General features: G+C 39.3%; 1 protein-coding gene across 4 annotated transcripts; it reads right to left on the minus strand.

Moving 5' to 3' along the window:
* Positions 1-6,681: 6,681 nt before the first annotated feature.
* Positions 6,682-96,968, minus strand: VAMP7 (vesicle associated membrane protein 7). 4 transcript variants are annotated; one of them, XM_070365409.1, is made up of 8 exons: positions 96,840-96,968; positions 83,902-84,056; positions 77,381-77,438; positions 71,950-72,087; positions 59,856-59,946; positions 26,619-26,686; positions 13,945-14,037; positions 6,682-7,155 (listed from the first exon to the last, which is right to left on the minus strand). In XM_070365409.1, exons 2-8 carry the CDS (start codon positions 84,045-84,047, stop codon positions 7,063-7,065), a joined length of 687 nt encoding a protein of 228 aa, XP_070221510.1. In that variant the 5' UTR covers positions 84,048-84,056; positions 96,840-96,968; the 3' UTR covers positions 6,682-7,062. The 4 variants fall into 4 exon arrangements, with proteins under 4 accessions (XP_070221510.1, XP_005900111.1, XP_005900112.1 ...); XM_005900049.3 differs by lacking the exon at positions 6,682-7,155 and adding an exon at positions 8,968-10,893; XM_005900050.3 differs by lacking the exons at positions 6,682-7,155; positions 77,381-77,438 and adding an exon at positions 8,968-10,893 and having other exon boundaries at positions 83,967-84,056.
* Between the last annotated feature and the right edge of the window lie 47,211 nt (positions 96,969-144,179).

Genomic DNA, 144,179 nt, shown 5'->3' on the forward strand with positions numbered 1-144,179 from the left:
CCACCATCTCATCCTCTGTCATCCCCTTCTCCTCCCGCCTTCAATCTTTCCATGCACTTAATATTCACAAGGTCTGTGGGGCTGTAAGTGAAAAACAACTGCCTTCCAGAAGTCTCCTAGGGATGGTCAACGAACAATAATTCAAAACTTGGCAGATGATCACAGAACCAAGTTCAACAGGTACCTTTATAAGAGATGAAAGAGGACACAGAGGAGAAGCCTCATGAAGACAGAGGCAGAGATGGAGGGAGGGGGCCACAAGCCCAGCGACCCCTGGAGCCCCCAAAGCTGGTAAAGGCAGGAAGGACCCTATGCTGGAACCTCTGGAGGGACTTCAGTCCAGCACCACCTTGATCTCAGGTGTATGGTCTCCAGGACTGGAGGAGGGTGAACTTCTATTGTTTTAAACCACCCAACATGTGGTCATTTGTTAGAGAAGCCACAGAGAACTCACACAGCCTGTGCTCTGTAGGATCCTAGAAGTGTGGGTCTCACCAAAGGCAGATGGAGGGTGGATTACAGAACACTTAGAGTCAACACTGGGCCCTCAGAAATGCTAAAGCAGTGGCTGGACTCCAGAATGTTGAGGAGTCAATCTGAAGCATGTCCCTAGGGTACCAGCTGCACATGCCTCCCCAGGTTCTTACACCTGTACATGTGGCATAGTAAGTATCTAGTCCTGACTGAGGACATTTAATGTCACTGTTCACATTGCTCATTAAGAACCCACCAGGTACACAGGTGAAAACCCAAGTAGGATGCTAGGATGAACAATTCTGAAGATGGTTGGGATGGGGACTTTCTCCCATGCAGCCAGCAGCCCCAATATCCCTGCCTCTGCAAGAAGTGTCCTTACTGGGATGCTGGTAGGCCACGAGCAGGCATCTGGGAGTAAAGGTTAGCTGCCCCCAGGCCAGCTGCTCCTGAACCTTATCCACCCTTCCCAGGTTAAGATGTTGAAATATGTGGAAAGACCTTAGAAAGTGTGGAGGAAAGTGTTGGGAGCCACACTAGTGACAGCTCCCTTGCTGAGTTGGTGCCTGCAGACCAGGCAGGATGATCCTGGCCTGGGTGCTCTTCTGGAAGCTGTCACTTTCCCTGAGTTGCCCCCTCCACTGTAGCCACTGCCTTTTTTCTTGCATCCTTACTTCTGCCTGGGGAGGCTTCAGACAGCAAGCATGGGCATCACATTCCCTTTCTCAGCAGGTGGCAGCCTTCCAAGTCCAGCGGAAGGTCCAGCAGAGCCCCACTCACCTCTTGCTGCCTGGATGGGGTGTTTATATAGACCCCAACCCAGGAATACCTGGGAAGGGCCGGCCAGCTAGGTCAGGCTGCCCAGGTCAGCCAATCTTCACCCATCAGGGGCTCACAGTTGCAGAAAGCAGGCCTTGCTGCACAGGTCAGGACCAAGGACCAGGTGTGGGGTCCTGAAGGTCACGATGGACATGTGGCTGTAACTCTGGTTTCTTTTCTCATCATTTCAACTGGTCCATGAGTAGGGAACAACTTCACAAAGGCCATCTCTGCACAAGAGCAATCCAGGAGTCAGGGAGAAGGGAGTTGGTGGTGGAGGGGGGTAGACAGGAGCCCAGTGGCCTGGGTGCAGTGAAAGCCTTTAGAGGACTTGCTTCACTGGAAGGAGGCTGCAGAGTGAAGCCTCGGGCCATAGACCTGTGCAGGAGACTCTTAGTTCAGGTCCGGCTCTGAAGCACCCTGGGTCAGCTCTGACCAACAGGTGGGCTAGGGGTAGCCTGCAACAAGCGCTATGTGCATGCTTCCTGTGTGGAGCTGGAGGGGTGCCCCATGGCCTTGAAGGGACCTGCCCTCGTGAGCTCCCCATGGCCTTTTGGGGACTAGCCTCATGGGCTGCCATGTGCCTGCCCAGGAGAGCCCTGGGCACTGGGATTGTGTGTGAGCAAGCTTCTTCTCTTTGCAGCTGGTGCAGAGTTGCTTAGGAGGCAGGGTAAAAGGAGCCAAGGGCAAAGGTCAGGAGCAGGGTTGGGGGTTCCTCAGGTGTGCCCCCATGACTCCTGAGGTGCAGGGTTCATTGGAGTCCGTTACATCCACCTGGGGACCACCATGTGCCTGACCTCAGCCTTGAGCCCCCGACCCATGGCATCAGCACAGACCAGCCTGATGCAAGGCCCATAAGTTTGGACACTTCCATCAGGACTCAAGGTGATCTCCTGGAGCCTGGAGCAGAGGCCTGACCTCTGTGCACAGGCGAACCCGCCCTGCAGAAGTCCTGGTGCAGCACCCATTCAGTGCTGTCAGCACGGGTGCCCTTGGGGGAACCAGTGTCTGCATCCCTCCCCTGTGACCACAGACTGTGCAGCCCTGTTTGGCCCACAAAAGCAGAGGCAATGGAAGGCCCATGGGGGCGTGGGATCTGAGGAGTGAGGACTCAGCTACCCTTGCCTAGTGACCCAAGCCACACTGTCCACCCTGGGGTTGGTCAGGCCTTCCCACATCCTGCAAGAGGGCTGCCTCTCCTGTGTTTGGGGCACTGTCACAGCTGGGTGACTAGAGGGGGCCATCACCTGTCAGCCAGCATTGCATGGTGACTAGAGAGGGCCGTCACCTGTCAGCCCAGGTGGATTGAGGACACTAACCAAGAGCAAGCATGTGAGCCAAGAGATTGGCCTGGGTCAGCCCTGAGGCTGGACGGAGGCTGTGGAGGAGGCAAGGGTCAGGGAATAGTGGTTGGAACGCAGAGCTGACCACCCTGTAGCAGACAAGCCAGCGAGGCAGCAGGGGGAGGTGAAAATGGTACCCTATGGGAGGATGGAGACACCAGCAGGCCTAGCCACAGGCATGGGGATCCAGGCTGTTCCTTCCTAGACTTCACCAAGAGTGCCCTCAGCGCCCCCCAGGACTGCTGGAAACCACCTCGTCTCCAGCTAGACCTCAGCCAGGAAAGCAGGAAACCTGCAAACTCAACTGGACCATGCAGGAGTTGAGATGGGGAAGTGTGGGCGCTTGGAGCCTAGAAAGCAAGATTTCCTGTGGGGGACAAGATCAGAGGGTTCTGGAGAGAGACAGGGATGGACATGGACAGGGTGTTGGGCCTTGGACAGATGGATAGACGAGGGGACCATCAGTGAGTGTCCCCCACTAGTGCACGTCCATCCTCCCTCGGGCAGGTCCCCTCCCCTCAAAGCTGGGTCCAGAAACAGAGACAGGCAGCTCCAGGTAATCAATAGATCAGTTTATTATCCAGTAACTTACACAGTGGAATCAGGATCCAGGGACAATCAGAAGTATTTGCAGCTGCTCTTTGCATGGCCGGAGGTCACTGGGATTGTTGACAGTTGACATGGCGAGGGGCAGTGATTGGAAACAGGGCGTACAGTCCTGAATCAAGGTTCATGAATAGTTGACTGGTCTCATGGGTGCCAGGAACACTTCAGGGAAAGTCTTCATGGGTTGAGGACTAACAAGGCAGAGGGGCTACCTGGCTCTAATGATTATTCAGTTCAGTTCAGTCGCTCAGTCGTATCCGACTCTTTGCGGCCCCATGGACTGCAGCACGCCAGGCTTCAACAGCCTTTATTAGCTAGAAAACGGGTTTATCTAGGATATTTGTTGAGGGAATAAAAAACCTTTCCAAGGAAGTATTGATAGTGCATGATGACTAACTCCTCCCAAACAAAACCAAACACAATGGAGCAAAAGTTTTGTGAATATCTATCTAAATGAAGGCAGAGAAGAGGGCGGCAGAGGATGAGATGGTTAGATAGCATCATCAACTCAATGGACATGAATTTGAGCAAACTCCAGGAGATAGTGGAGGACAGAGGAGCCTGGCATGCTGCAGTCCATGGGGTCACAGTCAGACGTGACTTAATGACTGACCAACAACAAAGTGAAATGCGAGAAGGCAGAATGGTTCTTTGAAGATGCTTTACAAATAGCTGAGGAAAGAAGAAAGCAAAATAGAAGGGAGAAAGGGAAAGATACACCCAACTAAATGCAAAGTTCCAGGGAATGGCAAGAAGGCCTTCTTCAATGAACAGTGCAAAAAAAAAAAAAAAGAGGAAACAATTGAATGAGAAAGATTAGAGATCTCTTCAAGAAAACTGGACATATCAAGGGAATATTTCATGCAAGGATGAGCATGATAAAGGACAGAAATGGTAAATAAGGACCTAACAGAAGCAGAAGAGATTGAGAAGAGGTGGCAAGAATACACAGAACTACTATACAGAAAAGGTCTTCATGACCCAGATAAACATGATGGTGTGATCACTCACCTGGAGCCAGACATTCTGGAGTGTGAAGTGGGCCTTACGAAGCACTACTACAAAGCTACTGGAGATGATGGAATTCCAGTTGAGGTATTTCAAATCCTACAAGATGATTCTGTTAAAGTGCTGCACTCAATACAGCAGCAAATTTGGAAAACTCAGCAATGGCCACAGGAATAGAAAAGGTCAGTTTACATTCCAATCCCAAAGAAGAGAAATGCCAAAGAATGTTCAAACTACTGTACAACTGCACTCATTTCATATGCTGGCAGTCATGCTAAAAATCTTTCAAACTAGGCTTCAGCAGAATGTGAACCAAGAAATTTCAGATGTACAAGCTGGGTTTCGAGGAAGCAGAGGAACCAGAGATCAATTTGCCAACATTCATTGGATTATGGAGAAAGCAAGGGAGTTAAAAAAAAACAAAAACCGACTTATATTTCAGTGTCTATGCTAAAGCCTTTGTAGGGATCACAACTGAAAAATATTTTTAAATTTATTTTTAATTGGAAGATAATTGCTTTACAGTATTCTGTTGGTTTCTACTAAACATCAACATGAATCAGTCATAGTTTTACCTATGTCCCCTTCCACTATGGAAAATTCTTAGAAATACCAGACCACCTTAACTGTCTCCTGAGAAACTTGTATATGGGTCAAGAAGCAACAGTTAGAATTGGATATGGAATAACTGACTGGTTCAGTACTGGGAAAGGATATGACAAGGCTGTATGCTGTCACCCTGCTTATTTAACTTCTATGCAGAGTACATCAGGCAAATGCCAGGCTGGATGAATCACAAGTTGGAATCAAGATTGCTAGGAGAAATATCAACATCCTCAGATATGCAGATGATACCACTCTAATGGCAGAAAGGGAAGAGGAATTAAAGAGTCTCTTGATGAAAGTGAAAGAGGAGAGTGAAAAACTTGGCTTGAAACACAACTTTCAAAAAACTAAGATAACGGCACCTGGGCCCATCACTTCATGGCAACTATAAGGGGATAAAGTAGAAACAGTGACAAATTTTATTTTCGTGGGCTACAGAATCACTGCAGACAGTGACTCCAGCCATGAACTTAAAAGATGCTTGCTCCTTGGAAGGAAAACCTAGACAGCATATTAAAAAGCAGAGACATTACTTTACCGACAAAAGTCCATATAATCAAAGCTATGATTTTTCTAGTAGTTAGGTACAGATGTGAGAGTTGGACCATGAAGAAGGGTGAGCACTGAAGAAGCGATGTTTTCAGATTGTGGTGCTAAAGACTCTTTAGAGTCCCGGACAGCAAGGAGATCAAACCAGTCAATCCTACAGGAAATCAACCCTGAATATTCACTGGAAGGACTGATGCTTAAGCTGAAGTGCCAATGTTTTAGATAGCTGATGTGAACAGCCAACTCATTGGAAAAGACCCTGATGCTGGGAAAGATTGAAGGCAGGAGGAAAAGGGGGCAACAGAGGATGAAATGGTTAGTTAGATAGAACCAATCACTCAATGGACTTGAATCTGAGCAAACTCCAAGAGATGGCGGAAGACAGAGGAGGCTGACATGCTGCAGTCCATGGGGTTGCAAAGAATCAGACATGACTTAGTGACTGAACAGCAACAATAGCTAGTTTTGTAGGCCAGGGGTTCTTAGCCAAAGTTGATTTTGCTCCCCTACTCCAACTTAGCAGGAACACTGGGACATTTTTAGTTGTCACAATTGGAGACAGTGTGCTCCTGGCATCTAGTGGTTTGAGGTTAGGGATGCTACTGAACATCCTGCAATGCACAGGACAGTCTCAAAGAACATCCGGTCCCAAACATTGACCGTGCAGATTGAGAAAGCCTGGTTTATGCAAGACCCTTCTGACTACTCTACCAAATACCCTGGGTTCCTTCTCATTCTATTGTGGCCAGAATACTCTTTCAACATAAGCTGGGGCAATAACTGGGCTCAGCCCTTTGAAACATCACTACCCCTTCATCGCCTGGAGTCCAGTGTCTTAAAAATGATCCCTTTACTGGGTTATTTCAAGCAGGAGGGTAAATATACTGTTACTCCATCATATTCAGAAGTGAAGTCTGTAAGGGGTATTACTGAATTTAATGCCCTCTCTCTGAGCATGAGACTTTTAATTGGAGTATAACCGCTTTACAAGGTTGTGTTGATTTCTGCTGTACAACAACAAGAATCAGCCATTAATGTGTGTGTGTGTGTGTGTGTGTGTGTGTGTGTGTGTGTGTACCTCCCCTCCTCTTGAGCCCATAAGACTTTTAAAGTTTTCTTTATTTTGGTCCAAACTTGGAATATGAATTTTAAAAAGGTAAATCAGGGTGTCAACCTGCACATATAAATTTTCTTTCACAGCCATTCCTCTTTTTGGAAGAGATGTAACAAGTCACAATATATTTTGAATATAGATGTTTAATAAACACAGTTTAATAAATAACATGAATCCAAAATAATCTTGTACAATGTACCATGACCAAAAGAATGCTTTAACTTCTCAAATGGTCTTTCTCCATAAGATGAAACAGTTGAATCAATCTTTAGAATGAATCCAGGAAGAGCTTGGCTGGGCTAGATTGGCAGTGCTGTTCTAACCAGAAGCTAGGAATTTCGTTGAAACTCCTTTCCCTATACGCTTTTAGAATTCTGTTTTGCCAGTGAAATGAACTCACATGAGACTTGGAAAAAGGAAGGAAAGTGGAGGCCAATATTTTTTGCAGGTCAAGGCACTCAGACATGAAGATGCTAAGGTACCTGGCTTATCTCCCGGCTTTGTCTCAATCTCCTCCATTCTGCATCCAGCTCATCCTCTTGACTACTGGCCCTCCTCACCAACTGGGGACACAATAGGGTACTTGGCATCAAGTTTACTGAGACCATCGCTTCTTTGCCAGTCTTTGTCACACACCTATTTTGGCAAACAGACATGGAGGGCTTCTCAGGTTTTCCAACTGTTCACCAGCACTAGTACATTAAGTGAAAATATTTAGGACTCTTCCTCTTATCCCCTGGCACCTGGTTTCCAGACCGTCTCTTCCTACTTTGTCATACACCCGTGTACACTTGAATTCAGTATTAAACCCCTTATTTCCATCATCCTTGTCTTGGCTGTTTTCCTTACTGAATTCAAACCAAATCATAGGTCAACCACCACCACCACTCAGCCCCATTTATTATCACCACTCTACCCTATTACTTTTTAAAAGACAGTTCTAATGAGGTGGATGAAACTGGAGCCTATTATACAGAGTGAAGTAAGCCAGAAAGCAAAACACCAATACAGTATACTAATGCATATATATGGAATTTAGAAAGATGGTAACAATAACCCTGTATACGAGACAGCAAAAGAGACACTGATGTATAGAACAGTCTTTTGGACTCTGTGGGAGAGGGAGAGGGTGAGATGATTTGGGAGAATGGCATTGAAATATGTGTAATATCATATATGAAACGAGTCACCAGTCCAGGTTCGATGCACAATACTGGATGCTTGGGGCTGGTGCACTGGGACGACCCAGAGGGATGGTATGGGGAGGGAGGAGGGAGGAGGGAGGAGGGTTCAGGATGGGGAACACATGTATGCCTGTGGCGGATTCATTTCGATATATGGCAGAACCAATACAATACTGTAAAGTTTAAAAAGAAAATAAAATTAAAAAATAAAAAAAATAAAAGACAAAGGGGTCCAAACAGATCTGCTTCTAATGTAAAATATTGCACGAGGGTCTACAGCTGCTATTTTTGTTGTTATATAAATTTCCATTAAGACCCCAGGGAAGCAACCCAATTTCTATGTCCACCTTGAGGCTGGGAAGGCAGTTAAGACAAGGAAGAATCATTATCTGATGGAAGTCCTGCCCATTTATTCTGAAGGAAAAGTATGAATTGTGACACTATTTGACCTTGTGGCCAACAGGCTGAAGAGAAATAATTAGCCTGGGCCACTTCTTTTTCTGTTCATAACAACAAATAATGGCATCACCAACTCAATGGACATGAGTTTGAGTGAACTCCGGGAGTTGGTGATGGACAAGGAGGCATGGGGTCACAAAGAGTCAGACATGACTGAGCGACTGAACTGAACAACAAATAAATAGCATTCCCCCAGCCCATCTCTAAGTGTCTCCCTCGAGGAGGCCTGGGGAAAGCTACATGGGCTGTTTCTGAGTTGCCTTATCATGTACTAGAACATATTCTATCATTCTTTACTTCAGTTACCAAGATTCAAAGGCCCCAAGTGACCCATTATTCTTTTGCTGTGGCCAAGCTTTTTGTACATTTGATATTTGCCATCCTCTTTTTCTCTTTACCTAAATCTGTTTTGCTATAACAAATTATTCACTCTCACCCTTGTATGCCTTCCTTTGAGTCATCTATTTCAGAACCAGTCAGAGTTGAGTTGAAATGGATTACAATCCCTAGGGTTCTTTTGCTGTTCTGTCTCAACCATGGTCTCAGGATGATGGCTGTAGAGGCTGTGTGGTCATTTCATGATCTTTTTGTTGGTTACAGTACGGCCTACGTATTTTTTAACTTTTGTGTCTTTTGATTTTGAAGAAAATTTTATACACCTGAGACAGTACTATAGCTCTTTAAGTCTCCAGGTCACATTTTTAAATGTATTTTCATCATAAGTAAAATATTTTTATTCCGCAAACTATGGCAAAATGTCATCAGAAGAAATTAGATTCCACGAAGAAATTCTCAAACAAGCAACTCATTGTATTACTCTTATATTTTTATTAAGGTCTTCAGTTTGTGCATCATTTAAAATAAGGTATGTGCTTCAAAAAGCATTCCTATACATAAATAGACCAAGAGATGGTTAAGTAATTTATCCCTAAAACATGCACATCACTTTTATTCAGGTGTGTATAAGAAAGGGAAATGAACTTTCTGTCTTTTTTGTTGAATTAAAGGCATTTTGAAATTATTATTAAGAACGCCAAATGTTTTCATGGAACAAATGCTTTCCAATACAAAATGCTAATGGAATTAAAAGGCATTAGTGTTGATCAAAAGAACTGAAAAAACATTTCCACTATACACGATCACAAGGAAAAGGGTTCCAGTGGGTTGAAAACATATGTCAAATAAAGGAATCAGCATGAACTGAAAGGTTTAGATGGAAGAACAGGTAGCAGGATCCAGATTATGTGACATACATATATATATATATATACATATATACATATATATATATATATATATATATATTCAAGGCACATGACTAGGCTAAACAGGTGGCTAGGTTTCATAGACCAATTTGTTCTTTCATTGGGAAAATAGTCAAATGTAATATAATTTCCATTTACTGGCCTTTATTGATAAATAAATGCAATTAGATCTATAGAGCAAATGTTGTCCTTTCAGATACACACCAAAAGTACACGCTAGCTAACAGATGCCAGAGTAGCCAAAGCAGTATGATTACATTCCAGTTTTTTTTCACACTGCAGTTACATGGATGTTAGCTAAAATGTCTTTACATTGTTTCTAGATATCATACTGTCTACTCTCAAGTTACACAAAAAATAATCTTCAAAACTAGGCAGGTTAAAGAACTTACTAAACCACAAAGGATATTCAAACTATTGTTCAACACCAGTTAAACCCAAACCCTGGAATTGACTGTTGATTATATTCAGCCTGGGCTTTTCCCAGGCTGGAAAAGTTCTCCCACACTATCTCCCTTCATAAAGCGAAAATGCTAGCACATTGGCTGTCGTTCTCTTCTTTTTCTTTGGTGAATCAGTGGAATGCACCTACCCACGCCCTCTATTGCCCATTCTATTATCTGTACAATTGCCCTAAACATTCATGAAAGGAAAAGGAATATATAAAAAATCCTAGCCTTCAACAATATTTAAACCACCATTTTCTGAAATCAACTGCAATAGGGAAACAGAGGATATCAAGCTCTGCGAAGTTTGTGAATGATCAAAACTCTCTTTCTAAAAGTTAGTAATATGCAGACAAGGATAATTCTGTGTGCTTCTAACAGGCTAGCAAAACATTCCCCTTTTGACTGAGATAAACTGTTTAATATCAACACTTTACCTGCTTGGGTTCCTTGAAACACCAACAATTACATTACAATTCCCCAAATAACAACAATTCTCCATGAACATTGTTTTCAAGCATCTAAAACCCTTCAAAATCAAAAGACATTGAGACGAGATGTTAGCAACCTTTCAACTTTTGTGCGCACAAAGGTCATCCAGAATTTTAGCCGATAGCTCATAAGACAGGTGGTTTCTACCTTGGTGATAGCTTTGTGCAATTACAAACAAAATGTTTCTGCAAGTGGATGACACTAATTTACAAACCAAAGAAACAAAATGCTTTTTTTAAGGCTACTGCTACAATAAATGGTTCAGTCTGAAGTGCACTAAAATAAACAGGTCGACAGGACAAAGATAAACCTGGAGGCATGGGACAAGATTTCAAAAAAGAAAGAAAGAAGCAGGTTGAAGACACTGGCAGACACCATCTCTCAGTATTAAAAGGCCTGAATTACACGGATTGCTTTTAACTCCTTGGTCTTTCATATCCTTGGTTAATGATAACTTTTTTATTTCTTCACACAGTTTGGCCACGTAAATCCACCACAGAGAGGTGACACAATAATATAGATGAATACCTGGGGTGGGGGAGAAGGCAATTTTATTTTCTTGAATCTATCACAGGCTCCTAAATAATATATAAAGGCAAGACCAACGAACAAATTTTGGTTCCATCAGAGTAGCAGTGGTATAATAATACAACATACTAATCAAGTATTTCCAAAGATAGTAGTAGAATTAAAATGATCTTTTCTGATATAACTCACATCTACTTGAATTCCACTCTTTTTTTTTATTGGTAAACAGAGCAGTGGGGTTGTTTCTCTTCACTGGGAAGTGAGCAGACTAGAACTATATAAGCCACTCTACTGAAAACATCATTGTCATAAGAATCACAAATTAACATAATTCCCTTGAGGTATGATTTTATAATTAAGTACATTTTTAGATTTTGCACATGGATTTATTTTTCATTATTAGGGTGATTAAAAATCATAAAAAACATGAGTAGACTCTATATCTATACCACCTATGAGAAAGAATGTTGCCATGAACATTTCAGTGGATGTATTGTAATTATTCAATTGTAAGTAACACAGCAAAAACACGAGTCCTTTAAAGATGTGTTTCCTTTTTAATTATGGTATTATAATTGTAAATTATTCTATTTTAATGGTGTATGCTTGCTCACATTACTACATTCCAAAAATAGGTTTACTATCAAATTTAGGTTCACTGCACTGTTAGTCATTCTGTTTTGATTTAAATTATAACCTTCTAAGATCTTTAAGTAACTGATTTCATTAATCACATGCTTAGAAAAAAATGTGGATTTTTTTTCTCTACAAATGTTGGGGAAAATTATGGTTATTAATGAATACAGTAAAGTGCTCAAATTATATTCACAAACACAGATATTCCAACTTGATATAAAGCTGATATTTGCCACAAGTAAAATATAAGGATTTTTAAAGCTGAAGTACAATACTTGAGGTGACAGCACTTTTTGTCAGAGGTGGCAAAGTCCTCCAAATGTAACAAGTAATCAACAAAAATAATCAGTAATCAATAAAAATAATCTGAATGTAACAACTACTACTTTTATAACTCAATCTAAATTCCTAGATCACGGAAGGAAGAGGAAGCTAAGCTGAGAAGCCAAGAATGTGCCAGCCTTGGATACCATGGAACCTAAACAAGAAGACACGCAAGGCTATGGCACAATTTCTAGGATAACATGAATACATCTAGGGCTGCCATTCTTGGTTAGGCAGGTCCAGCTGTCTAAGGCAGGAAGACCTTCAATAGCCACCTTCTGGTGGCTCGGAAAGTAGAGTCTGCCTGCAGTGCAGGAGACCTGGGTTGAACCCCTCGGCCGGGAAGATCCCCTGGAGAAGGAAATGGCAACCCACCCCAGTATTCTTGCCTGGAAAATCCCATGGACATAGGAGCCTGGCAGGCTACTGTCCATGGGGTCACAGAGTTGAACCCAACTGAGCACCTTCATAACAGCCTGCTCTGTGGATTTTGGACTTGCCTAGCCAGCTCCTGCCATTCCATAAACTAATTCCCTGTGATATATCTTTTAATATATATTCAAAGAAATTCAAGGATAGAGAATATCTGTTAACAAGTATAAAAGTTCCATGAAAAAAAATGTTAAAACATAATAAACATCCCTAGAAATTTAAAACATGGCTTCCCTTGTGGCTCAGTTGGTGAAGAATCTGCCTGCAATGCAGGAGACCTGGGTTTGATCCCTGGGTTGAGAAGATTCCCTGGAGAAGGGAAAGGCTACCCACTCCGGTATTCTGGCCTGGAGAATTTCATGGACTGTATAGTCCATGGGGTTGCAAAGAGTTGGACACAACTGAGTGACTTTCACTTCACTTACAAAAATAAACATTTTAACATTAATCATTAATTTTTTAAATTAAGACCTGGATAGCAGAATAAACAGAGCTGGAAGAGTTAGCTGAATGATTCATCCAGAATGTGATACAAGAAAGGAGTTTAAACATATTAAAAAGGCTACCAAACATGCAGGATAGTTCAAAGTGATCCAATATCTGTTTATATTAGAGTTCCAAAAGGAGAACAGCATATAGACTATATTTACACACAAGAGAATTATTGCATTATAATAAGTAAATACTAGGAAATGGAACTCACCATGCATTAAAAAGTACCTCTTAGTACTTATTCCAGAAATTTAAAAAAAGTTAATTATTATTGCTTTCATTAATGTCATTCAATATATTAATAGTAAATGTAGTTTTATTATCAATTCATTGGGTGGAGAAATATCATTTCTTAAACTGAAATGCCTATTTCCAATTAAAAACAAAAACTTTTAGTACTCTAGAAATAAAAGGTTCTTTCACTTCACAATGAAAGTCTAATAAGAATTCATAGTAAATATCACTCATAAATATCAGAAGCATCCCAATTAAAACCAGGAACTAAATAAAAATTCTCAGTGATACTGTAATTATTCAACACTGTTGGTAAATGCTATATATATATATATATATATATATATATATATATGATGATAAGTTAAGATTATTAACAGATGGCATTAACCTAATTAACCTAAGATAATTAACCTACAGCAGGAGTCAGTAAACTATAGCCTTCACCTGTGAGCTAAGAATGGTTTTTATAATTTTCAACATTTAAAAAAAAAAAAAGAATATGTGACACAGACAATATGCAACCTGCAAAGCCTGGACCTCACAGAACATTTGCTGACTCCTAATCTACAGCACACAGAAGAATCAACTGACAAACTATTACAACCAATAAAACTTATACAAGGTTGCCAGAAACAAAAAGATGAATTAGAAAAGAAAAAACAGAAACAGATGATAGAATTAACTAGAAAAGAGAGAATATGGACTCAACTGGAAAATGTAATTTGAAAAGAAGCCCATTTTAATAGGGAGAAAACCATGAAATAACCAGGAATATCATAGGAACTTCAGAGGAAAGTAAATGCATAGTCATATATTTCAGCATTAAAAGTTATATGTAGCTCATTTCAGAGTGCTAATCATTGAGAAAGAATTCCAACACCTAATTTCTTAGAGACTGAAAGATAAAAATCACTAAAGGACAAAACTTACAACTGATATGATGATGATGATGATAGTGAGCTTGAGATTCTTCATGCACATGGCTCGGGCAAGATTTCTGCTGGTTGTTTTGAAGGTGACAGACTAGGGAAAAAAAAAACATGAATTGTTTGATCCCTGGCAATGACTACATGACGGATTTGCAATAATATCTGCAAAACTTTTACTTTCATTAATTCTGTTCCACTGTTCTTTACACCTTCCCTCTCTTCACATGTAGACTGGCCATTTGTAATCTCTAGATTCCCAAAGCAGGACTCTGCCATATATATAGTAAGCAGTAAACCCATTGCAAAGGGTTCCCTCCTTTTACTTCTGCACTGTAGCAGTACATGTAATGATGACCACTAGAAGTAGTTCTCCCTGCTAGCAGAAAAGCCTTTTTCTCCTTATGCTTCCAGTAAGAAAGTTTCTTTATGAGCCAGTTGGCTGGAAACACATTTGCCTATTCTGCCCCATTTAATCCTGCTATTGTGAACCATAAGAACTGTTTAATTCCCCCAGGAAGTTATGTATTTACTCATATGAGGGCCCAAACCCAAAGAACTTGACTCCTTCAGTTATCCATTTTCTTTTGCAGCATCAATTTCTTAATATATACCGAACCATTCCCACCAGGACACATGCAGTTTCAAACAAACAATAATCACTAATAGTTCAGAAGTTCCACTCCTAGATATATACCCAACAGAGAGGTATGTACAAGTTCAGCTAAAGACATATATAGAAATGTTTCCAATTGCATTATTTGTTTTATTTCAAAACTGGAAACAACCCAAATGCCTACCAACTATACTGCAAAGAATTTAACCGTGCCTGAAAAGGGATCTGACCTTTGCCCTCAGCTCCTGAAAGACAACCTTTTCTTGCTTGGGAACCATGTGCCTGCCAAATAGTAACTGTAGTTTAGTGCAGGGACTAGTCACTCCAGGAAGACCAACTGTATGATTTAGGATAGGGGTTTAGGTCAGACCTAGAGGAGCTTAGACTGTAGACTGAGATTAAGCAAGTAGGCAATCATAAGTCAATCATGCTTATGTAATGAAATTGCAATGAAAAATTAAACAATAAAGTCCTACTATAGCACAGGGAACTATTCAATATTCAATATTCTATAATAAAACCACAATGGAAAAAGACATGAAAAAGAACACATGTATATACACATATATGTATAACTGAATCACTTTGCTGTATACCAGAAACTAGCATAACATTGTATATAAATCAACTATGCTTCAATAAAAACAACAACAAAACTGAGCAATGAAGCCTGGGCAAGCTTCCATGTTGTACAATACTCTGCATATGTTGCAAAATAAATTTATTTGATGGCAAGATAGGAAAAATTTAAATATAAAACATTTTCTCTATCCTTTGGCTTCTTCCCTTCCCTCACTGTGCATTGTATATCTGCATTAGGCATCGACCAAATCTTCTCTATAACCAAAATACCTGCTCAACCATAAAAAACCAACATTCTACCAGAACCAACAAGACAACTTAAAGATAACATTCTTTCTTAATCTTGTAATGGGCCACAATCTGGATTGTGTAAACTGTCAACAATACGTCATTTAATGTCCAGCCCTCTGTCTCAAAAAAACTGATAGAATTGTGCCTTGACTTCCAATGGGCAGAACAGTTCTCAGAGCTTTCTGAGATGCTGTTCCCAGGTTATAATCCTCAAATGTGGCTCAAATAAAATTTTCAATTTCTGTGATCAATGGATTATTTTTTTGTTGACAATGTCATCACACATCTATGCTGGGAGAGTAACAAGCCCACAGGGAGAGAACAACAGAAACTCTGGGTTTGGTACCTCCCCTGAACTCCACCCCAATGTGCTTCTGCTCTTGGTTGAGCTTAATCTGTAACATTTGCCTGTAAAAAACCATAACGGTAGGTATAATAGTTTTCACAAAGTCCTTCTAGCAAGTTATCAAACCTGAGAGTGGTTTGGGGAATTAACAAACTTGCACTTGGTGTCAGAATTGAGGGCTGTTTGGGGACTGTGGCCTCTAAACTGTATATAGTTGGTGAACACTTCTAAGTTGCCTAAACTCTTTACAGTTATTCACAAAGTCACAATAAAGAATCCAAGGAGGAAGAAGATAATATGAAGAAGTAGTAGTAGTGAGCAATGAGCTTCCCTGATGGCTCAGTCAGGAAAGTATCTGCCTGCAATGCAGGAGACACAAGAGACATGGGTTCAATCCCTGGGTCAGGAAGATCCCCTAGAGGATGAAACAGCAGCCCACTCTAGTATTCTTGCATGGAGAGTCCCACAGACAGAGGAGCCTGGCAGGCCACAGACCATGGGGTCACAGAGTCAGACACGACTTAGTGACTACACCACCACCACCAGGGAGCAATAAAACTAATATAGTTAAGTGATTCAATGTATTGAAGATTTCTCCACAAGCCTCAGGTTAATATTCAAACACTAATAAATCACCTACTTAAAACCAATTCAACTAAACAGAACAATTGTTACACCTTACCAAAGCTTTCCGTGGAGACAGGTGGGGGTGGGTATAAGTAGAAAAGAACAAGAAAAAAGAAAAAAAAAAAAAACCTGTGAAAATGACAAGGGCAAGCTGACAAGCCTATGGCCTATCCACTCCATGATGATGATTCCATTAGCAGCTGATGATGCCCTAAAATTGGGTGAAGGACTTGACTAATTTCTCCAAAGAAGATACAACAATAGCCAATAAGCACATAGCTTCCCTGATGGTTCAGATGGTAAACAATCTGCCTGCAATGCAGTGACCCAGGAAGATCACTGGAGTTGGGAAGATCCCCTGGAGAAGGGAATGGCTATTCACTCCAGTATTCAAATTGGGAAAGAAGTATGTGAAGGTCGTATATTGTCACCCTGCTTCTTTAACTTGTATGCAGAATACATCATGCAAAACGTCAGGCTAGATGAATCACAAACTGGAATCAAAACTGCTGGGGGAAATATCAATGACATCAGATATATAGATGATTCTAATCTAATAGCAGAAAGGGAAGAGGAACTAAAGAACCTCTTGATGAGGGTGAAAGAGGAGAGTGAAAAGGCTGGCTTAAAACTAAACATTCCAAAACCTAAGATCATGGCTTCTGGTCCCATCACTTCATGGCAAAGATTAGCCTGGTGAAAAAGTAACTGCAGTTTCAGACTGTGAATTTTAAATCATTATAACTAGGCTCAAACACATTTTTATTAATAAAACAGGAACCATTACAATCAACACATTTTTGCCAGTGTGAAATAAGTTTGTTTATTCCTGTGGCATAAAAATCCATGCTTTGGGATTCGCTGAATTCTTGGGAAGCATTTTCTGCCTCCTGCTGGTTGTGGAAGCATTTTCCTTGCAAAAAGTTGTCGAGATGCTTGAAGAACTGGCAGTCTGTTGGTAAGAGGTCAGGTGTTGAATATGATTGATGAGGCAAAGCTTCATAGCCCAGTTCATTCAATTTTTGAAACACTGATTGTGTGACGTATATTGTCATGAAGAAGAATCGGGCCCTCCTATTGACCAATGCTGGATGCAAGAGTTGCCAATTTTAGTGCATTTCATCAATTTGCTGAGCATACTTCTCAGATGTAACAGTTTTCTTGGGATTCAGAAAGTTGTAGTAGATCAGACAGGCAGCAGACCACCAAACAGTGACCAAGACCTTTTTTTGGTGCAAGTTTGGCTCTGGGAAGTGCTTTGGAGCTTCTTCGAGGTCCAACCACTGAGATGGCCATCGCCAGTTATTGTAAAAATCCATTTTTCATTGCATGTCACAATCCAATCAAGAAATGGTTCATTGTTGTAGTACAGAATAAGAGAAGGCTACACTTCAAAACAATGATTTTTTTGATTTGTGGGCAGTTCATTTGATAAGGCACCTACTTATCAAACTTTTTCACCTTTCCAATTTGCCTCAAATGCCAAATGACCATAAAATGGTTGATGCTGAGTTCTTGGGCAACCTCTTGTGGTGTTTTAAGAGCATCAGCTTCAACAATGCTCTCAATTGGTCGTCATCAACTTCCAATAACCAGCCACTGTGCTCCTCATCTTCAAGGCTCTTGTCTCCTCTGCAAAACTACTTGAACCACCACTGTATTGTATGTTCATTAGCAGTTCCTGGCCCAAATGCATTGCTGATGTTGGGAGTTGTCACTGCTGCTTTATGACTCATTTTGAACTCAAATAAGAAAACTGCTCGAATTTGCTTTTTGTTCAACATCATTTCCCTAGACTAAAATAAATATAAAATAAACAGCAATAAGTCGTTAGCAAAAAAAAAAAAAAAAAACAAATAAAGCGAGAAGTGTGCATTAAAATGATGTATAACATAACCACATTTACTTAAGAATGTATTCAGCAAAGTGCAACAATGTAAAACCATAATTACTTTTGCACCAACCTACTAGAAGGGGAAACAGTGATAGATTTTATTTTCTTGGGCTCTAAAATCATTGCGGATGGTGACTGCAGCCATGAACTTAAAAGAGACCTGCTCTTTGGAAGGAAAGCTATGACAAATCTGACAGCATATTAAGAAGCAGGGACATCACTTTGCCAACAAAGGTTTGTATAGTCAAAGCTATGGTTTTTCCAGTAGTCAGGTATGGATGTGAGAGTTGAACCATAAGGAAGGCTGAGTGCCAAAGAACTAATGCTTTGAAATTGTGGTGCTGGACAAGACTCTTGAGAGTCCCTTGGACTGCAAGGAGATCAAATCAGTCCATCCTAAAGGAAATCAGTCCTGAATATTCATTGAAAGGATGGATGCTGAAGCTGAAGCTCCAATACTTTGGCTACCTGATGCAAAGAGCCAACTCAATGAAAGAGACTCTGATGCTAGGAAAGATTGAAGGCAAAAGGAGAAGGGTAGTGACAGAGGATAAGATGGTTGGATGGCATCACGGACCCAATGGACATGAGTTTGAGCAAACTCTGGGAGATAGTGAAGGACAGGGAAGCCTGGCATGATGCAGTCCATGGGGTCAAAGAGTCAGACACGACTCTGTGACTATACAACAACAAATAAGCACATGGCAAGATGATTAACATCACTAGTCATTGTTGTTGTTTCAGTTGCCAAATCCTGTCCAACTCTCTGTGTCCCCATGAACTGTAGCCTGCCAGGCTCCTCTCTGTCCATGGGATTTCCCAGGCAAGAATACTAGAGTGGGTTGCCACTTCCCTCTCCAAGGGATCTTCACAACCCAGGGATCAAACCTGTGTCTCCTGCATTTCAGGTGGATTCTTTACTGTTGATCCACCATGGGAAGCCCCATTAATCATTAGGGAAATGAAAATCAAAACCACAATGATCCCACTTCATACCAATGAGCATGGTTATAATAAAAATATGGAAAATAACAAGTGTTGGTGAAGATGTGGAAAAACTGGTATCCTTGTACATATATATATAGTGGACATATATGTATACATATACATATACATATAGTGGGACTATAAAATGGTGCAGTAGTTAAAAAAAAATGTTTGGTAGTCCCTCAAAAAGCTAAACACAGGATTACCATATGATCCAACAATTCCACTCCCCCATAAATACCCAAAGTAACTGAAAGCAGGGACTTGAATGAATACTTGTAATGCCAGTGTTCATAGAAGCATAATTCACAAGAGCCCAAAGATGGAAATAACTCAATGGTCAATCAACAGATGAATGAATAAAAAAAGTGGTATATCCATATGATGGAATATTATTCAGGCATAAAAAGAAATTAAGTTCTGATACATGCAACAACACGGATGAAACTTGAAAATATGATGCTAAGTGAAATAAGCAAGGCACAAAAGAACAAATAACTATAGGATTCCAATTATAGGTATCTAGAAAAGGAAATTCATAGACAAAAAGTAGATAAGAGGTTATCAGGGGCTGAGGAGAGTAGGAATGGGAAGTAATTGGTTAACAGTTGCAGAATTTCTGTTTGGAACAATGACAAAGTTTTGTACATTGATAGCTATGACAGTTGTGCAACACTGTAAATATAATTAATGTCACTGAATTATACACTAAACTGGTTAAATGGGAAATTTATTATATATATTTCAAAATTAGAAAAATATAATATGCCAAAGCCCACTGAACTGTATACTTTAAATGGGTTAACTGTATGGTCTGTGGTTTATTTATAAATAAATAAATTTAAAAAGCTGTTAAAAGATCAAGAGGTGATAAAATGAAACAATTTTTTAAATACTTGAATAAAGAAATAAAAAAGAGGAACAAAGAAGACAGAGCAAATAAAAACCAAAGCACAACATAGCTTACTTAAACCCAACTCTTCCAATATTTACATTATACATAAATGGAATAAACATTTCAATTATAAGCACACTTTATATATTCAAGAACATAAAGGAAAGCTTGCAAATGTTTAAGGAGATAACACAAAAGATATAAAAAAGATCCCTGTAGAGATGAAAAATACATAAAATGGGAGTAACAGATTATAAACTGCAGAAGAAAAAGACAAGTAAACTCAAAGACATAGTAACAGAAACTATCCTAAACGAAACACAGAAAGAAAAAAGACCAAAAAATAATGAACAGAGCATCAGTGAGTCGTGGGACAACTTCAAATAGTTTAATGTACATATAGTTGGACTACTAGAAGGAAAGGACAAAAAAATATTTGAAGAAACAATAGCTGACTATTTTCATAATTTGATTAAAATCTACAAACTCACACTTCAACAAACTGAAAGCTGAATAAACATGAAGAAAACTACACTAAAGTATATTATAATGAAATATCTTAAAACCAATGATAGAAAAATGTTAAAAGCACCCAGAGGGGGAAAAAGACACATTATATATGCAAAAGCATCAATGGAATTTTTGTCAGAAACAACATAAAAGACAGCAATGAAATATCTTTAAAATATTGAATGAAAAAACTAATGCAAAATTCTATTCTGTGAAAATATCTTTTAAAAAAAGGAAATGAAAGACTTCAGATATACAAATACTGAAAGAATTCATTATTAGCAGACCTACAATGCAAGAAATTTTAAAAGACGTCCTATAAGCAGAAAGAAAATGTCACCAGACGGAAATCTGGACCTACAGGAAAAAAATGAAGCAAGTTACCAGAAATATTAACTACACGTGTAAACAGAAATGATGTTTTTTTTAACTATTTAAATCTCTTTAAAAGATAATCAACTGCTTAAACAAAGAAAACAACAGAAAGAGGTGAGGGGAAGAAAGAACAGATGGTACAACAGGAAACAAATAGTAACATGGTAGATTTAAAATCTTCCCACACAGAAAACTCCAGGCTGGGACTGCCTCACTGGTGAATTCTTCCAAATAACTAAGGAATAGATAATTTCAATAGTACTAGCAAAAAACTCTTTTGGAGAACAGAGAGATGCAGGTAACACTTTTCAACCTGTTTGTTGGGGCTAGCATATCTCTGATACCAAAGCTCCAAAATAAAAGTAAATGACACACCAACGTCCCTCATGAACAAAGATGCAAAATTCCTGAATAGGTCAACAGCAATCCAGTAAGATATTATATAAAAAGGATAATGGATCATGACCTTGCAGGAATGCAAGGCTGGTTTAACATTCAGAAATAAATATTAATTTAGTAAGTTAAGTTCAGTAATATTAACTGAATAAAAGAGAAAAACTATATAATTCTCTCAGTAAGTAAATAGAGAAAAAATATTTGATAAAATTCATGAATAACTTTCAAATGAGGAATTGAAAGAACTTCTTTCATCTGATAAAGTGTACCTATAAAAAAATCAACAACATAACTGAAAATACTGAGTATTTCCCCACAAGATGTGCTCCATGCAAGAATGTCTGTCTATTCTTATGACTTGTCTTCACTATCATGTAGGTTCTAGTCAGTGTAATAAGACAAGGAAAAGAAATAAAAAGCAAGCATCTACCAAAAATGCTAGTAGAATAAGTGAATTTTGCAAAGTTGCAGGATACAAACCAGGTCAATATATAAAAATCAACTTCATTTCTATATATGAGAATAAATATTGAAAACAAAATTTTAAATTTACAATAGAACAAAAACCATGAAATTCTCAAAGGTAAATTTCACAAAGTATGTGCAAGACTTGTATACAAAAAACTAAAAAACACTGTTAAGAAAAATTAAAGAAATTCTATGCAAAGCAGAGATATGCCAGGTTAATGCATAGGAAGACTCAAGGCTGTCAAGATTCCCAAATTTCCCTAAATTGACTTATTAAATGCAATCACAAAGACACATTTTAAAAAAAATAAAAGGATGGAAAATAACAGGCTTATTCTGAAACATAAATGGAAATGCAAAGGACCTGAAATGGTGAAGACAATCCTGGAGAAGAACATCGTGAAGAACTTAGGGAATTCTATAAAGCTCAGTTAGCAATACAGTGTGGTACTGGCATAAAGGCAGACAGACAGACTATGGAACAAAATAAAGAACACAGAATTAAAGCCCAAAGAGAAGAATGGATAAACCAATTGTGGTTGGTAGATTTATACGATGGAATATGCAGTACAAAAAATAAAAATAATAAATTATTACTACACTCAACACCATGAACAAATCTCATAGGCATACTGGTGAGTGAAAGAGGCCAGACAGAAAAGAATATATAACATATGATTCCATTTTTCTATACATTCTAAGAACAGGAAAAAACACTATCTAGGGTGATGTAAGTCATAAAAATGACCTGTTAGGGACTGTTAACTGGAAGAGGCATGAGGCAGTTTTCTGAGGTGTTGATAGTGTTTCATATCTTAATATATGTCTTGATCTAGGTGGTATTTGGGATTCCCTGGTGGCCCAGTCAGTAAAGAATCTGCCTGCAATGAGGGAGACCTGGGTTTGATCCCTGGGCTGGAAAGATCCACTGGAAAAGGGAAAGGCTACCCACTCCAGTATTCTGGCCTAGAGAATCACTTAGGACAGAGGAGCCTGGCGGGCTGCAGTCCATGGGGTCACAAAGAATCGACACACTTGAGCAACTAAGCACAGCGTAATACAGGTGGTATTTACATGGGTATGTTGTTGTTGTTTAGTTGCTAAGTTGTGTCTGACTCTTTTGCGGCCCCATGAAACTGCAAGGTTCTTCTGTCTATGGGATTTTCCAGGCAAGAAAACTGGAGTGGGTTGCCATTTCCTTCTCCAGGGGATCTTCCCTACCCTGGGATCGAATCTGTGTTTCCTACATTGCAGGTGGATTCTTTATCACTGAGCCACCTGTGAGTCCTGTTCAGTTCAGCTCAGCTCAGTCATGTCCGACTATGGACTGCAGCAAGCCAGGCTTCTCTGTCCATTATCAACTTCCAGAGCTTATGCAAACTCATATCCACTGACTCAGTGATGCCATCCAATCATCTTATCCTCTGTCTTCCCCTTCTCCTCCAGCCCTCAATCTTACCCGGCAACCCACTCCAGGGTCTTTTCAAATCAGTCAGTTCTTCGCATCAGGTAGCCAAAGTACTGGAGCTTCAGCTTCAGCATCAGTCCTTCCAATGAACACCCAGGACTGATTTCCTTTAGGATGGACTGGATGGATCTCCTTGCAGTCTAAGGGATTCTCAAGAGTCTTCTCCAACACCACAGTTTAAAAGCATCAATACTTTGGCACTCAGCTTTCTTTATCCTCCAACTCTCACATTCACACATGACTACTGGAAAACCATAGCTTTGACAAGATGGACCTTTGTCAGCAAAGTAATGTCTCTGCTTTTTAATATGCTGTCTAGGTTGGTCATAGCTTTTCTTCCAAGGAGCAACTGTCTTTTAATTTCACGGTTGCAGTCACCACCTGAAGTGATTTTGGAGCCCAATAAAATAAAGTCTGTCACTGTTTCCATTGTTTCCCCATCTATTTGCCATGAAGTGCTGGGACCAGATGCCATGATCTTCGTTTTCTGAATGTTGAGTTTTAAGCCAACTTTTTCACTCTCCTCTTTCACTTTCTTTTTTTTTTTTATTTTTTATTTTTTTGTGGTCTTTTTTTTTAATTTTATTTTATTTTTAAACTTTACATAATTGTATTAGTTTTGCCAAATATCAAAATGAATCCGCCACAGGCATACATGTGTTCCCCATCCTGAACCCTCCTCCCTCCTCCCTCCCCACACCATCCCTCTGGGTCGTCCCAGTGCACCAGCCCCAAGCATCCAGTATCGCGCATCGAACCTGGACTGGCAACTCGTTTCTTACATGATATTCTAGGCTCTTTAGTTCTTCACTTTCTGCCATAAGGGTCGTGTTATCTGCATATCTGAGGTTACTGATATTTCCCTCAGCAATCTTGATTCCAACTGTGCTTCATCCAGGCCGGCATTTCACCTGATATATTCTGAATAGAAGTTAAATAAGCAGGGTGATGATATACAGCCTCGATGTACTCCTTTCCAATTTGGAACCAGTCTTTTGTTCCATGTCCAGTTCTAAATGTTGCTTCTTGACCTGCATACAGATTTCAGATCTCAGGAGGCAGGTCAGGTGGTTTGGTATTTCCATCTCTTGAAGAATTTTCCATAGTTTGCTGTGATCTACACAAAGGCTTTGGTGTAGTCAATAAATCAGAAGTAGATGTTTTTCTGGAACTCTCTTGCCTTTTTGATGATCCAACGGATGTTGGCAATTTGACCTCTAGTTCCTCTGCCTTTTCTAAACCCAGCTTGAACATCTGGAAGTTCACGGTTCACGTACTGTTGAAGCCCAGCTTGGAGAATTTTCAGCATTATTCTGCTAGTGTGTGAGGTGAGTGCAATTGTGCAGTGGTCTGAACATTCTTTGGCATTGCCTTTCTTTGGGATTGGAGTGAAAACTGACCTTTTCTAGTCCTGTGGCCACTGCTGAATTTTCCAAATTTGCTGGCATATTGAGTGCAGCACTTTAACAGCATCATCTTTTAGGATTTGAAATAGCTCAACTGGAATTCCATCACCATGAACAGTATGAACCCCATTAACAGTATGAGAACCCCATGAACAGTATGAAAAGGGAAGCCTGCTACAGAGGTACAAACATATATATATATATAAAATAACTGAGCTGCACATTTATTAATAGTACACTTGCTGTACTTTGCTGTATTTGTTATTCTTCCATAAAAAGAGGCAGCAGTTAGTTAATTAATACCTTTTATTATTCTGAGTCATTTAGTCAACAAAATTAAGAAGGCTTTTTTTTTTTTTTTCTGGAAAAGTGCAGACTCTATTAGTACTGGTCAAACACAGGCCACTACGGCTAAAAAAGGTCATTTCCAGGGATTAAGGGGGCTTCCCAAGTGGCTCAGTGGTAAAGTATCTGCTCACCAATGCATGAGACACCAGTTTGATCCCTGGGTCAGGAATATCTCCTGGAAAAGGAAATGGCAACCCACTCCAGTATTCTTGTCTGGGAAATCCCATGGACAGAGGAGCCTGGTGGGGCAATAGACCATAGAGTCGCAAAGAATCAGACACAACTGGGTGACTAAATAATAACAACCAGGGATCAAGAATAACTAAGAGATGGACTAAGTGAGTGAGTGACAGTCACTCAGTTGTGTCCGACGGACTGGAAGTACCAAAAATCTGCCAGCAGATTTACAATCAGATAACGTGTCTTCCCTCTTTGTCCCCAAGCAATGGTTTACAAAGTGAGACATTATAGAAGCCTGGTGTTTTGACTTCCTGCATGGTGGCACCCTTCCTTCAATTTCCATGTACTTTGGCTAAAGACCACACTATTCTCCTAAGATCCACTGTTAATAGATGTCCCTGTAAAACTAACAATAACAATAAACCTTTAAATAGCTCTTACTATATATATGACACTGTAAGGGACTTTGCATGCATTGTGTGCTTTAACCCTCAAAATACTATGAAAAAGATACATCTCCATTTTATATATGATGATTGGAGGCACAGGGAGGTTAAGTAACTTGCCTAAGGTCACAAAACTAGTGAGTGGCAGAGATGGGATTCAGTCTCAGGCAACAGACTCTAGAGCTTGTGCTGTAAACCACTACAATCTAGCTGTCAGTTAAGAATGAACAAGACTTCTACTCTTCATGTAAATTTGCAGATCCAAACTGTGACTGATCTCTGCCCTCCTTCTATTCATTATCTATTCACTTCTTCTATATCTATCATCCTTCAAAACTTTCATCTGGTAACCAAATGGAAAATGCAGAGACACACATTAATTGCAGCAAGAGTAGATTACAGGGACATGTCAGTCTCTGCCTCTTGCTTAATACAAAGAAAAGTCAAACTCTCATGGTAAGCAAGTAAGTGACTTTACTGTCTGGTTTTCGGCATTCATCATGGGTCACAAGTGGCCTGTACTTTTGTTCTGTGTGTTACAAAATGTACACTTCTATGCAGCTGAAGTGCTAAGTTATGTAGGCACCAATCCAAGCTTTAAAAAAAAAAAAAACTGTTCTTTTACACTGAGTATATTTTCCAAACAAAAGCTTCCTTAATGGCTATTAATAAGTTTCTATGCCTCAGTGTTATCCTCCTCATCACAAAGTAATCATGTAACAGGGGTTAGAAAGGAAAAAAAAAAAAACTCCACTAAAGTATCAATTTTAAGACATTTCCCTATTATTTTAGCCATTAACCACAGTATTTCTACTTTACAATACTATCATATCCCATACTTACCGAATCCACAAGATTTTCTGTTTTATCTATTAACAATTCCAATCTTTCGCCTCGCTGAGCTACCAGATCTGAAAATGTTGGGAAAAGAAAAAATATCATGTTCATATTACAAAATTGCTAATTATGGCTTTAATACAAATCGGATTTTAATTATAGTTGATATTCTTGACAACTCATATTTACTACATAAGCACTTACATCTTGAAGAAATAAAAGACTGTACTCAACTCTGGCAGATATAAGGGTTTCCCAAGTGCCTCAATGGTAAAGAGTCCACCTGCCAAGCAGGAGATGCTGGTTTGATTCCTGGTTAGGGAAGATACCCTGGACGAGAAAATGGCAACCCACTCCAGTTTCTTGCCTGGAAATCCCACGGACAAAGGAGCCTGGTGGGCTACAGTCCATCGAGTTGCAAAGAGTCGGACAAGACTGAGCAAAGGGGTGTGCACGTCAGACACAAACAGATAAATGAATGGGCATGATTGTGTTTCAGCAAAACTTTATGTAGAAAAACAGGCCAGATTTGATGCAAGGGCTATAGTTTGCAAACACCTAAATGAAGGGTATGATCTGAGAGTAAAAACAAATGAGAGGTGGACATTTCCAAAATCACAGTGTGAGGTCCTCCCCACAATGTCTCTCCAATAAAACCATCACAACTGGTAAAAATTAGAAAAAACAAACAAAAACAATTCAAAGTCTATGAAAACTGTGACTGTCCTAAGGGCATACAGCAAATGGAGAAACATTTATACAAGAAAATCAATGAACTCTCAGTGAGAACAGTGAGAGTCTCAGGCATTTGAGCCACGATCTACTTCATCCTTCAGTTCAGTGAAATGGCAGCTCTACTTCTGGCAAATAAAGCCTGGGAGCTCTCTTTTCCCTCAGGTCCCATTCAAAAGCTATGATTTCTCCCCACGAGGGGCAACTCATCAGCATTTCTCCTCCTGTCTCACCCCATTCCCAGGTCCATGAGGCAGAAGCTCTATTCGAGCACGGCATAGATGGTAGGTGTGAGGGCTCCTCCCTCTACCAAGCCCCTCGACACACACACAGGGCCGAAGCTCTACCACAGGAGGCAGGACAAGAACCCTGGGCTGTGAGTGTCCCTGCCCTGACATAACTCATAGAGTAGAGGTTCCACACTAGGAGGTGGCAAGTCAAGAAGACCAGGGTTACCCAGCACTCCAATGGCAGAGCACGGGTGTCACTCTAAGAGAAGCACTTCTCTGCCCATATCCACAGCACAAGAGCAGTGGTTGTTCCCAGGGGGAAAGGCAAGCCTTAGGAACAGATCTTCCCTGAGAGTTCAGACTTTATTTGGAACAGAGTATGGGCAAGTTCAAGCCTAAGGGTGCTGTCAAAAACAATGTACACCCATGGCTGATTCATGTCAATGTATGGCAGAAACCACTATAATAATGTAAAGTAATTAGCCTCCAATTAAAATAAATCAATTAATTAAAAAATATAAATTTAAAAAAAATGGAGATTTTGGATGTAAGCAATGACAATGAAGCTGGTAGCTTCATGGGAATAACAAGTTAAACTGTGGGACAGTTGGAAGTTAACAGAGAGTATTTGGGGAAGAATCAGCTAAGAAGAACCCTCCTGAAGTCAAAACAAACACCTAAGACTAGCCGCAAAGACAAGGGAACACAAACCTAATTAGATCACTGGAGGAATTTATGTCTGGGGAACTGTGAGAAAAATAAAAATAGAGCAACTAGCCTGCAATTAGTGGAGGCTAACAGCTGGGTGAGATACAACAAAGGCAGGCTTATTAGGGAGATCAAGAAAATAAACCAAGAGAGCTCTGTCATTCCAGGGTGACTGTGGGCATGCCCAAGACTGTTCCCTCTGAGAAGTGACACTGGAGGCTGCACACTGTGGGAGAAACAGACTTCAAAGAAAAAGTCCAGCCAAGTCACTATACAAGTAAACAACAAACCCTGGAAGTTGGGAAACAGAGCCCAGAGTTGCTACATTATCTAAACTGTCCAATTAAAAAAAACATATATGAGAGATGAAAAGAAACAGGAAAGTGTGATCCAGACACAGGAAAAAGAACAGACATTAGACACCTGGGGAAGGGGGAGCTGAGCTGTTTCACTCAACAAGAGAATGAAATTAGAAATCAGTAACAGAAGAAAAACTTATGAGATGAAGTAAAAGCAGCGTGCAGAAGGAAATTTATAGCAGCAAACACCTACATTAAAGAGAATAAAATGTTACAGACTGAACTGCATCCATACAAATTCAAATAATGAAGCCCTAACCCCTAATTCAGAGATGGGGCTTTTGGGAAATCATTAGGTTTAGATAAGGTCATGTAGGATTATGATGGGATTCATGTCCTTCCAAGAAGAGACACCAGAGAGCTTATTCCCTCTTTTATTTCCAGCCATCTGAGCACACAGTGATAAGGCACAATCTACAAGGTGGGAAGACAGTTCCCACCAGAACCCAACCATGCAGGCACCCTGATCTTGGATTTCCAGTCTCCAGAACTGTGAGACAATCACTTTCTGTTGTTTAAGCTACCCAGTCTGTGGTACTTTTTATAGTACTCTAAGTTGACTAAGGGGAGAAGGCAATGGCACCACACTTCAGTACTCTTGCCTGGAGAATCTCAGGGATGGGGGAGCCTGGTAGGCTGCAGTCCATGGGGTTGCTAAGAATCGGACATGACTGAGCGACTTCACTTTCACTTTTCATTTTCATGCACTGGAGAAGGAAATGGCAACCCACTCCAGTGTTCTTGCCGGGAGAATCTCAGGGATGGGGGAGCCTGGTGGGCTGCCGTATATGGGGTTGCAGAGTCGGACACAAATGAAGCGACTTAGCAGCAGCAGCAGCAAGTTGACTAAGACAAAAGATCTCAAATTAATAACCTATCTTTTTACCTTAAGGAACTGGAAAAAGAAAAGCAAACTAAATCCAAAGCTAAAAAGGGGAAGAAGATAATAAACATTAGAGCATAAAAAATATCAACAAAACAACAGAGAAAATCAATGAAACCAAAAGTAGGTTTGAAAACATCAAAAAATCAAACAAATATTTGCATAAATGGATCAAAAAAAATTTCTCAGTGTGTATGCCCAGCAGTAGGATTGCTGGATCATAAGGCAGTTCTATTTCCAGTTTTTTAAGGAATCTCCACACTGTTCTCCATAGTGGCTGTACTAGTTTGCATTCCCACCAACAGTGTAAGAGGGTTCCCTTTTCTCCACACCCTCTCCAGCATTTATTATTTGTAGACTTTTGGATTGCAGCCATTCTGACTGGTGTGAAATGGTACCTCATAGTGGTTTTGATTTGCATTTCTCTGATAATGAGTGATGTTGAGCATCTTTTCATGTGTTTGTTAGCCATCTGTATGTCTTCTTTGGAGAAATGTCTATTTAGTTCTTTGGCCCATTTTTTGATTGGGTCGTTTATTTTTCTGGAGTTGAGCTGTAGGAGTTGCTTGTATATTTTTGAGATTAGTACGTGTACCCCAATGTTCATCGCAGCACTGTTTATAATAGCCAGGACATGGAAGCAACCTAGATGTCCATCAGCAGATGAATGGATAAGAAAGCTGTGGTACATATACACAATGGAGTATCACTCAGCCGTTAAAAAGAATACATTTGAATCAGTTCTAATGAGGTGGATGAAACTGGAGCCTATTATACAGAGTGAAGTAAGCCAGAAGGAAAAACATAAATACAGTATACTAACGCATATATATGGAATTTAGAAAGATGGTAACAATAACCTGGTGTACGAGACAGCAAAAGAGACACTGATGTATAGAACTGTCTTATGGGCTCTGTGGGAGAGGGAGAGGGTGGGAATATTTGGGAGAATGGCATTGAAACATGTAAAGTATCATGTAAGAAACGAGTTGCCAGTCCAGGTTCAATGCACGATACTGGATGCTTGGGGCTGGTGCACTGGGACGACCCAGAGGGATGGTATGGGGAGGGAGGAGGGAGGAGGGTTCAGGATGGGGAACACGTGTATACCTGTGGCAGATTCATTTTGATATTTCACAAAGCTAATACAATTATGTAAAGTTTAAAATAAAATAAAATTAGAAAAAAAAATTCTCAAATTACTAAAATAATCACTATCAACTTCACAGAAATGAAAGGGATCCTAAGAGAATACTATGAACAAGAGTATGTCTTTGTGCCAGTACCATACTGTCTTGATGACTGTGGCATTGTAGTAAACCCTGAAGTCAGGCAGGTTGATTCCTCCAGTTCCATTCTTCTTTCTCAAGATTGCTTTGGCTATTCGAGGGTTTTTGTATTTCCATACAAATTTTGAAATTATTCGTTCTAGCTCTGTGAAAAGTATCATTGGTAGCTTGATAGGGATTGCATTGTATCTATAGATTGCTTTGGGTAGTATACTCATTTTCACTATATTGATTCTTGCGATCCATGAACACGGTATATTTCTCCATATATTAGTGTCCTCTTAGATTTATTTCACCAGTGTTTTATAGTTTTTTATATATAGGTCTTTAGTTTCCTTAAGTAGATATATTCCTAAGTATTTTATTCTTTTTGTTGCAATGGTGAATGCAATTGTTTCTTTAATTTCTCTTTCTATTTTCTCATTGTTAGTGTATAGGAATGCAAGGGATTTCTGTGTGTTGATTTTATATCCTGCAACTTTACTATATTCATTGATTAGTTCCAGTAATTTTCTGGTGGAGTCTTTAGGGTTTTCTATGTAGAGGATCATGTCATCTGCAAACAGTGAGAGTTTTACTTCTTCTTTTCCAATTTTGATTCCTTTATTTTTCTGCTCTGATCACTGTGGCCAAAACTTCCAAAACTATGTTGAATAGTAGTGGTGAAAGTGGGCACCCTTGTCTTGTTCCTGACTTTAGGGGAAATGCTTTCCATTTTTCACCATTGAGGATAATGTTTGCTGTGGGTTTGTCATATATAGCTTTTATTATGTTGAGGTATGTTCCTTCTATTCCTGCTTTCTGGAGAGTCTGACTTCAGGCTCTACTACAAAGCCACAGTCATCAAGACTGTATGGTACTGGCACAAAGACAGAAATATAGATCAATGGGACAAAATAGAAAGCCCAGAGGTAAATCCATGCACCTATGGACACCTTATCTTTGACAAAGGAGGCAAGAATATACAATGGAGAAAAGACAATCTCTTTAACAAGTGGTGCTGGGAAAACTGGTCAATCACTTGTAAAAGAATGAAACTAGAACACTTTCTAACACCAGACACAAAAATAAACTCAAAATGGATTAAAGATCTAAACGTAAGACCAGAAACTATAAAACTCCTAGAGGAGAATATACACAAAACACTCTCCAACATAAATCACAGCAGGATCCTCTATGACCCACCTCCCAGAATATTGGAAATAAAAGCAAAAATAAACAAATGAGACCTAATTAAAATTAAAAGCTTCTGCACAACAAAGGAAACTATAAGCAAGCTGAAAAGACAGCCTTCAGAATGGGAGAAAATAATAGCAAATGAAGCAACTGACAAACAACTAATCTCAAAAATATACAAGCAACTCCTGCAGCTCAATTCCAGAAAAATAAACGACCCAATCAAAAAATGGGCCAAAGAACTAAACAGACATTTCTCCAAAGAAGACATACAGATGGCTAACAAACACATGAAAAGATGCTCATCATCACTCATTATCAGAGAAATGCAAATCAAAACCACTATGAGGTACCATTTCACGCCAGTCAGAATGGCTGCTATCCAAGTCTACAAGCAATAAATGCTGGAGAGGGTGTAGAGAAAAGGGAACCCTCTTACACTGTTGGTGGGAATGCAAACCGTACAGCCACTACAGAGAACAGTACGAAGATTCCTTAAAAAACTGGAAATAGAACTGCCATATGACCCACCAATCCACTTCTGGGCATACACACCGAGGAAACCAGAATTTAAAGAGACATATGTACCCCAATGTTCATCGCAGCACTGTTTATAATAGCCAGGGCATGGAAGCAACCTAGATGTCCATCAGCAGATGAATGGATAAGAAAGCTGTGGCACATATACACAATGGAGTATTACTCAGCCATTAAAAATAATACATTTGAATCAGTTCTACATGAGGTGGATGAAACTGGACCCTATTATACAGAGTGAAGTAAGCCAGAAAGAAAAACACCAATACAGTATACTAATGCATATATATGGAATTTAGAAAGATGGTAATGATAACCCTGTATGTGAGACAGCAAAAGAGACACAGATGTATGTATGGAACAGTCTTTTGGACTCTGTGGGAGAGGGAGAGGGTGGGATGATTTGGGGGAATGTCATGGAAACATGTATAATATCATATGAGAAACAAATCGCCAGTCCAGGTTCGATACAGGATCCTTGGGGCTGATGCACTGGGATGACCGGAGGGATAGTTCAGGGAGGGAGGTGGGAAGGGGGTTCAGGATGGGGAACACGTGTATGCCCGTGGCGGATTCATGTTAATGTGTGGCAGAATCAATACAATATTGTAAAGTAATTAGCCTCCTATTAAAATAAATAAATTTAAATTAAAAAAAGAGTATGTCAACACATTAGAAAAATGAAATGGATAAATTCCTCAGTCAGTTCAGTTCAGTTCATTTCAGTCACTCAGTCATGTCTGACTCTTTGCGACCCCATGAACTGCAGCACGCCAGGCCTCCCTGTCCATCACCAACTCCCAGAGTTCACTCAGACTCATGTCCATCCAGTCAGTGATGCCATCCAGCCATCTCATCCTCTGTCGTCCCCTTCTCCTCCTGACCCCAATCCCTCCCTGTCGGGAGCCATGATGGGAGATCTCACTCATGACAAAGGTCATGTGGAAGAGACCTGACAGGCAAAGGCAGATCAGGCCTCGAGGGACCCCCTGAATCTGCTCAAGCATCTACCCCAAAACCAGAATCTGTCTGTCTTACTATTTTGTGTCTTTTACCAACTCTTTTGACATTAACAGGGGGCTATCCCCAATCACCTTTTTTTTGGAAAAAATCAACTTAGGGCTTTAGTTATTAAGTCTCTTGGGCATGAAAGGAATATTTCTATTTTAACCCCTCTGTTGGCATTCTAGCTTGCCTGACAGGTTTATCCATACTCTTACAATTAACACACATGATTGTTCACAACTCCCCAACCTTGAAAGGCACGGGAAGCCAAAACATTCTAAAAGTCCTAATGAACATAGAGTCCTTTAAGGGATGAAAAATTATTAGAATATATAGTACTGGTAAAGGGCTTCATTATTGGGCCAATGCTTGCCGCCAAGTTCCCATATCCCTTATCCATTGTGCACCTGGGAGTGCATTGGTTAACATAGTTGGAATGTAAGAAAAACAAGTAGCAGCCTTGGAATTAACCACATTAGACCTTTGAGCTGATTGGTTCTTTCTTTGTTGTGACCCACTGCACTTTTGCTCTGTGAGAATGTAACTCTGTTTAGTACTTTCTGAGGCTGGGAAAAATAAAAAAAGAAACACTTTAAGGGAAAACAAGTTTTCTGGCTGATTAGCCTTTATCAAAAAAGGGTCATAAAATGTCCACAGGCCTCCAAGGCCAGAAGATATTGTACACAATATTGTTTATGAGAAAGGTATGCAGAAAAATTCCTGGTTTTGACAAAGACAAAACAGATGTAATGTTTGAGCTGACTCTGTATGACTTTGCATCTTTCATTTCCCTCTATGTACAAGTCAAGGTATAAAAGTTCCTTTTGAAAATAAAGTTATGGGCCTTGCTCACCGAAGCTTGGTCTCCCCGTGTCGTTCTTTTCTTCCTTTTCCCTCCTTTTCTCTCTCTGTTCTTCTTTCAAGATGACTCCTTGGAACACAGGAGCTTTATTGGCTTTCTGTGTTAATCAAGAAAGATCAAGCCCTGCTCTCTGCTTTGCTATCCTTATCGCCTAGGCCGTCATCCTGAGGGTACCCCTAGATCCTGCTGAGGCTAGACCCCGACACCTCCCAGCATCAGAGTCTTTTCCAATGAGTCAACTCTTCGCATGAGGTGGCCAAAGTACTAGAGTTTCAGCTTTAGCATCATTCCCTCCAAAGAAATCCCAGGACTGATCTCCTTCAGAATGGACTGGTTGGATCTCCTTGCAGTCCAAGGGACTCTCAAAAGTCTTCTCCAACACCACAGTTCAAAAGCATCAATTCTTCGGCGCTCAGCTTTCTTCACAGTCCAACTCTCACATCCATACATGACCACAGGAAAAACCATAGCCTTGACTAGACGGACCTTTGTTGGCAAAGTAATGTCTCTGCTTTTCAATATGCTGTCTAGGTTGGTCATAACTTTCCTTCCAAGGAGTAAGCGTCTTTTAATTTCATGGCTGCAATCACCATCTGCAGTGATTTTGGAGTCCCAGAAAATAAAGTCTGACACTGTTTCCACTGTTTCCCCATCTATTTCCCATGAAGTGATGGGACCGGATGCCATGATCTTCATTTTCTGAATGTTGAGCTTTAAGCCAACTTTTTCACTCTCCTCTTTTACTTTCATCAAGAGGCTTTTTATTCCTCTTCACTTTCTGCCATCAGGGTGGTGTCTTCTGCATATCTGAGGTTATTGATATTTCTCCCGGCAATCTCAATTCCAGCTTGTGCTTCTTCCAGCCCAGCATTTCTCATGATGTACTCTGCATATAAGTTAAATAAGCAGGGTGACAATATACAGCCTTGACATACTCCTTTTCCTATTTGGAACCAATTTGTTGTTCCATGTCCAGTTCTAACTGTTGCTTCCTGACCTGCATATAGGTTTCTCAAAAGGCAGGTCAGGTGGTCTGGTATTCCTATCTCTTTCAGAATTTTCCACAGTTTATTGTGATCCACACAGTCAAAATTCCTAGGAAGACACAAACCACCTAAACAGACTCAAGAAGAAACAGAATATCTGAACAGAGCTACAACAAAGAAAGAAATTCAATCCGTAATTCTTAAACTTTGCACAAACAGAAGTACAGGCACAGATGGCTTTAAGGGTGAATTCTACCAAACATTTCAAGAAGAATTAATACCAATTTTCATAAATTCTTATAAAAATAGAAGAAGAGGGAATACTCAAAACTTATCTGATGAAGTCAATAACAGTCTAGTATCAAAACCAGATAAAGATATTACAAGAAAATAATACATCATATATCTTACGAATATACATTAAAAAGCCCTCAGTAAAGTACTGCTAAAATGAATCCAGCGATATATAAAAACAATTATAAACCATGATGAAGTGGCATTTGTTTCAGAAATGCAAGGCTACTTTCATATTCAAAAATCAATGATTGCAATGTATTAATAAAATAAAGGACAACACAACATGAATATCTCAGTAGATGCAAAAAGCACTTGATAAAATCCAACACCTTTACATGATAACCCAACAAACAAAAAATAGAAGGAAATTTCCACAATCTAATGAATGGCATCTATGAAAGAACCACAGCTAACATCATACATAACTGTGAAAGTCTTCCTAAGATCAGGAATAAGACAAGCATATCTGCTGTTCCTGCTTTTATTCAACAGTGTACTGGAGGTTCTAGTTAGGGCAATTAGACAGGAGAAAGAAATGAAAATTATCCAGATTGGAAAGGAAGAATTAAAACTCTATTTTCCAATGGTATGATCCTGTATATATAAAATCATAAGGAACAATTAAAGTAAATGAGTTCAACAAGGTTGTACAAGATCAAAATACAAAAACCGAATGCACTGCTATACAAAAAGCAATGAAAAATCCAAGAATGAAAGAAAAATTCCATTTACAATAGCACAAAAAAATGGGAACAAGGCAAGAAAGATGATGGAAGAGAGATATTATTAACAAATAATTCTGTTCATCAAAAATGGTAAGAAAGACTTTATTCAAGACTATTGCAACAGGGACTTCCCTGGCAGTTCAGTGGTTAAGAGTGTATGCTTCCAATGACGGTGCATGGGTTTGATCCGTGGTAGGGGAACTAAGATCCCACACACCATGTGGTGCAGCAAAAAAAAAAAAGAAAAAGACTACTACAATAGAGGATAGAGATTAAGCTCAACTCTGAATATAATAAGGAAAAGTGGGATGATGTCAGCAACATAGTAGCATAAGACATTGTTTCTTTTCTCCCTCCTTTTAAGCAACTAATTAGACATCTATCCATGAACAAGAGTCTCTCTGTTAGAATTTTGGGGTCCAGCATCATATGCCAAGGGCCCTGGAAGGATTCTCATCCACTTGTACATTGGTAACAGGCAGACAGACCATCACATGGGCTGTAGAATCAGCAGGACTGGTGATCTGCCCCAACCCCTCTTGGCCATGGTGGGGTTAGGGAAAATCTGAATAGTGCTGACTTGGGCAGGCACCCAAGGACAAAAGAGAATTAGTAGAAGTTCAGCCTTGCTGAGGGAGAGTCCAGCATGCCACTTGAGCAAAACAAAACAAATTTGAGGCTGGATTTCCATGACTGTGGGGAGATGGAATGAAGGAGATCAGGAAAGAAGCAGATAAAAATATTAAACATTATTAAAGGATATGGCTCCTGATGATTGTGTTCAGGACTTCAGCAGAAAGTCCATTCACAAGTTTATGGGAAACCCTCACTCCATGATCCCTTCACCAGTTCCACAATCACCTGCAATGCCCAGAGTGCAAGACTCACACCTCCCCCTACTCTCCAGCTATTTCCTTATACATACTCCTGAGTTCAGTGGCAAGAGCAAGCTCCAATAGAAAGAGTGCTCTCAAAGTATCTTACCAGGGTCTATGTGCAAGGGAGAAACTATAAACGAGTTGTAGTGCTATCTTCAGCAAAACAAAAGAGATGTTTCTAGCAGACACCCTGGTGAGCTGTAAGACCAGAGAAGACACAAAAGCTTAAAAATTATGCCATAAGAGGGAGCAAGAAGCATGGAGCATGGTATGTCAACACAAAGTCAGAGAAAATCCCAGATATAACAGATTTATGAATAGAATTTCCCACCTCAAGGGAACTAATAAAGATGTGAAGAGATGTCTGATACTTCTTATATGAAAGCAGTGACACAAAACTTCAAGGAACATTAAGAATTAAGAAAACACATGACATCAACAAAAGATAATCATTCACCAATAGCCAAAATCAAAGACATGAAATTTTGTGATTTAGCTGATAAAAGAATTCAAAAGAGCAGTTTTGAAGAAACCAAAGAGCAACAAGAAAACATAGAAAGACAATTCAACAAAATAAGGAAAACAGTACATGAACAAAATCTGAATCTTAATGAAGAGATAGAAATCATGCAAAAGAACCAAACAGAAATTCTAGAGTTGAAGAATTCAATGAGTGAAATGAAAAATGCAATACAGAGCATCTATCTCAGAATAGACTGAGTGGAAGATAGAACAAATGAGCTAGAGGATAGGAAATCTGACGTTAAAGGATAACAAAGAAAAAGTAATGGAAAAGAGTGAAGAAAGCCTATGTGATATATAGGATTCCATTAGACATACAAATATTAGAATAACTGGGGTTCCAGAGGGAAAAGAGAGGGATCAAAGGCAGAAAAGTAGCTGAGAACTTCCCAAACTTGAGGAGAGACTTGAACTTCAAAATTCATGATTCTAATCACCCTATTATCTTAATGCAAAAAGACTTTATTAAGATAAATCATAATGATATTGTCAAAAACAAAGATAAAGAGAAATCCTAAAAGCAGCCAAAGAAAAAGATTATGACCTAAAAAAGAATCCCCATTAGGTTATGAGCAGTTTTCTCAGCTGAAACTCTACAAGCCAGGAGAGAGTAGAATGACACATTCAAAATGTTGAACGAAAAACATTGCCAGCCAAGAATAGTACAGAAAAGTTATCCTTCAGATATGAAGGAGGAATACAGATATTACCAGACAAACAAAATCTGAAGGATTTTATCACCACCAGACTCACAATGCAGAAATGCTGAAAGGAAAAGATATTAGTGACATGAAAACATATAAAACTATATAATACACTGGTAAAGGTTAAATACGTTGATTTCGAAGATTAATTCTGTAATATGATGGTGTGTTAAAAACTATAGTATAAAAGTTAAAGCAAAAGAGTATTAAAAATAACTACAGCTACTGTAATTTGTTAATGAATACACAATATAAAAAGAGGCAAAATGTGATAGCAAAAATAAAAGAGGGACAGAAAATGGGTGGAGCTTTTGTATGCAAAATTAAGCTGCTATCAGTTTTAAATGGGCTGCTTTATCTATAATATTCTTTATTTAAGCCCAGTGGAAGCCATAAAACAAAAATCTATATCAGACTCTCAGAAGACAAAGAAAGGGGAAATAGAGGACACTACTACAGAAAATCACCAGTTTTTAAAAAGTAAGCATAAATAGAGGAAAAAAGGAACAATTAAACTATAAAACAGCCAGAAAGCAATGAATTAGATGCAATCAGTAAGTCTTTTTATATCAATAGTTAATCAAACTATAAATAGATTGAATTCACCAGTCAAAAGGCACAGAGTGGTTGGACAGATTAGAAAAAAAAAAGGAAGATCCAACTATATACTGCCTCCAAGAGACTCACTTCAGACTGAAGTACACACAGAGACTCAAAGTGAAGGAATGGGAAAACATATTCCATGCAAGTGGAAACCAAAAGAAAGTGGGGATAACTATACTTAATATAACACAAAATAAGACTGTACAGCCTTTTCTTTCTCTAGGGTATCTTCCCAACCCAGGGATCAAACCCAGTTCTCCCACATTGCAGGCAGAGTCTTTACCAGCTGAGAAACAAGGGAAGCCTCCCAAAATGGTATCAAGAGATAAATAAGGTCATTATAAAATAATAAAGTGGTCAATTCACTACGAAGATATAACAATCACAATGATATGATCAAACAACATCAGAGAACCTAATTATCTTCGGCTAATATTGAAAGATCTGAAGAGAGAAATAGACAATACAATAATATTCAGTTCAGTTCAGTTGCTCAGTCGTGTCAGTCTCTTTACAACCCCATGAATCACAGCACGCCAGGCCTACCTGTCCATCACCAACTCCCAAAGTTCACCCAAACTCATGTGCATCGAGTTGGTGATGCCATCCAGACATCTCATCCTCTGTCACCCCCTTCTCCTCCTGCCCCAATCCCTCCCAGCATCAGTCTTTTCCAATGAGTCAACTCTTCACATGAGGTGGCCAAAGTATTGGAGTTTCAGCCTCAGCATCAGTCCTTCCAATGAACACCCAGGACTGATCTCCTAGGATGGACTGGTTTGGTCTCCTTGCAGTCCTAGGGATTCACAAGAGTCTTCTCTAACACCACAGTTCAAAAGCAGCAATTCTTCGGCACTCAGCTTTCTTCACAGTCCAACTCTCACATCCATACATGACCACTGGAAAAACCATAGCCTTGACTAGGCGGACCTTTGTTGGCAAAGTAATGTCTCTGCTTTTGAATACGCTATCTAGGTTGGTCATAACTTTCCTTCCAAGAAGTAAGTGCCTTTTAATTTCATGGCTGCAATCACCATCTGCAGTGATTTTGGAGACCTCCAAAAAAAGTCTGACACTGTTTCCACTGTTTCCCCATCTATTTCCCATGAAGTGATGGGACCAGATGCCATGATCTTAGTTTTCTCAATGTTGAGCTTTAAGCCAACTTTTTCACTCTGCTCTTTCACTTTCATCAAGAGGCTTTTCAGTTCCTCTTCACTTTCTGCCATATGGGTGCTGTCATCTGCATATCTGAGGTTATTGATATTTCTCCTGGCAATCTGGATTCCAGCTTGTGCTTCCTCCAGCCCAGCATTTCTCATGATGTACTCTGCATATAAGTTAAATAAGCAGGGTGACAATATACAGCCTTAATGTACTCCTTTTCCTATTTGGAACCAGTCTGTTGTTCCTTGTCCAGTTCTAACTGTTGCTTCCTGACCTGCATAGAGGTTTCTCAAGAGGCAGGTCAGGTGGTCTGGTATTCCCATCTCTTGAATTTTCCACAGTTTATTGTGATCCACAGAGTCAAAGGCTTTGGCATAGTCAATAAAGCAGAAATAGATGTTTTTATGGAACTCTCTTGCTTTTTCGATGATCCAGTGGATGCTGGCAGTTTGATCTCTGGTTCCTCTGCCTTTTCTAAAACCAGCTTGAACATCTGCAAGTTCACAGTTCACGTATTGCTGAAGCCTGGCTTGGAGAATTTTGAGCATTACTTTACTAGCGTGTGAGATGAGTGCAATCGTGCAGTAGTTTGAGCAATCTTTGGCATTGCCTTTCTTTGGGATTGGAATGAAAACTGACCTTTTCCAGGCCTGTGGCCACTGCTGAGTTTTCCAAATTTGCTGGCATATTGAGTGCAGCACTTTCACAGCATCATCTTTCAGGATTTGAAACAGCTCAACTGGAATTCCATCACCTGCACTAGCTTTGTTCATAGTGATGCTTTATAAGGCCCACTTGACTTCACATTCCAGGATGTCTGGCTCTAGATGAGTGATCACACCATCGTGATTATCTGAGTCATGAAGATCTTTTTTGTACAGTACTTCTGTGTATTCTTGCCATCTCTTCTTAATTTCTACTTCAATAACCCATCTTCAGCAATGAATACATCATCCAGACAGAAAATCAAAAAAGAAACACCGGATTTGAAACATACCTTATACCAAGTGAACCTAACAGATATGTAAGAAACATTCCATCCAACAGCAGCAGAATACACATTCTTCTCAAGTGCACACAGAACATTTTCCAGGATAGACTACATGATATGATACAAAACAGTCTTAACTAATTTAAGAAGATTGAACCATACTATCTTTTCTGTCCACAATGTCACGAAACTAGAAACCAATACTAAAAGGAAAGCTAGAAAATCTTCAAATATGTGGAAGATTTTTAACACATTCCTAAACAACCAATGGGTCAAAAAATGAATCAGAATGGAAATTTTTAAAAAATCTTCAAACAAGTATAAATGGAAAGACAGCACACTAAAACCTATAGAATGGTGCAAAAACAGTCTGAAAGGGAAATTTATAGTGATAAATGAATATATTAAGATATTAGAAAGCTTTCAAATAAGCAACTAAACTTTACAATTCAAGGAATTAGAAAAAGAACAAAGTAAGCCCAAAATTAGCATAAGAAAGGAAATAACAAAACTTATGGTGGAAATTAACTGAAACAGAGGCCAAAAAAATGCAACAGAAAATACCAAGAAAACTATGAACTGGTTTTCTGAAAAGATAAACAAAATTGACAAAGTTTTGGCTAGACTAAGAGGACCCAAATAAATAAAACCAGAAATAAAAGAGAAGACATCACAACTGATAGCTCAGAAATAAAGAATCATTAGAGACTAGTATGAATAGTTATATGCCAACAAACTGGATAACCTAGAAGAAATGAATACATCTCTAGAAACATACAGCCTACCAAGACTGAATCAGAAAGAAATAAACTATGAACATTCTAATAATGAATAAGGAGAGTGAAAGTGAAAACCACTCAGTTATGTCCACCTCTTTGCGACCCCATGGGCTATACAGTCCATTCAGTTCTCCAGGCCAGAGTACTGGAGTGGGTAGCCTTTCCCTTCTCAAGGAGATCTTTCCAACCCAGGGATCGAACTCAGGCCTCCTGCATTTCAGGTAGATTCTTTACCAGCTGAGCCACAAGGGAATCCCAAGAATACTGGAGTGGGTAGCCTATCCCTTCTCCAGGGGATCTTCCAACCCAGGAATTGAACCAGGGCATCCTAAGGAGACTGAACCAGTAATCAAAATCCCAGTACCAAACAGCTTCACTAGTGAATTCTACCAAATATTTAAAGAAAAATGAATGGCAATTCATCTCAAACTCTTCGAAAAAACTTAGAAGGGAACACTCACAAACTCATTTTACAAGGCCAGCACTACCCTGATATCAAAGACAGATAGGGACACTATGAAAAAAGGAAACTAAACCAATACTCTTGATGAATATAGGTACAAAAATTCTAAAAAAAAAAAAATATCAAATTGAATTTGACAACACATCAAAACAATCACCATAAGTAGGTGGGATTTATCCCTAGGAAGGAAGGATAGTTCAACTACACAAGTAGTTCAACAATACACAAGTCAATACATGTGATATACCATGTTAATAGAATGAAAACTATTTACGATCATCTCAAAAAATGCAAAAAATACAACTCACAAAATACAGCATAATTTCATGACAACAACTCTCAACAATTTGAATACTGAAAGAACTTACTTCAAAATAATACAGGCTATATATGTCAGACCCAGAGTTTAACATCATACTCAACGGTGAAAGACTGAAAGCGTTTCCTCTAATATCAGAAACAAGACAAGAGTGCCCACTTTTCATCACTGTTATTCATAAAGTACTAGAAGTCCTAGCTAGAGCAATGAAACAAGACAAAGAAATAAAAAGCATCCAAAATGAAAAGGAAGAAGTAAAATTGCCATTATTTAAGATAATATGATATTATACATCAAACATCTCAAAGATTCAACCAGAAAACCTGTTAAACTAATCCATGGATTCAGTCAGGTTGCAGGATGTAAAATCAACGTACAGAAACCAGTTGTTTCTACATAACAACAAAATATCAAAAAAGTAATAAAACTATCCCAATCACAATAATACAAATTAATAAAATATTTTGGAATAATTTTAACCAAGGAAGTAGGAGGCGGTCCTAAGATGGCAGAGGAACAGGACGTGGAGATCACTTTCTCCCCCACAAATTCATCGGAAGAACATGTGAACGCTGAGCAAATTCCACAAAACAACTTCTGAATGTCGGCAGAAGACATCAGGCACCCAGAAAGGCAGTCCATTGTCTTCGAAAGGAGGTAGGACAAAATATAAAAGATAAAAAGAGAGATAAAAGAGGTAGGGATGGAGATCTGTCCCAGGAAGGGAGTCTTAAAAAAGAGAAAAGTTTCCAAACACCGGGAAACATTCTCTCCAGTGGCTCTGTGGCAAGCCTTGGAATCTCAGAGGGCAAAATAACCGGGAGGAAAAATAAATAAATAATTAAAACCCACAGATTACATGCCTAACAGCAACTCCCAATGGAGCAGCAGCCCAGATGCTTGCATCCCCCATTAGCAAGCGGGGCTGGACAGGGAGGCATGGGCTGCATTGCTTAGGGTAAGGACTGGGCCTGAATGCCCTGATGGCAATCTGAGGGAACTAGCTTGAGATAGCAACCCAGACTGTGGGACAGCTATCCCGCGAAAAGCCCTAACCTAAGACACTGCTGGGCCCATTCACAGAACAAAGGACTAAGCAGAGATAGCTGGCTGCGGACCAGCTTATTTCCTGCTGGAGACAGGTAGGCGAGGGCAGCCAGAGCTGGAAGGGGGCAATCGTGGCCCCAGAGAGGCATCCTATACCAAACTGCAAGCAGACTTTGTTGCTAACAAGACTTCTTGGGATTCTGGACTGTCGACATCCATTGGGACAGTCGTAGCCAGAGATCAGCTCCCCAGAAGAGATACACAGCACACCTGAGAAGGTGCGGCACCCATTGTACACCCAGAAAACCTAGCGGCTGGAACGGGGGAGGCAATAAGTCACAGTCCCCACCTGGGAGCGACTGTACTCACCAAGCACCTTGTCACCTGAGCTGCTCGGACCAGGGACAGGCTCAAAACGCAGGCCAAACCAAGTCTGTGCCATTGTGGAGTACCCGAGAACCTGAACCTGAGCAGCTTAGACATCGGGAGTTCATGCAACCCAGGGCCCGTGTCAGACAGTTATCAGCAGAGCAACCTAGAGCCTGAGCAGTGTAGACTGGGAAAGCACACATGCTGTGAGTGGGGGCAAACCCAGTGTGGCTGAATCACTGTGAGCACACACCACTGATATTTGTTTGCAGTGTTCCTCCCTCCCCACAGCACTACTGAACAAGTGAACCTAAAAAAAGTGACCATCACCACCCCACCATGTGTCAGGGCAGAAATTAGACACTGAAGAGACCAGCAAACAGAAGAAGCTAAAATAAACAGAGGGAAACACTTTGGAAGCGACAGGTGAAATATATTAAAACCCTGTAGTTAGAACAGACTACATAGGAAGGGTCCTATACACCTGGAGAAGTATAGCTGGAGCAAGGAACTCTCTGAAAATGAACTGACCTCACACTGTCCGCGACAGCTCTAGAGAAAGCCATAGATGTATTTTAACTATTATCATTTTTTAAATTAAAAAAAAAAATTTAGGTCCCCTATTACTCCTTTAATTTTCATTTTTATAATCTACTATTACCTTGCAAAAAAAAGACCCTACTTTTAAAGCAAACTTCATATATATATATTTTATGATTTCTGTGACTTTTTTCTTTTTTAATATTGTATTTTTGAGACTCTAACCTCTACTCTAGATTCTTATCTTTGCTTTTTGGTATTTGTTATCAACTTTGTACCTTTAAGAACCCAATCTTCAGTACCCATTTTTACTTGGGACAGAGATCACTGGTCTGATTGTTCTCTCCCCCTTTGGACTCTCCTTCTTCACCAGGTCGCCTCTATCTCCCCCCTCCCCCTTTTCTTCTCTACCCAACTCTGTGAATCTCTTTGTGTGTTCCGGGCTGTGGAGAACACTTAGGGAAGGGATTACTGGCAGGATCTGTCTCTCTGCTTTTGATTCCCCCTTTTATCCTCCTGGACACCTCTGTCTCCTTCCTTCCTCTTCTCTTCTCTTCTCTGTGTAACTCCGTGAACATCTCTGAGGGGTCCAGACTGTGGAGAGCAAAGGGAAGTGATTACTGGCTAGCTTGTTCTCTCCCCATTTGATTCCCCCTCTTCTCCTCCTGGTCACCTCTATCTCCCTCCTCCCTCTTCTCTTCTCCATGTAACTCTGTGTACCTCTCCGGGTGTCCCTCACCGTGGAGAAACTTTTCATCATTAACCTAGATGTTTTACCATCAGTGCTGTACAGATGGAGAAGTCCTGAGGCTACTGTAAGAATAAGACTGAAAACGAGAGGCAGGAGGCTTAAGTCCAAAACCTGAGAACACCAGACAACTCCTGAATCCAGGGAACATTAATCGATAGGAGTTCATCAATACCTCCATACCTGCACTGAAACCAAGCACCACCCAAGGGCCAACAAGTTCCAGAGCAAGACATACCATGCAAATTTGCCAGCAAAACAGGAACATAGCCCTGAGCTTCAATATATAGGCTGCCCAAAGTTTTACCAAACCCACTGACATCTCAAAAACCATTACTGGACACTTCAATGCACTCCAGAGAGAAGATATCCAGCTGCACCCATCAGAAGACTGACACAAGCTTCCCTAACCAGGAAACCTTGACAAGCCACCTGTCCAACCTCACACACAGCGAGGAACCTCCACAATAAAGAGGAACCACAAACTGCCAGAATACATAAAGGCCACCCCAAACACAGCAATATAAACAAGATGAAAAGGCAGAGAAATACTCAGCAGGTAAAGGAGCAGGATAAATGCCCACCAAACCAAACAAAAGAGGAAGAGATAGGGAATCTACCTGATAAAGAATTCAGAATAATGATAGTGAAAATGATGCAAAATCTTGAAAACAAATTGGAGTTACAGATAAATAGCCTGGAGACAAGGATCGAGAAGATGCAAGAAATGTTTAACAAGGACCTAGAAGAAATACAAAAGAGTCAATATGTAATGAATAATGCTATAAATGAGATAAAAAAACACTCTGGAGGGAACCAACAGTAGAATAACGGAGGCAGAAGATAGGGTAAGTGAGATAGAAGACAGAATGGTAGAAATAAATGAAACAGAGGAAAAAAGAAAAAAGAATTAAAAGAAATGAGGACAACCTCAGAGACCTCTGGGACAATGTTAAAGGCCACAACATTTGAATCATAGGAGTCCCAGAAGAAGACAAAAAGAAAGACCATGAGAAAATACTTGAGGAGATAACAGTTGAAAACTTCCTTAAAATGGGGAAGGAAATAATTACCCAAGTCCAAGAAACCCAGAGAGTCCAAAACAGGATAAACCCAATGCGAAACACAAGATACATATTAATCACATTAACAAAAATCAAACACAAAGAACAAATATTAAAAGCAGCAAGGGAAAAACAACAAATAACACACAAGGGGATTCCCATAAGGATAACAGCTGATGTTTAAATAGAAACTCTTCAGGCCAGGAGGGAATGGCAAGACATACTTAAAGTGATCAAAGAGAAAAACCTACAACCCAGATTACTGTACCCAGGAAGGATTTCATTCAAATATGAAGGAGAAATCAAAAGCTTTACAGACAAGCAAAAGTTCAGAGAATTCAGCACCATCAAACCAGCTCTCCAACAAATGCTAAAGGATCTTCTCTAGACAGGAAACACAGAAAGGGTGTATAAACTCAAACCCAAAACAATAAAGTAAATGGCAACGGGATCATACTTATCAATAATTACCTTAAATGTAAATGGGTTGAATACCCCAACCAAAAGATAAAACTGGCTCAATGGATACAAAAACAAGATGCCTATATATGTTGTCTACAATAGACCCACCTCAAAACAAGGGACACAGAACAGACTGAAAGTGAAGGGCTGGAAAAAGATATCCCACGCAAATAGAGACCAAAAGAAAGCAGGAGTAGCAATACTCATATCAGATAAAATAGACTTTAAAACACAGACTGTGAAAAGAGACAAAGAAGGACACTACATAATGATCAAAGGACCAACCCAAGAAGAAGATATAACAATTATAAATATATATGCACCCAACATAGGAGCACCACAATATGTAAGACAAATGCTAACAAGTATGAAAGGGAAATAAACAATAACACAATAATAGTGGGAGACTTTAATACCCCACTCACACCTATGGATAGATCAATTAAACAGAAAATTAACAAGGAAACACAAACTTTCAATGATATAATAGACCAGTTAGACCTAATTGATATCTATAGGACATTTCACCCCAAAACAATGAATTTCACCTTTTTCTCAAGTGCACATGGAACGTTCTCCAGGATAGATCACATCCTGGGCCATAAATCTAGCCTTGGTAAATTCAAAAAAATTGAAATCATTCCAAGCATCTTTTCTGACCACAATGCAGTAAGATTAGATCTCAATTACAGGACAAAAATTATTAAAAATTCCAACATATGTAGGCTGAACAACACGCTGCTGAATAACCAATAAATCACAGAAGAAATCAAAAAAGAAATCAAAATATGTATATAAACCAATGAAAATAAAAACACAACAACCCAAAACCTATAGGACACTGTAAAAACAGTGATAAGTGGAAGGTTCAAAGCAATACAGGCTTACTACAAGAAACAAGAAAAAAGTCAAATAAATAACCTAACTCTACACCAAAACAACTAGAAAAGGAAGAAATGAAGAACCCCAGGGTTAGTAGAAGGAAAGAAATCTTAAAAATTAGGGCAGAAATTAATGCAAAAGAAACAAAAGAGACCATAGCAAAAATCAACAGAGCCAAAAGCTAGTTATTTGGGAAGATAAATAAAATAGATAAAGCATTAGCCAGACTCATCAAGAAACAAAGGGAGAAGAATCAAATCAACAAAATTAGAAATGAAAATAGAGATCACAACAGACAACACAGAAATACAAAGGATCATAAGAGACTATTATAAGCATATGCCCATAAAATGTACAACTTGGAAGAAACGTACAAATTCTTAGAAAAGTACAACTTTCCAAAACTGAACCAGGAAGAAACAGAAAATCTTAACAGATCCATCACAAACATGGAAATTGAAACTGTAATCAGAAATCTTCCAACAAGCAAAAGCCCAGGACCAGATGGCTTCACAGCAGAATTGTACCAAAAATTTACAGAAGAGCTAACACCTATCCTACTCAAACTCTTCCAGAAAATTGCAGAAGAAGGTAAACTTCAAAACTCATTCTATGAGACCACCATCACCCTAATACCAAAACTTGACAGTTCGGTTCAGATCAGCCACTCAGTCATGTCCGACTGTGTGCAACCCCATGAACTGCAGCACACCAGGCCTCCCTGTCCATCACCAACTCCTGGAGTTCACCCAAACTCTTGTCCATGGAGTCGGTGATGCCATCTAGCCATCTCATCCTCTGTTGTCCTCTTGTCCTCCTGAACCCAATCCCTCCCAGCATCAGAGTCTTTTCCAACGAGTCAACTCTTCACATGAAGTGGCCAAAGTACTGGAGTTTCAGCTTTAGCATCAGTCCTTCCAAAGAACACCCAGGATTGATCTCCTTTAGGATGGACTGGTTTGATCTCCTTGCAGTCCAAGGGACCCTCAAGAATCTTCTCCAACACCACAGTTCAAAAGCATCAATTCTTTGGCACTCAGCTTTCTTCACAGTCCAACTCTCACACCCATACATGACCACCAGAAAAACCATAGCCTTGACTAGATGGACATTTGTTGGCAAAGTAATGTTTCTGCTTTTTAATATGCTATCTAGGTTGGTCAGAACTTTCCTTCCAAGGAGTAAGCGTCTTTTAATTTCATGGCTGCAATCACCATCTGCAGTGATTGTGGAGCCCCCCAAAATAAAGTCTGACACTGTTTCCACTGTTTCCCCATCTATTTCCTATGAAGTGATGGGACCATATGCCATGATCTTAGTTTTCTGAATATTGAGTTTTAAATCAACTTTTTCACTCTCCTCTTTCACTTTCATCAAGACGCTTTTTGTTCCTCTTCACTTGCTGCCATAAGGTTGTGACATATGCACATGTCATCTGCATATCTGAGGTTATTGAAATTTCTCCTGGCAATCTTGATTTCAGCTTTTGCTTCTTCCAGCCCAGCGTTTCTCATGATGTACTCTGCATGTAAGTTAAATAAGCAGAATGACAATGTACAGCCTTGATGTACTCCTTTTCCTATTTGGAACCAGTCTGTTGTTCCATGTCCAGTTCTAACTGTTGCTTCCTGACCTGCATATAGGTTTCTCAAGAAGCAAGTCAGGTGGTCTGGTATTCCGATCTCTTTCAGAATTTTCCACAGATTATTGTGATCCACACAGTCAAAGGCTTTGGCATAGTCAGAAAAACAGAAATATATGTTTTTCTGGAACTCTCTTGCTTTTTCCATGATCCAGCGGATGTTGGCAATCAGTTGAAGTAAGAAATAGATTTAAGGGACTAGATCTGATAGATAGAGTGCATGATGAACTATGGACAGAAGTTCATGACATTGTACAGGAGACAGGAATCAAGACCATCCCCAAGGAAAAGAAATGCAAAAAAGCAAAATGGCTCTCTGGGGAGGCCTTAAAAATAGCTGTGAAGAGAAGAGAAGTGAAAAGCAAAGGAGAAAAGGAAAGATATAAGCATCTGAGTGCATATTTCCAAAGAATAGCAAGGGGAGATAAGAAAGCCTTCTTCAGTGATCAATGCAAAGAAATAGAGGAAAACAATAGAATGGGAAAGACTAGAGATCTCTTCAAGAAAGTTAGAGATACCAAGGGAACATTTCATGCAAAGATGGGCTCGATAAAGGACAGAAATGGTATGGACCTAACAGAAGCAGAAGATATTAAGAAGAGTTGGCAACAATACACAGAAGAACTGTACAAAAAAGAACTTCATGACCTAGATAATCACGATGGTGTGATCACTCAGCTAGAGCCAGATATCCTGCAATGTGAAGTCAAGTGGGTCTTAGAAAGCATCACTACGAACAAAGCTAGTGAAGGTGATGGAATTCCAGTTGAGCTATTTCAAATCCTGGAAGATGATGCTGTGAAAGTGCTGCACTCAATATGCCAGCAAATTCGGAAAACTCAGCAGTGGCCACAGGACTGGAAAAGGTCAGTTTTCAATGCCATTCTCCCAAATCTCCCCACCCTCTCCCTCTCCCACAGAGTCCATAAGACTGATCTATACATCAGTGTCTCTTTTGCTGTCTCATACACAGGGTTATTGTTACCATCTTTCTAAATTGAGGGAGGGTATGGGGATGGAGGAGGGCGAAGGTTCAGGATGGGGAACACAGGTATACCTGTGGCGGAATCATTTCGATATTTGGCAAAACTAATACAATATTGTAAAGTTTAAAAATAAAATAAAATTTTAAAAAAGGTCAGTTTTCATTCCAATCCCAAAGAAAGGCAATGCCAAAGAATGCTCAAACTACTGCACAATTGCACTCATCTCACACACTAGTAAATTAATGCTCAAAATTCTCCTAAAACCTGAAAAAGGATGCCACAAAAAAGAAAACTACAGGCCAATATCACTGATGAACACAGATGCAAAAATCCTTAACAAAATTCTAGCAAACAGAATCCAACAACATATTAAAAATATCATATATCATGACCAGGTGGGCTCTATCCCAGGGATGCAAGGATTCTTCAATATCTGCAAATCAATCAATGTAATATACCACATTAACAAATTGAAAGATAAAAACCATATGATTATCTCAGTAGATGCAGAGAAAGCCTTTGACAAAATTCACCATCCATTTATGATTAAAAAAAAACCCTCCAGAAAGTAGGAATAGAAGGAACATACCTAATGAAAGCTATATATGACAAACCCGCAGCAAACATTATCCTCAATGGTGAAAAATGGAAAGCATTTCCCCTAAAGTCAGGAACAAGACAAGGGTGCCCACTCTCACCACTACTATTCAACATAGTTTTGGAAGTTTTCGCCACAGCAATCAGAGCAGAAAAATAAATAAAAGGAATCAAAATTGGAAAAGAAGAAGTAAAACTTGCACTGTTTGCAGATGACATGATCTCTACATAGAAAACCCTAAAGACTCCACCAGAAAATTACTAGAGCTAATCAATGAATATAGTACAGTTGCAGGATATAAAATCAACACACAGAAATCCCTTGCATTCCTATACACTAACAATGAGAAAATAGAAAGAGAAATTAAGGAAACAATTGCATTCACCATTGCAACAAAAAGAATAAAATACTTAGGAATATATCTACCTAAAGAAAGTAAAGACCTATATATAGAAAACTATAAAACACTGGTGAAAGAAATCTAAGAGGACACTAATATATGGAGAAATATACCATGTTCATGGATCGCAAGAATCAATATAGTGAAAATGAGTATACTACCCAAAGCAATCTATAGATTCAATGCAATCCCTATCAAGCTACCAATGGTATTTTTCACAGAGCTAGAACAAGTAATTTCACAATTTGTGTGGAAATACAAAAAAGTTCGAATAGCCAAAGCAATCTTGAGAAAGAAGAATGGAACTGGAGAATCAACCTGCCTGACTTCAGGCTCTACTACAACACCACAGTCATCAAGATAGTATGGTACTGGCTCAAAAAGAGAAATATAGATCAACGGAACAAAATAGAAAGCCCAGAGATAAATCCACACACCTATTGACACCTTATCTTTGACAAAGGAAGCAAGAATATACAATGGAGAAAAGACAATCTCTTTAACAAGTTGTGCTGGGAAAACAGGTCAACCACTTGTAAAAGAATGAAACTAGAACACTGTCTAACACTATACACAAAAATAAATTCAGAGTGGATTAAAGATCTAAACATAAGACTTAAAAGCTTCTGCACAACACAGGAAACTATAAGCAAGGTGAAAAGACAGCCTTCAGAATGGGAGAAAATAATAGCAAATGAAGCAACTGACAAAGAATTAATCTCAGAAATATATAAGCAACTCCTGCAGCTCAATTCCAGAAAAATAAATGACCCTATCAAAAAGTGGGACAAAGAACTAAACAGACATTTCCCAAAGAAGACATACAGATGCTCATCATCACTCATTATCAGAGAAATGCAAATCAAAACCACTATGAGGTACCATTTCACACCAGTCAGAATGGCTGCGATCCAAAAGTCTACAAGCAATAAATGCTGGAGAGGGTGTGGAGAAAAGGGAACCCTCTTACACTGTTGGTGGGAATGCAAACTAGTATAGGCACTATGGAGAACAGTGTGGAGATTCCTTAATAAAAAACTGGAAATAGAACTGCCATATGACGCATCAATCCCACTGCTGGGCATACATACTGGGGAAACCAGAATTGAAAGAGACACATGTACCCCAATGTTCATCGCAGCACTGTTTGTAATAGCCAGGAATGGAAACAACCTAGATCTCCATCAGCAGACGAATGGATAAGAAAGCTGTGGTACATATACACAATGGAGTATTACTCTGCCATTAAAAAGAATACATTTGAATCAGTTCTAATGAGGTGCATGAAACTGGAGCTTATTATACAGAGTAAAGTAAGCCAGAAAGAAAAACACCAATACACTATACTAACGCATATATATGGAATTTAGAAATATGATAAGGAAAACCCTGTATGTGAGACAGCAAAAGAGACACAGATGTATAGAACAGTCTTTTGGACTCTGTGGGAGAGGGTGAGGGCAGGATGTTATGGGAGAATGGCACTGAAACATGCAAATTATCATATGTGAAACGAATCGCAGGTCCAGGTTCGATGCATGATACAGGGTGCTCGGGGCTAGTGCACTGGGATGATCCAGAGGGATGGTACGAGGAGGGAAGAGGGAGGGAGGTTTGGGATGGGGAACACATGTACACCCATGGCGGATCCATGTCAATGTATGGCAAAACCAATACAATATTGTAAAGTAAATAAATAAAACTGAAAAAAAATTCAGTTTAAACAAATTTAAAAAAAAAACAAGGAAGTAAAGATCTGTGTGCTCCAAGACTTTGATGAAAGAAATTAAAGAAGATACAAACTAATGGAAATATATCCTATGTCCATGGATCAGAAAAATTAATAGCTAAAATGTTCATATTAGCCAAAGTCACCTACAGATTCAATGCAATCTCCATCAAAATTCTAATGGCATTTTTGACAGAAATAGAAAAAAAAAATCCTAACGTGTACAGAACTAAAAAAGATCCCAAATAGCCAAAGAAATCCTGAGAAAGAAGAACAAGGGCAGAGGCATTACACTTCCTGGTTTCAAGCTACACTAATAAAGCTATAGTAATTAAAACAGTATTCCTGGCAAAAATAGATACATGGACCAAAGGAACAAAATTTGCAAGACCAGAAATAAACCCCCATGCATATGGTCAACTAAGATTTGAGAAGAGAATCAAGAATACTCAATGGGGAAAGGATAACCTCTTCAAAAAATGGTGTTCAGAAAACCACATGGATAACCACATGCAGAAACTGGAAATTGGACCCCAATATACATCACTCAAAAATTAATTTGAAATGGATAAAAGACTTAAACATAAGACCTCAAGCCAATAAACACCTAGAAGAAAATATAGGAAGAAAGTTCTTGACACTGGTCTTTGCAATGATACTTAGGATACCAAAAGCACAAGCGATGAAAGCAAAATCTGTAAGTTGGACTACATCAAATTAAAAAGCTTCTGGACAGGAAAAGTAACAATCGACAAAATGAAAAGGTAACCTATAGAATGGGAGAAAACATTTACAAACCACATACTGGATAAGGGTTTATCATCCAAAATATAAAAGGAATTAATACAACTCAATAACAAAAAAAAAAATCTGATTTAAAAATAGGCAGAGGAACTGAACAGAATTTTTCCAAAGAAGATATACAAATGGGCAGGCAGCAGGTACATTAAAAATGCTCAACATCACAAATCAATAGGAACATGCAAATAAAAACCACAATGAGTTATCAACCTTATACCACTTAGAATGGCTAACAAGAAGAAGATAAGACATAAGTATTGATGAGCATATGAAGTAAAGGGGAAGCCTTATGCACTGCTGGCGGGAATATAAATTGGTTCAATCACTACTAAAAACAGCATGGAGTTTCCTTAAGAAATTAAAACTATAACTAACACATATATCTAGCAACTGCATTTCTGGGTATCTATCTAAAGGAAATGAAAGCAGGATATTGAAAGGATATCTGTACTCCCATGTTTAGTGCAGCATTATTCACAACAGTCTAGATATGTAAATCAACTAAGTGCCCATCAATGGATGAATAGATAAAGAAGGCATGGTGCCTATATATAATGGAATATTACTGAGCCATGAGAAAGATGGAAGTCCTGTCATTTGCAATAGGGATGAATCTTGAGGGCACCATGCTTAGTAAGTTAAGTTAGTCAAAGAAAGACAAATATTGTATGATGTTACTCATATGTGGAATCTAAAAATGTAAACCTTGCTGAACCAGAATGGTGAATACCAAGACTGGGGGGAAAAGGAATTGGAGCGATGCTGTGAAAGGGTATAAATTTGCAACTAGAAAATTAATAAATTCTGGAAATCTAATGTACAGCATACTAATCATCGTCAATCAGATCAGATCAGATCAGTCGCTCAGTCGTGTCCAACTCTTTGCGACCCCATGAATCGCAGCACGCCAGGCCTCCCTGTCCATCACCAACTCTTGGACTTCACCCAGACTCATGTCCATCGAGTCGGTGATGCCATCCAGCCATCTCATCCTCTGCCGTCCCCTTCTCCTCCTGCCCCCAATCCTTCCCAGCATCAGAGTCTTTTCCAATGAGTCAACTCTTCTCATGAGGTGGCCAAAATACTGGAATTTCAGCTTTAGCATCATTCCTTCCAAAGAAATCCCAGGGCTGATCTCCTTCAGAATGGACTGGTTTGATCTCCTTGCAGTCCAAGGGACTCTCAAGAGTCTTCTCCAACACCACAATTTAAAAGCATCAATTCTTCGGCGCTCAGCCTTCCTCACAGTCCAACTCTCACATCCATACATGACCACAGGAAAAACCATAGCCTTGACTAGACGGACCTTTGTTGGCAAAGTAATGTCTCTGCTTTTGAATATGCTATCTAGGTTGGTCATAACTTTCCTTCCAAGGAGTAAGCGTATTTTAATTTCATGGCTGTAGTCACCATCTGCAGTGATTTTGGAGTCCCAGAAAATAAAGTCTGACACTGTTTCCACTGTTTCCCCATCTATTTCCCATGAAGTGATGGGACCGGATGCCATGATCTTCGTTTTCTGAATGTTGAGCTTTAAGCCAACTTTTTCACTCTCCACTTTCACTTTCATCAAGAGGCTTTTCAGTTCCTCCTCACTTTCTGCCATAAGGGTGGTGTCATCCGCATATCTGAGGTTATCGTCAATAATACTGTATTATATACTTCAAAATCACTAAGGCCATGCTTTATATAACTCCATTTATATAAAATGTCAAGAACAGGCAAATACATGTACACAGAAAGGAGATTAATTGCTGCTTAGGTCTGGAGGTTGAAGAGAAAAGAGGAGTGACTGTAAATGGGCACAGGATTTCTTTTGGGGATAATGAAAATGTTCTAAAATTGATCGTGATGATTGTCACACAACTCTGGATATAGTAAAAACAGTTGGATTGTATAGTTTAAAAGGATGAATTGTATGGTACATGAATTGCATTTCAATAAAGCTGCTAAAAAAATCAAAGGGAGAAGATTAGATATGTTTTTCCTACATTTTAAATTTGTTATTTCTATAATTCTAAAAATAAGTCATTTAAGAGGAGTTGATTAAAAAGGTTCATTTTCTAGAAACATTACGCATCTGCAATAAATAATATTTCAGCAGTTGACTGCTTCCACTTTCAAGCAAAATAAATATACTTGGTGACCAAAAAGAGAGAAAAATATTAGTAGTTTTTCACTAGGTTCTCTAGTCTGCATCTAGACATACAATCAAAATTAATATTAATGAAAGAAAATCCCTTCAAATAACCGAGACATACATATTAAGAAATGTAAAACTGTTTCTGCCTTTTGATTATTAATCTCATTTCTGGGAATTAATCTCAACAAGACAAGAAAAATAAGCATGATGCTCAGTTGTTAAGTTGTGTCAGACTCTTTGCAACCTCATGGACTGTAGGCCACCAGGCTCCTCTGTCTATGGGATCTGCCAGGCAAGAATACTGAAGTGGGTTCCCATTCCTCCTCCGGGGAATCTTCCCAACCCAGGGATTGAATCCCTGTCTCCTGAACCTACTGCATTTACAGGCAGATTCTTTACCCCTGTTCCACCTGAGAAGCCCAAGAAAAAATAATAGGCATAAAAATATTTATAACAGTACTTACTATAACAGAAACTTCTCAATCAGTGCTACATAAGAGTGTCTGCTACTGCTCAACTAAGTCTCCAAACACACTGTTTAGTCAAATTGATTTCATACCAAGATGTTCTCAATGAAGGAAGCACACCATTGACTTATATTCTCGAGCAAGCTGCTTAAATTCTGAGTAATACTGCTCTAAATAACCGAAGTGTCCAACAGAAGGACACAATTGGCAAACTGTGATATAACTCAAAGAAATACTGTACAAGCATAAAACAGACTAACAACTAATAATAATTCAGCTCTTACTATGTGTCAAGCACTGTACGAAGTGTTTTATATATATATATTACCATTTTTATCCTGGTAAACTTAGGTTTTATTATCTCCTTTTCTTTTGCAGATAAAGGTCAGAAAGGTTAGAGGGTTGATGAAGGCCTACCAGAAGGTAGGAAGTGAAATAAGGATTCAAACTCAGGCATATATGACTCCAAATCTCGATTACTATATTACAGTGCCTCCATAAAACTGAATATAAAATATGACTTTCAACTATGTAAACATATGAATAAAAATTTAAAGTAAAGTAAATGGAAATAAACTTTAGGATGGTGAGACAGTAAATTTTTTAAAACATCTTTTCATTACTTTCAAGTATTCTAATAGTGTAAAAGTAAATTCAAAATTATAAGTGGACATTTATAAAATGACATCGAAGGTAAACATTTTATAAAGCATTTATGTACCAATTTTTGTTCAATTTTATAAAAGAATTTATTGTATGTAAGACATTCCTCTTACAAGATATATTTAAGAGTGGTTCTATAACTTGAGTATGCATTAGAATCCTTTGGAGGGCTTGTGAAAACACAGATTTCCCACTCTAAGAGTTTCTGATTCAGTTGGCTTGGGGTGGGGCCTGAAAATTTGCATTTCTAACAGGTTCCCAGAGGATGGGATTAATTTCTGGGTTGTCTCTGGCCAGTCATTCTGACTCAGAGTCCTTCCCAGTAGTGCATACATTGCTCAGCCAAGATGGATGCCAGCGAGAAGGATTCTAGGAGGTGGTTGGACACATGCTGTCACCTTTCCCAAACTCTTCCAACTGGTGGTGGTTTATTAGTTCCGTGTTCCTTACCAGGACCTCCTGTTGTAAAACAACTCATGCAAACAGTTACTATGGTGCCTGGCCAGGGTGGGCAGTTTCAGTCAATGTGTTTCCCCTAACAGAAAGGAAGTGGGAAGATGGTGGCCAGTTGTAGAGTCCAGCCACAAAGAGCAGAGGGAGAGAGATGAGATGGCACTGGAGGCAGAGCCTGAAACAAAAAAAAAACCCAAGGAAGAGCCTGAAGCTTTGGGAGCCATTTTATCTCACTGTTCACCTCAGTTCATTTAAAAATTTTATTTTAGAGAGGCAATTTTAGGGAGACTCCTAATAATCTTGGGAAGCCCCAAAATACCAAATGAAATAAGCATTCCACTCAGGTCTGGAAATTTTTGAGCTATTGTAATTAAATCTGGCTTTATGGAAATTAAGTTTGAGAATTTCAAAAGTTCCCCATTGGCCATTGGTATTCTAAATTGCCTTTGGGCAAGTCAGTCCATTTAGTTAGAAGACACATGAGCAAGGACCATTGCTTTTAAACATAAATCAGCTGGAATCCTGTTGGGGGGAGCACCTTCAAAATATTTAGATAACTGGGATCTCAATTATTAGTGGTTTTCCCTAGAGTTTAAAAAATGATTTTAAACAGCTCAAACATTTTACTATTCAAACAGCTCAATTCAAACTGCTTGCAAGTTAATCACAATCAATTCTAAGGAAACAGCTTGGTCCTGGGGAAGTCAGGTGAAACGCTTCTTAAAGCCAGTTTCCAGCTGAAAAACCTGGTACATGAAGCCAAAAAAGGTCCGTCTAGTCAAAACTATGGTTTTTCCAGTAGTCATGTATGGATGTGAGAGTTGGACCATAAAGAAGGCACAGCACTGAAGAATTGATGTTTTTTAAGTGTGGTGTTGGAGAAGACTCTTGAGAGTCCCTTGGACTGCAAGGAGATCCAACCAGTCCATCCTAAAGGAAATCAGTCCTGAATATTCAGTGGAAGGACTGATGCTGAAGCTGAAACTCCAATACTTTGGCCCCCTGATGCAAAGAACTGAATCAATAGAAAAGACCCTGATGCTGGGAAAGATTGAAGGAGTGAGGAGAAGGGGATGACAGAGGATAAGGTGGTTGGATGGCATCACCAACTCGATGGACATGAGTTTGAGTAAGCTCCAGGAGTTGAGGACAGACAGGGAAGCCTGGCGTATTGCGGTCCGTGGGGTCACAAAGATTCAGACATGACTGAGCTACTGAACTGAACTGAACCCAGAGGATGCTGATGCTGCTAGCCCAAGAACTACAATGTGAAAACTGGAGCTAGTAAAAATTAACATCATCCTAAATCTAAATACCATCATTATAATCAATCAAAAAATAAACTTGATGTATTTTCTTGGATTATTTTAATGTGCTATATAGGTTCTTGACAAAACACAGGCCAATGAAATTTATGTCACAGTTCATTCTCTTGAAGAATAGAACAGTCAGTTTTTTGATCCAATTACCTCTTTCAGTCAAGAGTAACAAACTTTACAAGGAGGTCAAAGAGTTATACTCTAAGTATCTATACTGATAATATCAACTATCTGGGTATTTCTAACCCAAATTGACTGAATTATTCTGAATTGAAACTATTTAAGAGTCTTAGACATAAGTCTTGCTAAGTAAACTAATGTATTTATTTTTTTAAAACATCTTTACAGAATTTGTTACAACATTGATTCTGGTTTATGCTTTGGTTTTTTGGTCTCAAGCCATGTGGGATCTCAGCTCCGCAAACAAGGGTTGAACCCTCATCCATTGCATTGGAAGAAGTCTTAACTACTGGACCTCCAGGGAAGTCCCTAAACTAACCAATTTAGAATGAAGAAAGTCATAAATGCTAAAAAGAAACCATTCATACAGCAGGCAGTATTAAGGTAAGAAATATCCACAACTCAGCTGACAATTACCTTCCAATATTAAGAATAAAGAAGTGCTATTTCAGTTTCTCTAGAATGATCTGACCCCAATCAAGTAATCTAATATCATTTTTGCCCACATACATGCAGAGTATGTCATGAAACATACCTATATTTCTGACCATGATTCCTTTAAGTTCATCCACTTGGGCTTGAGTCTCCATCACTTTATCTAGGCCCTTATTCTCAGAGTGATGCTTCTATAAAAAAAATATGATTTAACTTATGATACCCAGATATTATTCACAATACGAAAACAAAGAGAAGAGGAATGACACTGAGGAAAGCTACAACATAGGTACAAAAGAGATGTCACTTCATTCAAAAATTGTTACCAGACCTAGGGAAAAAATATACAAAAGCATAAAATTTGCTACCATATGAAATATAAGTGTTATAAAAATATCACCTTATTTCAAATGAAATAAAGCTAAGTATATCAAATACACATCTGAGATTCCTGGGCAGAAGTAGGGTGTTATATAATCTGTGTTCAGACAAGGAAGAAAGGAGAAAAGACTGTAGTTGAGGCAGAAGTAACAGGTTAGGGAAAAGGTACTCTTAATCTTTTCTTATTTCTTGGGTGTGATGAGGTAGGGACTGGCCTAGCTTCTGGGCATCTATTTTTGTATCTGTTGGGATAAGAGTATGCATGCTATTTTCACTGGCTTATTATAGGATCTAAAAATGTAAGACACTGATGAGAGTATATATTTTGAAGTTATTATCTATAGCAAATAATTGTGGACTTAAAATACAATATTCCAGTCACTTCACTGTGCTAAGTGCTTCAAATATGGGATATTATTTAAACCATGCAAAAACTCTATGAAGATACCATTATTTTTATTTCCATTTATAGACAAGATTCTGGCACAGATTTGTTTAGAGGTTCACACACATATCTGGAGCTAAAGATAAACTGGCTAAATTGAAAGTTTTACTGCCAGTTGAACCAAATACCTTTTTTCCCCTTATGATGTGAACTCTTAGGATTTACTCTCAATGACATTCATATATAACATAAAGCACTGTTAATTATATTTATCATGTTGTCCACTATATCCCTAGTATTTATTTATCTTATAACTGGAAGTTTGTACTTTGTGACCACTTTTATCCAATCATCCCTCACCACAACCCTAGCTCTCTGATCTCTTTTTCTATGAGTCTGCTTTGAGATTATGAGTTTGTTATGAGAGTTTGTTAGTTTCTGTTGCACAACACATTGCTGTTCAGTCACTAAGTCGTGTCTGACCCTTTGAGATCCCATGGACTGCAGCACGCCAGGTTCCCCTGTCCTTCACTATCTCCAAGAGTTTGTTCAAACTCATGTCCATTGAGTAGGTGTTGCTATCCAATGATCTCATCTTCTGTCGCCCCTTCTCCTTTGCCTTCAGTCTAACCCAGCATCAGGGTCTTCCGTTGTGTTGCCTGTTTGCATCAGGTATCCAAAGTACTGGAGCTTCAGCTTCAGCTTCAGCATCAGTCCTTCCAATGAACATTTAGGGTTGATATCCTTTAGGACTGACGTGTTTGATCTCCTTGCTGTCCAAGGGACTCTCAAGTCTTCTCAGCACCTAAGCATCAGTTCTTTGGCACTCAACTGTCTTCATGCTGTACTTAGTCGCTCAGTCATGTCTGATTCTTTGAGACCCCATGGACTACAGCCTGCCAGACTCCTCTGTCCATAGTGACTCTCCAGGCAAGAATACTGGAGTGGGTTGCCATGCCTTCCTACAGGGGCTCTTCCTAACCCAGGGATCGAACCCAGGTCTCCCGCATTGCAGGCAGATTGTTTACTGTCTGAGCCACCAGGGAAGCCCCAATTTTCTTTCTGGTCCAACTCTAACATCCGTACATGACTAGTGGGAAAACCATAGCTTTGACTAGATGGATTGTGTCAGAAAAGTGATATCTCTGCTTTTTAATACACTGTTTAGGTTTGTCATAGCTTTTCTTCCATGGAGCAAGCATCTTTTAATTTCATGGCTGGAGTCACTGTCTGTAGTGATTTTGGAGCCCAAGAAAATAAAATTTGTTACTGATTCCACTTCCCCCCATCTATTTCGCATGAAATGACAGGACTAGATGTCATGATCTTTATTTTTTGAATGCTGAGTTTTAAGCCAGCTTTTTCACTCTCCTCTTTCACTTTCATCAAGAGGCTCTTTAGTTCTTCTTCACTTCCTGCCATTAGGGTGGTATCATCTGCAATATCCGAGGTTTTTGATATTTCTCCCAGCAATCTTGCTTCCATCTTGTGATTCATCTAGCCCAGCATTTCACATGATGTAGTCTTCATGTAAGTAAAATAATCAGAGTGACAATATACAGCCTTGACATACTCCCTTCCCAGTTTGGAACCAGTTCATTGCTCCATGTCTGGTTCTAACTGTTGCTTCTTGACCTGCATACAGGTTTCTTAGGAGACAGTTAAGGTGGTTTGGTATTCCCATCTCTTTAAGAATTTTCCAGTTTCTTGTGATCCACACAGGCAAAGGCTTTTAGCACAGTCAATGATGCAGAATTTTTTCTGAAATTCTCTTGCTTTTTCTATGATACAACAGATGTTGGCAATTTGATCTCTGGTTCCTCTGTATTTTCTAAATTCAGCTTGTACATATGGAAGCTCTTGGTTCATGTATTATTGAAGCCTAGTTTGAAGGTTTTTGAGCATTACCTCGCTAGCATGTGAAATGAGTGCAACTGTGCGACAGTTTAAACATTCTTTGCGATTGGAATGAAAACTGATGTTTTCCAGTCCTATGGCCACTGCTGAATTTTCCAAATGTGCTGGCATATTGAGTGCAGCACTTTAACAGCATCATCTTTTAGGATTTGAAATAGCTCAGCTGGAATTCCACCACCTCCACTAGCTTTGTTCATAGTGATGTTTCCTAAGGCCCACTTGACTTCACATTACAGGATATCTGGCTCTAGGTGAGTGATCACAACATCGTGGTTATCCAGGTCATTAAGACCTTTTTTTGTACAGTTCTTCTGTGTATTATTGAAACCTCTTAATATCCTCTGCTTCCGTTAGATCCATACCATTTGTCCTTTACTGTGCCCATCTTTGCATGTAATGTTCCCTTGGTGGCTCTAGTTTTCTTGAAGATATCTCTAGTCTTTCCTGTTCTATTGTTTTCTTCTATTTCTTTGCATTGTTCACTTAAGAAGCCTTTCTTACCTTTCCTTGGTATTCTTTGGAACTCAGTATTTCTATACATTTCAAAATGATCACAAACAGTAAGCTTAGTTATCATATGTCAAAATCCAAAGACATTATATAGTTACAACTATATACTCACAATGGCATATTTCATACCTGTGACTCTTTTACATTGCAACTTGAATTGTGTAACTCAGACTCCTTCACCTATTTCTGTCCTACCCCCAACATTTTCCCTCTGGCAATCATATATTTCTTCTCTGTATCTGTATCTCTGTTAGTGTTTTATTATGTTTCTTTTTTTGATTCTACATATAAGTGAAATCATACAGTATCTATGTCTTTCTCTGACTTTTTTTCACTTAGCAAGACATCCTCTAGATCCATCAATGTTGCTGCAAGTGACAAGATTTCCTTCTTTTTTATGGCTGAGTAATACTCGTGTGTGTGTGTGTGTGTATATACATATCACATCTTCTTTATCCATTTATCTATTGATGCACATTTAGGTTGTTTCCATATCTTGGCTATTGTAAATAATGCTTCAATGAACATAGGGGTGCATGTGCCTTTTCTAATTAGTGTTTCTGTTTTCTTCAGATAAATACCCAAGAGCAGAACTGCTGGTAATACGGTAGTTCTATTTTTAATTTTTGGAGGAATCTCCATATTGTTTTCCATAGTGGCCACACCAATTTACACTCCCATCAACAGTATAGCAGGGTTCCTTTTTCTCTACATCCTCACCAACATTTGTTAACTTCTTGCCTTTTGGACAACAGCCATTCTGACAAGTGTGAGATAATATCTCTCACTGTGGTTTTGATTTGCTTTTCCTTGACAAATAGTGATATTGTGTATCTTTTTTCATGTGCCTGTTGGCCATCTGTCTGTCTTCTTTGGAAAGATGGCTATTCAGCTCTTGTGTCCACTTTATAGTTGTTTTTTTTTTAATATAAATTTATTTATTTTAATTGGAGGCTAATTACTTTACAATATTGTATTGGTTTTGCCATACATCAACATGAATCCACCACAGGTGTACACATGTTCCCCATCCTGAACACCCCTCCCACCTCCCTCCCCATACCATCCCTCTGGGTCATCCCAGTGCACCAGCCCCAAGCATCCTGTATCATGCATTGAGCCTGGTCTGGCGATTCATCTCACATATGATATTATATATGTTTCAATGCCATTCTCCCAAATCATCCCACCCTCGCCCTCTCTCACACAGTCCAAAAGACTGTTCTATACATCTGTGTCTCTTTTGCTATCTCACATTCAGGGTTATCGTTACCATCTTTCTAAATTCCATACATATGCGTTAGTATACTGTATTGATGTTTTTCTTTCTGGCTTACTTCACTCTGTATAATAGGCTCTAGTTTCATCCACCTCATTAGAACTGATTCAAATGTATTCTTTTTAATGGCTGGGTAATACTCCATTGTGGTTTGTTTTTTAGATGTCCAAGTTTTATCAGTTCTTTGCACATTGTAGGTATTATCCCCTTATCAGATATATTGTTTGCAAATATCTTCTCCCTTTCAGTAGGCAGCCTTTTCATTTTATTGGTAATTTCCTTCACTGAGGAAGGAAATTTGTATTGGTTTGATGTACTTTTCAGTTTGATGTACTCCCATTTGTTTATTTTTACTTTGTTTCCCTTGCCAGAGACATATCCAAAAAAACTATCAATACCAACGTCAAAGAGCATACTATGTTTTCTTCTAGAAGTTTTATGGTTTCAAGTCTTATATTTAAACCTTTAATCCATTTTTAATTTATTTGTGTCCACGGTGTGAGAAAGTAGTCCAGTTTGATTCTTTTGCATGTAGCTGTCCAGATTTCCCAACACCATTTAGTGGAAAGGGAAAAAGACAGCTTTTTTCCCCACTGTATATTCTTGCCTCCTTTGTCATAGATTAATTGACCATATAAGCATGGGTTTATTTCTGGGCTCTCTATTCTGTTCTATGGGCTTCCCAGGTGGCTCAGTGGTAAAGAATCCACCTGCCAATGCAGGGGATACAAGAGACACAGGTTCAATCTCTAGGTTGAGAAGATCTCCCAGATAAGGAAACAGCAACCCACTCCAGCATTCCTGCCTGGAAAATCCCATGGACAAAGGAGCCTGGTACAGTCCATGGGGTCACAAAGAGTTGGACAAGGCTGAGCATGCATGCATTCCATTCCACAGATATATGTGTCTGTTTTTGTTTTTTTGTGTTTTTGACAGTACTGTACTGTTTTCACTATTGCAGCTTTGTAGTATAGCTTGACATGAGGGAGTGTAATACATCAAGTTTTTTTCTTCTTTCTCAAGATAGTTCTGGCCATTCTGCCATCTTTTATGTCTCCACACAAATTTTAGAATTATTTGTTCTAGTTCTGTTAAAAAAAAAATCATTATTGGTAGTTTGATAGGGATGGCATTGCCTCTCTATAATGCATAGCATAGTCTTTATTTTTAGTATAATCATTTTTAACAATATAAATTCTTCAAATCCATGAACACAGTATATCTTTCCAACTTCTTCAATATCTTCAATATCTTTCATTAGGTTCTTAAAGTTTTCAGAGTACAGGTCTTTTACCTCTTTAGTTAAATGCATTCTTAAGTATTTTATTATTTTTGATGTGATGGTTAAGTGGGATTGTTTTCTTAATTTCTTTTCCTGATAGTCTGTTGTTAGTATATAGAAAGGCAATAGGTTTCTGTATAATTTTGTATCCTGCAATTGTACTGTATTATTTCTAACAATTGATTTTTTGGTGGTATCTTTAGGATTTTCTATAGATAGTATGATGGTTATCTACAGAGAGAGACAATTTTGCTTCTTCTTTTTAAATTTGGATTCCTTGCATTTCTTTTTTGTATCTGATTACTGTAGCTAGGGGTTCCAAAACTATGTTGAATAAAAGTGGCAAGAGTGGCATCTTTGTCTTATTCCTAATTTTAGAGGGAATACTTTCAGTTTTTCACTACTTAGTATGATGTTAGATGCAGGCCTGTCATATATACCCTTTATTATGATGGGGTATGTTCCCACTTTGTTAAGAGGTTTTATCATAAATGGATTTGAATACTGTTAAAAGCTTTTTCTGTACCTATTGAGATAATCATGATTTTTATTCTTCAATTTGTTATCATGGTGTATCACATTGATTTCCAGATACTGAACCATCCTTGCATCTTTGCAATAAATCCCGCTTGATCATGTGTATAATCCTTTCAATGTATTGTTGAATTCAGTTTGTTAAATTGTGATTTCTAAATCTATGTTCATTAGCTATAATGGTCTGTAATTTTCTTCATTTGTGGTATCTTTGTCTGGTTTTTGTGTCAGGGTGACGACCTATAGAATGAGTTTGGATGTGTTCCTTTTGCTGCAATTTTTGGAAGAGTTTTCTAAATGTTTGGTAGAATTCACCTGTGAAGCCATCTGGTCCTAGACTTTTGTTTGTTCGAAGTTTTAAAACTTCAATTTTCAATGTCATTACTGGTAATTGTTCTGTTCATGTTTTCTATTTCTTCTTGGTTCAGTCTTGGGAGACTGTGCATTTCTAGGAATTTCCCTGTTTCTCTTAGTTTGTCCTTTTTATTGGCATATAGTTGTTCATAGTAGTCTATTATGAACTTTGTATTTCTGTGTTATCTGTTTAATTTTTCCTTTTTTCTTATTTTATTGATCTGAACCCTATTTTTTTCTTGATGAGTCTGGATAAAAGCGATCGGCTTTATCTTATCAAAGAACTAGCTCTTAGTTTCGTTGATCTTTTCTATTATTTCCTTATCTCTGATTCATTTATTTTTGCTCTCATTTTTATGATTTCTTTCTTTCTACTAATTTTGGGTTTTGTTTTTTCTTCTCCTGGGTCCTTTCAGTGTAATGTTTGTTTGATATTTTCCTTGTTTCCTGAGGTAAAATTCTATTACTATAAACATCCCTCTTAGAACTGCTCTTGCTGGATCCCATAGAGTTTGAATCACTGTGTTTTCATTTTCATTTGTCTTCAAGTATTCTTTTTCTCCAAGTATTTTTTTATTTCCTCTTTGGTTTCTTCAGTAATCCATTGTTGTTTAGTAGCATATTGTTTAGCCTTCAAGTGTTTGTGTTTTTTGCATTTTTTTCCCTTATAGTTGATTTCTAGCCTCATAACATTGTGGTCAGAAGAAACGCTTGACATGAATTCAATTTTTCTTAAATTTACTGAGGCTTGTTTTATGCCCAGCATGTGATCTGTCCTGGAGAATGTGCTAAGTGCACTTGGGAAAAATGTGTATTCTGATGCTTTTGGACAGAATGTTCTATATATGTCAATTAAGCCCAATTAGGTGTAATGTGTTGTTTAAGACCACTGTTTCCTCACTGATTTTCTGTCTGGATGATCTGTCCATTGAGGTAAGTGTGGTGTTAAACTCTCCTACTATTACTGTGTTGCTATCAATTTCTTACTTTATGTCTATTAATATTTGCCTTATATATTTAGGTGCTCCTATGCTGGGTGCATATACATTTACAATTGTATCTTCTCAGATTAATTCCTTTATCATTAATGTCTTTGTCTCTTACAGTTTTTGTTTTAAAGTCTATTTTCTCTAATATAAGTATTGCTATCCCAGCTTCCCTTTCATTTCTATTTGCATGGAATAACCTTTCCCATCCCTTCACTTTCTGTTTTTGTCTTTAGAGCCACACCGAGTCCCCTGTAGGCAGTATATATACAGGTTTTGTTTTGTTATCCATTCAGCCACTCTGTGTCTTTTGACTGGAGCATTTAGTCCATTTCCATTTAATTATTGATAGGTATGTATTTACTGCCATTTTGTTAATTGTTTTTCAGTTGTTTTTGTACTTCTCTTTTGGTCCTTTGCTTTCATCCCTTATGATTTGATTAGTATCTTTTGTGTTATATTTGGATTTCTTTCCCTTTGTGTATATCTAATATAGGTTTTCTGGTTTACGATTATCATAAGGTTTGTATATAACAATCTGTATATATCTACATGATTATTTTAAGTTTTTAATCTCTTAAGTAGAAATGCATTTTAATAACCCTACATTTTTATGCCCCCTCCCACAGTTACTGTTTTGACATATTTTATACCTCTTTTTGTTTTGAAATCCCTTATTGTGGTTATGGGTGATTTTACTCCTTTTGTAATCCTCCTCATAGCTTTATATGTGGTTGGTTTAGTACCTTTACTGTGTATTTGCCTTTACCAATGAGATTTCTCCTTTCATAATTTTCATATTTCTTCTTACAACCTTTTTTTCAGCTTGGAGAAGCCCCTTAAACATTTCCTTTAAAGCAAGCCTGGTGGTGATGAACACTTTTAGCTTTTGTTTATCTGTAAAACTTTCTATTTCTCTATCAAATCTGAGTGAAAGCCTTGTTGAGGATTCTCGGTTGTCGGTTTTTCCCTTTTACCACTTGAAAAATATCATGCCACTCCGTTCTGGCCTTTTATGGGAATTTCCTTGTGTGCAACATTTTGCTTTTCCCCAGCTGCTTTTAATATTCTCTCTTTATCTTTAATTTTTGCCATTTTAATTATAATGTCTTGGTGTGGTCTTCTTTGGGTGGATCCTGTGGGAACTCTCTGTGCTTGCTCGACCTGGATTCTGTTTCTTTCCCCAAGTTAAGGAAGTCTTCAGTTAATTTGCTTTCAAATATGTTCTCTGCCCCCTTTTCTCCTTTCTTCTGGGAGCCCTACCATGCAAATGTTAGTACATCTGATGGTGTTTCAGAGGTATCTTAAACAGTACTCATTTCTTTTTATTCTTTTTTCTTTTTTTCTGTTGAGCTTCAGAGATTTCCACTACTCTGTTTTACAGCTCACTGATCACTGATCATACAATTCACTGTTGATTCCTTCTAGTTTATTTATTTCAGTTATTGTATTCTTCATCTTTGCTTGGTCATTCTTTACATATTCTCTTTGTTAAGAAATCCTAATTTCTCACTCTGTTAATCCAATCATTTATTGGGTTCTTTGATCATTTTACAATCACTACCTTGAGTTCTTTATTGGGTAGGTCGCTTATGTCCACTTCACTTAGCTCTTCTTATGGGCTTTTCTCTTGTTCTTTCATTTGCAACATGTTCCTCTGTCTCATTTTGCCTAATTTCCTTTTTAATTTCTATGTATTTGGTAAGTTGGTTACATTTCCTGACCTTGCAGAAGTGGCCTTTTCTAGGAAACGTCCTATGAATCCTAGCAGTGCACTTCCCTCTGGTCTCCAGAGCCATATGCTGTACGGACAATACCTACATAGGCTGTGTGGGTCCTTCTGTTGTGGACAATCTGGTAGGCATGGCTGGCCCCCAGTCTGGTTGGTTCCCAGACCTTACCTTGTGCAGAGGCTGTCAGCCACTGGTGGGCAGAGCCAGGTCATAAGGCAGCTGGCTGCAGAGACCCAGGGGGTCCTGGGATCTCTGGCTGAAGGGCCTTGGAGGGTCCCAGAGCTGGTGTTGGCCTACTGCTGGGCAGGGCAAGCATCCAGTGGGTCCTGGGACTGCTGTTTGTCCACTGGCTGGTGAGACCTACTGGTTTGTGGAGCTGGGCCCTGGGATCTCTGGCTGAAGGCTTATGGAGGTTCCAGAGTTGATGTGTCAGCCTGCTGGTGGGTGAGGCTGGGGTCCAGGGGGTCCTGGGGTGGCGCTTACTCACCGGTAGGTGATCCTGGCCCTGGGGATAATGCTGGCTCACTGGTGGGCAGATCCAGGTTCCAGGATCTCTGGCTGCAGGGCCTAAGTGGGGGTTCCCAGGGCTAGTGCACACACACTGGTGTGCAGGGCCATGTCCTGAGACCCCTGTAGGTTCAGGAGTTCTTAAAGCAACCAGCCTGCAGTGAGTGGGGCTGATTCCCTGTTTGGCTAGTTGTTTGGCTTGAGATGTCTCAGCATTGGTGCAGATAGGCTCGTGGGTAGGACCACGTCCTGACATTAATAGTTTAAAGGGAAGATTCCTAAATCGTCCTTATGGGCTCCACTGGTACAGAATGGTAGAATGAGCTCCCAAAAATGCCTACCACCAATGTCTATGTCCCTAGGGTGAGCTGCAGTGGCTTTCCACCTTTCCATGAGACTCTCCAAGATCAGCAGGTGGATCTGATCTGGGCTCCTTTCAAATTACTGCTTCTGCCCTCATTTCCTGAGCATGTGGATTTTACACATGCTGTTTAAGAGTAGAGTCTCTATTTCTCACAGTCTTTCAGCACTGTTGAAATTAAGCCCTGCTGGCCTTCAAAGCCAAATATTCTGGGGGCTCTTCTTCCCAATGGAGGACTCCAGGGCTGGGGAGCCCCATGGGAAGCTTGAGCCCCTAGCTGCTTTGAGAGAATCGCTGCAATTGTAATTATCTTTCCACTTGTGGGCCACCCACTCCAAGGTATGGATCTTGATTATACTGTGTGTCTGCCCCTCTGTCTTGCTGTGGTTCCTTCTCTATATCTTCAGTAGTATAAGATCCTTTCTGCTAGTCTTCTGATCTTCCTCATCAATAGCTGCTCCGTAAATAGTTGTAATTTTGGTGTGTCCATGGAAGGAGGTGAGCTCAGGGTTTCCTACTTCACCATCTTGGCCATCAACCTGACCCTATTTATTTTCAAATGGGCATTGGTATATATTTTGCTGATGGTGTTTTACATAGGTGCATGTATATAAGTATTTCCTAGTGGAAGTATGAAACAAACCAACTGAATAATAAAGACTCATTAACTATTTAAACAAACTTCATCCCCATAGGATGCATATTTAGAAGTATAATCCTCAAAAAGGTATTAAAAACAACACTTACAGGAGAAACAAACAGGAAATTATTCAATGACAGTGAGTCCTTTTTTCTCATTCACAACACTATCATAGATAAAACTTCTGTCTTTGCACTCATATGGTTTGATGGATAAAAAGTAAGCATTCTTTAATGCAAAATAAGACCACAATGAGATATCATTACATATCCACAAGGATGAATAACATTAAAAAGACAGACCGTAACAAGTGTTGGCAAGTATGCAGAAACACTGGAAGTACTAGTGGGAATATAAATGGTACAACCACTTTGGAAAAAAGTTTGATGATTCATTATAAAATTAAACATCATTCACCATATGACCCAGCAATTCCACCCCTAGGTATTTACCAAAAAAAAATAAAAACACATGTCTGTGCAAAGACTTGTACATCATGGATGTTCATAATAGTTTTGTTGGTGATAGCTGAAAACTGGAAGTATCTCAAATATCCAGCAACAGGTGAATGGATAAACAAATTGTGTTATATGCATACAATACTACTCAGAAAAAAAGGAAACTACTGATTTATACAATATGGATCAATATCAAAAACCTTACACTGAGCAAAACAAGGAAGATACAAAAGAGTATATAATGTATGATTCCATTTATAAGAAATTCTAGAAAAGATAAAACTAATTTATGGTGACAAAAATAGAGAAGCGGTTGCCTCAGGGAAGGACCTGACTGCATAGGAACATGAGGACTCCTTTAGGGTCATGAGATGTTTTGTATCTGTAAAAGTATGTAAATATGTATATGTATATATCTATGTATATATATATGTATAATATGTATATATATATGTATAAATTCACTGAACTGAGAATTAAGTATTCATACAGATAAAGAGACTTTCAAATGACTAACTGAGCTACCCAAAAATTAAATTTACCTTGTGGGAAGGTAGAAGTTAATCTACAGGTTAAGTCACCATTTGGCATGTTGAGTGGATTTACACATTAAATGGGTAGTTGAAGTAGATGATCTTTAATCTCCTTCCCAATCATGAGATACTCTGACCACCATTTATAGAGAATATCACTTTCCATCCTAAAATGGCCCATTTATATATATTTTTTAATCTGGGAAGTTTTACTATCTTGGCATATAATAACAGTCAGAAAAATACACTGCAGGTCAGGGTCCTCTATATCCATGGTTCTTTAAAGTAATAAAGAAGATATGAATCAAATACTATATCCCGAGAAAGATCTTACCAGCTGTGCAGCCAAGACACTTGAGAACTCACTATTCATGGCATATGGGAGTGCTGTTTGTGCTCTTGAACCATATGTAGTCTGGAACCTCTTCTTTATCTCATTCAGAAAATTAAAGGCTCGCGAACGCTCAAAATCCTGAGGAGATGAATAGAGTTAACACTAAACAAAAATGATATGGATGATTAAAAACAACCGTAAGAACAGCTAATATTTACTGAGCAATGATTCTATGAGGAGGAACTGACCTAATTTTACAGATAAAGAAACAAAGGCTCTGAAAAGAAACTAACTTGCCAAAAGTGAAACTAGTAAATGAAAGAGCTGAGTCGAATCCAAATGTTAGATTACTGCCAACTAAGATAACAATACCTAGGTTAGCATCTTAAGAGCAGGAATTGGGTTTTACTCCATCCATATCTTTCACAGGATCTATTAGAAAATCCAGCACGAGAAGATGCTTGAGAAATCCATAGTAATAGTACAGTCTTTCACACACAAAGATAACACTATTGACATAAACTTTTAATTAACTTTTTTCAGTAGTGGTGGTATATTTGAAAAGATCAAGGAATGTACTCTTGTCTAGTTCCAGTCAAAAAGTGTATGTATGTGTATAACCTATACACAAAAGTATAATTATAGCTTAAGAAATGTAAGACTCAACTCTGACCATCCCAAATTTAGTGCTATTTCTCACCTACTCCCAGCACTTTCACATCAGTCATTTCAAATATAACTGGATTTTTAAAATAATTTTAGAAAATACAGTGAAACCAGGGAATATAAGTCATTGTGATAATCACTGTGGTTGACACACATCTCCATTTCACCTAAGATTAATAGTCTAAGCCAAGAGTTCTTAAAGTTGGGTCAATGGTCCAAATTCAAGGGGCCAATGTACTTGGATTAAAAAAAAAAACTCATTATTTTCACCAAACTTTAACTCAAATTTCAACTGTGAATGTAGTAACAAAATAGAGTAGTATTAAACAGTACCTGGGACTCTGTCACCAAGAGAAGTCTTTTTTACATGTACCATCAGTTACAGACATCTCTCAAAATATCATTAATATTTAACACCACATCAAAACTATTTTATTAAACCCATGACTATATCTTGTTATTAGTGAATTCATAAAGAAGCATATATTACTAAATCAATATTTAAACTATTTTGAATACTGTGAAAGTCACTCAGTTGTGTCTGACTCTTTGAGACCCCATGGACTGTAGCCTGCCAGACTCCTCTGTCCATGAAATTCTCCAGGCCAAAATACTGGAGTGGGTAGCTGTTCCTGTCTCCAGGGGATCTTCTCAACTCAGGAATCAAACCCAGGTCTCCTGCATTGCAGGCAGATTCTTTATCAACTGAGCCACCAGGGAAGCTCTGAATACTGGATTTCAACATAACTGGTATTACTAGGTTGGTGCAAAAGTAATTTCGATTTTGCATTGTTGAACTTTGCCATTTGATATTGAAATATTTTTAAATACATGTGGTTATGTTACATATCATTTTAATGAGCATTTCTTGTTTTATGATTTTTGCTAATTATTACTTGCTAACTATATGTATTTTAGACTATGGAAATTATATTAGGCAAAAAGCAAATCTGAGTGATTTTCTTATTTGAGTTCAATATACATCACAGCTGCAGAGAAAACTCACAACATCAACAATGTGTTTGGCCCTTGAACTGCTAACAAATTGTATGGTGCAGTGGTGGTTCAAGAAATTTTCCAAAGAAATCAAGTATTGACAATAAGAACCACAGTGGCTGGCCATCAGAAGTTGACAATAACTAACTGAGAGCATCATCAAAGCTGATCCTCTTACAACTACATGAGAAGTTACCCAAGAACTCAATGTTTATCATTCTATGATCATTTGGCAATTGAGGAAAATTGGTAAGGTGAAAAAGTTTGATAAGTGGTTGCCTACTGTTGTTGTTGTTGAGTCACTCAGTTGTGTCCAACAATTTGCAACCCCATGGACTGCAGCATGCCAGGCTTCCATGTCCTTCACCATCTACCAGAGCTTGCTCAAAATCATGTCCATTGAGTCAGTGATGCCATACAACCATCTTGTCCTCTATCATCCCCTTCTCTGCCTGCTTTCAGTACTTTCCAGCATCAGGGTCTTTTCTAATGAGTCAGCTCTTTGAATTAGGTGGCCAAAGTATTGGAGCTTCATCATCAGTCCTTCCAATGAATAGTCAGGGATGATTTCCTTTAGGATTGACTGGTTTGATCTCCTTGCAGTCTAAATGACTGTCAAGAGTCTTCTCCAACACCACAGTTCAAAAGCATCAATTCTTCAATGCTTGGCCCTCTTTATGGTCCAACTCTCACATCCATACATGACTACTGGAAAAACCATAGCTTTGACTATATGGACCTTTGCTGGCAAAGTAATGTCTCTGCTTTTTAATGCTTAGGTTGGTCATATTTTCTCTTCCAAGGAGCAAGTGCCTTTTAATTTTATGGCTGCAGTCACCATCTGCAGCAATTTTGGAGCCCAAGAAAATAAAGTCTGTCACTCTTTCCATTGTTTCCCCATCTATTTGCCATGATATAATGGGAACAGATGCCATGATCTTTGTTTTTTGAATGTTGAGTTTTAAGTAAGCTTTTTCACTCTCTTCTTTCACCTTCATCAAGAGGTTCTTTAGTTCTTCTTTGCTTTCTGCCATAAGGGTGGTATCATCTGCATATCTGAGGTTATTGATATTTATCCCAGCAATCTTGATTCCAGCTTGTTCTTCATCCAGTCCAGCATTTTGCATGATGTACACTGCATGTAATAAACAGGGTGACAATATACAGCCTTGACATACTCCTTTCCCAATTTGAAACCAGTCTATTGTTCCATGTCCTGCTCTAAGTGTTTCTTCTTGACCTGCATACAGGTTTTGCAGGAGGCAATTAAGGTGGTTTGGTAGTCCCATCTCTTTAAGAATTTTCCACAGTTTGTTGTGATTCACAAGAGTCAAAGGCTTTAGTGTAGTCCATGAAGCAGAAGTTGATGTTTTTTTTTTTAATTCTCTTGCTTTTTCTATGATCCAACAGATGTTGGCAATTTGATCTCTCTCTGGTTCCTCTGCCTTTTTTAACTCCAACTTGAACATCTGGAAGTTAATAGTTCATGTACTATAGAAGTCTGGCTTGGAGAATTTTGAGCATTACTTTGCTAGCATGTGAAATTAGTGCAATTGGGCAGTAGTCTGAACATTCTTTGGCACTGCCCTTCTTTGGCACTGAAATGAAAACTGATCTTTTCCAGTCCTGTGGCCACTGCTGAATTTTTTAAATTTGCTGGCATATTGAATGCAGCATTTTAACAGCATCATCTTTCAGGATTTGAAATAGCTCAGCTGGAATTCCATCACCTACACTATCTTTGTTCATAGTGATGTTTCCTAAGGCCCACTTGACTTTGCCCTCTAAGATGTGGGGCTCTAGGTGACTCATCACACCATTGCGGTTATCTGTGTCACGAAGATCTTTTTGTACAGTTCTTCTGTGTACTCTTGCCACCTCTTCTTAGTATCTTCTGCTTCTGTTAGGTGCATACTGTTACTGTCCTTATTGTGCTCATCTTTGCATGAAATGTTCCCTTTTCTTAAAGAAATCTCCAGTCTTTCCCATTGTATTGCTTCCTTCTATTTCTTTGCATTGTTCACTTAGAAGTCTTTCTTATCTCTCATTGCTATTCTTTGGAACTCTCCATTCAGATGGGTATATCTTTCCTTTTCTCCTTTGCCTTTCACCTCTCTTCTTTTCTCAGTTATTTGTAAGGCCTCCTCAGACAACATTTTGCCTTCTGAGCTGACCACAAATCAAAAAAAGATCATCATTTTGAACTGTTATCTTCTCTTACTCTACACAACAACAACAAACCACTTCTTGGTTGGATTGTGATGTGCTACAAAAACTGGATTTTCCACAACAGCCAGCTCAGTGGTTGAACTGAGATGAAGCTCCAAAGCACTTCCCAATGCCAAACTTGCACCAAGAGAAAAAAAAAGGTATTAGTCACTGTTTGGTTGTCTACTGCCCATCTGATCCACTACAGTTTTCTGAATCTTGGCGAAACCATTAACATCTGAGAAGTGTGCTCAGCAAATTAAGGAGATGCACCAAAAATTGCAATGCCTGCAGCCGGCATCAGTCAACAAAAAGGGCCCAGTTCTTCTCTGCAACAATGCCCGGCCACTTGTCACATAACCAATGCTTCAAAAGTTGAATGAATTGGGCTATGAAGTTTTGCCTCATCTGCCATATTCACTTGACCTCTTGCAAACTGACTACCACTTCTTCAAGCATCTCAACAACTTTTTGCAAGGAAAATGCTTCCACGACCAGCAGCACACAGAAAAAGCTTTCCAAGAGTTCATCAAATCCTGAAGCACGGATTTTTTTGCTACAGGAATAATCAAGCTTATTTCTCATTGGCAAAAATGTGTTGATTATAATGGTTCTTATTTTGATTAATAAAGATGTGTTTGAGCCTAGTTATAATGATTTAAAATTCAGGGTCCAAAACCGCTATTACTTTTGCAGCAACCTAATAAAATCATGCATTTAAAAAATTCTGGGAGTGATCCATGAGCAGCAAAGAGGTCTGTGATACAATAAACATTAAGAACCATGATCTATGGCAATCATGCCCATTCCAATTTAAAAATAAGTACATAACCTAGTCCTAGCCAGTAAGGCATGAAAAGTCCGCTTTGAAAGTGGGAGAAGGGAAAGGTGTACCTCTGGGGAGTTTCCTCATTCCTGCAGGAAGAGACCTGAGAAGACATAGCCCCTCTTTTTTGGACACAAATAAATAAGCACGTAGCTCTTTGAAACCATAAGGGAAATGTGTCCAAGAAGAAGTCGACACTAGGATTGCAGAGAGGAGAGAGGACCTGGATGGCACTGTTAAGGTACTGAGCATTTTGCATCAAACTACAAATACTCAAAAAACAACCTACCAATGTAAACTATGGGTTTACAAAGTTGATTATAATGTGTTGTGATTCTGTTTTCCCAAAGTCCACATACATTAGAAAATTCACTAACTACTGATTAAAGGAGTGAAATAATCTATTTACTATTTCAGATAAATTTTGAGAGGGTCTGATACTGAAGAATCATAATAATGAACACCAATTCTCACTATATAATAAATTAAGTGTAGAAGTTATAATAAAAGGTTCAGCTAAAACTCTACAAAACCAAACTGATTTGCAAATACCCAGATATCAACTTTTTCTGTGATTTGCTACTCTACATGACAAATGCAAAGCATAAAAAACAATTCTGAGCTATAGAAAGTTATATTTGCGTCAACTTTACCCACCACAGATACAGATAATTAAGAACTAACTCTACTAATTTTACACATAGTTAAAGAGCAACATGTCCTCAAATTACTTACATCATCAGTGATACAAAGATATACAATCCTGTCTTGGCAGATGTAATGAAACAGATAACTGTAGAATAAAAGATATAAAACTTACTGTGGTTATGAGCAATATCTCTTTCACTTCTATCTTCTATCTACGTATAAGAAATTTTAGAACTGCCAACATGACCATATTATTTACAAATACTGTCTATTTTCCTTCTCCCCTATATACCTATTTCTCTCAAGTCAAACTTGATAGAAATAAATAAGAAATTAAAACAGGGTCTCTATTCTATCTAAATAGTGCAACATGATGCACATTATCCATAATAATAATATCTAAGAAAGCATACTTGGACTGTTTTTGCTCTGCTGCATGGCATTCCGGACCATAGTTCCCTGACCAGGGATTGAACCCAGGCCCCAGCAGGGAAAGCACTGAATCCTAACCACTGGACTGCTAGAGAAGTCTCAGATTCTTAAGGTTTGAACAAGAGATGACATCTGAAGGACACATAATTAAGATAAACACCCAAATGGGCCACACAGAGCAAACATTTTTTTCTACCAGATACTCAACAATAACATATATTTGGCATCGACTCGGAGCCAGTTACTGGGTTAGGTGCTGAGGATACAAATAAGCAAAATCATCAGTCCCTGCCTTCAGAGAATGAAAATGCAGGCAATTGTGGAACAGCATACTAAGGAGGATGATAAAGAGTTAGAGGGGAGGGGAAGAGTTAAAGGCAGTACATGGTGCTATGGGGATATAGAAGAGACACCTATATCTATATAGAGGAGTTTGGCAAAGGGTAACTGGAGGACATCCCAGAGCACATGTCTGAGCTGAACCTGAAGACTAAGTAACAGATGGCAAGAAGAAGAACAAGTGAAGAGAGTTCTGGAATGAGAGACCAACAAGCTTAAGGGCTTTGGGATAAAACAGCACATAATGGGTTTGAAAGTAAAATTAATTAACATGGCTAAAGTATAGAATGTACGGAACAAAAATAAATGGCTTCCACAAAGGAGGTTGTAAGCAAGCAAATACTTTCAAATTTTGTATAAGGTTTTCAAGTCTCACTATATCTATACAATCCTAAGAACAATGATCAAGTATCAAACGGTCTTAGCAAGGGGACAGAGTGATCAGAACTGCCACAGAAAAGGATGTTTTGGCTAGAGTATGAGAACTAATAAAAAGGAGGAGCAGGCAAGAGACTACTGAAGTACTGAAGTAGAACACTGAAGGAAACAAACTAAACTACTATGGGCAATGAAGAAGGAACAGAGAAAAGAACTTGAGGACTGGCTACTGGGGTTGAGGCAGAGGGATAACTCGATTTTGCTTCCCAGATTTCTACTCTGGGCAAGTAGATAGACAAGAGTAGCTGCTGAATTGTATCATTAATGTTCACATAGAGGTTTTATGTGAATTATAGGGAGGTATTGGAACTCAAATGTCTTCCTCCACCACTCTGAAACTGTTCACATCAACTCCACCAATCACTTTCACACTCCATATCCAGTGGCTCTTTCTGACACATTTGATACTGTGACCACTTCCTTCCTCTAGAAACTGCTCTCTCTTCACTAGATTTTTTGACACCAGGCTTGCCTGGTTTATATGGTAATCTCTTTCCCTCTCTGTTGATGGCTTTCCAGCATCCTCAGTCCCCTGCTTTTCTCACAAAGACTCCTTGGAGGGTGGCACCCACTTTCATGTTTTGCTGCCGATACCTGTTTTCAGCTAATACAATTACACTGATTTCCAAATCTAAATCTGACCTATCTCCTGAGCTCAAGGCCTGAATATGCTACTGTTGGTTAGACATATCTAACTAGATATACCATAGACAAACACAGCAGGTGCAAAAATGGAAGTCATCATTTCCCCCACAAAATTTGTTTCTGCTAAACCACACTTTTTGCCTTTTCATACTTTTCATGGGGTTCTCAAGGACTTTGGAAGTTCTTTGGAAGGATGGATGCTGAAGCTGAAACTCCAATACTCTGGCCACCTGATGCAAAGAACTGACTCATTGGCAAAGACCCTGATGCTGGGAAAGATTGAAGGCAGGAGGAGAAGGGGACGATATAGGATGAGATGGTTGGATGGCATCACCAACTCAATGGACATGAGTTTGAGAAGGCCCCAGGAGTTGGTGATAAAACACAGAAGCCTGGTGTGCTACAGTACATTGGGTTGCAAAGAATCAGACACGACTGAGTGACTGAACGGACAGAACTGAAATCACATTTAGAATTGATGCTTTCGAACTGTGGTGCTGGAAAAAACTCTTGAGAGTTCCTTGGACAGCAAGGAGATCAAACCAGTCATTCTTAAAGGAAATCAATCGTAAATACTCATTGAAAGTACTGATGCTAAAGATGAAGCTCCAATACTTTGGCCACCTGATGCAAACAGCTGACTCATTGGAAAAGACTCTGATGCTAGGAAAGATTGAAGGCAGAAGGAGAAGAGGTCGACAGAGGGTGAGATGGTTAGATGACATCACTGATTCAATGGATGTGAACTTGGGCAAACTCCAGGAGATGATGAGGGACAGGGAACCTGGCATGCTGCAGTCCACTGGGTCACAAAGAGTCGGACGCAACTTGGTGACTGGACAACAACAACAAAATCACACTTGGGAGTACCTTGGTGCAAAGACCATAGGAGGTAATGAGGTATGGTTATTGCCATCAGAGAGCCTATAGTCACGGTACAGAGACAAAAAATGAAGATTGCAATTATAACACAGTGTCAGAAGTGCTATAATGGATAAACACAGGATACTATGCTGCTGTTAAGTCACTTTAGTTGTGTCCGACTCTGTGCGACCCCATAGACGGCAGCCAACCAGGCTCCCCACCCAAGATTCTCTAGGCAAGAACACTGGAGTGGGTTGCCATTTCCTTCTCCAATGCATGAAAATGAAAAGTGAAAGTGAAGTCACTCAGTTGTGTCTGACCCTCAGCGACTCCATGGACTGCAGTCTTCCAGGCTCCTCCATCCATGGGATTTTCCAGGCAAGAGTACTGGAGTGGGGTGCCATTGCCTTCTCCGACAGGATACTATGGAGACACATAAAAAGGAGGCACCTGGCACAGTCTTGGAGTTTTCAGGGGTTTCCAGAAGAGGAAACATAAGCTCAGGAAGACAAACTCAAATTTTGAAAAAGTAACAGCTATTGCAGAGGCTAAAAAGAGAGAACAAACCCAGAACTGATATGCACATAGCTAAGTATGGCTGAAGAACAAAACTGAGAGCTCAAATAATGAGAGATGAGGCCAGAAGAGGCAGATCTTGAAGAATTTTTCAAGTTGTGTTAAGAAACTTTATCCTGCGTACCTGCTGAAGGAAGGGACATTATTAGAATTGCCCTTTTAGAAGGATTAAAATGAAAATTAGAAAGTATTTCATTTGGGACCTGTAAAATAGGAGGGGAAGGACATTCCAAGATGCAAAATCAAGAAAAAAAAATATACCAAAGCTTAAAATAACATAGATTGGTCTGGGAATGACAAAGATATCTAGAGAGACAAAGATGTAACAGAAATACACAAAATAATGAAGGCTTAGTTTGGGTTTTAAGCAAGAAAGTATAATCTTAGGAATGTTAAATACAGATTTAAGGAGGGACCAACTAGAAGCAGAAAAACCAGTTGTGGTTTAGTCACTCAGTCATGTCCAACTCTTTTCAACACCATGGACTGTAGCCCACCAGGCTCCTCTGTCCATGGAATTCTCCAGGCAAGAATACTGGAGTGGGTTGTCATTTCCTTCTTCAGGAGACCTTCCTGATCCAGGGATCAAACCTGTGTCTCCTGTGCTGCAGGTGATCTGCATTGCAGATCGATTCCTTACTGACTGAGCCACCAGGGGAGACGAAAAACCAGTTAGGGGGAGGTCATTAGGAATGAGAAACAATGAATGCCTGGACAAACACTATGATGAATGTGGAGAGAGGAGACTGAAATACCTCTTGTAGCTGAATGGCAAAGATTTGGTGAAGAAGTCAAATGTGATTCTGAAGTTTTAAGATTAGCCAGCTGAATGACTGGTGATGCTATTAATGAAAGAAAGAAATAGCAAGAAGAAGGTCAGATTTCAGGAAGAAATGATTTTCACATAATAAAATGGAACTTTTTATTTTGGTATACAGTAATAACACTGGAAAAGACCCTGATGCTGGGAAAGATTGAAGGCGGGAGGAGAATGGGATGACAGAGGATGAGATGGTTGGATGGCATCACCAACTCGATGGACATGAGTTTGAGTAAGCTCTGGAAGTTGGTGATGGACAGGGAATCCTGGCGTGCTGCAGTCCATGGGTCACAAAGAGCGGAAATGACTGAGTGAACTGAACTGACTGAAATAAAAGATATCTTTATCTTTGATTGGGATGATGGAACATGATTATAGGAAAGAAACCAAGGTAGAAGCTTAAAAAGAAAGAAACAACTCAGTGATGGATACTTACTCCAAATGAGACCAGGTAGGACTGGGTAAGGATGCAGGTAGAAAGACACAGCAGATAAGTTAACATTGCTTTCTTGCAGTATAACCACATTTTCATTGGATTACATAGCCAACTTCCCTTAGAGTTAGATATGGCTATGTGATAAGTTCTGCCTGATAAAATGTGAGTGGAAGGTGCATACCCTGCTTCCCAGTCTTGCCTCTAAAAAGATGACACATGCTTTCCCTGAGCATTTTCCTGGGAACTAACTAGAAACATGATCGTTAAGCCCAGCAAATTTTTTAAGAAACCCTAAAGCCATACTCACGAGCAACTGGGGTCATTTAACCCCCAGGTAACTTCTCAGACCCTAAACTACAGCAGAGAGTAGTAGACTACAGAACCTGTAGTTTCCAAAGATGACAAACTCACTAATACCCATTTTGGACGTGGCCACAGAGGATAATGTACCAGGAAGAGCCTCCGGGAGAACAAAGGGAGAAAAGATGAAGAAATTCTTCCTGCAAAGCAGAACCACTCCTGGATCTGAACAGGAGTCTCTGAAATTGCTGTGTGGTAGTTATTTGAATACTGCTGGGAAGCAGTGACATCTACATGTCAATAGGCCACAGGAGTCATCCCTGGGTATGACAGAGAGGACTGTTATCACCCAGATTGTCTGGACCTGGAGCTGGACAAAGCGATCAGATAAATCTTTGGGGCCACTTCCTGCAGAGAGGAAGTGTGCTTTGGGAAGAAGAGCACATCCAAATATTTTGGAGGCCCAGAACAGTAGACTGGAAGATTGTGAGCTGTCTCCTGATACCCTATAACTTCTTCCAGAGTAATGGAGTTTTAGCTGAGCACATGGCTACATAGCTAGAAATGACAAATTCTAGTCTTCATTTCCAGCTAGGTTAGCTACATAACGATGTAGTGAACAATACTATCAGCCACTTCTGGACTGTGCCTTAAAAAATACCAGAACTGAAGAAGCTGCCTTGGCCAGAATTGGAAGGCACTAATTAAAACTGGCAGAGCCACTCCAACAGTCCCAAAGTCTTCATCTCTGGGCTATCTCATAAATTAACACTGTCTTTTAGGGTCTCTCTGTTGCAGTAACTTACACTAAATCCTAAATGATATAAGGAGTTACTTCTGGAAACCAACAAGGACCTCCTCCTGAGATAGAGTCTAAGGAAATTAGGATGAGTTAGGTATTGAAAGATTTTTAAGTATTAAGGAGGAAGGCTGAGGCAATATTTACGATTACTAAGATTTCCCACCTATGCCCCCTTCAATTCATTCTCCAACCAGCCACAACAGTGATCTTTCTAAAGCAAAACCTTACCATGTCACACCCCAGCTGGAAACATTCAATGCCTTCCCATTGCCCATTGTGTAATGTACAACCCCTTAACGTGGCCTATGAGGCCCTATAGGACTTCTCTTCTGTCAATCTCTCTGGCTTTATTTTCATGACGTTGGGCACCAGTCACAGAGAATCACCCGAAGTTCACTAAATATGCATCATGAGCTCATGTCTCCATACTTCTCCACCAGCTGTTCCTTCTACCTGGAATACCACCCCCCTACCCACTACCTTCTACTCTCTACCGTGATTATCTATGAATTTGACCATCTCCTTCATTAAACTATAACCTCCATTAAACAACGAGGACAAATACTGAGTAATTTCTTGTATCTCCAGCACCACCAAAGTGTCTGGTGACAGTTAAGTGCTCAGTAAATATTTACAGAAAGAATGAACAAATAATTGTTATTTATCATAACTATATCAAGTTTCACATATCCTAGAGCTCTATAGCAGAGTCACTTTTATATCTAACATTTCCATATTGTTCTTTAAAATATGAGTATCACTTAGGTGACAGAATAAAATAATTTTTAGTTAAATTTAAAATTAATAGAACCAGACATTTTCTAAGCTGGTAAAGATTATTGTTCTGTCAGCTTATTCAAATTATCTACTGAGAAGCTTGCTTTTCTAGTTTTCTTCTGTTCTGAGTATAATAATATAATTTTTTTTACCCGCTACCCACACAGAGCAGAACTCACTTGCCGTGTGAGTACGTTAGTTTGTTATTTTCAGAAGGTATCTTAGCCAGAATCTGCTCTGTCACCTCCAGGAAGTTGCCTCCACACCAAGCATGTTTGGCAAGGATAGTGGTTCCCCTGGCAACAACAGCAAAAAGAATGGCCATGGCTTCAATCTATCAAAAAGAAAAAAAAAGAAACATAAGATTTAGAATATTTCTTTGACATAACCTTTCAAAAGTAACTTACTATTTATCATTTACCAACATCCATCTGGAGACAATATTGACCAAGGCACTGTAAGAGTAAACAGAACAGACTTAACAAGGTCACAGTCTTGTACAAGCCTAAAACATACTGATGTGCATTCAAATATAGAGACAAATCAAATGGATACATATATATACTTTTATGTGTATGTGTGTATACAATGCAATGCATATGATACATACATACACACATAATTGCATTGATAGATAGGTTGCATTTTCAAATTATACAGCACAAACTGATATCACCCCCTGAAAAGCAATGGCCGTAGATGGCAAAGGGACAGAAAGATGTCTTCATTCTTTAATGAAGTGACCTCATCTTGAAAATTTATCCTAGGGAAATAGTTCAATAAAAGTTAGATTCTAGATTCACAAATACATGTATTATCAATAATAATAGCCCATATTTATTAAGTACTTACTATATGCCAGGCACAATTTTAAGCACTTTACATTTATTAACTCATTTAATCCTTACATCAATTAAATTAATACACTATTATGACACTTACAGTAAAATGAGGAAACTTAAGGATAGATGACTTACATAATTTATCCAGAATTACTGAACTAAAATTACAGTGGCAAAAGTTGTGATTTAAACTGAAGAAGAATGATTCTAATACCCACAATTTTATCTCTATACTGTATACTGCCTCTACTATGAAGGCATTAACCATCACAGGAACTAAGTGAAAATAACCCAAATCTTCCACAAGAGAAGAATGGTTCTATAAATTATTGTAAGATCTTTTATAAACAAAATATTTCAAAAACAATACAGCATGAGTTTAAGACTACAGTAATACCTGGGAGATACTGCAGGTTCAGTTCTAGACTACCACAATAAAGCAAATATAACAATAAAACAAGTAACATGAACTTTTTGCTTTCCCAATGTATACAGAAGATATGTTTATAATATGCTATAGACTACTAAGTGTGCAATAGCATTATATCTTAAAAAATAATATTCATGTCTTAAATAAAAGTACTTAATTGCTAAAAAATGCTAACCATCATGTGAGCCTTCAGCAAGTCATAATAGTAACATCAGAGATGACTGATCACAGATCACCATAACAAATAAAATGAAAAAGTTTGAAATATTGCAAGAATTATTAAAATGTTACACAGAGACATGAAATGTGCAAAATATCATTGGAAAAGTGATGCTGACAGACCTGTTCAGTGCAGAACTGCTACAAACCTTTGATTTGTTTTAAAAAAAAAAAAAGGCAATATCCATGAAGCACAATAAAGCATACTGCAATAAAAAGAGGTTTGCCCATATTTTCCTTATATTTATCAATTTATACTAACTTCATGTCTTAATTTCTAAAACAACATTATATTCTTGATTCTAAAAGCCTCAACTGGCAGAGGAATAGGATGGGGGGACCACACAAATTCATCAAAAGATCATTTGAATGCTGAGCAACTTCCACAAAACAGAAAGGCAGCCCATTCTCTTCAAAAGGAGGTAGGACAAAATGTAACAGACAAAAAGAGAGACAGAAGAGTTAGGGAAGGAGAGCCGTCCTGGGGAGAGAGTCGTGAAGGAGGAGAAGTTTCCAATCACCAGGAAACCCTCTTACCAGGTCTGTGGGGAGTTTTGGAATTGCAGAGGGAAGAATAAGTGGGAGGGGAAAAAAATTCCACAGAATATGTGCCTTAACCACAACTCCCAGTGGAGAAATAGCCTAGACACTCACATCTGCCACAGCAAGCAGGAGAGGCGTGGGTTGCATGCTTAGGGTAAGGACTGGGCCTGAATGCCCTGAGGACAATCTGAGGGAGCTAAGGTGAGATAGCAACCCAAACTGTGGGATAGCCAGAGAGAGAGAGAATTTTCCTGTGAAAGCTCTAACCTAAGGCACAGTCTGGCCACTTCACAGAACAAAGGACTGAGTGAACACCAAAGGAGAGCTAGCTAGCTGTGGACTGGCCCCTCACCCTGCCAGAGGCAGAGAGGCAGGTGGGCAACAGCCAGAGATGGAAGACGAGGGGCAATCTCGGCCCCAGAGATGGCATCCTCCACCAAACTGTGAGCAGGCTCCTACTTGCTAACCACATCTTCCTGGGATCCTGGACGGTTGACATCTGCCAGGAGGGTCGCAGCCTGAGATCAGCCCCCCAGAGGAGACATACAGCACACCTGAGACAGTGCTCTTTTGGCACACATGGGACACCGAGCAGCCGGGACCAGGGAGGTGATTAAGACACATGGCCCACCTGGGGCAGTGTGCTTGCCAAGCACCTGGTCGCCTGAGCTGCTTGGACCTGGGAAGGGCACAAAACGCAGGTCCAGCTGAGTCTGTGCCTTTGTGGAGTACCCAAGAACCTGAACCTGAGCAGCTCAGACCAGGGAAGTGCATGAAATGCAGGGCCAACTTTGGACAGTTCCCCTGCAGAGCAACCTGGAGCCTGAGCAGTGTAGAATGAGAAAGCACAGGCCATCATGAGCTGGGGCAAGCCCCATGTGGTCCATACACCATGAGTACTCCCCACACATGCCAATGATATTTGTTTGCAGTGCTCCTCCCTCTCCACAACACAACTGAACAAGTGAGCCGAAATAAGTGACCACCTTCACTCCCTTGTGTCAGGGTGGAAATTAGACACTGAAAGGACTTGCAAACAGAGGAGGGTAAAATAAATAAAGAAGAGGGAGCTGCTCTGGAAGTGACAGGTGCAGCAGATTAAAACCCTGTAGTTAGCATTGACTATGCATTGGAAGGGGCCTATAGACCTTGAGAAGAAGTATAAGCTGGAACAGGGAACTATCCGAAACTGAACTGACCCCACCCTGCCGGCAGCAGCTCCAGAGAAATTCCTAGATATATTTTTACAATTATTATTTTTTAATTATTTTAATTTTTAAGTTCTTTATTACTCCTTTAATTTTCATTTTTAAAACCTACTATTACTTTGCAAAAAAAAACTATTTTTTAAAGCAAACCATATATATATATATATATATTATAATTTTTGTGATTTTTTTCTTTAATATTGTGTTTTTGAGAATCCAACCTCTACTCTAGATTTTTAATCTTTGCTTTTGGGTATTTGTTACAAATTTTGTACCTTTAAGAATCTAATCTTCAGTACCCATTTTTACTTAGGGGTGTGAATACTGGCTTGATTTCTTTCTCCCCTTTTGACTCTCCCTTTTCTCCCCCATGTCACCTCTATCTCCTCCCTCCCCCTTCTCTTCTCTACTTAACTCTGTGAAGTGTGTTCTCAGCTGTGGAGAACACTTAGGGAACTGATTACTGACCCTTTTGACTGACCCTCTCTCCCCTTTTGACTGACCCTCTTCTCCTCCTGGTCACCTCTGTCTCCCTCCTCCCTCTTCTCTTCTCCATATAACTCTGTGAACCTCTCTGGGTGTCCCTCACTGTGGAGAATCTTTTCACCATTAAGCTAGATGTTTTATCATCATTGCTGTATGGATGGAGAAGTCTTGAGGCTACTGTAAGAATAAGACTGAAAGCCAAGGGCAGGAGGCTTAAATACAAAACTTGAGAAAACCAGAGAACTCCTGACTCCATACCTGCACTGAAACAAAGCTCCACCCAAGAGCCAACAAGTTCCAGAGCAAGACACACCATGCTAATTCTCCAGCAATGCAGGAATATAGCCCTGAGCATTAAAATACAGGCTGCCCAAAGTCACACCAAACCCATAGACACCTCAAAACTCACTACTGGACACTTCATTGCACTCCAGAGAGAAGAGATCCAGCTCCACCCATCAGAACACTGACAAAAGCTTCCTTAACCAGTAAATCTTGACAAGCCACTAGTCCAACCCCACCCACAGGGAGGAACGTCCACAATAAAGAGGAACCAAAAACTTCCAGCATACAGAAAGGCCATCCCAAACACAGCAATCTAAACAAAATGAAAAGGCAGAGAAATATTCAGCAGGTAAAGGAACATGGTAAACGCCCACCAAACCAAACAAAAGAGGAGGAGATAGGGAGTCTACCTGAGAAAGAATTCAGAATAATGATAGGAAAGATGATGCAAAATCTTGAAAACAAAATGGAGTTAAAGATAAAGAGACTGAAGGCAAGGAGTGAGAAGATGCAAGAAATGTTTAACAAGGACCTAGAAGAAATAAAAAAGTGTCAATCAATAATGAATAATGCAATAACTGAGATCAAAAGCACTCTGGAAGGAACCAACAGTAGAGTAACTGAGGCAGAAAATAGGATAAGTGAGGTGCAAGATAGAATGGTGGAAATATATGAAGCAGACAGGAAAAAAGAAAAACGAATGAAAAGAAATGAGGACAACCTCAGAGACTTTTGGGACAATGTTAAATGCCCCAACATTCGAATCATAGGAGTCTCAGAAGAAGAAGACAAAAAGAAAGGAAAATAAACAACCCAATCAAAAAATGGGCCGAATAACCAAACAGAAATTTCTCCAAATAAGACTAACAAACACATGAAAAGATGCTCAACATCACTCATTATGAGAGAAATGCAAATCAAAACCAGAAATGCAAAATCAAAATGAGGTACCATCTCATACCAGTCAGAATGGCTGCTATCCAAAAGTCTACAAACAATGAATGCTGGAAGGGTGCAGAGAAAGCAGGATCCTCTATGACCCACCTCCCAGAATATTGGAAATAAAAGCAAAAATAAACAAATGGGACCTAATTAAAATTCAAAGCGTCTGCACAACAAAGGAAACTATAAGCAAGCTGAAAAGACAGTCTTCAGAATGGGAGAAAATAATAGCAAATGAAGCAACTGACAAACAACTAATCTCAAAAATATACAAGCAACTCCTACAGCTCAATTCCAGAAAAATAAATGACCCAATCAAAAAATGGGCCAAAGAACTAAACAGACATTTCTCCAAAGAAGACATACAGATGGCTAACAAACACATGAAAAGATGCTCAACATCACTCACTATCAGAGAAATGCAAATCAAAACCACTATGAGGTGCCATTTCACACCAGTCAGAATGGCTGCAATCCAAAAGTCTATAAGCAATAAGTGCTGGAGAGGGTGTGGAGAAAAAGGAACCCTCTTACACTGTTGATGGGAATGCAAACTAGTACAGCCACTATGGAGAACAGTGTGGAGATTCCTTAAAAAACTGGAAATAGAACTGCCCTATGACACAGCAATCCCACTGCTGGGCATACACACTGAGGAAACCAGAATTGAAAGAGACATGTGTACCCCAATGTTCATCGCAACACTGTTTATAATAGCCAGAACATGGAAGCAACCTAGATGTCCATCAGCAGAGGAATGGATAAGAAAGCAGTGGTACATATACACAATGGAGTATTACTCAGCCATTAAAAAGAATACATTAGAATCAGTTCTAATGAGGTGGATGAAACTGGAGCCTATTATACAGAGTGAAGTAAGCCAGAAAGAGAAACACCAATACAGTATACTAACGCATATATATGGAATTTAGAAAGATGGTAACAATAACCCTGTATACGAGATAGCAAAAGAGTCACTGATGTATAGAACAGTCTTTTGGACTCTGTGGGAGAGGGAGAGGGTGGGATGATTTGGGAAAATGGCACTGAAACATGTATAATATCATATATGAAACGAGTCGCCAGTCCAAGTTCGATGCACAATACTGGATGCTTGGGGCTGGTGCACTGGGACGACCCAGAGGGATGGTACAGGGAGGGAGGAGGGAGGAGGGTTCAGGATGGGGAACACATGTATACCTGTGGCGGATTCATGTTGATATATGGCAAAACCAATACAATATTGTAAAGTTAAAAAATAAAATTATAAAAATATATATCTATAAAAAAAAAAAGAGGACACTCTTACACTATTGGTGGGGATGCAAACTAGTACAGCCACTATGGAGAACAGTGTGGAGATTCCTTTAAAAACTGGAAATAGAATTGCCATATGACCCAGCAATCCCACTGCTGAGCATACACACCAAGGAAACCAAAAATGAAAGAGACACGTGTACCCCAATGTTCACTGCAGCACTGTTTACAATATCTAGGACTTGATGGCAACCTAGATGTTCATCAGCAGATGAATGGATAAGAAAGCTGTGGATTACTCAGCTATTAAAAAGAATGCATTTGAATCAGTTCTAATGAGGTGGATGAAACTGGAGCCTATTATACAGAGTGAAATAAGTCAGAAAGAAAAACACCAATAGAGTATATTAACGCATATACATGGAATTTAGAAATATGGTAATGATGACCCTATATGCGAGACAGCAAAAGAGACACAGATGTAAAGAACAGACTTTTGGACTCTGTGGGAGAAAGCGAGGGTGGGATGATTTGAGAGAATAGCACTGAAACATTTATGTTATCATATGTGAAATAGATCGCCAGTCCAGGTTCAATGCATGAGACAGGGAGCTCAGGGCCAGTGCAATGGGATGACCCTGAGGGATGGGATAGGGAGGGAGGTGGGACGGGGGTTCAGGATGGGGAACACATGTACACTCATGGCTGATTCATGTCAATGTATAGCAAAAACCACTACAGTATTGTAAAGCAATTAGCCTCCAATTAAAATAAATTAATTTAAAAAAAAAAAAAGCTTGATCTGACCCTCTAACCTGCTCCAGGTACTGGTCCATTTCTTAAAATCATTTACACACTATCACTGCATCTCTATCTCCTTGTAGTTCTTCAGCTTCCTATAATCTGGCTTTTGCTCTCAACACTCCAGAAAACCATGCCTGTGAAGAGCACCAACAGCCTCTACATAGCAAAATTCTATATTCACTTCTCTATTCTCACCTCAATTGATCTCTCAAGAATACTCAACACAGCTAAATAACCCTCCTTCTGTAAACACTCCTACAGGTCTGGCTGCTCCTTCTGTCTCCCTGCTGAATCCTCCTCTGCTAGCTGACCTCTAAATGCTGACTTCCCATGGTGACTGGTTCTGCACTCTCTTAACCCTAGATAAGCTCATCTAGACCTGCCATAATAAACATACGTTCTTTGCTGAAGACACATTGCATACAGAAAAAAACAAAAGGCATAACTAAAGCTGAGGGGCAAACCAAAGACAAAACCCAAGGTATACCAAATAGTTGAGGCAAAGGTAGATGAATAGAGACCCACAAAGACAGAGGAGAACCAATCAGGAAAGTGAGGTGATCTTGAAGCCAAAGGGGGAAAAAAAAACTTCAAGAAGGAACAAGTGTCACCTCCCAGCTCTGTTCACTGATAGACAGCATTAGGACTGTAAAACAGTCACTGAATTTTTACAAGGAAAGAGGCCATTGGTAAGGGTCGAAGAGACATGCTATGGAGTGGAGAAAAACACAAGAGAAACAGTGATGACAAATCATATGGTCCCTGAGACAGAGATGAAAATGTAGCAGCCTTCAAGAAGAAAACTGAGTTTAGCAACAATACAAAAATATCTAGGGTCTTAGTGGACCATAAGTTCTTTATGAAGGGTTATGAGGTAATTGCTTAAAATTCTTACGCTTATGAAATCTTAAAATTATATCAAGTAACGGGATGTCTTTATCACTTTAAGTACTCTTGCCATTATACCCTGTGTTGGTTAGAACGCATGCGTAATACTGAGTTCAATTCTGGGACAGTGTATTAAGACTAGACAGAAGTGCAAAGTATGGTGAGAGACCTGGAGACTGTTATCACCCAAAAGATGACTAGAGGACTAGAAATATTAAACATGAAAAAGACTTAGATGGAATACGACAGCGATCTTCAAGTTCATATAAAGTGTAATCCAATGGCTCTGTGGGTAAAGAATCCATCTGTAATGCAGGAGATACAGGAGATAAGGGCTCAATCCCTGGGTCAGAAAGATCCCCTGAAGGAAGACATGGCAACCCACTGCAGTATCCTTGCCTGGGAAATTCCACTGACAGAGGAACCTGGCAGGCTACAGTCCATGGGGTCGCCAAAGAGACATGACTGAGCAACTAAGCACAAGCATACAAATCACCTAGAAGGGGGATGACATTATTTGGAATATAACTAGGAACAGTGGATATAAGGATAGCTCTGGAAGCTATGCATACAGTGTTTTAGTCAATTTAAAAAGTCCTCAATTTTAAAAATGGCTGACTATTACATACCGGGTATAAAGCCACAGAAACTTTATTTTCCTCTCAGATGTCACTAACAAGCATTTCTTATTCTCTCCTATATTGCTAAAACTCACACCTATAATCAAGTCTCACATACGCCCACTACAATGCTCTTGCAACAGAATCTGTAATGTCTAAAGGAATAGTGGAATAATGGAAATATCTATAGTACAAAGAATACTGCATATGAAGTCAGAAAATATGTTCTGCTAATAATGAGGAGTATGTGAATGCCCAATAAATGATAAAGCACCATATAAGATCATAGTCAAGAAGAAAAAGAATTAAATTCTAAGCCATAAAGAGAAGAAGAAAAAAAGATAACGAAATATAAAGGAAAGTCGTCTTACCACAGTTCTTCCCTGTGGTAAGAACTCACTCCTTGCTTTGTCCCACAGCCATTAACCCTATTCCACTACATTTCTGCTAAGAATCCTGAATGAGTTTCCTGTGGCTGCTGTGACAAAATACCAAAAGATGCAAAGTTGAAAACAACAGAAATTTATTGTCTCATAATTCTGGAGGCCAGAAGCCCCAAATCAAGATGTTGGCAAGTCCATGTTCCTCTAAAATCTGTAGGGGGGAATCCTTCCCTGTCTCTTCCTAGTTTCTGGTGGTTTGCCAGCAATCCTTGGTGTTCTTTGGTGCATCCATGTCTTCACATGGGAGTCTCTGTGTCTCTTCTCATAAGGACACCTACTCCAGTATGACCTCATTTTAACTTACATCTTAATTATATATGCAAAGACCCTATTTCCAAATAAGGTCCCATTCACAGGTAGCAGGGGTCAGGATTCAACACATGTTTTTTGAGGATACAACAAATCCTTGTCTTGGAAACTCACCATTCCTCTCAAATCACTCCTAGTCTCCTCCCTCTACATATTCATTATCACCCCAATTTGCTTCCCTGACCTCTCAAAAACCTCTATCTTATCCCTTTCCTTAATCATATTAGAAGCATGTCCTTAGAACAATGGACCAGAAAGGGAACCTCCAATTAAAAAGACCTGTTTCTTCTGCCTAGAAAGTTCCAAGGAAAGAACATTTTTGGTTCAGTTGCTGGGGTTCCCCAAAAAAAAAAAAAAAAAGATATACTATTGGGGAATCCAAGTGAGAATTCTGAATGCAGTTTTTTCTTATAGAGGAATTATTAGAAATTGTGGTGAAGGTCTTTCAGTCCATTAAATTAAAGGTTATATAAGATGTGACTGGTTGACCTAACAACCTAAATGTCATGAGTACCCTTATTTATAGAAAAAAATGCACCCAGATTTTCAAAAAATCTTACAAAGGAATTTTTGGGTTATATCCATTTGTAAGTAAGAGGCTGCTTGCATTTAAAAAAACTGCTAACAAAATAGCACAGCAACAATATAAATGCTCCTCCTCAGTGAAGGCATCTTTAAATGGAAGCTGAAGATGCTTTCAGAGAACTGAGTATTGAAAAAGGATGAGTCGGTGTTTCTCACACTCAAGTTTATGTGTTTGAACAATTTTTTAAATTCTGTATTTTTATCTTGATAACATTAAAAATATATATAAAAATAAAAACAAAACAAAAAATATATAAAGTATCCTGGATTATCTACATGTATACCCATTAAATGAGTGATGGCACACAATTCAGTGCTGCGTTTGAATTACAAAGGCATAGGTGCCAAGAAATTCCCTAAAATAACAGTGCTTAATTTTCAATGTACTGGAAGCATGTCTGGCTGCTGTTAGGTTGGCACATCCTAAAATCATAATGACAATCATGACTCAAGCACTCTTGTATTCCTGCTGTGTTTTTAAATCTATTATAGAGACAAAATTTATCTCTTGCAGTAATGATTTACAAGAGCTGAGACTTTTATCTGATAGTCTGAAAATGACGGTGTGGAAAAATAGCATTAACACATAAATTATCTCAAGCTAAGCAGAAAATAATACTGAAAGGTGTTTGTATCAAGTGGAAACCAAGTAATACTACAATGTGCTATATGAACAAAGGTAGTGCAACTATTCAAACAGAACAAAGAAATGGAAAAATTAACTTGCCACAGAGTGCATGGTAATGGCCAATGCTAAATCAAAAGAAAGCATTCCGTATCATAAATTGTATTATTGCAAGGAGATGTATTATGTTTAATCCTTACAACAGTTTATTAGCAGGATGTTTCACAGAATATATGTCAAGAAAATTAAATTTTCCACCCTTGTATCATAGGCCATACTATTAAACTGGCCCATTAAATTAAATGCAGGTGGAGATGGAAGGTGCTCAGGAAGGTGGTGCTAGTGGTAAAGAACCTGCCTGCCAATACACAAGAGGCCCGTATTCGATCCCTAGGTGGGGAAGATCCCCTGGAGGAGGGTATGGCCACCCACCCCAGTATTTTTGCCTGGAGAATCCCATGAACAGAGGAGCCTGGTGGGCTAGTCCACGGGGTCACGAAGAGTGGGACACAACTTAAGCGGCTGAGCACACTGCATGGAACAAGAGAAGGCATAGAAGTGAGAACATGCTAGAGAAGGTTCATGAACTAGCTGGATGAGATGGAACAGTTGGCATTTGGCAAATGAGATGATTTAGGGATAAGGATAATGGCCATATGTAAAAACAAGGCCTTGCATAAATTAAGTACTTTGTATTTGCTCAAATAGTCTTTCGATTTCAGTTCAACACATGTTCTAAGCACTCAGTATAGCATACATTGGAGGCATGAAGACCAGTGAGAAAGGCTAGCTATACTCAAGGGAGCCAGAGTACAATATGGAAGACAGAAAGAAACAAATAAATGCAATAAAGTTTAAGAGTGAATAATCTAAGAATGTACACAATTGCTCAGATTTCTTGTGATTATCTCATCTTGGACAATGAACAAAGAAAAAAAATGCAGGTGTCAGACTGTATATTGGGAATTTCCTCAGTATACAATTATTTCTTCTTGGAAGAGAGGTCAAAGTGTCTATTTTATCCTCACTAGGTTCTCAAAACCCAGCACAGTGCCTTACATATAATAATCCCTCAAATATTTAATAAATTAATAAACACTGAGCATCTTTTGGTTTTATTGGGGGCTTCCCTGGTGGCTCAGATGGTAAAGAATCTGCCTGCAATGCTGGAGACCCAGGTTCAATCCCTGGGAGGGGAAGATTCCCTGGAGAAGGGAATGGCTACCTACTCCAGTACTCTTGCCTGGAGAATTCCATGGATAGAGGAGACTGGTGGGCTCCATGGGGTCACAAAGAGTTGGACACATATGAGTGACTTTCATACACACACATAAATGGTAGATAACTTTATATCCAGTAGGACCTGGCAAGAACAATATTTTGATTACCAAGCTATCTCCCTAAGTAAGATAAATGAGTTGAGCTGAGAGTAATGCAGTCCTCAACTCTTCTCAGAGAGGAAATAAGCAAATGACAGAAAACCACCAATTCTGATGCAATAACCTTGGAAGAGACAGAAGAATGAAGAACAATCATTTATATGGGAGAAAAAGAAGATATGTTTATGAAAATCCTGAAATCTGGTCCCAGATCAAGGATATTCTTGTTGGTATTGTAAATATTCTTTTGGGGTGATGCTCTGAGACCCAACCTAATCCTTGTCACTTTCTCAAGACAGGAGATTACCCTGTCAAGTAAAAAAATACCTGTTCTATTTTGCATTCACCACCACCACCATATAACATCATCTTGATTCTTTCTGTTTGCCCCTTCCACACACACTCACAAATATGTAAGCTACTGAGAGTAGCGATCTATCTTACTACCAGCTATATCCCCTGCAGTTAGAAGAGTGTCTAGCTCATATTAGCTGTTCAATAAATGTTTGTAAAACATATGAGTGGCTCTGCTTTCAATCACAGCTATTCAAAGTGAAAGAATGTCCAAAACATGACAGTATCCTCTGGGGTCGAGGATGAGACCATGGAGTTACAGGTAGCTGAAAGCAATTCATAAAACATAAAGATAACTGTTTGTGAGGGTTATGGAGGAGGGAGGCGTAAAGCATTTCCTCAAGAGTCTAGTACGCGTTCGGTTCGTTAAATATCGGCCAACAGTAATAACAAGAACATCACCATACAGGTCTGACGCTGAGGAAATAAGTCTGGGCAGAGACAGAGAGTTCCTATTTGAACTGAGGAAGAAGAAATGACAACATTAGGCCTTGGAGGAAGGGCTCGCAGAGGGTTACAAACCCAGAAGTAGAAGGTAAGGCAGAAAGTGACGTCATCGAAACTAGGGCGTAGAGTTTTTAGAAGATTCAAGAAACCTCAAGAGATTCGAAACCTACAAAGGGGTCTTGTGGAATACAAAGTGAGGGAAAATTTAACATTTTTCTTTTCCCTTCTGTAACAACTTGTGACGCATGCGGACTCTTTCGCTCGAGGCCTTTTTAGGTGCATAAAACGCACTTCACCCAAAGTGAACCTGTCCGACCATTCGAACTGTCGACACCAGAGAAGCCCTAGTCACCCTTCCACTGCCTCCTAATTCCACCTTCCCGTGGGCATCTCTGCGGTCCCCCTGCTGTCGTCTCCCCGCCTTCCACCCCGTTCTCCCCGCTGCTTTTACCTGTCCGGGCACCGTGCAAGAACTCGCCGCGCCAGGACACAGCCGCTCGGATCAGCACCGGATCCCAGGCTGCCCGTTCCCAGAGGAGGCTGGACCGGACGCCGCCGGCTTCCGCAAAAAAGCGCCCCGCCCGCGCGCGGCCCCCTGGGAATGTGAGCGCTCATCCAATGGGAGCGAGAGGCGGGGCGGGGCCGGCGGCGTTCCCAGTCCTCGTACTTCCCAGGAGCCGCACTGCATCCTGGGAGTGGTAGTTTCGGCTGGTCTATCGCCGACGCTGTTGCGCCTGCTCAATCAACAATTCTCATCATCAACCACATCAAGCGCTATTCCTTAGAGAAAACGAGAGAATGTAGGGCCACCAAAAGTCCAGCATTGAGTTGGTAGGATCAATGAAGAACTGAGCTTTACCAACCGTCTCCCTGCTTAGTCGCAGCAGGTAGCGTCACCTGTTACTTCATAGACAAGAAAGAATTCATCTGACAGAAATTCCCTCTACTTTCGCCACGACATTTTTTAACCGCTTTGGGTCGCTCAGCAATCCTTTCTCCCATTCCTTTCAATGATAGTTGTAGAGTAGTAGTAGTAATAATAATAATAAACTACTCTTTTTAGCTGTAAACTCCCTCATCCCTTTTACATCCCTATTCCTTCTTACCAACTTGAGCTCCACTAATAAACTCGAACTCCACTAAGAAACTCGTCTGTTTCATGTCTCAACGGCTCTCTGCTTACTTGCTCTTTGTTGTTCAGTAGCCAAGTCGTGTCCAACTCATTGCAAGTCTATGGACTGCTGCACGCCAGGCTTACCAGACCCTCATCATTTCCCGGAGCTTGCTCAAACTCATACCCATCAAGTCGGTGATGCCATCCAACCATCTCATCCTCTGTCGACCTCTTCTTCTGCCTTCAATCTTGCCCAGCATCGGGGTCTTTTCCAGTGAGTCATTTGTTTCCATCAGGTAGCCAAAGTATTAGAGCTTCAGCTTCAGCATCAGTCCTTCCAAACAGTCCTTCCAAATCAATTCAGGATTGATTTCCTTTAAGATTGACTTGTTTGATCTCCTTACTTTCCAAGGGACTGTCTACAGTCTTTTGAAGCACCACAGTTCAAAGGAATTAATTCTTCCATATTCTGCCTTCTTTGTTGTCCAGCTCTCACATGACTACAGAAAAGATTATAGCCAGACAATACGGACTTCTGTTGGCAAAGTGATGTCTTTGCTTTTTAACACATTGTCTAGATTTATCATAGCTTTCCTGCCAAGAAGCAATTGTCTTCTAATTTCATGGCTGCAGACATACAAGATGAGAGAAACCGCCCCAACCCTCTCACCGCACACAGACTTAACCTCCTCCCCTTTCCAGTCAAAATTCTCAAAGGTGTTGTTAAAACAAATAGACATTTTCCAACCAACAGTGGCAAATATTATTTTCTTGGGCTCCAAAATCACTGTGGATGGTGACTGCAGCCAGGAAATTAAGACACTTGCTCCTTGGAAGAAAAGCTATGACAAACCTAGACAGTGTATTTAAAAAGCAGAGACATCACTTTGCCAACAAAGGTCCATATAGTCAAAGCTATGGTTTTTCCAGTAGTCTGTACGGATGTGAGAGTTGGACCATAAAGAAGGCTGAGTGCCAAAGAATTGATGCTTTTGAACTGTGGTGTTGGAGAAGACTCTTGAGAGTGCCTTGGACTAAAAGGAGATCAAACCAGTCAATCCTAAAGGGAATCAGTCCTGACTATTCACTGGAAGGACTGATGCTGAAGCTCCAATACTTTGACCACCTAATAGGAAGATCTGACTCATTGTAAAAAACCCTGATGTTGGGAAACATTAAGGGCAGGAGGAGAAGGGGATGACAGAGGATGTGATCATTGGATAACATCACCAACACAATGGACATGAGTTTGAACAGACTCTGGGAGATAGTGAAGGACAGGGAAGCCTGGTGGGCTCCAGTCCATGGGGTCACAGAAAGTTGGACATGATTCTTTTTTTGAAGTGCTTCTGGATATGCACATTAGAGTGCATGCAGAACCATTTAAATAGGTGGCTTTATAATTTTATAATTTTCAAATTTATAAGTTCTGTTACCATTTATCCAAGCTATTGAAGAGTGGAATCTCTTTTCATAATACATGATTTTAGATAGTTTGAACTTCTGTAGTAAAGGTTTCAATTTCCATTTCAGTTCCTGGTGTTAACAAGCCTAGAATTATAGAACTGATGATTTATATAACCTAATGTAATCTCCCAACGGTATGGACGACAAAGATTATGAAGCCAAGAAGAGATGGAGCCTGGATTATGAACTAGCTTCCTTACACCATAAGCTTGAGAAATATCTGGTGGGCTAAAATAAGATACATATATCACACAGAATTCTACTCATATTTGAGAGATCTTGGATTTACATTCTGCTTATCAGGATTGGATCACGATGTATTATTTTGTAGTTCACAAACTAATTCAGTGACTGTTGCTTTGGCAACATCAAATTCATTCACATTATTGCAATATATCACTGATCATCAGTGCTGTTTATGCTTCTTTTCTCCTGGATATTTGGACTTGGACACAGTTTCTTCCTATTTGTGCTCAAGATAGAATTACCTCAAGAATGCCTGTTCTCCTTCAAAATTCACAGTCACTAGAGGGAGTGAACACATTACCAATATCTACAAAATCATTGCCATTTACTATGCAACAGTTTCTCTTTGCAGCTCATTCCAGTTAATGTCGCCACATATCCTGCTCTGCTGGTCTGAGCCATCAATGATTCCAACATAAGCTTTGGCAAAGCAGCTGTGAATTATTTCTAAGCTGTCTATCCCATTTGCAAAAAAGCAAAATGGCTGTCTGAGGCGGCCTTACAAATAGCTGTGAAAAGACGAGAAGCGAAAAGCAAAGGAGAAAAGGAAAGATATACCTATTTGAATGCAGAGTTTCAAAGAATAGCAAGGAGAGATAAGAAAGCCTTCCTCAGCAATCAATGCAAATAAATAGAGGAAAACAATAGAATGGGAAAGACCTCTTCAAGAAAATTACAGATACCAAGGGAACATTTCATGCAAAGATGGGCTCAATAAAGGACAGAAATTGTATGGACCTAATGGAAGCAGAAGCGATTAAGAAGAGGTAGCAAGAATACATAGAAGAACTGTACAAAAAAGATCTTCACAACCCAGATAATCATGAAGGTGTGATCACTCACACTCACCTAGACTCGGATGTCCTAAAATGTGAAGTCAGTGGGCCTTAGGAAGCATCACTATGAACAAAGCTAGTGGAGGTGATGGAATTCCAGTTGAGCTATTACCAATCCTAAAAGATGATGCTGTGAAAGTGCTGCACTCAATATACCAGCAAATTTGGAAAACACAGCAGTGGCCACAGGCCTGGAAAAGGTCAATTTTCATTCCAATCCCAAAGAAAGGTAATGCCAAAGAAAGTTCAAACTACTGCACGATTGTACTCATCTCACACGCTAGTAAAGTAATGCTCAAAATTCTCCAAGCCAGGCTTCAGCAATATGTGAACTGTGAACTTCCAGATGTTCAAGCTGGTTTTGGAAAACGCAGAGGAACCAGAGGTCAAATTGCCAACATCCGCTGGGTCATCGAAAAACCAATAGAGTTCCAGAAAAACATCTATTTTTGCTTTATTGACTATGCCAAAGCCTTTGACTGTGTGGATCACAATAAACTGTGGGAAATTCTAAAAGAGATGGGAATACCAGACCACCTGACCTGCCTCTTGAGAAACGTGTATGCAGGTCAGGAAGCAACAATTAGAACTGGACATGGAACAACAGACTGGTTCCAAATAGGAAAAGGAGTACGTCAAGGCTGTATGTTGTCACCCTGCTTATTTAATTTATATGCAGAGTACATTATGGGAAACGCTGGGCTGGAGGAAGCACAAGCTGGAATCAAGATTGCCAGGAGATATATCGATAACCTCAGATATGCAGATAACACCACCCTTATGGCAGAAAGTGAAGAAGAACTAAAGATCCTCTTGATGAAAGTGAAAGAGGAGAGTGAAAAAGTTGGCTTAAAGCTCAACATTCAGAAAACTAAGATTATGGCATCTGGTCCCATCACCTCATGGCAAATAGATGGGGAAACAGAGGAAACAGTGTCAGACTTTATTTTTGTGGGCTCCAAAATCACTGCAGATGGTGATTGCAGCCATAAAATTAAAAGACTCTTGCTCCTTGGAAGGAAAGTTTTGACCAACCTAGACAGCATATTAAAAAGCAGAGACATTACTTTGCCAACAAAGGTCCATCTAGTCAAGGCTATGGTTTTCCTAATAGTCATGTATGCATGGGAGAGTTGGGCTATAAAGAAAGCTGAGCACCGAAAAACCGATGCTTTTGAAGTGTGGTGTTGGAGGAGACTCTTGAGAGTCCCTTGGTCTTCAAGGAGATCCAACCAGTCAATCCTAAAGGAGATCAGTCCTGAGTGTTTGTTGGAGGGACTGATGTTGATGCTGAAACTCCAATACTTTGACTACCTGATGCAGAGAGCTGACTCATTTGAAAAGACCCTGATGCTGGGAAAGATTGAGGACAGGAGGAGAAGTGGATGACAGAGGATGAGATGGTTGGATGGCATCACCGACACAATGGACATGGGTTTGCGTGGACTCTGGGAGTTGGTGATGGACAGGGAGGCCTGGTATGCTGCGATTCATGGGATCGCAAAGAGTCGGACATGACTGAGTGACTGAACTGAACTGAACAGAACTGTCTATCCCACACAGCAGTGATATTTCTCATCACACCAAGGGCATGCCATGTCTTTCCACCTGAAATAGAAAAGTGCTTCTCATAACATACCAAGCAGCATCCAACTTTTGATGACTTATTATTTTTCAGTTGAATGGCTACACATAGCCATAGTGCTGGTAGGCAAATAAAAGACTTCGTTGTTGTTTAGTTGGTAAGTCATGCCCCGCTCTTGGCGACCCCACGGACTATGGCACATCAGGCTCCTCTGTCCTCTACTATCTCTCAGAGTTTGCTCAAATTCATGTATATTGAATCGGTCATGCCATCCAACTATTTCATCCTCTCTTGCTCCCTTCTCCTTTTGCCTTCAATCTTTCAAGGCGTGAGTGTCTTTTCCAGTGAATCAGCTCTTCCCATCCAGCAGCCAAAGTATTGGAGCTTCAGCAAAACTCCTTCCAGTGAATATTCACGGTTGATTTCCTTTAGGATTGACTAGTTTGATCTCCTTGCAGTTCAAGGGACTCTCAAAAGTCTATTCTAGTATCACAGTTTGAAAGCATTTATTCTTTGGCCTCCAACCTTCTTTATGGTCCAACCTACACATCCACACATGACTACTGAAAAAACCATTGTTTTGACTATATGGACCTTTGTTGGCAAAATGATATCTCTGCTTTTTAATACACTGTCTAGGTTTGTCATAGCTTCCCTGGTGGCTCAGATGGTAAAGAATCTGCCTGTAATGCAAGAGACCTGGGTTTGATCCCTGGGTCAGGAAGATTCCCTGGAGAAGGGAATGGTCACTTACTCCAGTATTCTTGCCTTGAGAATTTCAAGCACAGAGGAGCCTGGTGGGCTACAGTCCATGGGGATCATGAAGAGTCAGACATGACCAAGAGACTAACATTTCCTTCCAAGGAGCAAGTGTCTTTTTATTTCATGTTCCCAGTGATTTTAGAGTCCAAGAAAACAAAATCTGTCACTGCTTCCATTTTTTTTCTCTTCTAGTTGCCTTGAAGTGATGGAACCATCTGCCATGATCTTGTTTTTTAATTGTTGAGTTTTAAACCAGCTTTTTTACTCTCCACTTTCACCCTCATCAAGAGGCTCTTTAGTTCCTCTTCCCTTTCTGCCATTAGAGTGGTATCATCTGCATGTCTGAGGTTGTTGATATTTTTCCCAGCAATCTTGATTTCAACTTGTGATACATCCAACCTGGCATTTCTCATGATGTACTCTGCACATAAGTTAAATAAGCAGTGTGACAATATACCACCTTGGCATACTCCTTTCCCAATTTTGAACCAGTCCACTGTTCTATGTCCAGTTCTAACTGTTGTTTCTTGATTTGCATAAAGGATTTTCAGGAGATAGATAAGGTTGTGGCACTCCCATTTTTTAAAGAATTTTCCAATTTGTTGTGATCCAATATTGCATAGGGAACTGAAATGATAAGTCCATGAATCAAGGTAAATTGAAAGTGGTCAAATAGGAGATGACAGGAGTGAACATCAACATTTTAGGAATCAGCAAAGTAAAATGGACTGGAATGGGCGAATTTAATTCAGATGACCTTTATATCTACTACTGTGGGCAAGAATACCTTAGAAGAAATGTAGTAGACCTCATAGTCAACAAAAGAGTCCAAAATGTAGTACTTGGGTGTAATCTCAAAAACAACAGAATGATCTGTTTGTTTCCATGGCAAACCATATGATATCACAGTAATCCAAGTCTATGTCCCAACCAGTAATGCTGAAGAAGCTTAAATTGAACAGTTCTATGAAGACTTATAAGACCTTCTAGAACTAACACGAAAAAAAAGAAGAAGAAGAAGAAGAAAAGATGTTCTTTTCATCATAGGGGACTGGAATGCAAAAGTAGGAAGTCAAGAGATACCTGGAGTAACAGGCAAGTTTGGCCGTGCAGTACAAAACAAAGCAGGGCAAAGGTAACAGAGTTTTGCCAAGAGAATGCACTGGTCATAGCAAACACCCTCTTCCAACAACACAAGAAAAGACTACATGTGGACCTTTGTATTTTTGATGTATTTGACATCACCAGATGGTCAATCACAAAATCAGATCGATTATATTCTTTGCAGCCAAAGATGTAGAAGCTCCATACAGTCAGCAAAAACAAGACTGGGAGCTGACTACAGCTCAGATCATGAACTCCTTATTGCCAAATTCAGACTTAAATCGAAGAAAGTAGGGAAAACCACTACACCATTCAGGTATGATCTAAATCAAATCCCTTATGATTATACAGTGGAAGTGACAAAAAGATTCAAGGGATTATATCTGATAGATAAAGTGCCTGAAAAACTATGGACAGAGGTTTGCAACATTGTACAGGAGGCAGTGATAAAGATCATCCCCAAGAAAAAGAAATGCAAAAAGGCAAAGTGTTTGTCTGAGGAGGCCTTACAAATAGCTGACAAAAGAAGAGATCAGATCAGTCGCTCAGTCATGTCCGACTCTTTGCAACCCCATGAATCGCAGCACGCCAGGCCTCCCTGTCCATCACCAAAAAAAGAAGAGAAGCTAAAGGCAAAAGAGAAAAGGAAAGATATAAGCATCTGAATGCAGAGTTCCAAAGAATAGCAAGGAGAGCTAAGAAAGCCTTCCTAATGATCAATGCAAAGAAATAGAGGAAAACAACAGAATGGGAACGACTAAAGATCTCCTCAAGAAAATTAGAGATATCAAGGGAACATTTCATACAAAGATGGGCACAATAAAGGACAGAAATGGTATGGACCTAACAGAAGCAGAAGATATAAAGAAGAAGTGGCAAGAATACACAGAAGAACTCTACAAAAAGGATCTTAATGACCCAGATAACAATGACGATATGTTCACTCACCTAGAGCCAGACATCCTGGAATGTGAAGTCAAGTGGGCCTTAGGAAGCATCACTAAAAACAAAGCTAGTGGAGGTGATGGAATTCCAGTGGAGCTATTTCCAATCCAAAAAGATGATGCAGTGAAAGTGCTGAACTCAATATGCCAGCAAATTTGGAAAACTCAGCAGTGGCCACAGGACTGGAAAATGTCAGTTTTCATTCCAATCCCAAAGGAAGGCAATGCCAAAGAAAGTTCAAACTACCGCACAATTGCACTCATCTCATATGCTAGTAAAGTAATGCTACTACTAGTAGCAAAAAAATTCTCCAAGCCAGGCTTCAACAGGACATGAACCGTGAACTTCTGGATGTTCAAGCTGGATTTAGAAAAGAATCGGACATGACTGAGCAACTGAACTGAACTAAGTAGTGAGAGCACTGAATGCTACAGAAGTGTATGATGAGGACATGGTGTAGTCTTCAAGGGACCAGAGCCAAAAGTTATAGTTAACATATCTAAAGAATGAGCTGGAGTAAACTATGTGAAGAGGATTGATTAGCTAGTCAAAGCAGGAGAAAACTTGGTATGTTCAAGGAAATGAAAAAAGGCCAGTATACCTGGAATAAAGTGAGGGGAGAATGTAAGACATGAGATAGGAGAGAACTAGGCAGTGACGTGACAATGTTAAGAAATTTGATATAGTAATTAGGGGGCTGCAAAGAACAATGAAAATCAAGTTGATGACATAATCAAATTTGAATTAAATATTTTTGCTCTTTGTTATGTAGAGAAAACATTGGATGGCGACAAAAGATTTTATGTTAAAACTAGTTAAGAAAGTATTGGAGCAGTACAATTAAGCATTATTAATAACTTTGTGGTTAGTAGGTATGGTTTTGGAGACCTAGGAAAGTTAATAAATTGGAGAGTTTTTTTAAGAAAGTAAATTTGACAGGACTTTTTTGATCCATTGTATATATGAGATAGCCATTCCCTTCTTCAGGGGATCTTCTCAATCCAGGGATAGAACCAGGTCTCTCACACTGCAAGCGGATATATGAGATGGGCTTCTCTTGTGGTTCAAATGGCGAAGAATCTTCCCGCAATGTAGCAGACCCAGGGTCCATCCCTGGCTCAGGAAGATCCCTTGGAATAGGGAATGGCTACCCACTCCAACGTTCTTGCCTGGAGAATTCCATGGAGAGAGGAGCCTGATGGGCTATGGTCCATGGTGTCACAAAGAGTCAGACACAACTGAGTGAATAACACAAATACACACATATGGGATGAAGAAAAAGGAGAAAATAAGATTGATTCATAAGCTTATGGCTTCAGCAGTTGAATGGATAGTATTACCATTTATGAAGCTTCCCTGATGGCTTAGAGGGGAAAGAATCCGCCTGCAATGCAGGAAACGCTGACAAATGCAGGTTCCATCCCTGGGTCTGGAATATCCCCCTGGAGGACGAAATGGCAACCCAATCCAGTTTTTTTGCCTGAAAAATCTTATGGACAGAGAAGCCTGGTGGGCTACAGTTCATGGAGCTGCAAGAGTCAGACGCTACTAAGTGTACTCACAGCACCATTACCATTTTTGAGTTTGGAGATCCCAGAAGATGAGCAGCTTTCAGGGAAAAAAAAAAACTTCAATTTTTAACATATTGAACTTGAAATATGCAGATGTAGAGTATGCAATTAGATATATTATTGAGCTTAGAAAATGGTGTATGCTGGAGATACAAAGGGGGAAGTCATCAGCATATCATGTGGTAATTAAAGTCAAGAGTGGATGACATTTCTTAGGACATGTGTTTAGAACTGGAAAGCAAAGTGTCCAGAAGAGTTCTCGGTACTCCAACCTTGAAGGACCAGGTATAAGAGAGGGACCTAGTAAAAGAGACTGGGAAATAGCCACATTGATAGGAGGGAAACCAGGAAAATGAAGTTTGATTCAAGCCAAGGTAGGAAAGAACTTCAAGGAAGGAAGGGTCATTTGTGTTGAAAGCTCCTGATCTGGTATAATAAAATGAAAAGATGTGTTTAATTTTCATACACATATTCTACATGGATATAATTAATAAAGAAGGTGGTATTATAGAGTGCAAAGAAAATGACATTTGGTTGAGAAAAACCAGGTTTAAAAGCCTAGCTCAAGAAGATAATGTCAGCAAGACAGTGAAATAGGGGTTTTAGCTCTCCTCCCTCCAATAGAAACACAGATTTTTGACAATCACCCATGACAAGAGTACCTTTGTGGGCATGCCGAAGTCCATAGAGAGGTTCCAGCACCTCACTGGAGCAAAAGTCCAAGTCATTGATGAGAATAAGAACAGTTTTACCTTATTTGTGTAACACTTCCCCAAAGGGAGCATAGCTCAGTGCCAAGAGAGATCACCTTAGCCTGAGAGTTTTCTCATGGCAGAAGAAGTGAGTATCTGGCTTCTCTACCTGCTCCAGAGGCCAACTTTATTTTCACTCCACCCATAACATTTAGGATTTTGGCACAGTGAGTAGTCAGGAGGCAGCAAGGAGCAGGGAAAAGGAATGGGGACTCAGAGGAACTGATGTATAGAATTCAACAAAAAGTCATGGAGTCTACTAGCCACCTCGTGGAATCCACCAAGAGGCTTATACACTAACCTAGTAGGATACTTCACCTGCAGACTCCACCAGCTGGTCCACAGATGCCTCCAGAACTCCATGCATCCCTCACCTCCCTGGAGCTAGTGCCCTGTGCCTGCCCCATAAAAGGTACATGTAAGCCTCTGCAGACCATGCACAAGTACATGCATTTAGCTGGCTCAACGCTGCTGGTTTGAGAGAAGGTACATAATCTTGAATGCTTCAGGGCACTACGCTAGGGGAAACAAATGGGAGACCCTCAGTACTTGGCCTGTCGCTGCAGAATTGAGACTAAAACTCCCCTACCCTCAAGAAGGAACTAGAGGAATGGAGTGTACACATCCATAGGAAAGATTTGAGATGCCCCCAGAGTCCCTAGTGAGGCTGACTGGTGAAGATCCTTTTCTCCTGGAGTCAGTTAGTAAAGACCAGAAGAGGTGATGGTTTCTTCAAATACAAAGAAGGCAATGCAAGTATTCAAGGGAATATAAAAAAAAAATCATAGAAACATAACACCACCAAAAGAATGCAATAATTTTCCAGTAACCTGCCCTAAAGAAATGTAGCTATACAAACTTCCTGACAAATAATTCAAAATAATTGTTTTAAGGACACTTAGAAAGCTATAAAAGAACATAGACAACTCAACAAAGTCAGAAAAACCATAAGAACAAAATGAGAACTTCAACAAAGAAGGAAAAAAATCATAAAAAGAGAACAAAACAGAAATTCTGGGGCTGAAGAATATGATGAATTAAATGAAAAATGCAATAGAGAGCTTCAACAGTAGGTTTCATCAAATGGAAGAAAGAATCTGTGAACTCAAAAACAGACCATTTGAAATTATCCAGTCAAGAGGAAAAAAGAATAAAAAAGAATGAAGAAGTGAAGTGAAGTGAAAGTCATTCAGTGGTGTCCAACTCTTTGTGACCCCATGGACTATACAATCCATAGAATTCTCTAGGCCAGAATACTGGAGTGGGTAGCCTTTCCCTTCTCCAGGGGATCTTCCCAATTTAGGGATTGAACCCAGGTCTCCCGCATTACAGGAGGACTCTTTACCAGCTGAGGCACAAGGGAAGCCCAAGAATACTGGAGTGGGTAGCCTATCCCTTCTCCAGCAGATCTTCCTGACCCAGGAATCAAACCAGGGTTTCCTGCATTGCAGGTGGATTCTTTACCAACTGAGCTATCAGGGAAGCCCCGTCATGTAATTCAAAGGCCTCATCAAACAAACTAATAAACACATAGGACTCCCTGAACAAGAAAGAGAAAAGGGGGAAGATGTTTTATTTAAAAGTATAATAGCTGAAACTTCCAAATCACAACATCCAGATCTAGGGAACTCAGATCATCAAACAGGATCAACCAAAAGAAGATTAAACCTAAACATACTGTACTTTGGCCAATACTTTGGCCACCTGATGCAAAGGGCCAACTCATTGGAAAAGACCCTGATGCTGGAAAAGATTGAGGGCAAAAGGAGAAGGATGAAATGGTTAGATAGCATCACCAACTGGGTGGACATGAATGTAAGCAAACTCCAGAAGATAGTGAAGGACAGGGAAGCCTGGTGTGCTGCAGCCCATGAGGTCTCAAAGAATTGGACATGACTTAGCCATTGAACGACAACAACAAACATATTATAATCAAATTCTTAAAAGGCAAAGACAGAGAATTTTGAAAGCAGCAAGAGAAAACAACTCATAATGTACAAAAGAAATCTCATAAGGCTATCAGTGGATTTCTTAGCAGAAACCTTATAGACTTGGAGAGAGTGAGATGATATATATTCAAAGTCCTGAAAGAAAAAAAACCCTGCAAACCAAGAATAGTATACCTGGCAAAGATGTCCCCCAGACATGGAGAGATAAAGTCTTTCTCGGGCAAACAAAAACTGAGGGAGTTTATCACCACTGCTACTGCTAAGTTGCTGCTAAGTCGCTTCAGTCGTGTCCGACTCTGTGCGACCCCATAGACGGCAGCCCACCAGGCTCCCCTGTCCCTGGGATTTTCCAGGCAAGAACACTGGAGTGGCTTACCATTTCCTTCTCCAATGCATGAAAGTGAAAAGTGAAAGTGAAGTCGCTCAGTCGCGTCCGACTCTTAGCGACCCCATGATGACTTTTAACTCTAGCATAAAAGTTAAAAGTATTAAAAATAGTTACAGCTACAATATTTGATAACAGATACACATTATAAAAATGATGTAAATTGTGTTATCAATAACATAAAATATGGGCTGAGAAGTAAAAGTATAGAACTTGTATGCAATTGAAATTAAGTCACTATCAGCTTAAATTAGACTTTTATAATTTTTATAAATTGTTTTATATAACCCTAATAGTGGGTGGCTCAGTTGTAAAGATCTGCCTGAAATGCAGGAGACATGGGTTTGATCCCTGGATTGGGAAGATCCCCTGGAGAAGAAAATGTCAGCCCACTTTAGTACTCTTGCCTGGAAAATCCCATGGACAGAAGAGCCTGGTGGGCTACAGTCCATGGTTTCACAAAAGAGACACAACTTAGCAACTAAAACAACAACAACAATAAGTAACTAAAAGAAAAAAAAAAAAAAAACCTCTAGCAGAGTCACAAAAGATAAAGAGAAAGGAATCAAAGCACTGCACTGTAAAAAGTCATCAAATCACAGAGGAAGACAGTAAGAGAGAAACAAAGGAACTTTAAAATCATCACAAAACAATGAACAAAATGGCAATAGCAAGTCCCTGTGAATGCGTGAGTCACTTCAGTGACTCTTCAGAATCCTGAGTCACTTCAGTCATGTTCTACTCTTTGTGATTGTATGAACTGTAGCCCACCAGGCTCCTCTGTCCATGGGATTCTCCAGACAAGAATACTGGAGTGGGTTGCCATGCCTTCCTCCAGGGGATCTTCCCAACCTAGAGATCAAACCTGAGTCTCTTACATCTCCTGCATTGACAGGCGGGTTCTTTACCACTAGTACCACCTGGGAAACCCAGAAAGTCCTTACCTATCTATAATTAACTCTAAATGGATTAAATTTCTCCAATCAAAAGACTCAGAGTGCCTGAATGGATTTTCTTAATGTTAGTGGTAGCCTGGATGGGAGGGGAGTTTGGGGGAGAATGGATACATGTATATCCAAAGAAAAAGAAATAGACTTTAAGTCAAAAACTGCCAGAAGATTAGAAGTAGATTAATTATAAATGGGTAAATTCATCAAGGGGATATAGCTTTTGTAAATATATAAGCATCTAACCCTGGAGCACCTAAATATGTAAGGCAAATGTTACTGAAATGAAGATAAAAGAGAGAACGTTTTTGGCTGAGAGAGGACTACAAAAGCAAGGTCTGAAAATTATGCTAAACAGAGACTGCTGCTGGGTTAAGAGGCTTTGTGTCTTAAGATGCATCTGTGGAGCAACACATACCAAGCAGGTTAGAAATATGTGAAGCAGGGATTGGTCTCAAGATGGCAGAGTAGAAGGATGCTCACGCTTTTCTTGATGGAGCACCAAAATCATGACCAACTGCTAGACAGCCATCAACCAAAAATGCTGGAACAAAAAAGGACACTGACTCATTGGAAAAGACCCTGATGCTTGGAAAGATTGAGGGCAGGATGAGAAGGGGGCAACAGAGGATAAGATGGTTGGATGGCATCATTGACTCAATGGGCATGAGTTAGACCCCACTGTGTGCTCCAGTCTATGGGGCTGCAAAGATTCAGACTGACTTAGCGACTGAACAACAACAGCACTTACAATGAAAGGTCAGAAAGAGAAATTAAGGAAACAATCCCATTTACAAAAGCATCAAAAAGAATAAAACATCTAGAAATAAACCTACTTAAGGATACAAAAGATCTATATTCCTGCAGTTAGGAAGTAAAATGGCTTATGAGAATGTGAACATTCTATTACCGCTAGCTGCACATAGACACCAGAAGCTTAAATTGAAATGTTTGTAGTCAATGAAGCTATGAATCCTGCCTTGCGGGGCCACCCAAGACAGGTCATAGTGAAGAGTTCAGACAAATTGTGGCCCACTGGAGGAGGAAATGGCAAACCACTCCTGTATTCTTGCCTTGAGAACTCCATGAATAGTATGAAAAGGCAAAAATATATGACGCCAGAAGGTGAGCCCCCTAGGTCAGAAGGTGTCCAATATGCTACTGGGGAAGAGCAGAGGGCAATTACTAATAGCTCCAGAAAGAAAGAAGTGGCTGGGTCAAAGCGGAAACAAATGCTCAGTTGTGGATGTGTCTGGTGGCGAAAGTAAAGCTGATGCTGTAAAGAACAATATTGCACAGGAATCTAGAATGTTAGGTCCATGAATCAAGGTAAATTGGATGTGGTCAAGCAGGAGATAACAAGAGTGAACATCAACATCTTAAGAATCAGTGAACTAAAATGGATGAGAATAGACAGATTTCATTCAGATGACCATCTTATCTACTACTGTGGTCAAGGATCCCTTGGAAGAAATAGAGTAGCCCTCAGAGTCAACAAAAGAATCTGAAATGCAGTACCTGGGTGCAATCTCAAAAAGAACAGAATGATCTCGATTTGTTTCCAAGACAAGCCATTCAACACCACGATATTCCAAGTCTACACCCCAACCACTGATGTCAAAGAAGCTGAAGCTGGTTCTGTGAAGAAACACAATGCCTTCTAGAACAAACACTAAAAAAAGATGTCATGTTCATCATAGGGGGTTGGAATGAAAAAGTAGGAAGTCAAGAGATACCCAGAATAACAGGCAAGTTTGGCCCTGGAGTTCAAAATGAAGCAGAGCAAAGGCTAATAGAGTTTTGTCAAGAAAACATGCTGATCATAGCAAACACCCTTTTCCAACAACCCAAGAGACAAGTCTACACATGGACATCACCAGATGGTCAATACTGAAATTAGATTATGTTCTTTGCAGCAGGAGATTGAGAAGTTCTGTACAGTTAGCAAAAAAAAAAAAAAAAAAGATCTGGAGCTGATTGTGGCTCAGATCACGGTCTCCTTATTGCAAAATTCAAGCTTGAATTGAGGAATACAGGGAAATCACTAGGCCATCCCAGCACAACCTATATCAAGTCCCTTATGATTATACAATGGAGGTGATGAATAGATACAAGGGACTAGACTTGATAGACAAAGTACCTGAAGAACTAAGGATGGAGGTTCATAACATTGTACAGGAGGCAGTGACCAAAACAATCCCAAAGAAAAAGAAATGTAAGAAGGCCAAGTGATTGTCTGAGGAGGCTTTCCAAATAGCTGAGAAAAGAAGAAAGGCCAAAAGCAAGAGAGAAAGAGAAAGATATACCCAACTGAATGCATAATTCCAGATAATAGCAAGGAGAGATAAGAAAGCCTTCTTAGAAGTTACTAGGCTTCTGGTTCAAGATGGCAGAGTAGAAGGATGTGCACTCATCTCCTGTGAGAGCACCAAAGTTGCAACTAACTGTTGAACAACCATGAACAGGAGGATGCTGTGAGTGTAAGTCGCTCAGTCATATCCCACTCTTTGTGACCCCATGAACTATAGCCCATCAGGCTCCTCTGTCCATAGAATTCTCCAGGCAAGAATAACTGGAGTGGGTTTCCATGCCCTTCCCCAGGGGATCTTCTTGACCCAAGGTTCGAACCAAGTATCCTTCATTACAGGCAGATTCTCTACCGGTTGAGCTACCTGGGGAGAAGGATGCTGGAACCCACCAAAAAAAGATAGTCCACATCAAAAGACAGAGATGAAGCCTCAGCAAGATGGTTGGAGGAACACAATCGTGGTAAAATCAAATCCCATACCTGCCAGGGTGACCCACAGACTGGAGAACAATAATACCAAAGAAGTTCTCACACTACTGTGAAGGTTCTGAACCCCATGTCAGGTTTCCCAGCCTGGGGATCCAACAAGGGAACTGGGAATCCCCAGGGAATATGGCTTTGAAGGCCAGTGGGATTTGGTTATAGGCCTTCCAGAGGACTGAGGGAAACAGACACTCCAGTCTCGGAGGGCACAAACCAAATTTTGCATGCACTAAGACCCAGAGGAGAGGAGCAGTGACCTCACAGAAGACTGAACCAAAATTACCTGCTAGTGCTGGTGGGCTTCCTGTGGAGGCATGGGTCAGGAGGAGCTCACCACAGGGACAGGGACACTGGCAGGTCCCCCTTGGTGTAAACCCTCTTGGAATTCACCATTAACCCTACCAAAAAGCCCATAGACCCCAGGGCTGGGTCGTCTCAGGCAAAACAACTACCAGGGAGGGAGTGCAACCCCACCCATTAGCAGATAACTGGATTAAAGCTTTACTGAGCAAGGCCTCATCCACCAGAGTAAGACCCAGTTTTTCCCATCGCCAGTCCCTGCCATCAAGAAGCTTACACAAACCTCTTAGCCTCATCCATTAGATGGCAGACAGAAGAAGCACAGTCTCACAGTGGCTAAAACAAAAACCATACGACAGAAAGCCAATCGTGATAAAAAAGCAGAAAGTTAAGTCCCAGATGAAGGGACAAGATAAAACACCAGAAAAACAAGTAAATGAAGTGGAGATAGGTAACCTTCCAGAAAATAATTCAGAATAATGATACTGAAGATGATCCAGGATCTTGAAAAAAAGAATGGAGGCAAAGACTGGGAAGACATAAGAAATGTTTACCAAAGACCTAGAAGAACTAAAGAACAAATAGAGATGAATAATACACTAGAAGGAAACAATAGCAGAATAACTGAGGCAGAAGGACAGATAAAAGACCTGAAGGACAGAATGGCAGAAATCACTGCCATGGAACAAAATATAGAAAAGAATGAAAAGAAATTAAGACAGCCTAAGAGATTTCTGGAGCAACATTAAACACACTAACATTCGCATTATAGGGATTCCAGAAGGAGAAGAGAGAAAGAAAGGACCTGAGAAAATATTTGAATAGATAATAGCTGAAAACTTCCCATACATGGAAAAGGAAATAGCCAACCAAGTCCAGGAATCACAGAAAGTCCCAAGCGGGATATACCCAAGGAGGAACACATCGAGACACCTAGTAGTCAAAACACCTAGTAGACAAAAAATAAAGACATACATAAAATATTAATAGCAACAAGGGAAAAATGACAAATAATGTACAAGTAAACTCCCATCAGGCTATCAGCTGATTTCTTAACAGGAACTCTACAAGCCAGAAGAGAATGGCATGATATATTTAAGGTGATGAAGGGGAAGAACCTACAACCAAGAATACTCTACCCAGCAAGACTCTTCTTCAGATTTGATGGAGAAATCAAAAGCTTTCCATACAAACAAAAGTTAAGAGAATTTAGCACCACCAAACCAGCTTTACAACAGATGAAAAAGGAACTTCTTTAAGCAGGAAACACAAGAGAAGGAAAAAACCTGCAGGAAATAAACCTAAAACAATTAAGAAAATAGTAATAGGATCATGTGTGTGTGCATATGCTCAGACGTGTCTGATTCTTTGTGACCCCATGGACTGTAGTCCGCCAGGCTTCTCTGTCTGTGGGATTTTCCCAGCAAGAATACTGCAGTAGGCTGCCATTTCTTTTTCCATAAAAGAATCATGTGTGTGGGTATTGGTTGCTCAGTCTTGTTGAACTCTTTAAGACCCCATAGACTGTAGCCTTCCAGGCCCCTCTGTCCGTGGGATTCTTCAGGCAAGAATACTGGAGTGGGTTGCCATGCCCTCCTCCAGGGGATCTTCCTTATCCAGGGATCAAACCTGTGCCTCCTGTGGCTCCTGAATTGCAGGCAGACTCCTTGCCATCTGAGCCACCGGGGTACATATCGATAATTACCTTAAATGTAAGTGGATTCAATGCATCAACCAAAAGACGGAGACTGACTGGGTGGATGAAACCATGTGCATGTCTGCACTTCCACTTACCACATCACTCTGCTTGACACCCCCTCACCCAAATTGTATGTACTTATCTTATATTGTTAAGTTAATCATGTTCCCATTATGGATTGAAATTTTAATTACCTTTTACTTTTTGTCTGGCTCTTGATTATGAAAACTGGTAAACACCTTTTACTATTGTGATTATGTAACTATTACTCACTTAATACCATTTTATTATGATTGGTCAACAGAAACATAATATAACTCTATATTACCAAGACTAAGATCTAATAGAAAAATTTGTAATGACTTTTTAAAATAGAGATGCATATCAGAATTATCTTGAAATTTTTTGAAAAATATGAATGCTCAGGTATTACTTTCTCCAGAGGTCCAGATATATTTCTAATGAGCAGTCATGTTTAAAAGCAACTAGACTATATGAGGATCTTTTACTTTTATCTACTTGGTTTCACATTTTTAATTTCATATTCAGTGCTCCCATTTCATTTAGTTTATATTCTCCAATTTCTCCATCTTTTCTTTTTTTGATGTTCTTTTTCAAGCCTTTATCAAGTGTAGTAGAAAAGCTTTTATATACATATACATAAGTGTGTATAACATATATATTTTAGAAAACATATGAATTTTTGCCTAACTAAAAAATATGACATTTTGAGTCTACTTGTTTGACTCAGTATGAATAGGATGCTAGATTTTTAATTAAAAAATAAATGTGCAACAAACAACAAAGGTTTACTGTATAGCTTAGGGAACTATGGTCAATATATTGCAATAACTTAGGATGGAAAATACTTTTAAAAATAATATATGTGCTTTTGAATAACTGAATCACCTTGTTGTGCACCTGAAACATTGTAAGTCAACTATACTTTTATATATATATATATATATACACACACACACACACATATATATATACATATATATATAAAGAAAAGATTTCAAGTTTCTAAAAAGATTTTGGAAAACATTTTAATTAAATGTACCATAAACATAAAAAAAAAGAAAGCATTCTTAAATGAAGGATGCAAAGAAATACAGAGAAACAATAAAATGGGAAAGATTAGAGATCTTTTCAAGAAAACTGGATATCAAGGGAACACTTCATGCAAGGATAGGCATGATAAAGGACAGAATGGTAAGGAGCTAACAGAAACAAAATAGATTTAAGATAAGTTAGCAAGAATACACAGAATAACTATACAAGAAAGGTTTAATGACCCAGATAATCATGATGGTGTGGTCACTCACCTAGAGCCATGTATCCTGGAGTGTGAAGTCGAGTGGGCTTAAGGAAGCATTACTGTGAACAAAGCTACTGGAGGTAATGGAATTCCAACAGAGATATTTAAAATCCTAAAAGATGATGTTGTTAAAGTGTTGCACCCAATATGTCAACAAATTTGCAAAACTCACAGGGCCAAGGGCTGGAAAAAGTCAGTTTTCATTCTAATCCCAGAGTAGGGTAATGTCAAAGAATGTTCAAACTACCATACAATTGTGCTTATTTCATATACTAGCAAGGTCATGCTCAAAATCCTTCAGACTAAGCTTCAGCAATATGTGAACAGAGAACTTCCAGATATACAAGCTGTGTTTCGAAGAGTCAGAGGAACCAGATCAAATTGCCAACAGTCATTGGATCATGCTGCTGCTGCTGCTAAGATGCTTCAGTCGTGTCCAACTCTGTGCGACCCCATAGACGGCAGCCCACCAGGCTCCCCCATCCCTGGGATTCTCCAGGCAAGAACACTGGAGTGGGTTGCCATTTCAAGAAAGCAAAATAATTCTAAAACCTGTACTACTTCTGCTTCATTGACTAGGCTAAAGCCTTTGATTTTATTAAGTTCAGTTGAGTCACTCAGTCATGTCCGACTCTTTGCGACCCTGTGACCTGCAGCATGCCAGGCTTCTCTGTCCGTCACCAACTCCCAGAGCTTGCTCAAACTCATATCCATCGAGTCAGTGATGCCATCCAACCATTTCATCCTCTGTCGTCCCCTTCTCCTCCTGCCCTCAAACTTTCCCAGCATCAGAGTCTTTTCCAATGAGTCAGTTCTTCACATCAGGTGGCCGAAGTATTGGACTTTTGGCTTCAGCATCAGTCCTTCCAATGAATACTCAGGACTGATTTCCATTAGGATGGACTGGTTGGATCTCCTTGCAGTCCAAGGGACTCTCAAGAGTCTTCTCCAACACCACACTTCAAAAGCATCAATTCTTCAGTGCTCAGCTTTCTTTATAGTCCAACTCTCACATCCATACATGACTACTGGGGAAATAGTAGCCTTGACTAGACGGACCTTTGTTGGCAAATTAATGTCTCTGCTTTTTAATATGCTGTCTAGGTTTGTCAGAGCTTTTCTTCCAAGGAGCAAGCATTTTTTAATATCATGGCTGCAGTCACCATCTGCAGTGATTTTGGAGCCTCCCAAAAATAAAGTCAGTAACTGTTTCCATTGTTCTATTTGCTAAGAACTGATGGGACCAGATGCCATGATCTTCATTCTTTTAATGTTGAGTTTTAAGCCAACTTTTTCACTCTCCCATTGCACTTTCATCAAGAGGCTCTTTAGTTCTTCTTCGCTTTCTGTGGTGTCATCTGCATATCTGAGGTTATTGATACTTCTCCCAGCAATCTTGATTCCAGCTTGTGCTTCATCCACCCAGGCATTTCACATGATGTACTCTGCATATAATTTAAATAAGCAGGGTGACAATATACAGCCTTGATGTACTCCTTTCCTGATTTGGAACTAGTCTGTTGTTCCATGTCCAGTTCTAACTGTTGCTTCTTGACCTGAATACAGATTTCTCCAGAGGCAGGTAAGGTGGTCTGGTATTCCCATCTCTTTAAGAATTTTCCACAGTTTGTTGTAATCCACACTGACAAAGGCTTTGGTGTAGTCAATAAAGCAGATGTTTTTCTGGAATTCTCTTGCTTTTTCAATGATTCAATGGATGTTGGCAATTTGATCTCTAGTTCCTCTGCATTTTCTAAATCCAGCTTGAACATCTGAAAGTTCACAGTTCATGTACTGTTGAAGTCTGGCTTGGAGAATTTTGACCATTACTTTGCTAGTGTGTGAGAGGAGTGCAAATGTGTGGTAGTTTGAACATTCTTTGGCATTGCCTTTCTTTGGGATTGGAATGAAAACTGACCTTTTCCGGTACTGTTGCCACTGCTGAGTTTTCCGAATTTGCTGGCGTATTGAGTGCAGCACTTTCACGGCATCATCTTTCAGGATTTGAAATAGGTCAACCCAAATCCTACCACCTCCACTAGCTTTGTTCATAGTGATGCTTCCTAAGGCCCACTTGACTTCGCATTCCAAAATGTCCGGCTCTAGGTGAGTGATCACACCATAGTGGTTATCTGGGTCATTAAGCTTTTTTTGGTATAGTTCTTCTGTGTATTCTTGCCACCTCTTCTTAATATCTTCTGCCTCTGTTAGGTCCATACCATTTCTGTCCTTTATTGTGCCCATATTTGCATGAAATGTTCCCTTGGTATCTCTGACTTTCTTGAAGAGATCTCTAGTCTTTCCCCTTCTGTTGTTTTCCTCTATTTCTTTGCACTGATCGCTGAGGAAGTTAATTACATGTACTTATTTAATTACATATTTCAGTTTTCCTTCTGCTAAAATAGTAATTGTGTTGTTAATTGTTGTGTACTATCTATCTGGTCTATTTTTAAACTGCTGGGAAAAAAAGAGCACATATCAATGTGCTATAGTCTATTCCACTGATAAATAAAGTTTTAGATTTCTCTTTACAGGTCGTTGATATCTTTGCTCCCTTATACTAAGGTATAACATTGAGAGATATCTGTATTTCAATTGTGTCTGTGACTTAGACATATACTTAATTCTCTAATGCAATCTTATTATAAAATGTGCCTGAGATGTTGACTCAAAATTTTAATTTGTATTATATGCTGCTTAAAAGTCATGCATTATTCATTCAGTGTCAAAATGCCCAGAAGTATTTTTAATTTTTCCTTATTTCTTACTGCGATTTTTAAAATCCTGTTTGGTCAGGTGGCATTGACTCATCTTGGAAAACATACTGATTTGACTTCACTTACTTTGACTTTGAAATTATAGTTCCTTATATTATAAAGGAAAAGAAATATTTTCTCCTCTCTTGGATCCAAAATCAAGACACAGTTATATGTTGTCTATACGAGACTCAGTTTATTATAAAAACACAGGTTAAAAGGAAATATGTGGTAAATTGTACATAATTCAAAAATAATCCAAATAAAGATGGAGTAGCTATATTAATATCATATAAAATAGATTTCAGAGTAATAAATATTGTTAGGAATAAAGATAGACATTTCACAATGATAAACATGTTCATTCTCTAGGAAGATACAGTGATCCTAAATATGTATGCACATAACAGCAGGGACTGAATGCACATGAAGCAAAAACTGACAGAAATACAGGACAAAATAGACAAAACATGATATAGTTGGATATTCCAACAGGTTTTTCTCTGTAACTGATAGAGCAAGTAGACAGAACATCAGTATAGGTATAAAATATTTGAAGAACTAGATCAACCAACATGATTTAATTGGCATTTATAGAGAACAGCAAAACACAGATTCTTTTCAACTGTACATGGACTATTAGCCACCAAAATAGCTATATTGGGGGCCATAAAACAAGTCTCAATAAATTTAAAAAGAGTGAAATCATACAAAGTATGTTTTCTGACTACAGTGGAATAAAATGAAGACTCTATTGCCATAAACCAAGAGATTTCACAACTAGATGAAATTGAAAAATAGCTTGAAAAAAATCAAACTTTTGAAATTGACTAAAAAAAAAAAGAAAATCGGAATAAGCTTATATTATAGAAAGACACTGAATTCATCACTTAAATCGTTATAGGACTAGATGGACACGAAAATTCTATGAAACATTTAAGGAAGAAGTATTGATTCCTGGGTCAGAAAGATCTTCTGAAGAAGGAAATGGCAACTCACTCCAGTATTCTTGCCTGGAAAATCCCATGGACAGCTCATGGGGTCACAAAAGAGTCAGACACAACTTAGCGACTAAACAACAATGACAACAAAATACCAATCCTGCACAAACTCTTCCAGAAATTAGAAGAGAGGATATTTTAAAAATAATCTTTAGACCAGCATAACCCTGATATTAAAACCAGACTAAAATAATATAGGAATAGAAAGCTACAGAGCAACCTCTCTTATGAACAAATATATAAAATTACTCAACAAAACATTAGCAACTTGGATCCAGCAATATGTATTTAAAAATGTATCACAACCAAGTGGGGTTTATTCTGTGAGTGCAAGGTTGCATTATTTGAAATATTAAAAATATTTGAAAATAAATTGTCATAATTCACCATATGAACAGAGTAATGGAGAAAAACCATGTGATTATCTTTATATGCTGAAAAAAACATTTGAAAAAGTCAAGGCTAATTGATGGTTTTTTAAAAAAAGTCTTAGCTAAAAGAAATAGAAGAGTAACCTGACAAAGGGCATCTACAAAAAGGGCCCTGATGTTTTACCCTTAAAATTGAGGCCTACTCTTGCCATTCTTTTCAACATTGTACTGGGGATCCTAACCATTATAATGAGATCAGTATAAGAAATAAAATCATGAAAATTGTAAAGAAAAAAAAATATCTTTATTTACAAGTGACATTTTGTATAAATGGAAAATCCTAGTGAATCTTCAGAAATGCTATTAAATACACAGTTGAAAAAGGTCACAAGATATAGGATCACACACAAAAACTGATTTTTTAAAATAAATTAGCAAATAACAATTGAATATTGACATAAAAACGACCACATTTAAAATAGTATCTAAAACATGAATTAGTTAAAGCTATATTTAGCAACATATGTGAAAACCTGTACCTTTAACAGTTCAAATTTTGTTGAAAGAAAAAAAGTTAAATAAATGGACAGATCCACCATATTCATAGACTGGAGGACTCAGTTGTGTCAAAGTTGTATCAAATTTTCATTAACTCACAGATCAGCTCAAGATGATCAATATCTCAAGGTTTTTAGAAGATATTTATAAGCTGATACTAAAATTTTTATGGACATTTGAAGGATCTAAATGTCAGAAAGAATTTCCTAAAATAACAAAATGGGGGTGGTATGGTCAAGATGGTGGAATAGGAAGACTCTGAGATCATCTCCTTACACGGGGACAACAAAATTCAACTATTTACAGAGTAGCTATCTATGAGGATGACTTGAACACTAGCATAAAAGATGTTTCACAACTAAAGATATAGAGAAGGAACCATGATGAGATGGATAGGAGAGATGCAGTATAGTCAAGGCCCATTCCCATGGTAGGCAACCAACAGATGAGAGGATAATCATAACTGCAAAAGTTCTTCACAAAGAGCAAGGATTCTAAGGCCCACATTGGGTTCCTTAGTCTGTGTGTTCTGCACCAGGAAAATGAGCTCCCAAAACAACTGGGTTTGAAAGCAAGAAGGGCTTGAAAATGAGAGAGCTGGAGGGCTAAAGGAAAAGAAGACTTCACTCTTAACGTGAAAGTGAAGTCGCTCAGTTGTGGCCAACTCTTTGCAACCCCATAGACTATAGCCTACCAGGCTCCTCCATCTATGGGATTTTCCAGGCAAGAATACTGGAGTGGGTTGCTATTTCCTTCTCCAGGGGATCTTCCCAACCCAGGGATCGAACCCAGGTCTCCCACATTGTAGGCAGACACTTTACCATCTGAGCCACCAGGGAAGTCTTAAGGGTATGTCACTCTTAAAGGTATGTATAAAAGCTCACATGCTCTGGATCAGACCCACTCACTGATATTGGAGAGCTTCCTATAGAGGCAGAAGGCAACCAGAACTCCCCCTGGGGCACATAATGATGAGAGCCATTTTGGGGAGCTCATTCTACCACAAGGACACTGGGACTGGCAATTGCCATTTTGGAGTTCCCCCTCTAGCCTATTAGTGCTGAGAGCTTATCTGGCCATAAACAGGCAGCACCAGTTTTGGGACTTCCTAGGCCAAGCAGCCAGTGATGCAGGGACAGGACCCCACTCACCAGTGCAGCAGACCAGCCCTGGGACCCTCCCAGCCCCACACCCAGGCACCCAGGTGACACAGCCAGATGCCCTGGGACCAGGCCCCATCCACCAGTGGGCCAGTACCGGCCCAGTTCCCTGAACATCCCATAGCCAGTCATCCCAGAACCTAGCTGTGCCCACCAAAGAGGCACTATCAACCCCAGGCACCTGCAAGCCCTGCAACCAACCATGATCATTATTGGACCTGCATACCATTGGGGCAGCCACTGCATGTTGCAGGTCCTGGCAGCCAACTGCCAGGGGCCAGCCTCACCTACCAGCATGCCCACAGTAGTTGGCTCCCCCACCAGAAGGGTGCATGCAGCCTAAATAGGGGGAACTCCTAAAGCATATAACTAGTGACCAGGGGGAAGCATCGTGCTTAAATCAACACAATGTCTTCTACATAAAGCCACTCTTCAAGACTGGAAAATGTAACTGACCTACCTAATATATAGAAGTAAACATGGAAAATGAGGAAAAAGTGGACTATGTTCCAAATGAAGAAACAAGATAAACCCTCAGAAAAAGAACTATAAAGAAAGGAGATAAGAAATTCACCCAATAAAGAGTTCAAGGTAATCATTATAAGAATTCTCATAGGAGGAGAATTGATGAACACAGTGAGAATTTTAACAAAAAGTTGCAAAATATAAAAAAGAACTAAACAGAGCTGAAGAATATAATAACTGAAATAAAAAATATACCAGGAAGAATCAATAGTAGATTATGTGATACACAGGAACTAATTGTTTGACTAGAAGATGGAGTAGTGAGAATTACCCAAGCTGAACAGAAAAAGAAAAAAAAAAACTTAAACTGAGGATTTTTTTAGAAAAAAAAAATAAGGACAGTTTAAGAGACCTTTTGGACACCACCAAATGTACTAACATTCACATTATAGGAATCCCAAAGTCCAAGTAAGAGAGAAAGGGGCAGAGAACTTATTTGAAAAAATAATAGCTGAAAATTTCACTAATCTTGGAAAGGAAACACACATCCAGGTCCAAGAAGCACAGAGTGCCAAACAAGATTAACCCAAAGAGGACCACACAAAGACACATTGTAATTAAAATGACAAAAATTAAAGTGGGAGTATTAAACCAGCAAGAGAAAAGCAATTATTTATTATATAAGACTCTGAATAGACTTTTTAGCACAAAAACTGCAGACCAGAAGGAAGTAGCACTATATATTCAAAGTGATGAAAGGGGGAAAAAAAGCTGTGATTAAGAATACTCTATCCACCAAGGCTAGCATTCAGATATGGTCGAGAGATAAAGAGTTTTCAGACAAGCTAAAGCTAGAAGACTTCAGCATCACAAAACCAGCTCTACAAGAAATATTAAAATCTGAATCAAAAAGAGTAAAATACCTAAGAATAAACTTGCCTAAGGGACAAAAGTCTTTTACTCTGAAAACTGTAAGACATTGGTGAAAGAAATTGAAGATGACACACACAGATGGAAAAATATGTTATTTTGGGGGGGTTGCAAGAATAATATTGTGAAAATGTCTGTACTACCTAAGGGAATCTACAGATTCAATGCAATCCTTATCAAATAACCAATGGCATTTTTCACAGAACTAGAAAAAAAAATTATTTGTATTGAAACACAAGAGACCCTGAATAGCCAAAGCAATCCTGAGGTGGGGGAACAGAGCTAAAAGAATCAGGCTCCCTGGCTTCAGACTATACTACAAAGCTACAATCATCAAAATATTGGTATTTGGTATTGGCCCCCAAACAGAAATATAGATCAGTGGAACAGGATAGAAAGCCCAGAAATAAACCCACTCAACTATGGTCAATTGATCTATAACAAAGGAGGCAAGAATACACAATGAAGAAAAGACAGTCTCTTCAATAAGTGGGGCTGGGAAAACAGGACAGTTACGTGTAACAGAATGAAATCAGAATATTCTGTAACACCATACTCAAAAATAAACTCAAAATGGATTAAAGACCTAAATGTAAGACTGCATACTATAAAACTTCTAGAGGAAAACATAGGCAGAACACTTTTTGACATAAAGCACAGCAATATCATTTTGGATCCACCTCCTAGAATAATGAAAATAAAAATAAGAATAAACAAATGGGACCCAGTTAAACTTAAAAGCTTTTGTACAGCAAAAGAAACCATAAACAATAATTGAACTTAAAAGTTTTTGTACAACAAAGGAAACCATAAACAAAATGAAAAAACAATCTATAGAATGGGAAAAAATATTTGCCAATGAAGTGACAAACAAGGGACTGATCTCCAAAATATACAAGCAGTGAATGCAGCTCAGTATCAAAAAAACAAACGAAACAAAACAACCCAACCAAAAATGGGCAGAATATCTAAATAGGCACTTCTCCAAAGAAGACATACAGATGGCCAAAAAACACATGAAAAGATGTTCAACATTGCTAATTATTAGAGAAATGCAAATCAAAACTACAATGAGGTGTCACTACACATTGGTCATAATGGCCATCATCAAAAAGTCTAGAAATAAATGCAGGAGAGGATGTGAACAAAAGGAAAACCTCTAAACTGTTGGTAGAAATGTAAATTGGTGCAGCCACTATAGAGAACAGTATGGAGGTTCCTTGCTGTTCCTTACAGAACTACAGTATGATCCAGCAATCCCACTCTTGGGCATATATTTGGAGAAAACCATAATTCAAAAAGATACCTACACCTCAATGTTTATAGCAGCACTATAGGAAAGGAAAATATAAAAGAAAACCATGGGGATATGTATGTGTAATAGAAGTAGAGGTGCTAATATGTAGGTAATAAGAGTCTCAGAAAAGGAGAAAAAATTAAAATACAGAAGAGGTAAGTTTTTTAAAAAATAATGTAGATAAATTTTCCAGAATTAGAGATTAAACAACTTATTAGCAGTGCCCTTAAGGAAAATAGGAAAAAACCCACACCTAGTGATAGTGGAATTTCAGAATGTCTTGAGGAGAAAATTCTAAGAGCTTATAAAGAGAATGAGCCAATTGCCCAGCAATGGCATACATAGTGTATTTATCACCAGGAGTAGATCATTTTTTTAGTGTTCTCATCCTTCATATGAAAAAAGTATTTTTAATATCATGCAACAATATGCAAAAATCACTCTCTTTTCAGTTTTTCTTTAGTTTCAAAATGACAATTAATTTTAAAATACTAAATTTCAGTTGTATTGAATACATGTGTATGTATGGATGAGTCCCTTGACTATTCACCTGAAACTATCACAACATTGTTAATTGGCTATACTCCAAAATAAAATAAAAAGGTTTTTTTTTTCATTTCAATTGTAAGCATATCAATCCAATGTTCTATCTCACAGCTCATACTGTTTGTTTTGAAAAAATCCATGTTCAAGCAAAATGATAGAAAAAAAGTAACTCAAGGTTCTATTTTCTTAATCTTTACAACCACTATGATTATTTCAAGTCCAGTATTTAAATACAGGAATATGTAGTAGCAGAGAGGTTATTGACATGAACTATACCTGCAGCAAGCTTGAACAATTAGAAATCATTATGGACTAACTGCCCAAATGAATGTGTGTAGTTGACTTTGTATGTGTCATGGGTCAACTGCATAATTGGGATTTCTCTGAATTAACTTCCATTTATAATTAAAGGGTAAGTGATCCAAAGTTGCTAATTTGAAGGTTACATATAAATTGTTAAAAGTAGTTCTTACAGTAATAGCATCAAAAGTTTAGAATTTAGCCCAATAAAAGATTTTTTATCAGTAAAAGCATGGGGAAAATAGCAGGCAAATATTAAGAAAAGGAAAATGATGTGCCTACATTAATATTGGGTAAAATAGACTTTTACACAAAGATATTAATTATAGAAAGAATCAACACTGAATGCTAAGTGTTTAATTTACATTTTAAATATATTTATAACCTCAAAACTTCAAAGCAAAAATTGACTGAATACAGGGAAACGTTCCTGGGGTTCTTAAGGAAAGAATACTGAAGTGGTTTGCTATTGCCTTTTCCAGTGGACCACATTTTGTCAGAACTCTCCACCATGACCCATCTGTCTTGGGTGGCCCTGCATGGCATGGCTCATCGCTTCATTGAGTTACACAAGACTGTGATCCACGTGATCATTTAGGTTAGTCTTCTGTGGTTGTGATTTTCGTTCTGGAGGCTGTGGGAATGTAGTTCTTGCTTCTCCTGTCTGCCCTCTGATGGATGAGGATAAGAAGCTTGTACAAGATTCCTGATGGGAGGGGCTGGCTGTGGAGAAATCTGGGTCTTGCTCTGGTGGGCAGGGATAGGCTCAGTAAATCTTTAATTCAGTTTTCTCTGATGGTTGGGGCTGTGCTCCCTCCCTGTTAGTTGGTTGGCCTGAGGCAGCACAGTCCTGGACTCTACAGGCTTTATGGTACCTATAAGGGTGAATAGCAAGGAGAGATAAGAAAGCCTTCCTCAGTGATCAGTGCAAAAAAATAGATGAAAACAACAGAATGGAAAAGACTAGAGATCTCTTGAAGAAAATTAGAGATATCAAGGGAACATTTCATGCAGAGATGGGCTCGATAAAGGACAGAAATGGTAGGGACTTAACAGAAACAGAAGATATTAAGAACAGGTGGCAAGAATAAACAGACCTGTACAAAAAAGATCTTCGTGACCCAGATAATCACGATGGTGTGATCACTGACCTAGAGCCAGACATCCTGGAATGTGAAGTCAAGTGGGCCTTAGGAAGCATCACTACAAACAAAGCTAGTGGAGGTGATGGAATTCCAGTTGAGCTATTCCAAATCCTAAAAGATGATGCCGTGAAAGTGCTGCACTCAATATGCCAGCAAATTTCGAAAACACAGCAGTGGCCACAGCACTGGAAAAGCTCAGTTTTCATTCCAACCCCAAAGAAAGTCAATGCCAAAGAATGCTCAGACTACCACATAATTGCAGTCATCTCACACACTAGTAAAGTAATGCTCAAAATTCTCCAAGCCAGGCTTCAGCAATATGTGAACTATGAAATTCCAGATGTTCAAGCTGGTTTTAGAAAAGGCAGAAGAACCAGAGATCAAATTGCCAACATCCGCTGGATCGTCGAAAAAGCAAGAGAGTTCCAGAAAACATCTATTTCTGCTTTATTGACTATGCCAAAGCCTTTGACTGTGTGGGTCACAATAAACCGTGGAAAATTCTGAGAGATGGGAATACCAGACCACCTGACCTGCCTCTTGAGAAACCTATATGCAGGTCAGGAAGCAACAGTTAGAACTGGACATTGAACAACAGACTGGTTCCAAATAGGAAAAGGAGTACAGCAAGGCTGTATATTGTCACCCTGCTACATCATGAGAAACGCTGGGCTGGAGGGAGCACAAGCTGGAATCAAGATTGCTGGGAGAAATGTCAATCACCTCAGATAAGCAGATGACACCGCCCTTATGGCATAAAGTGAAGAAGAACTGAAGAGCCTCTTGATGAAAGTGCAATGGGAGAGTGAAAAATTTGGCTTAAAACTCAACATTAAAAATATGAAGATATGGCATCTGGTCCTATCACTTAATGGCAAATAGATGGAGAAACAATGAAACCAGTGGCAGACTTTATTTTGGGTGGCTCCAAAATCACTGCAGATGGTGATTGCAGCCATGAAATTAAAAGGCACTTAATCCTTGGAAGAAAAGTTATGACCAACCTAGACAGCATATTAAAAAACCAGAGACATTACTTTGCCAACAAAGGTCCGTCTAGTTAAGGCTATGATTTTCCCAGTAGTCATGTATGGATGTGAGAATTGGACTATAAAGAAAGCTGAGCGCTGAAGAATTGATGCTTTTGAAGTGTGGTGTTGGAGAAGACTCTTGAGAGTCCCTTGGTCTTCAAGGAGATCCAACCAGTCCATCCTAAAGGAGATCAGCTCTGAATATTCATTGGAAGGACTGATGTTGATGCTGAAACTCCAATACTTTGGCCATGCGATGTGGACAACTGACTCATTTGAAAAGACCCTGATGCTAGCAAAGATTGAAGGCGGGAGGAGAAGGGGACAACAGAGGATGAGATGGTTGGATGGCATCACTGACTCAATGGAGATGAGTTTGAGTAAACTCCAGGAGTTGGTGATGGACAGAGAGGCCTGACGTGCTGCAGTCCATGAGGTTGCAAAGAGTCAGACACGACTGAGTGACTGAACTGAACTGAACTGAAGGGTGACCTCCGAGAGGACTTATGCCAATGTGCACCTCCCAGGACTGCTGCTACCAGTGTCTCTGGCTCTGTCCCTGAGGCAGGCCACTGCCAACCCAGGCCTTCACAGGAGACCCTCCAACACTCATAGCAGGTTTGGTTCAGTCTCTTTTGGGTACACTGCTCCTTTCTCCTGGGTCTTGGTGAGCACAAGATTTTTATTGTGCCCTCCAAGAGTCTGTTCCCCCAGTCCTGTGGATGTTCTGTAATCAAATCCCACTGTTCTTCAAAGTCAGACTCCCTGGGAATTCCCAGTCCCTTGGCCATATCAAAATGTTAGGAAGTCTGTTGTGGGGCTTAGAACCTCACAACAGTGAGAAAACTTCTTTGGTATTATTGTTCTGTAGTTCGTGGGCCACCTACCTGGCAGGTATGGGGTTTGATTTTAATGTGATTTTGCCCCCTCCTGCTGTCTCATGACAGCGTCTTCTTTGTCCTTGGATGTGGGGTACCTTTTTTTGAGGAGTTCCAACATCCTCCTGTTGATGGTCATTCAGCACCTAGTTGTGATTTGGGTGTTGTCTCAGGAGAAGTTGGGCGCACATCCTTCTTCCCCACCATTCAGGACATGAAGTAACAGAATTCTTTGGTGTTCTAGAGCATGCAGCAGATCTCTGTGATATACTTCACAGCAATATCTCAAGCCGCCTGGTCTCAACACAGCTAAGGGGTATAGGCCATGCACTGTTGCACACTTTCCACATAATGCATCCACTATAGGGCCTCATTGCTTTACTTTACTTTCTTATAATTGTAAAAAGCTGCTCAGCAATACCTGATGGAGTCTTTGATTTACTCTCCCATAAGCCAGCTCCCAATTACTTTTCCAGTCCTTCCTCACTCACACTTTTTCAGTAGCACACATCTTTTTTTTTTTTTTTTGGCTGTCCTGGGTCTTCGTCGGGCATGCAGGCTTTTCTCTAATTGTGGCTCATGGGGGCTTCTCTAGTTCCAGTGAGTAGGGAATGCTATGGAACATGTTTAGTTGAAATGCATGGCATCTAGAATGTGTGGATCCAGTATTTGTAGCGTGGGCTTAGTTGCCCCACAGCCCATGGCTGTTAGCTCCTGGACCAGGGATCAAACACACATCCCCTTCCTTCAGCTTGTTAATGAAGGCTGGACCCACAGCCAAGGTGTTCATCAAGATTCTTGCCCAGCACTGGCATCTTTATAAGATTTGTGTATAGTAAGATCAACTGAAGGAAATTCCCTGGTGGTCCAGTGGTTAGGACTTGATGCTTTTACTGCAAGGCCAGGATTTAATTCCTGGTCACAGGACTTCTTGAAAGTAAGGGGGTTGGAGTATTTATGGACTAAAGAAGGAAGGTGGGCTGAGGTGAATAAGCAAGGGAATATGAGTTTACAAATCTACCACATAGAGGGAGATTTCAACCCTTTTCTCTCAAATAGTGTTAGGTCAAAGAGACAAAAGTAATTCAGAAGAATATTGTTGTTGTTCAGTTGTTAAGTTGTGTGTCTGACTGTTTGCAACCCCATGGACTGCAGCATGCCAGGCTTCCCTGTCTTTCACTATCTCCCCAAGTTTGCTCAAACTCATGTCCATTGAGTCAGTGATGCTATCTAACCATCTAATCCTCTGCTGCCCTCTTATCCTCCTGCCCTCAGTCTTTCTCAGCATCAGGGTCTTTCCCAATGAGTCAGTATTGGAGCTTCAGCTTCAGCATCAGTGCTTCCAATGAATATTCAGGGTTGATTTCCTTTAAGATGGACTGGTTCGATCTCCTTTTAGTCCAAGGGACTCTCAAGAGTCTTCTCCAGTGCCACAATTTGAAAGCATCAGTTCTTTGGTGCTCAGCCTTCCTTATGGTCTAACTGTCACATGACTACTGGAAAAACCATAGTTTTGACTATATGGACCTTTGTTGGCAAAGTGATATCTCTGCTTTTTAATATGCTGTCTAGGTTGGTCATATCTTCTCTTCCAAGGAGCAAGCATCTTTTAATTTCATGGCTACAATCACCATCCCCAGTGATTCTAGAGTCCAAAAAAATAAAGTCTGTCACTGTTTCCACTTCTTCCCCTTCTATTTACTATGAAGTGATGGGACTGGATGCCGTGATTTTCATTTTTTGAATGTTGAGTTTTCAGCCAGGTTTTTCACTCTCCTCTTTCACCCTCATCAAGAGGCTCTTTAGTTCCTCTTCACTTTCTATATTCAGAAGAATATAGAAGATATCAGCTTCGTAATTAAGCAGTTTGACTTTTACTTACCAATAGTGACCCAAGGAAATGTACAATTTTGAATAGTCCTAGAATCATGAAATAAATTAAAGCAGTATTTTAACATACTTCTCCAAAGAAAACATCTGGTCCAGATTGATTTACAGACAAATTTGATTAAATTTCAGGAAGATTGTTGTAATTTTAATCAAACTTTCTTAAGCAATAAAAAAGGGTTACTTCTTAACTTATTTTTGAAGACAGCATAATCATGATACTAAGACCAGATAAAGACACTATGTAAATGTCATTTTATGTAATGTAAAAGCATTATGTGACATGTCCATTTCATTACTGAAAAGAAAGGAGTTTCCCAGGTTGCTCAAAAGGTAAAGAATCTGTCTGCCAATTTAGGAAAAGAGTTGTGGGTTTGATCCCTGGGTTGGGAAGAGAATTCCATGGACAGAGGAGCCTGTCAGGCTATGGTCTATGGGATTGCAAAGAATCAGACACAACTGAGCATGCGTGCATGCACGCATGGGTGAGGTTTTTAAATACATGTTAACCTATATGAAACATTAATAATTTAATCAAATTGTTGGTTTTACATTAAAGATGCAAGGTTTAATATTTAATAATATATAGCGAATTCCCTGTCAGATCAGTGGTTAGGACTCCACACTTTCACTGCTGAGGGTCCAGTTTCAATCGCTGGTTGGGAAATTAAGATCCTGCAAGCTATGTGGCATAGGCAAAAAAAAAAAAAAAATTGGAATAAAAAGTGACATTTGAGAAAAATGTATAAAAGTAATTCACTATATTAACAGATTAAAAGAGAAAACTACATGATACTAGAAATTTATAATAGGAAAAGCCTTTGGTAAAATTTTGACTGTGGGAAGCAATGCAATCATTTTCAGGACAAATGTAGTCCTGATGTGTGCCAGGAGCCATCCTATGACTTTAAAGGGAGCCAGTCTTGGGATGAATCTGACACTATGGATGGCAGTATTTAAGGGAGGGACTTGAATAGGAGACATACATTTTGTTTTTTCAGCATATGTATGGTATTTAATGCTGCAAGATTGGTTGAGGGAGGGAATAAATATAGATCGAGAAGAGATCTAAGGATGAAACCCCAATGCTTGGAAGTCTTATGGGAGTCAGCTGAGATTTATCTTAGTGGGCCAGAGGAACAAAACACTCTAAATTAAGAGCACATACTGAGCTAAGAGTCATAACTTGAAAACCAAAGGATCTATAGAGGCATAAAGAAACAGACTCAGCTATGCTGGTGTGGCCTCCCTTGGGTTTCTCCTATTTCTGAGAGAGTCTAGGCCGAGATTTTTCCCAATTGATGAGGCTAACCTAGGCCATGTAATATAGTTTTTAGTATCACCTATATAGGGTTGTACTTTGGCCACCTCATGCGAAGAGTTGACTCATTGGAAAAGACTGATGCTGGGAGGGATTGGGGGCAGGAGGAGAAGGGGACAACAGAGGATGAGATGGCTGAATCGCATCACTGACTCGATGAGTCTGACTGAACTCCAGGAGTTGGTGATGGACAGGGAGGCCTGGCATGCTGCGATTCATGGGGTCGCAAAGAGTCAGACATGACTGAGCGACTGAACTGAACTGAACTGATATAGGATTGGGCTTCCCTAATGATTCAGATAGTAAGGAATCTGCCTGAAATGCAGGAGACCAGGGTTTGATCCCTGGGTCAGAAAGATCCCCTGGAGAAGAGAATGGCTACTCACTGCAGTATTCTTGTCTGGAAAACTCTACAGACAGAGGAGCTTGGTGTGCTACGGTCCATAGGGTCACACAGAGTTGGACACAACTGAGTGACTAACACCTCACTTCACATAGGGTTGGGGATGGAAAAATAAATAGGTGTAAGAAAATTATCATTGAATATAGCCAGAAGTTTCGATGATTGAAAGTACATTAAGGGGAAAAAAGTGAACTGAAAGTTTCTTTTTTTTTTTTTTTAATTTTATTTTATTTTTAAACTTTACATAATTGTATTAGTTTTGCCAAATATCAAAATGAATCCGTGAAAGTTTCTATCATATGTGTTTCCAAAATTAACTGCTCATGGTTATCTTATGTAAAGTAGTAGCCAGAGGACAAAGATGAATTAGAGCAGTTCCACAGGGAAACATAGGGACCCTGATATATGTTTATTTTTAATTAGATACCAGAAGCGTTAAGTACATGAGGTCATTAGAAGAACAACTGCTCCAGATTAGGTCTCTGATATGTGCAAAAAAGTTGCAATAGCAGATGTACTTTTCCAGCAACAAAAATACTAAGCCCTACACTTTAAGTAGAGCATCACTGAACTGGAATTGGTTCAGAGGATAAAGAGAGTGATAGGAGATCAAATAAGTGCAGGAATTTTTGGCTTGAAAAATAGATAATTCTAGGATGGCAGGATCAGTGTCTACAAATATTCAAAAACTTGCCATGTAAAAGATGAAACAAAATTGATTTGTGTAGCTCTAAGTGAGGAAAGGAGCCAGTTATTAAAGTTTCAGAGTTGCTGATTTAGGTCAATATAAACTACAGTTCTAGCTGCTCAACAATTGAACAGTCTGTGTCACATAATTATGAGTCCTTTGTTCAAATAAACATTTAATAAGTGATAGAATGATTCTTATTTGGGATACTGGTGAGAGTAATATAGCACTAAGTGGCTGTTGGATGAAAGAAACTTAAAAAAAATACTTTCATCTTACTGGATTCAACCCTGTGTGCTGTCAGTGGAATTGGTATTCCTTTGAAGATTTATGTGATTTTCATTTATCTTTCTTCTTTCTCATGTTTTTGACAAAATCATTAAAGAGTACCACACTATGGCTTTTCAAGAAGACAGTAATGTATGAATGAAAACACTTTGAACACAGTTGCACATAATAGTTCTGCAAAATATTTAACGAGTAAATTTGCTATGAATATCCTAACAATAACATTCAACACTTCATCATCTTATTCACAAGAATTACATCCAGACAGAAACATTTAATATGCCCAACCAAAAGCCTATTAATTGAAATGCAAACAATAATAATACAAGTGCCTGAGATTTATGGACCTCCTTGTTGGCTCAACTGATAAAGAATCCTCCTGCAATTTGGGAGACCTGGATTTGATCCCTGGGTTGGGAAGATCCCCTGGAGAAGTGAATGGCTACCCACTCTAGCATTCTGGCCTGGAAAATTCCATGGCCTGTTATAAATCCATGGGGTAACAAAGAGTTGGACACACGACTAAGTGACTTTCACTTTCACTTTACTATGTACAGAGGATGAGATAGTTGGATGGTGTCACTGACTCAATGGACATGAGTTTGAGCAAACTCTGGAAGATAGTGAAGGACAGGGAAGCCTGACATATTACAGTTCATGGGGTCCAAAGAGTCAGGCATGACTTAGTGATTGAACAACAAGCTATGTGCTAGGCAATTCTTAAGCCTCTTGCGTGTATTATTTTAACACAGTCATTTGAAGTAAGTACTGTTATATTGTGAAAAGAAGGGAAGCGAAAAGCAAAGGGGAAAAGGAAAGATATACCCATTTGAATGCAAAAATTGACTGAATACAGGGAAACGTTCCTGGGGTTCTTAAGGAAAGAATACTGAAGTGGTTTGCTATTGCCTTTTCCAGTGGACCACATTTTGTCAGAACTCTCCACCATGACCCATCTGTCTTGGGTGGCCCTGCATGGCATGGCTCATCGCTTCATTGAGTTACACAAGACTGTGATCCACGTGATCGTTTAGGTTAGTCTTCTGTGGTTGTGATTTTCGTTCTGGAGGCTGTGGGAATGTAGTTCTTGCTTCTCCTGTCTGCCCTCTGATGGATGAGGATAAGAAGCTTGTACAAGATTCCTGATGGGAGGGGCTGGCTGTGGAGAAATCTGGGTCTTGCTCTGGTGGGCAGGGATAGGCTCAGTAAATCTTTAATTCAGTTTTCTCTGATGGTTGGGGCTGTGCTCCCTCCCTGTTAGTTGGTTGGCCTGAGGCAGCACAGTCCTGGACTCTACAGGCTTTATGGTACCTATAAGGGTAAATAGCTTATTCACTCCAGTACTCCTGCCTGGAAAATCCCATGGACGGAGGAGCCTGGTAGGCTGCAGTCCATGGGGTCGCTAAGAGTCGGGCACGACTGAGCAACTTCACTTTCACTTTTCACTTTCATGCATTGGAGAAGGAAATGGCAACCCACTGCAGTATTCTTACCTGGAGAATCCCAGGGACAGAGGAGCCTAATAGGCTGCCGCCTATGGGGTCGCACAGAGTCGGACACGACTGAAGCTACTTAGCAACAAATGTGAATAGCAAGGAGAGATAAGCAGCCCTTCCTCAGTGATCAGTGCAAAGAAATAGATGAAAACTACAGAATGGAAAAGACTAGAGATCTCTTCAAGAAAATTAGAGATACCAAGGGAAAATTTCATCCAAAGATGGGCTCGATAAAGGACAGAAATGGTATGGACCTAACAGAAGCAGAAGATATTAAGAAGAGATGGCAAGAATACACAGAAGAACTGTACAAAAAAGATCTTCACGACCCAGATAATCACGATGATGTGATCACTGACCTAGAGCCGGACATCCTGAAATGTGAAGTCAAGTGGGCTTTAGAAAGCATCACTACGAACAAAGCTAGTGGAGGTGATGGAATTTCAGTTGAGCTATTTCAAATCCTGAAAGATGATGCTGTGAAAGGGCTGCACTCAATATGCCAGCAAATTTGGAAAACTCAGCAGTGGCCAGGGACTGGAAAAGGTCAGTTTTCATTCCAATCCCAAAGAAAGGCAATGCCAAAGAATGCTCAAACTACCACACAATTGCACTCATCTCACATGCTAGTAAAGTAATGCTTAAGATTCTCCAAGCTGGGCTTCATCAATACATGAATGGTGAACTTCCTAATGTTCAAGCTGGTTTTAGAAAAGGCAGAGGAACCAGAGATCAAATTGTCAACATCCACTGGATCATGGAAAAAGTAAGAGAGTTCCAGAAAAAAAAAACATCTATTTCTGCTTTAATGACTATGCCAAAGCCTTTGACTGTGTGGATCACAATAAACTGTGGAAAATTCTGAAAGAGATGGGAATACCAGACCACTTGACCTGCCTCTTGAGAAACCTATATGCAGGTCAGGAAGCAACAGTTACAACTGGATATGAAACAACAGACTGGTACCAAATAGGAAAAGGTGTATGACAAGGCTGTATACTGTCATCCTGCTTATTTAACTTACATGCAGAGTACATCATGAGAAACGCTAGGCTGGAGGAAACACAAGCTGGAATCAAGATTGCTGGGAGAAATATCAATAACCTCAGATATGCAGATGACACCACTTTTATGACAGAAAGTGAAGAACTAAAAAGCCACTTGATGAAAGTGAAAGAGGAGAGTGAAAAAGTTGGCTTAAAGCGCAACATTCAGGAAACGAAGATCATGGCATCTGATCCCATCACTTCTTGGCAAATAGATTGGGAAACAGTGGAAACAGTGCCAGACTTTATTTTTCTGGTCTCCAAAATCACTGCAGATGGTGATTGCAGCAATGAAATTAAAAGACTCCTTGGAAGGAAAGTTATGACTAACCTAGACAGCCTATTAAAAAGCAGAGACATTACTTTGTCAACAAAGGTCCATCTAGTCAAGGCTATGGTTTTTCCAGTGGTCATGTATGGACATGAGAGTTGGACTATAAAGAAAGCTGAGCGCCAAAGAATTGATGCTTTTGAAGTGTGGTGTTGGAGAAGACTCTTGAGAGTCCCTTGGACTGCAAGGAGATCCAAACAGTCCATCTTAAAGGAGATCAGTCCTGGGTGTTCATTGAAAGGACTGATGTTGAAGCTGAAACTCCAATACTTTGGCCACCTGATGCGAAGAGCTTACTCACTTGAAAAGACTCTGATGCTGGGAAAGATTGAGGGCAGGAGGAGAAGGGGATGACAGAGGACAAGATGGCTGGATGGCATCACTGACTCAATGCACATGGGTTTGGGTGGACTCCTTGACTTGGTGATGGACAGGGAGGCCTGGCATACTGCGGTTCATGGGTTCGCAAAGAGTCAGACAGGACTGAGTGACTGAACTGAACTAAATTGTTATTATCTTCATTTTAAAAATGAGGAAATAGAAGCATAGAGAATGTATGCATTTTGCTCAAACACAGCTACTAAGTTGCAGAGCCAGGTTTCAAATCTATGAAGCCCCACTTAAAAGGCACTGTTCCTAACCACTTCATTATGTAGTTTGGTATGACTTGATTTCAGATAGTTACAGATAATTACTCTACTCTTTTAAATTAGATAAAAGTAATTTTGCAAGTAATATGTAAATATTTTTTCAGTATAAAATTAAAACATTACTTATAAAGTTACAATTTCTCTTGAACAGCCACCAAACTCAAATGTAGCCAGTAGATAAATTTTTATCCTACCCAAATGTAGTCAGTGCTATATGTGTTGTGTAATATTTGAGATATTTAAAACTTTTAAATTCATATATACAAATGTATGTATATACACATGCATGCACAAAACACATAGTTTTTTTAAAGTATCAACATAGAAATAGAAGTATTCTTCTGCAACATTTTTTTTAATTGAACAATTTATCTTGGATCTCTATTCATTACAGTACCCAGAGTTATTCTGTATTCTTTTCAGCTATTGCATAATATTCCATGATATGGAAATACTTTAAATTTAGCTTTCCCCTGCTGGTCAACACCTAGGTTGTCTCTCTCTCTCTTTCTCTCTCTCTCTCTCTCTCTCTCTCTCTCTCTCTTTCTTTTTTTCTATGACAACTAAGACTGTAGGAGTATTCATGCCATATCTGCTTTTGTTTTTGTGCAAATGTTACTCTGGGGTAGATACAGAATGGTGGTACTGTTTGGTCATTGATGATATGCATTTTGATTTTAATACATACTGCTAACTTGTCATCCAAAATGGCTGAACAAACTGATACTCCCTGCAGGAGTGGTAGGAAATTTAGAGAACAGAATAGCTCCACTTCATCTAGAATGTATTAAAGACATGTGGATCAGTTCAGTTCAGTCGCTCAGGCATGTCCGACTCTTTGCAACCCCATGAATCGCAGCACGCCAGGCCTCCCTGTCCATCACCAACTCCTGGACTTCACCCAGACTCACGTCCATCGAGTTGGTGATGCCATCCAGCCATCTCATCCTCTGTCGTCCCCTTCTCCTCCTGACCCCAATCCCTCCCAGCATCAGAGTCTTTTCCAATGAGTCAACTCCTCTCATGAGGTGGCCAAAGTACTGGAGTTTCAGTTTTAGCATCAGTCCTTCCAAAGAAATCCCAGGGCTGACCTCCTTCAGAATGGACTGGTTGGATCTCCTTGCAGTCCAAGGGACTCTCAAGAGTTTTCTCCAACACCACACTTCAAAAGCATCAATTCTTCGGCACTCAGCCTTCTTCACAGTCCAACTCTCACGTCCATACATGACCACAGGAAAAACCATAGCCTTGACTAGATGGACCTTTGTTGGCAAAGTAATGTCTCTGCTTTTGAATATGCTATCTAGGTTGGTCATAACTTTCCTTCCAAGGAGTAAGCGTCTTTTAATTTCATGGCTGCAGTCACCATCTGCAGTGATTCTGGAGGCCCAAAAAATAAAGTCTGACACTGTTTCCACTGTTTCCCCATCTCTTTCCCATGAAGAGATGGGACTGGATACCATGATCTTCGTTTTCTGAATGTTGAGCTTTAAGCCAACTTTTTCACTCTCTTCTTTCACTTTCATCAAGAGGCTTTTTAGTTCCTCTTCATTTTCTGCCATAAGGGTGGTGTCATGTGCCTATCTGAGGTTATTGATATTTCTCCCGGCAATCTTGATTCCAGCTTGTGTTTCTTCCAGTCCAGCATTTCTCATGATGTACTCTGCATATAAGTTAAATAAGCAGGGTGACAATATACACCCTTGACATACTCCTTTTCCTATTTAGAACATGGAGAGTTCCAAAGAATAGCAAGAAGAGATAAGAAAGCCTTCTTCAGTGATCAGTGCAAAGAAATAGAGGAAAACAACAGAATGGGAAAGTCTGTTGTTCCATGTCCAGTTCTAACTGTTGCTTCCTGACCTGCATACAAATTTCTCAAGAGGCAGATCAGGTGGTCTGGTACTCCCATCTCTTTCAGAATTTTCCACAGTTTATTGTGATCCACACAGTCAAAGGCTTTGGCATAGTCAATAAAGCAGAAATAGATGCTTTTCTGAAACTCTCTTGCTTTTTCCATGACCCAGCGGATGTTGGCAATTTGATCTCTGGTTCCTCTGCCTTTTCTAAAACCAACCTGAACGTCAGGAAGTTCATGGTTCACATATTGCTGAAGCCTGGCTTGGAGAATTTTGAGCATTACTTTACTAGCATGTGAGATGAATACAATTGTGCGGTAGTTTGAGCATTCTTTGGCATTGCCTTTCTTTGGGATTGGAATGAAAACTGACCTTTTCCAGTCCTGTGGCCACTGCTGAGTTTTCCAAATTTGCTGGCATATTGAGTGCAGCCCTTTCACAGCATCATCTTTCAGGATTTGAAAGAGCTCAACTGGAATTCCATCACCTCCACTAGCTTTGTTCGTAGTGATGCTTTCTAAAGCCCACTTGACTTCACATTCCAGGATGTCTGGCTCTAGGTCAGTGTTCACAGCATCGTGATTATCTGGGTCATGAAGATCTTTTTTGTACAGTTCTTCTGTGTATTCTTGCCATCTCTTCTTAATATCTTCTGCTTCTGTTAGGTCCATACCATTTCTGTCCTTTATCGAGCCCATCTTTGGATGAAATGTTCCCTTGGTATCTCTAATTTTCTTGAAGAGATCTCTAGTCTTTTCCATTCTGTTGTTTTCCTCTATTTCTTTGCATTGATTGCTGAAGAAGGCTTTCTTATCTCTTCTTGCTATTCTTTGGAACTCTGCATTCAGATGCTTATATCTTTCCTTTTTGCCTTTTTTTTTCACTTCTCTTCTTTTCACAGCTATTTGTAAGACCTCCCCAGACAGCCATTTTGCTTTTTTTGCATTTCTTTTCCATGGGGATGGTCTTGATCCCTGTCTCCTGTACAATGTCACGAACCTCATTCCATAGTTCATCAGGCACTCTATCTATCAGATCTAGGCCCTTAAATGTGGATAGATGTGATCATATAAAGAATGTAAACTATAGGATCTGGTGATACCCAAAGTTACATCTTCAGCATGACCTCTCAGCTGAGCACCAGACTCATCTAATTATCTGCTTAATATCTCCATTTCTACATCTAATAGGCCTTTCCTCTTTTTTTTTTCCACATCAAGGCAATTTATTAACATAAAAGGGAGTGCTAGTTCACTGTTAGTGGGAATGTAAGTTAGTACTGCCACTATGGAAAACAGTATGGAGATTCCTCAACAAACTAAAAATAGAACTACCACATGATTCTGCAATCCCATTCCTGAGCATATATCCAGACAAAACTATAATTTGAAAAGATACTTGCATGCATATGTTTGTAGCAGCACTATTCACAATAGCCAAGACATGGAAACAACCTAAACGTCCAACAACAGATGAATGGATAAAGAAGAATATATATATATATATATATATATATATATATATATATATATATAGGAATTGGAGAAGGTAACGGCAACCCACTCTTGCCTGGGAGATCCCATGGACGGAGGAGCCTGGTAGGCTGCAGTCCATGGGGTCGCGAAGAGTCGGACACGACTGAGCGACTTCCCTTTCACTTTTCACTTTCATGCATTGGAGAAAGAAATGGCAGCCCACTCCAGTGTTCTTGCCTAGAGAATCCCAGGGGTGGTGGAGCCTGGTGGGCTGCCATGTATGGGGTCACACAGAGTCGGACACGACTGAAGCGACTTAGCAGCATATATGGGAATATTATAGTCTGTCTAGCATAGTGTTATTCACTCAGTTGTGTCTCATTCTTTGTGACCCCCACAGATTGTAGCCCACCCAGCTCCTCTGTCCATGGGATTATCCTGGCAAGAATACTGGATTGGATTGCCATTCCCTTCTGCAGGGGATCTTCCCAACCCAGGGATTGAATCTGGATCTTTGGCATTGCAGGCAGGTTCTTCACCACCTGTCACCAAGAAAGCCCCAGTGGAATCACTTGGCCATAAAAAAGGATGAAATAATGCCATTTGCAGCAACATCAGTGGACCCAGAGATTATCATACTAAGCAAAGTAAATCAGAAAGAGAAAGACAAATACCATATGATATCACTTAAATGTGAAACCTAAAATATAACACAAATAAACTTATCTATGAAACAAAAACAGACTCTGAACAGACTTATGGTTGCCAAGGGGGATGGGGGCTGAGGAAGGAATGGATTGGGAGTTTGGGATCATCAAAAACAAACTAGTATGTATAAGATGGATAAACAATGAAGTCCTACCGTATAGCACAAGAAGTTATATTCAATATCCTACCATAAACCATAATGGAAAACAATATGAAAAAGAATGAATATATATATGCATAAGTAAGTTACTTCATTGTATAGCAGAAATTAACACAGTGTTGTAAATCAACTATACCTCAATAAAAAATAAAAAATTTTGAAAAGCTAAAACAAAACCGCACAAGCACGCACACACACACACACACTGCCTTTGTGGTTTTCTGCTCTGTGTGCTATTTTTACGTGACTTCATGTAATCCTATAACTATAATGATCATATGAATTAAAATTTTTTAAAATGTCTACTACCCAGATCTTTGGAGAAGGAAATGGCAACCCACTCCAGTATTCTTGCCTGGAGAATTCCATGAACAGAGAAGCCTGGTGGGCTACAGTCCATGGGGTCACAAAGAGTCAGACATGACTGAGTGAATAACACCCACCACCCAGATCTTACTCTGAGTTCCAAATCTATATCTTCACATACCTTCTAGATATCAACTGTTTCCCACTGATACTTCAAAACTTAACATGTTCAAAAAATGGAGTCATCATTTTGTTTTTCTCTCAAAACCTTGTTATCCTCTTGTATTCACTAGTATTATAATACATCTCTCTGAAATACGTTGACATAGCACTCTTTTTTTAATATACATTTATTTATTTTAATTGGAGGCTGATTACTTTACAACCAATACAATATTGTAAAGACATAGCACTCTTAATGCTTACCACAGTTTAAAACTACATTTTTGTTTGTTTATATCCTGCTTCCTTCAATAGAATGCAATATACATGTGGACAAGAACTATGTTTAACTTACCACCTTATTTTCAGAACCTATTTCATATTAGGCATCAATAAGTTGTTATCATCATTTATTTAGTCAAAAGACAAATACTTGAGAGTCACCTGCCCTCACTTGCTGTTTTCACTCACCAGTGAATCATCAACTTTTATAGAATTTGCTTCCTCAAAAATTCTCATATCTGTGTCACTGCTGCTGTCTTAATCTTACATCATTTTTAAAAACATACAATAGTGTTCTTTTAAAGGCCTATTTTCATTTTATAAAAATTTTGAAAAGGGACACTCTCAGTTATTTCTGCTATCATGGAACTTTACTTACAATATATTTTGACATAGAATTTTAAATTCTCATTATTTTTACAGCTTATATCATACAGTTTCCTACTTAACTGTATTCATTTTGTATGAGTAATAAAGGCTACCATTACCAAGTACCTACTATGTGACAAGCAAATATTATGAAACAAATATTTACTGTTGTTATCATTATTCTAACTTTACAAAAGGGGACTGAGGCCCATAAAGGTTAAGTAAATCCCGAGGCCTCTACAGTTAGTAATTAACAAAGACAGAATTCGACCCCGGGTTTGTCTGAATATCAGAGTGTTCTTTTTACTACACCATTATTACCTCAAGCAACTGTATTGTCATTGACAGTATCTGACTAGTGCTTCATAATTTCTGAAGTACTCTCACATACCATCTCATTGACTCTTATTTCAACAGTCTGAAAATCTAAAGCTCAGAGAGAAGTCCCTTGGCCAAAGTCACAGCGTAAGAAGGTGGAATCCAAGTCTTCTGACTCTCAGTCCACAACTCTTTCCATTATATGATGCTGTCTTTGTAAGTATTCTCAGGCATGAGTCCCATTTCTTCCTCATGTTTTCCATAGCACTTACACAGAGCTGAGAACAAAGTAGCTGCCTAATGTGTTTCTTAGTTTTATAACTTGGCTTAACAAAATGCTCAGATGTTTTTTTACAAATACAACTCTTTGACAACTTGAGTGATAATACCTATTCTTTTAGCTTCTCAGAAAACAGAAAATTTCCTGAATTAATCTACTCACTATGTACATGGCCAAATCTTACTTCTTGTTTTCAAATCTTCAATAACATTCTGTAGTCTTCTAAACAGTATCATCTTACTTTATGATCCTTTTTTCTAAGCAACTTCTCTTTACCTTTAATCTAGTTTTCAACTTAAATACCACCTCAGAGAAATAGCAAAGAACATTTCTATGTACTAAGAACTATCACTATTGTCCTCCTTTAAAATATTCATATGTTCAAATATACAGTGAGTTGAAAATGGTTCTTATTACAACTGTTCACATTTTATTTGGAGATTTTCTTTTAGTCTGTGGACATTAGCACAACCATTATTGCTACAGATGAAGCAATACTGTGTAGTTTCTTCGGGAGTAAGGATTCAGTCCTGGGTAAAAGGGTATAGCGTCAATGAGTCAGAAGCTTGAAAATAACCCACCCTGCTGCCAGCATTGCTACAGATCTCTTGGTGTAGAGCCCAGATCCATTCCAGTAAACTGCTCAAAATGTTTGATTCCATTTTTTATTTGGTTGCCAATTTATTAAGTGGTTAACCTTGGACTGCATCTATCCAACATTTAATTAATTAAAGCCAGTTTGAAATACCTTTACAAATCTTACTAATTTCAATACACCAAACTGGCACATTTATAAGCATCTAGCAATTGCTAAAATACTAAATAATCTTCACTAAAATGCTGCCATTGCCAGAAAACCATTAATCAACCCAAGAGCTAATTGTTAGGTTGAAAGAATAAAAGCCATCCAACATTTCTTCTCCCTCTTCCCAGTTTTGAAGAACAAAAATGGTGAGAAGTACAATTTCACAAAATTTCAGAGCAAGAAGAGCCCTCAGAGACTATTAACTTATCCTCCATGTTGTAAAATGGGGAAAGTGAGACACAAAATAGTGATTTAGTAGTAAAGTCAGGATTATATCCCATGGTTCTAATACTTAGGTATTTCTCAATTCTGGAATACCTTTTACTATGGAAAATGATTCTAAATCACTATTCACACATTCTTTGCTTCCAGATGTACAAGCTTGGTTTAGAAAAGGTAGAGGAACCAGAGATCAAAATGCCAACATCTATGGGATCATAGGAAAAGCAAGGGAATTCAAATATATATATATATATTTCTTCTGCTTCATTGACTGTGCTAAAGCTTTTGACTGTGTGGATCACAACAAACTGCGGAAAATTCTTAAAGAGATTGGAAGACCAGACCACCTTACCTGTTGCCTGAGAAACCTGTATGCAGATCAAGAAACAACAGTTACAACCAGACATGGAACAATGGACTGGTTCAAAGTTGGGAAAGGAGTACAACAAGGCTCTATATTGTCACCTTGCTTATTTAGCTTATATTCAGAGTACATCATGCGAAATGCCAGGCTGGGTGAAGC

This window comes from Bos mutus, chromosome X (genome assembly GCF_027580195.1).
Source record: "Bos mutus isolate GX-2022 chromosome X, NWIPB_WYAK_1.1, whole genome shotgun sequence".
Lineage (NCBI taxonomy): Eukaryota > Metazoa > Chordata > Mammalia > Artiodactyla > Bovidae > Bos > Bos mutus.

Bases quoted from the DNA above. Each gene is read 5' to 3' on its own strand.
- VAMP7 (XM_070365408.1), bottom strand. From the start codon at position 84,047: ATGGCCATTCTTTTTGCTGTTGTTGCCAGGGGAACCACTATCCTTGCC. The intron at 77,439-83,901 runs GTGAGTTCTGCT...TTTATTCTACAG, and splicing joins CTAACGTACTCACACGGCAA to TTATCTGTTTCATTACATCT. The intron at 10,894-13,944 runs GTAAGTTTTGTC...CCCCCACCCCAG, and splicing joins TCATCATCATCATATCAGTT to GTATTCATCTATATTATTGT.